The following is a 138,204-nucleotide window of genomic DNA, read 5'->3' as shown; positions in this document are numbered from 1 at the left end:
TCTTTATGTTGTTGGGAACATATGTGCTATGACATCCAATGTCTTATTCGACGTTAGGATCTGTGATGTGGAATTTATGCAGACTATTTTTTGTCTGATATGCTTCCGTGCTTTTTCTGATCGTCCAATGAGGTTTCACCAATCGCATTGGGAAACTATAGCAAAGGACACACAACTGAGAATGTGTCACATAAAAAGAATGTGTTCCCTCTTTGGTAGAGTTACACACTTAGGTTTTTGAGAGAGTTGCCATCGCCGAAAAACCTTATCTTTTGTGTGATGTTACTCTGTTATTCTTGACTGCCATTCTATGAGCATGTTTACAGGGTTGGGTTTTGTATTTCTGGTATTGTAAAATATGCATTATTATAAGCGTTATTCAAACACTAGGTGAGTGTATTGAGTGGAATGTGAGGGGAGCTCAAACACAGGTGGAGCCTAGGTTAGAATTCACTTGGATAGTTTTGAAGTTTAGGAAACTAGGAAGGTGATCATCTTTGGTTGTCCATTGTTCTACTTACTCTATCGGTTCCTGAAGTTCTATTTTCACCAAGAATATCATCCCTCTAGAAGTAGACATGATTGAGAATTTGGTTATCAAATGCTTGTCTCTTGATTTACAATATATTTAATCTCACTCATCTGATAAAATGATAGGTGTTCATTAACTTGTTATAACATCGTAAAAGACATCACGAAAATAGTACATCTACTTTTTCACTTTTTTTTATTGTATCAAGGTCTAAAGTTGTATTTTCGAGAAATATGCCCATTTTCTACTAGACGGTCTCCTTCTCCTAAAAAATCGCCAATGTTAGTTTTTTGGTCCTTTTTCCATATAGCCAAGTGATTTTGACAAAGCTAATCATTTGTATTTTTTATATAGATTTGGACGTTTTTTTTTTTTTTGTTATATGATACATCCACATTTATAGATTATCCAATTTACAACACACCCATAAGTATTTAAGCAAAAATAATCAACAAATTCACTTTGATCAAAAGAAAGCAAAGTTTCTATCTTGTACCATAATAAAGTCAATTAAAAAATATAATAAAAAAATCAAGCAAAAACATCACTCTAGAAAATAAGCATTCTTTAAACGTGCATTTAGTCGTAGGGGTTTCTGAATTTCTTCAGGAGCTCCGGAATTTCATAACCAAGCATGTCATCAACGCCTTGAATCAGTTTAGGCTTTAATTTCTCAAACTTATCAATGCTGTAACCATTCAAGACCTCTCTGAAATGCTCAGCATTTGGAAAATCGCCGGCCGGTAAATGAAACTCTCTCTGCACCTATTAAATCAAAAGACAAGCTTAGCCCGAGAACCCCACATGTTTTCAGAGATAGTGATAAAACAATTAACATTTTGCCATTGATGAAGGAAAAACATTTCATTAAAAGCTTATACCTTTGCGAACTCATCTTCGAGATTGTCAATGAGTCGTTGTTGAGCCTTGGCTTTGCCCATCATAGCCGGCATTTCTTTCTTAAGATGGCTGATAATGTAAGCGTGTATTTTTGCAGCCCTTGCTCGTTTGACGAATTCATTGATCTGCAACATGCAATTAAGACCATCTGATTAGTAGCATAAATACATACAAATGAATATATATATATATATATATATATATATATATATATATATATCCTACAACATGTTCAAGAGAGATAATATTCATACTCGACGATCGCAAGCCTTCTTTGGAATATCAACTAAGTCAGCAAGGAGATCGTCTTGTTCTTTCTCAAATAGCTCGCGACCCATTGGGCCAACAGAGGATTCGTTGACCGGTTTGTCATTGAATGAACTTCAAAAGAGTTAAAAAAAAAACAAAAAAAGGAATTAAATTACATTTCGTAAGGTATTAACTAACACAACGATCTACTGGGTTAAATTAGACATCATCTTTTCTCAATATGTAGCAAAGTCAAATCCATCACAAATTTTCAGATGACAAATATAATATATGAGGTTTTTAGAGATAAAGTTTATATCTGAAAAACTAATAATCACACCAGAAAATGAAGAATTACAAATTTATACTCTTTTGTTGATTGATGCAAAACCGAGTAAGAGTAGATTTATAGGGCTTACCCAATATAGACGCGAGAGACCTCGGGAGTGTTCAAGACTTTGCCAAGTGACCACATCAGTGCCCCATATACTCTCATCAGCTGCAATTTCAAACACATGAATCAGTAATGTCCACGTTGATTAACGACTGAAAACACATAACAGAAATGGAATATGTGTATTTTACTTGTTGGGTATCAACTTGATCTGCCTTATTCAGAACGACACGGATCTTATCATCATGACCCCGTAAAGATCCAATTACACGCTTGAATTCATCGCTGATATCAAGCTTGTGGGGATCAAAGAGAAGAAGAATAAGGTCACATTTTGCTGCAAACCAGGAAATGACACCAGTGAAATCGTAGCTTCTCTGTGTGCGTTGCTTTTCACCAGACAGGACACCAGGAGTGTCCACTAGTGTGATTTCGTCAAGCAGCTGAGGTAATAATAAGGGATAAATTACCACTGTTTAAGAACAATATGATAACGAAGAAAATAATTAGTGGTGTTATAAAAGCTGTATCTTTGAACTCACAGGATGTGGCATTTGAGAACACTGGAACTTCGACAAGAATGCCCCTCCAAAATTTGTCAGACCACTGAAAGGCATGTCAGCTTGAACAGCTATAGTGTTCCCAGGAATACTTCTCTCGTCCGGTCCAGACTAGATACAAAAGTTCACCAAAAAACAATTCAGCTAAATCTTGCTAAATAGTTAAGCTTAGTAGAAGAAAGAAAAACTTTAGAACCTTCTTCAAAGCATGGATGAATGGTACGAGAGCAGACACAAACAAGGCTTTACATAAAAATTAGTCTCAGAATATTCTTTCAAAAAAGGGAGCATTATTTTTTTTATAGAAATCCTAAAATACTTGGAGAGTATATACGCTGGGCTAGAAGGATGAGAAAAGCGCTAAGAGTGACATCCAAAACATTCAGCAGAGCAACAGAATCTCATATTCACACATATTCACAAGTATTTGAGGAGAACTTAACAGAAATTTGTTATATAATTACGCAAGAACTGTAGAGACTTGTCACCTCATATTTTTCTTACAAGTATGAAAAGAAGACAAACATGGTTATGGTTTTCTGTCTTTGTTAAGTTGCATTAAGGAAAACAAAAATGTGAATCTTACCATTACAACTACAAATCTATCTGTGGTAGGCTCTGGTCCGATATGAGCTCCTGTTACGAGAAATAAATATGAAATAAAATAAGAAGAAAATCAACTATATTCATTGTTGTATAACATGTGAGCTATTAGAGATTAGAGGAAATGAAAAACAAAAACGAACCTGGGTAGTTGCATCTTAATAAATGCTTTATGAATGTTGTTTTCCCAGTTGAGTACTGACCCAAAAGCATGACCATGGGTTTAGCATCAAAGTCGCTGTCTGTCTGTAATGAAAAATAAGTAAGACTCTGAATAACTTGATCTTCTTCCACGCCCTAATACGAAGATGTAAAAAATGAATATCTAAATTATTATACAAGTCAACCTACCAGGAGAGGCGATGCGAAATCATTAAAGCGATAGGCCACTTCCAGAGGCTTTAGTTTTTCAATATACAATCTTTTCAGGCCATCGATTATGGATGTAACAGCGTTAAGAGGCAGCTGAAAAAAAAAAAAAAAAAAAAAAAAGGGATACATAATCAGTTGAGATACTTTAACAAATTTTATTCATTAAGAGTATGATAAGCATAGGAAACTATATCAGTAAATCAGCTCTCAAACTTCCATACTTTTTTCATAGATTTTGAAGAAAACCATTGAGTTGGTGGCTGTGGCAGTGGCTGAGCCACCCCTGCATTGCAAACACAACATAAATTTCAGTGATTAATCATTGAAATCAACTCAAATAGTATGAAAACTTTTACATACCATTTGTTTCTGGTTGAGTATGTACTGTCAAAGTTTTAGTTTTCTGTGAAGAAAAAAAATTGCATCAATAACAGCCTCAACAGAAATAATAGTGTAATGTAAATCAGAAAATGGAAAGGGGACATCGCTTACAGCTATTAAGCTATCGAGACCTTCCATTACTGGAAGTTTAATGTCTTCTCTGCCAGCTGCAATAGATAAAATTAATTACAGAAAATGTCTTAAATTATCCTCGAGCATGAACTACTTGACAGAAACAGCATCAATCTCATTTTAATTTCCAACAATTTATTATTATTTGCTTAAGGCATAAGTATAAACACATAATACAGTAAAAAAAAATATTCATAATTTCATTTCAAGCTGCTTCGCTAGGCATATTATTTACCACTCCGAGTAGTCGATTTTTACTTACCAGCAGTTTTGAGGGTATCTGATGTAATTTCAATCCCTGATTGTGCCAAGGAGACAAGCTGTGCCGGGAAAAACAAGCACACAGATAATGTCAATTCATGATTCAATCAACCAAGAATGGTAAACACAAAAAACAATAACTTACTTGCATAGCAGTAATGAACTCTTCCACGCCCAAAAAGCCTTTTCTCTTGGAGTCAGCCATCGCCCAGACCTTCAAAAACGAGAGGAAGAAAAAATTAACAGAGAGAAATGAATCTGCAATAATAAAAATCTTAACCTATATAAAAGATACCATAAAACCCTTAAAGTTGGATTGTATCGATATACTATAAAAGGTCTGTAATCGAGATATCTTAGTCAGTGGACGAGCAAAAGAAAACTAAAAAAAACTAAAAATTAAAATTAAAATTAAAACTACAAAAACTGGAAATAGAACACCGTAGATTGTTCATAACTCTACCTGCTTGAGTTCTGACCGAGAAAGGTTGGACATGGCGAAGAACTTCGTTGCATCGTTGCCTGTAATACGTCCATCGCCGTCTAGCGCAAGAAAAAATTAGCACAAGCCAAACGATTATTTTCCTGATTAAACTACGAACGAAATGGTGATATCATTACTTGATTAATGGCAGAGAAAACTGGATACCTGAATCGGCCAAGTTAAACCACTCCTGATAGATCTTCTGGTGGTCTTTCGAGCACGGAATCATCGCACCAGAACCAATCTCCAAGTGAGAGTCTCACACAGTCACACTACGATGACTGAATTCAAGTTTAGGAAATTTTGGTGACTTTTAATTTTTATTTTATTGTTAAAGATTGAAATTTGAAAAGGAAAAAAGTGAAATGCGTGAGAAGCGGATGAGAGAGAGAGGGTGTAATATTGGATTTTAAATCCCTTTTATAACAGTTTGGCGCTTTAGGGGTAAGCGGAGTGGGTTTCGGAAACGACGTCGTTTATGCTATTATCTTGCAATTTGGTTATGTCGTTGCGAAGTAAGTGTTAAAAAAATTGAAAAAATGGCAATAATTGTTTGTTTGTTTAGTTGGGTCCACGTGGACGTCAAGGTCGCATTAGTGTGATAATCGTGTTTGGGACTGCTCAATCAGAGAGTTTCACGTATGATTATTTGTGTAATGATGTAGCGCGGCGGAGTTATGGTGGGGATGCTGTACTGTATTATTCAATGCTAGTTCTGGCCAAGTTTGAACTTCAAAAATTAAGCGCCATGACTGCCTAGAGACATTGCAAACGTGGATCCCACTAATACCCGTACGGTGCGGCCCAGGTGTTAAATTTTGGAGGAAAATGTTCATTATTCAAGGTTTAAAAAATATGTTCTGATAAAAAAATAAAAATAAAAGGTTTAAACATATGTATAAAATTAAAATAAAAAAGAGAAAGTATGTGTTGAAAGAAGAGAAATTGTGGAATTAAAAAATGTGCACATAATTTTTAAATTTTATTCACTCACAACCAAGGTAGAAGAAAAAAATCACCCACCCTACATTCGCCACCCCACTCTCGCTCTCACTCTCTTCATCTCACGACCGCCTCTTCAAACCTTGTTTGAAGTACATTTTTTTGTTTGATTTGTAGAAAAGATGAAGAAAGAGAGAATCGGAAATGAGAGAAAGAGTGATCCGAGACTCTGAATATTTTTCTTATCTTGATATGAAATTGTATCACCTATTTATACATATGGTAAATACATGAGAGTAGTCTAGATACATGTGAAGTAATAAAGACGTGTAATAATTATGCCTAGTAAATAGATAATAATAAATATTACACAGATAACAAGACATAGAAAATAACATGAGAAATAAATGCGACAATTTCCCATGTGAAATGAATGCTGAGTGGTGTGAGTTCTCAAAGGCACACTAGTCAGGAAGAGGGGGCGAAGTGACGAGGACGAGGTGAAGCTTAGCTCGGACGAGGTGGCGAAGTGTCAAGAGAAGGTCGAACTGCCGAGCTGGTTTTCAACACTCCCCATCAAGCTTGACTGTATATACTGAGGAGATCAAGCTTGCTACATAGCTCGGAGAATGTAGTTCACGGAAGGGCTTTCGTGAGGATGTCGGCGAGCTGAAGACCTGACGGAATGTATTCCATATCGATAATTTTTTTTTCAATCTTTTCACTGATGAAGTATCGGTCGATCTCGATATGTTTCGTTCTGTCATGGTGGACTGGATTTTTAGCTATGCTGAGAGCGGCTTGATTATCACAGAAAAGTTTGATTGGACCTTCGATGATGATCTTGAGGTCGTCGAGAACTTTCTTCAGCCAGATGCCTTCACATACTCCGCTTGCTAAAGACCTGAGCTCGGTTTCAGCACTACTTCTTGAGACAACAGACTGCTTCTTGCTTCGCCAGGTAACAAGATTTCCCCAGACGTATGTGCACATGCCTGATGTTGATCGTCTGTCTGGAACATATCCGGCTCAGTCCGCATCTGTGAACACTTCGACACCGCGACTTCGTCTTTTCTTGAAGGAGAGGCTAGTCTCTGGGGCAGCTTTGAGATATTGGAGGATCCTCATAACTGCATCCATGTGAGTTTTCGAAGGGTTACTCATGAATCGACTTACCATACTCACTGCGAATCCAATATCTGGTCTCGTGTGGGTGAGGTAGATGAGTTTTCCCACGAGCTGCTGAAATTTTTCTTTGTCAGTGGCGGCCTCGGTGGTGCGAGCTAGAAGTTTCACATTGGTATCCATCGGAGTATCTACTGGTTTGCAGCCAAGTATGCCAGTTTCTTTGAGGAGATCCAAAGTGTACTTGCGCTGTGAAACAGAGATATCATTCTCAGACCGAGCTACCTCCATGCCAAGGAAGTATCGTAGGCTGTCGAGGTCCTTAACTTCGAACTCTGATGACAAAGTTTGCTTCAATCTCTTGATCTCTTCTAGGTCGTCTCCGGTGATGACTATGTCGTCCACATACACACTAAGGATGGTGTGCTTGCCTTGTGTGAAGATTTTTGAGAAGAGTGTTGGATCTGCTTGACTCTGCTCGTAGTAGCAACGCTTGAGCACATTGGTGAATTTTTCGAACCATGCTCGAGGGGACTGTTTTAGACCGTATAGAGACTTCTTGAGTTTGCAGACTTTGTTGGCTCCTTGATCATTGTCAAATCCCGGTGGGAGTTGCATGTAGACCTCCTCTTCTAGTTCGCCATTTAGAAAAGCATTCTTCACATCGAGCTGAATGAGAGACCAATCTAAGTTGGCTGCTAGTGAAAGAAGGATTCTGATGGTATTGAACTTCGCAACTGGAGCGAACGTCTCTTGATAGTCAATGCCATATGCTTGAGTGTACCCTTTCGCGACAAGGCGGGCTTTGTATCTCTCCACTGTCTCATCTGGATTGTGTTTGATGGTAAAGAGCCATCTACATCCAACAGTTCGCTTGTCTGGTGGTAGCTCGACGATATCCCACGTATCATTCTGTTCGAGGGCTTGGATCTCGGCATGACTCGCATCTCGCCACTCGGGACTTTGAAGGGCTTCCTCGATGGATTGTGGCACTTTACCTTCATCTAACTTCGCCACATAGGCTTGGTAGCCCGTAGATAGGTTCCCATAGTACACGTAATCCTCCATCCTGTATTGACCACACGACTGAGCAGGTTTTCTCAATGCAATGGGTAAGTCTGGAGATGAGATGTTACCTTGTTCAATAGTGTCGTGGTTCAGGTTCGGAGAGATATTTTGTTCGCGAGCTTGTACCGGACTCTGGGTGATGTTCAGTTCGCATGGAGAGGGTTCAGAGGCTTGCGAGCTGGGGATCAGAGTCGGACTGGGCGAGCTGGGAATCTCTTGAACAGGTGAGGTTGGACTGTGGGGCGAGGTGATCGTGTTTTGGATAGATGAGGTCGGATTTGGGAGCGAACTAGGTGGACTAAGTGGCGAGGTGAATTCTGGATTGAGCCAATTTGGGAAGTCATTTTCATTATTCACCCCCTGACGAACTGGATTGGCGAAGTAAGGGCTGAACTCATGAAAAGATACATCCATAGAGACTATGAATTTTCGTGACTGGGGTTCATAGCATTTGTAGCCTTTATGAGTTGCTGAATAGCCAAGGAAGATGCACTTGAGCGATTGTGGTTCCAGTTTACCTTGGTCATAAGAATGGGTGAAGACTGAACAGCCGAATACTTTCGCAGGTAGAGTTGAGATGAGACGAGAATGAGGGTATGTCTCTAGAAGGACTCGGGCCGGGATTTTGTAACCAAGGACCCGAGATGGCATTCTGTTTATGAGGTATGTGGCTGTGAGGACTGCTTCTCCCCAAAAATGAGATGGAACGTTTGAGGAGAACATGATGGCTCGGGCGACCTCGAGAATGTGTGATTTTTCCGCTCGGCTACCCCATTTTGTTGCGGGGTATGAACGCACGAGCAGGAGTGAATTATGCCATGTGTTTTGAAGAAATCGCCGAGCTCAGAATTAAAGTAATCTCGAGCGTTGTCGGTGTTGACAATTTGAATGGAGGTGTCGAACTGTGTTTGGACCATTTTGTGAAAGGTTTTGAATAGATTGGATGTTTCGGATTTTTTTTTCATCATGTATATCCAACTGAGTCTAGTGTGGTCGTCAACAAAGAGAAGGAACCATCGAACTCCAGTGATATTGGGAACTTTTGAGGGCCCCCATATATCACTGTGAATTGTGGCAAATGGACGAGATGGTTTGTACGAGGTGGGGTGATACGAGCTTCGAGAATGTTTGGCGAACTCACACATATCACACTGAATGGAATTGATATTTTTATTGATAAACAAAGAATGAAACAGTCTTTTGAGATACATGAAATTTGGATGCCCTAGTCTAAGGTGATTGAGCATGATTTCTTTGTACTGGGGTGAATGTTGGGCGAGCTGACACATGGCGGGCTGATCTGGCTTGATGACAAGAGTCCAATACTCAGCTCGGCATTACCAATCTGTCTCCCCGTGACCTGTTCTTGAAATACACATGAACTTTCATCAAAAATAGTTCGGCACTTAGAGTCTTGGTTGAACTTATGCACAGATAAGAGATTGCACTGTAGTTGAGGAACAAAGAACACCGAGTCTAGCCTCATGGACTTCGTCAAGACCACGGTGCCAATACCAGTGACTTGAGTCTTGGCTCCGTTGGCGATGGTGACTGATATGCTTCTATTACAAGCGGAGTAAGTTGTGAATAGACTTCGATTACCAGTCATGTGATCAGAGGCACCGGAGTCGACAATCCATGCTGTGGGATTCTCTGAGCTTACATGGAAGGCTCTAGGAGAGTTACCTAGAGGACCAACGCCCGAGCGTTCTCCACTGAGTTGGACTTGTTGGATAAGCTTTTGGAGAATAGCGAGCTGGTCGTTGCTGAAGGGAGAGGAGTCTGAGGTCGAGGTCGAGGCAGCAGACGAGGTGGATACTAAGTTTCCGGCTGAGTTTGGATCATTAGTGTCTCGGGTTGACTTCGTGCTCGGTGGTTTCCCATGCAGCTTCCAGCAGGTTTCTTGGAGGTGTCCAGGTCGTCTGCAATGATCGCAGTAGGGGCGAGGTTTGCGAGGTCTCTCTATTGAGACACGAGCTGCAAGTGCTTCGTCTCCATGCGTGGTGAGGGCGGACGAGTCTGAGGAAGAGCCCGGAATTGAGCTAGATTGGTTAACTCCAAGCATGATTTTCCTCCTGCTTTCCTCGTGTCTGACCGCGGAGAAGGATTCACGGAGAGATGGTAGTGGTTTAGTACTGAGTATCCGACCTCTGACCTCATCGAGGTCTTGGTTGAGCCCGGATAATAGTTTAAACACACGTTTGGTCTCCACTATCCTGCGGTAGAGTTTTGAGTCTTCGGAGCAAGTCCACTGGTGATGTTCGTAGAGGTCGATCTTCTGCCATAGATGCGTGAGCGAGATGAAGAACTGAGTAACAGACATCTCTCCTTGACGTAGGTTGTGGAGAGTGTTCTCAGTCTTAAACAGCTCGGACACATCTTCGGAGTTGGAGAAGATTTCTCTAGCTCCTTGCCAGATTTCCGCTGCCGTTGGGTAAAGGAGGAAGGTTTCCCCGATTTCGGGATGCATGGAGTTTATGAGCCAGGACATCACCATGTTGTTGTCTGCCTTCCAACTCTTAAATGCCGGATCTTCGATCTTTGGAGATGTAGCCACGCCTGTGAGGTAGTCATCTTTACCTCGTCCCGATATGAACATGAGCACAGATTGAGACCACTGTAAGAAGTTGTGGCCATTGAGTTTGTGGCTCGTGATATGTTGGGAGAAGGATTCAGATTGAGACTGAGTGGGCGAGGTCTGCGAGATGGTCGAAGTGGTGTTGAAGGCGGATGAGTTTTCGAAGGAGTTCATGATGATTGAATTTCTGAGCTCTTATACCATGTAGAAAAGATGAAGAAATAGAGAATCGGAAATGAGAGAAAGAGTGATCCGAGACTCTGAATATTTTTCTTATCTTGATATGAAATTGTATCACCTATTTATACATATGGTATATACATGAGAGTAGTCTAGATACATGTGAAGTAATAAAGACGTGTAATAATTATGCCTCGTAAATAGATAATAATAAATATTACACAGATAACAAGACATAGAAAATAACATGAGAAATAAATGCGATAATTTCCCATGTGAAATGAATGCTGAGTGGTGTGAGTTCCCAAAGGCACACTAGTCAGGAAGAGGGGGCGAAGTGACGAGGACGAGGTGAAGCTTAGCTCGGACGAGGTGGCGAAGTGTCAAGAGAAGGTCGAACTGCCGAGCTGGTTTTCAACATGATTTGTTCACGTTTTTTAGCTAGAAAAATTACTTAATGAAGTTTGGTTGAAATTTGATTCGATTTTGAGGATAATGTATTTAGGGTTCTGAAATCGGGATTGAAAAAGTTTCGCGTTGAGCAAAACCGTATTGCGACATGCGGTCACCCTACGGTGGTGGCACGCCTGCGGTGGTCTGCGGCTCCGTGCGGTGGCTTGCGGTGCACTACGCCACACTGGATGGTGACCTGCGAGCCGCAGTGGTGATTTGCGGGTCGCTGCAGTCGTTTGCAGTTGCGAATCGTTGTGGTGCCGTGCGGTCCATTGCAATCCATGTGGTCGCCTGCGGGCGAATGCGGGCATCTGCGGTCCTGTGCGGTCCGCTGTTGTGGATACTTGAAGATATTATGATTTAAGTTGTTTGCAGTGAGTTATGCTTGTTCATGCTCTCATAGTCTTTTTTTATGTGTTTGGCTGTAAAACAATATGGGATGAATGTTGAAGTCAGAAAACTGAAATAAAAACAATAACGAAACTTAAGAATAAAGGATTGATTTATTATAATTGATGGCCCTCGAATTCACATTGATGAATGCTTGAATTCAAGAACGGAAGACAAAACTAAAATAAAATGCAAGAACGATAAATTAAGAAGAAATAATTTGCAATTAGAATTAAGAATATGAAGATTGTAATGTGTACTATATTTGAACAAAAAAAAGTAACGTACATTTTCTGATCGATACACGTTTATTTATTTGAATTTATATATTCTAAAATGATGGGGAAGATGACGTGGATATAGTTGTTCTTTTCCATTCTTCTACTTGCTCCACCTAGCCCTTCAAGCTCGCAACCATGATCTCGATTTTGATGACTTCTTCTTGCGGATGACCACGGCTTCCTTGATTCCTTCTGCCAAGTCAAGTGGGCCTTCGCCCACAAGTTTGAAAGAGCCTTCAATTACTTTCTTCATTGTGGGCCTAAATAAAAGCCCAATTTAGATGAAAATCGGATTTAACCCATACAGTCAACCCCGCAGGTCACTAAGTATTCGATACATAGTTGAACTAAAGATTTAACCGGTCCAATTTGATTCTAATGCTATTTCAGCAGGTCATTTCAATAAGATCATATTGTTATGCAATTCTTGAGGGAGTCCCTCCAGATTTAGGTGGCATGGAACTACAGGAGTCGCACTTATGTTTTTTCAAAAATCATTCTTATAGTAGCGAAGCCGTTTCGACTTCTCGCGGATTTGCCACTTGACGTGACCCTTATAAAGTGGCGAACGGTCATTAAAAAATCACTTTTTACTTCCCGGTGTCTCATGCATCAGGTATGAACTCTCTATTTCCTTCTTTTTTTTTTACTTCGCCTCTCTCTTTCACGGTTTTCTTAGAGTTTTCAGCGTTCCACACTCGTTAGAATTCTATTTTTGCGTTCATATTTATGGGTCGGTTAGGTGTCTAGTTTGGATAATGGCGTCCTCTTCTGGTTCTACGACGCAATCTCAATCATGTAATCATATAGATCCCTTTATTGTTAGGGAGATTGATCGTTTGTACGTGGTTTTTGAGATACCTAGGTCGATCGAGATTAGGCTTAAAGAACCTGGAGATACCATTCACACTTAGAAACGAGGGTATTGCGGGGTGTACAAAACTTTTTCACTGCGTGTAGTCTCCGATTTCAACTTCCCATTTGTCTCCTCGGATACATCAATGCCCTGAGTATTTCTCTGTCGCATATGTGTCCGAATTTTGTTAGGGTTGCGATGGGTCTGATTGTTTTAGGTCGCGAACACGAATATACTAATAGGATCTTTGATCTGGCTAGGCTCCTTGAACCTATGAAGAATTATAGGAACGACGGGACCTATTATGTCGTTGCTAGGGCTGGCCATAGTGTGATTACTCCTCTCCACGGTCATGACAACAAGTGGGGACAAGATTTCGTTTACTTTCATGTCAACGAGTTTTCTATGGGGTCTTACAATGAGGAGTTTTGTCTTTCGAGGGCGAATTACCTAGGTAGATTTTTTTTTGTTCGTTTGTCAAAGATTCAGTGGCTATCTCGCCATGAACTTTGAATTGTAGCTAAAATTGGTCTCCCCGAGATCTTAGGCTCGTTCAACAAGCGGCTTAAAGATTTTCGCTCATGGAGGAGGTCGTGGGCGAGCAGTTCTTGACGCGCGCTTTTGTCTTTCCAGTGCATGGGACGAGGATCAAATTTTTCGGGAAGAAGGTAAATGTCATTTTCATGCTTGTGATAGTGCTTAGAAGAGGTTTATCAATTTCTTATTTGTTCCCCGTTCTTGTTTTGAGTAACTCTTTTTTTTCCTTTTTATCTTTTGTCTCCGGGAGGGGGGGGGGGGTGACCAATTCCAGACATGAGTTTGCGCGCAATCTCTCTGCATGAACTGGCAGCTGAGAGTGCAACTGATGCTGAACAAGCGAACCCCTATGGATCTGTTAGTGCATCTTCTCCCATTGCTCTTATTATTGTGGCACTTCAAGCTTAGCAAGTGATCAGCTCATCTTATTCACTTTGTCAACTGGGTTCGGCTTTTTGGTAAGACAGCTTCGGCTCCCTAGGTGCTGAGCTGTGGCGAGTGCAGTACTTGCATTTTTTTTAACCGGGAGGCGGAGGCATGGTGGTTGTTTCTCCGTGCCTCGCGATCGAGGAGATTGGTATTCCGGTGAAGTCGAGTCGAATGCCCTGAGGTGGGGTTCCTTCATGTTGCAGACTTTCATTTTCAACAGTATCTCTTGTGGCAGTTGTCCTGGCGCTAGCACCGGTCCTTTCTGTGGTTAAAGCCAATAGGTGATCGTCGTGTTCGTTGACCTTCTGGAGAAGGAGATCCAGGATGGATTTTAGTCGGCGATGGTGATTTCGTTCGAGTTTCTTGTCTGAGAAGGATCGGTAGTCATCGCGTCGCTGAATCGAGACCTATCCGGTGCGACATGTCGCACCCAATGCGCATTTAGGTGCGACATGTCGCACCGGATACCCTTGTGCACCAGAAAATGAAATTTGTAGTAGTGTGCACTAAATTTAGAGAAAGTAATAGATGTTGATTTGAAGTAGTACATATATATATATATATATATATGTGTGTGTGTGTGTGTGTGTGTGTGTGTGTGTGTGTGTGTGTGTGTGTGTGTGTGTGTGTGTGTGTAAAGCGTAGTCATTTGAAGCATTTTCAAAAGCCAATCTTTTTTTTAAATAGTTAAAGCCCGCTACTATACATGTGATTATAATTAGGATTCAGTGACTATCTAACCATATGAAACGTTAGAAACTTTTGAATAACCAACGTTTCGCTAATTTTCGGTAAATAGTCACATAAGTCTATTTACGCAGAGTAAATTTCTAATAAATATGTGTAAATAACGTTAATTACGTCATATTTTTGGTTATGTACGAAACATTTATGACTATTTACGAAAAATTTATAAAATGTTGGCTAAAATGCAAATGCTTATATTTTTGTGGTTTATATCGCTAAATATTTATTATAATTATATCTAATTTGTTGACCCTAAAAGAAAAAAGTTAAACTTTTATGTGTATCTAATATTCTTTTGAAAGGATTAATATAAATATCTTTAACTATATTATTCGGTAGGATATCGGTCAATATATCCGTGATAAGCTATATATAATAAAAAAATGCCATCGTACCGTAACGATTATTGGAACATTTATAAGATACCAATAACAAGAAAAATTATATTTGATATATCATTAAAATTAAAACCGAGTATTAGTATTTTTAATTCTTTATCTTGAGCACTCTGGCCACTGAATCTGAAGTATGGTTAGACTCAAACTGGTGTTTTCCTTAATAATGAAAAAAAAAAATCTTGCGAGTCCATTACAGGGACCGACATTTTAGAGGCATTTTTAAACGTACTATTATATATATATATATATATATATATATATATATATATTTTCTTAAATTAAAGTGTGAATAACTACCAAAATCACTTACTATTTGGACTTGGTCAAAGTTTCATTAATTTTTAAAAAACACCCCATTGTATTCTTGCGTAGCCAAGAAAGGAAAGGAATAGAAGAAATGGGCAACCTTTTTATAGAGGGAAATTGACACTGATAATACTAAATGAATGTCCCTTATCAAATATAGCTCAAAATGAAAAATTTGACACATGTAGTACCTAGATCAATGGGTAAAGACTATTATACCCTCAAAATTCATTTAAACGAAAAAAAACCATCCCAAAACCAATTCCCTCTTTTTTCTCAAAACATCCCACGCACACCTCTTCACTTCATCTTCTTCTTCTCACTCGGTCGCTCAACCTCCATGCTCAACCCAACCCACGATTTTACTCAACCAAACCCACGATTTCGCTCAACCCAACCCACGATTTCGCTCTCTCTTCATCTTCTTCTCAGTCGGTCACATATCTCTTTCTTTCTCTCCCTCTCTTTCTCTTTCTTTCTCGGTGAAAAAACGCGGAACCCATCCTCTTCACTCTCTCTCTCTTCGGTTGGCGACCCAGCTCTCGACGAAGGTGCAACTCAACCCACACGCAACACAGATCTCGGGCGCAGGCACAACCCACGCGAACTCAACAAAACATGCAACACAGATCTCGGGCGAAGGCACAACCCACGCGAACTTAACCCAGGCACAACCCAACATTTAGGTATGACTTTGTTTGTGTGTGTGTTTGATCTTGGCTCAACATTTAGGTTTGATTTTGATTTGGGTTTGATGTGGGCGGGCGACCAACATTTTGGTTTGGGTTTGATTTGGGTCGGAGATTAGGTATGGGTTTGATTTGGGCGGGCGACCAACATTTTGGTTTGGGTTTGATATGGGTCGAAGATTAGGTATGGGTTTGATTTGGGCGGGCGACCAACATTTTGGTTTGGGTTTGATTTGGGTCTCAGATTAGGTATGACCTTGATTGTGATTTTGGCGACCAACATTTTGGTATGTGTTTGATTTGGGTCGCCGGATTGTTGAGATTAGGTATGATTGTTGATCCGAAATGGGTCGCCGGATTGTTGAGTTGCATGTTTGTTTCGGCGACCCATTTCGGTATTGTTGGGATTATTGAATTTGTTGCCGGCTTAATTTGTTTCCGGATTAATTTTTGTATGTGTTTGTTTGTGTGTGAGATTAATTAACTTGTTGTGTCAAGAGTCTTTTTCTAGTTTACCTTGTTGTGTTGATTAGCTTGTATGTGTTTGGGCGAGTGTGTGTTTGTGTGTATTTCTGTGTTATTGCATGAATTATTCCTTGAATTATTGAAGTCTTTTGGTCTTGAATTATTTATGTATTTTGTGTTCTCGGATTGTATTTGGTCTTGAAGTTGTTGAAAATTGGTGATTTGATTTGTTTTAGGATTTATCTTCAATGACAAAGTCTAAAGGAACCAAGGTCGAGGAGGCCTCAAAAAGTGTACGAAGAAGTACTAGGACGGCTTCGAAAAGGAAAATAATTTCTTCGTCCAAGCGTTCCGACGAAGACGACACGTTCATCGTCGCACCACTAAAGATAAAGAAGGTATAATAAAAATTAAGTGACTTAATTAGAGCAATGTATGGTTATTTGATTTTGTTTTGTGTTTGATATAGGCAAAAAATAAAACTGAGTCCTCGGGCGTTGCGGCCGCCTCAGAGAGTCCTACCACTGTTATTTCCCGAAAGGTAAGTTTCACAAACTCATTTTGATCCTGGTTCGTGACAGATGTGTCACGAACTCGCTGACTTCGTGACAGATGTGTCACGGACTGATGAACTATATCAGTACTACCATTTTGCCATATGTTCTGCATGTCGCCGGCGTTCTACTCTCCAATGAAGAAATATTCAAGGTCGTCCACTACGATCAAATTGTTGTCAATGGTGCCCACAAGAAGAGTTGTAATCCTTATATTGTACATTTGATGTAATAAAGTCTCATGAAGACTCTTGCTTGTAATTGCTTATTCATTAATAAAAAGTTGAAACGTTCATTCATTCTTCCTTGTTTGTTTGAAGCTTTATGATAAAACATTAGTCTTTAGTCCATAAACAAACTTAACAACTTGCGAAGAGACAAATGTAGATTTGCATGAACAAACTCTTCGTAGTTTGCTTAAAACGATATATTCGCAATCTAAGGGTCAAATGACTATTAACCTCAGTATGATTGTTAGAAGAATCTATGATGTCTGGTTATGAGGCATTGAGAGTTGGAGACTCTATAGTTCTTCTAGGTATCTTCCGAAGGTACTGAATTGACCAGTGCACTTCTAGAGACAAGATAAGAACAAACCATTTAACCTCTTATGTCTCGAAGTCACTACGTATGAATTGCATCGTGCTTACCTTAATCCTGAAATGAGACATGCCATTTCACACCTTACGTATTCTCATTTGAGAAAGTCAGAGTTCGGACTCACTATGTGATTCCGAACAAGGCCTACTGGTGAAGTACTAAGTTGTGAGAATGTCATGAGTAATTTTGTGAAGTTCTCATAGATATGGAATTCATGTACAAGATTGCTGAAATGCAATGTATATCACCTCATGCTTTGTTCCTTGGAGTGTGAATAAATGAACTGGCCAGTGTCCAAATTGAGTCTTGACTCTTTTGGATGAAACAATGTGACTTGTTAACTCCTCGTCAATACATTGTTTCTAACTTATTCACAAGCGACAAAGGAGTTGAGGAAATAACAGCTAGAAGGGTAAAATGGTAATTTTGTAAATCCCGACTAGCTGATGATATTCATGAAGGGTAAACACTGATAATATTCTGTGGATCCACTCATTACAATTAGGTTGAATTCTTGAGTAGAAAATAAATTCATTTGAACCGAGAGATTTTCAGTGTCAACTCTTTAGTGGAGTCAGTTGACATTAAGCTAAACTTGGAAAAGGTTTGTGAACTTTTGAGTCCAAGTATTTAGCTCAAGCTTTGTTCATTTGGATCCATGAGGTCACTGTCATGAATCACATCAAGTAGGAATAGTTAAACTGGAAGCTAAGTCAAAACAAGAACGAAAATTGTCAAAATGGTATTTTTGTCTTTTGAGACATAGGATGAAATGAATGTCAATAAATTTTTTGACAAGGTCATTTGATGACTTAATGTCACTCGACCAAATTACATCAATTGGGCCTTGTGAATTGATTTCATTTCATAAGAATTTTATTGAAAATTCTTAATGGGCCTTTCTCATGTTGTCATGAACAAATGAAGAAGTTTCTAGAAACTCCTTCTAGAGAGCATGATAGGCGCCCAAATACCCAAGAGAAAGAATATTTTGTGCATAAATGTATCAAGATACTTGCCAAAAGAAAAAGAGGAAACAAATTTCCCATGCATGCATGAGGATATTCGGCCAAGAGAGAGTCAAAGGCAAGGCATGGAACAAAATAGGAAACAAATCAAGGCTTCTAGAATGCCTTGTTGGCCGTGTGACTCTATGAAGGAAAAAGAGAAATTGGCTCATGAATATGTGATATTCTATAGAAGAGGAAACTACCTTATTGAAGGTGAGACCTCTCCTATAAATAGGAGCCTCATTCCTCTCATTTCATTCATTCCACATAAGTTAGAGATTGAGAGCCTCTCTCTCTAGACCTTGTGGCCGACTCCTCTCTCTCTCTCTAGTCAATTTCGTTTTATTGTCTTGGCACCTAGGTCCTCATTTGACCTAGTGTTTAGCTATGCGACTTCAAGACTCGTTCTTAAGTCGTAGTGTTTAAAAGTGCCCACACACTAATTCCTTTTTTCTCGAGTGATTTAGTGATAAAAACTTTCGTGGTTGCTCGAGTTGCCGAGGAAGGAAGAAAGACGTGCTGCGAGGAGAGACGAACGTTGCAACCTTTTTCCAAAAGCTTCTCAACGTTCAAGCGTCTAAAAAGGTTAGTAAACTTCTATGCTCATAATAGTTTTATTTATATGTACTTGCTATTTGTCTAGGTTAGTAAAATCGTTTTACTTGTCAAAAGAAAATTTTTAAAATTCCGCCGCTTACCGAAGCGTTAAACTTTTTCTTAAACCCTAGATCAATTCCAACACAAATGCCACAACAAGACAATGGGTAAATCTTTTAATTCTTAATTTTACATTCTTAATAACACATTTTAATTAAAGCATGTGTTTTTTGTTCCTTCAGAAATGATTGTGGCATGTTTATGATGAAGACTGCCGAGTTTTTGGCGCACGACCTTCCATTATCTGATTTGAAACGGGAGGACATGATCATGTATCGACAGAAGATGACCACCGAATTATACCGACACGGAGCGCTAAAACTACACACACGTGGAAATGTCAATGTTGAGGTAACTTAAAATTATGTGTTTATGATTGTACGCATGTGTTTATAATGTATATATGTATTCTTAGAACTTTATGTATTGTCTTGACATCTTAGAATTATATGTATTGTTTCGAAATCAATTTATGTATCACAAACTGACCTCATTTCGTGACAGACGTGTCACGGACTGAGATCACTTCGAGTTAACATGAGATTGTTTTATAAACCATTCTTAACAATAAACTCAATACCAATAAAGTTCAAAACATTCAAAATGTAATACATAGCAAAACACCAAGGAAGTTCTAGATATTCAAGGATAAAACGAGTCGAATTACAAACCAAACCAATGACCTATCCCCGGAGCCCTCATTTCTGGTGGAATTAGGTTGCGACACGTAGCTCTATTGTGACCTACACCTCCACAACGAGAACATTTACGAAGCGGGGCATCAGATTCTCCAAGAGAGGGAATCCTTCTCTTCTTAGGTCTACCCGCCGGACGAGCCCGTCAGCTTCATGTTTGACGTTGATTGAATGCGTTGCAAGGGTCACGTTCAACCGAGCATACAATGTTTGCATCAAACTTTGGTAATTCAAATTGGTATGAAGTAAAAGCGTAAGAAAACCACCCTCTTGATATACGCCCGGTTTTACCCACTTCCCGCTATGCTTACATATAAACATATTTCCGCCATAGCTGTACACGTTCACTCGTATTAGATATGAGTATTAAAAAACGGTTATTAACATGGAAAAACATCCAGTTCGTGACACTAGTGTCACGAAGTGTATCCAGTTCGTGACACTAGCGTCACGAAGTGAATCCAGTTCGTGGCACTAGTGTCACGAACTGATTCACTTCGTGACACCCTGGAAAAATCGGGAATTCAACAAAAAACACCATTTTGACAAACAAATCACACTCAAACACAATGGAACCTATTTCAACATGAATCAAAATAATTAAACATGTTCTTGTATGTTAAAGATAGGAAGAATTAAACATGAATCAAAACAATTACCAAAATTTGTTTGAAGAATTTTGGATCTTTGATTTGAACGACGATGAGCTTGGATCTTTAATATTGAACAACCACTTTTGATTTTCAGAAAACAAACTTCAAGCTTGGGTTTTAGATAAGTTTATCATTATTACATTGAGAGTTGGGTTTCAAATGGGTTTCAGAGGAAGAAGAAGAGATTCCGGCGACAACGTGTGCAGATTTCGGCGAGGAAGAAGAAGAAAAACGTTGGGTTTCAAATGGGTTTCAGAGGAAGAAGAAGGAAAACAAAAAATATCATCTCAGTTTTGTTGGGCGTGAGGAAGAAGAAGGAAAACAGATGGGTCTCGGTTTTGTTGGGCGTGAGGAAGAAGAAGGAAAACAAATGGGTCTCAGTTTTTAGCGTGAGAAGTTCTAGGGGTTGAGAATAGGGTTGGGGATAATTGGGTCAACATTTATTTCTCTCACTAAACTTTGGTATTACTTTTGTCAATTTTTTGGTTTTGAGCTAAATATGGTAAGTGACATTGATATGGTATTATTTGTGTCAATTCCACTTTTAGAGGCACGGTCTCTAAGAACCAACTGAAAATTGTAACCCCCCGGATCAGACTTGAAAGGTTAATTCATGCTTAGCCATCTAATTATAATACATTAAAATCCAAAAGAAGGGTCAAATTTCAGTAAAAGTATAGCGAGGAAATCATGAGCTTTTATAAAAATTAGCGACGAAATGCATGTCAGCTACGAGTATAATATTTAAGCTTGTAACAAACTCAGTCACGGTCAATAAAACAAATAAAATTCTAGATGTTAATCTATTGACTCCATAAGACTGCAACGTAAATTCAAATTCTGGGTCAATGTATCCAGGTTTATTAATTACGAATTCTGCCATCAGCGCCGTGGTGAAACGGATATAAATAGGACACTCGAGCACAGTGCCACTACAAACACACACACACACACACATTTCTCTACAAATACAATCCACATAGACTCTCTCTCTCTCTCTCTCTCTCTCTCTCTCTCTAGAAGAAGAAGAAGAAAGAGTATGGGAAAGCAAGTGATGGTAATGTTGTGGGTGATGATGATGAGCGTAGTGGTTTTGGTGGCCACGTCATCAAGACAGGAGTTAGAGAACGACATCACGTGCGCTGAGGGGATTACGAAGCTGATTCCGTGCATGCAGTTCTTCAAGGGCTCTGGTCCGCCGGCACCGAGCGCCGACTGCTGTCTCGGCGCCGGAGATGTTTTCCGTCAGGCGAACACCCCCGCGATCCGCCGGAATCTCTGCGAGTGCTTCAAGAACGCCGCCGTTCGGTTCGGCGTTCTTCCCGAGAGAGCCAATCTCATCCCACAGCTCTGCCATATCCCTCTTTCCTTCCCCATTGACCCCAAAGTCGATTGCACCACGTAAGCAATTTATTTAGATCCATGTATGTGTTACTCGGGTGATTTTTTAATTTTTTAAAATCAAAGTGATGTTATTTTTACGTACGTACGAACGTATTATTGAGGTTTTTTATTTTATTTTTAAAAGCAAATATATTGTGCTAATTAGTCATGTTTGTTTGTGTGTTTTTTTTTAACTGTGATGAGCAGAATCTCTGTCTAAAGGGTGGGAGAAGAAACATGGGAACGCTTGAACGTTGAAGAAGAATACTATTTAGGAGCGAAAATGTACTCTTTTTCTTATATTTAAAGATATGTACTTTTTCGTATTCTTATTTTTCTTTGATGCGTAGAGTGAACTTTTTTTTTCTTTTACCATTTTCGACTTGTGGTCGTGGGAGAAGGAATTATATCAATAAGATTATTGTTTTTTCTTTATCTTTCAGACTTTTTTCTAATATTTTGATAAGATATGTTGTCTTTAATTAATATTATTAATAGTAACAAATCAAATCTAAAAACATTCATGCATCACCAGTATAGTAGTAATCACATTAGAGCTATATGTTCTATGTTCAAATTTGTAACAGTTTAATATGTTAATTCTATAATTACAGATAAATATAATTAAATTAACTTCATGAACTTTTGATTTTGGCATAATCGACCTCCATTCATTCTTGTCATCTTTTGAATGAAAATGCATGCTAAAATGATACAGCTACATTATCACGCATATATCAGCAGTATTAACAATAATGTCCTGATAACAATAATAATAAAGATGGGCTAACTTAATTGGTAAAGCACCTCAATCTCTTAAACTCAAGACGAAAAAACAATAATTTTCTAAAAAAGAAAAAGAAAAATATACTACGTTTCAACTATGTTTAAAATATGGCCAAAATAGATAGCGTGACCAACGTTAATTAGATTTCAATTTACATTATTATCCTTACTTTTAAAATTAGTAAAAAGTAGCATGTAGTAGGATTTTTTTTTTAAATAGTAACAAAAATAGTTATAATATGCAATTACCGTTTATTTTTGAATTTTGAATATGTCAATCCTTTGATAATTACCAAAATTAACCACAATAAACTGTTATAAACATGTAAACTAGGCTACAAAATTTAAGTTTTTTTTAATATGATGATTTAATTTTTTTACGGAGAGAGAGAGAGAGAGAGAGAGAGAGAGAGAGATTGAAAATAATTAATTCATAAAACAAAGGAATTAGAAGTAAAATAAAATAAAATTTAATTATAAGATAAAGAAAATAAACGTTCATTGATGGGATAAAACTTGGGATATGGATATTATTGATTAATTGATTTCATGTTTCCTTTTTTATTTCGTATTAGTTATGCAACATAAAAGGGCATTGTGAACTTTATTGAGTTAGAAGTTATGCAATGAATCATGAGTTATTATTTATTTTAAGAAAAATTAAATAACTAGTTTATTTATTTTTTTAATTCATTTTTTTAGTAAATGATTTTGAGAACATGGGCTACTATCTATAAGGGCATTGTGAACTTTATTGACTAGTTTGTTTTTGTTAATGACTAGATTACAAAATTAACTAAATGTTGACTTGTTTACAAAATCAATATTTACTAATGGCTACTATACTATCCAAAAACAATTATATCCTAATATATAATTTTAAAGAAAAGATGAACATTTAAAATACATCATTTAGTTTACCTTAGTAAAATATACATGAAGTAATAATAATTATTGCATATGAAATAATAACTATACATAGTAAAATATAACATTCATATGAGAATAACTACGAATGAGAATAATTACGAGTCTAAATAAAAAAGAGCACAAAACATTACATGATAAAATATTAAAAAAAATGAAGACTTCGGTTATTATCTCAAGAATAACTTCGAATGCCCATGCAACCAGGGGGTAGAAACCCTTCGATGTTGAACCCTTTCGTTTCGACACGGCTAGTTTTGGATTTCTTCAGTGCGTTTTAGCTGACCTGTCTCCATGGATAAGCTGCAAAGAGCTCTGAATCGGTGGTCATTCGAAGGTGCTTCTCGTTGATTTCAACCTTGATTTCCTTTGATAATAGCATCAACTCTATGATGTACACATTCATCAATGCGATTGGGTCTTCGTCACTACTGCCTAACAATATTCTCAGTAGATATCTTGCCTTTTGAGTACCGCTAACCATGAAATACTCATCCTTAAGTGGGTTGTCTGCATGAAGTTTGTCGTCAATATCTGGTATCGGGCCGCATTTTAATCTTCAAAAGTTAACATTCAATTTGTTTTGTTAGCATATGTAAATAAACAAAAATGTTCATGAATTTACCTGAAAAAAGTTCAAAATCGTAAATGTTGAATGCCAAAACCTTCCCCCTGATATTGAACATGAGTTCATTATGGTCCTCTAAATATGTTTGAGATAGTACAAGGAGATGTATCAACTTTTTCGAGTAAGTTGAGCCTTGCAAGTGTTGAAACTTCCCAAACAGACCCTTGTTGAACAATTTCTTTTGCGTGTCGGTTGTAAGACCCCTCTTAAACAAGAACATCACGTCAAATTGTGAATGCACAATGAATCTTTTTTTAGTATCCCACAGTCTCTTTGGTATTATGAGCTCACCAAACTGCATCAACAATGTAACAATAGTAAATATTAGTTGAACACTATTTTCATAGGAATTTTATTGAACATTTACCTTTGTTGCAATTGATGTAATTTTAGAACTTTTTTCGCGATCGAAATTTTTTTCATGCTGCTAAAGTTGTGTCCTATGATAGCTAAATTGTTGTCAATAATTGTAAACATATTTGAATCAACCAACACTTCAAGTACACAACTTATAATTCAGTGAGTTACCTCGTTATTATAATTGTTGTTTTTTGTTAGTACCTTATTTTTTACCACATCGCAATCTTGGTTCTTGCCATCTTAATGAAACCTATTAACACAAACAACAACTAAATTATAGGTAAATAAACGTAAATAAAGTTTAGATATACAAAACACCCAAACTATAGATTTTTGAAATGAAAACACAATATCGGTTTATTTCAAAAATTCTTTTACAATTTTCACTTGTTTTCAACAATTGGTTTACCCATATTAACAATTACATATTAACGTCATCAGATAAACATGCATTCAAATTTTTGAACAAGTTCTAAACAATTTCATATGCAAGCTGTCATTCAAATAAAAAAAAATTGATTTTAAAATTATTTACACTTCGATTTCAAGTTTAATCGGTTATAAACACTTATCCATTTATTGCTAAACTAGATTTACATGAAATCCCCAAGGTTATTGTTCACATGTGATGTTCTTCTCAGCGACTGAAGATGTTTGTCGTTCCTAAAACTCTGCTCTCCCGCGAAAAAAACTTGTCTCCAATTGCCTTCGTGTTTCCTTTTTTTTTTTTGTTCTTTGAAATGTAATGAAGTCGAAAGAGGTTTTGCGTGTGGTAATTGATTTGTTTAGTTAATGTCTTAAATTTGCGTAATCTTTACCGATTGATTTGGTTATTTTTTTTTTTTAAATTTAACATTAAAACAAATCAGTTTGAGCGGGAATGATATGTATGGATTTTCTTGTAAAATTACCTTTGTAAATAAATGCAATGACTATTTACTCAAGATTTACGAAAATTAGTTATTTAACAATATCAAACGTTTAAGGTGGTTGTATACCTAATGGACCCAAATTTTAATGATAATGTAAGAAAAAATATTGATAGTGTAATTTTGATTTAAAAGTTTATCAACAAATTAGTTTTAATTTTTAAATGACTACATTGGTTAGTTTATTTAACAGAAAATTAGAAAAATAGTCAATTTAAACGTTTGACATTGTTAAATAACCAACGTTTGATAAATTTTAGGTAAATAGTCGAAAATAATGATGTGGGCTAATATATGGAAGTGGCTATTTATCTAAGATTTATGTCCGTAAATATAAGAAAATGACTATTTATCTAAAATTTATCAAACATTCAGTATTTATCAATATTAAACGTTTAAATTAACTATTTTTCTGACAGACCCTTTATTTAAAACTAAAACCTCATCATTTCAGTGCATATTAGCATGCTAGCTATAAATCGATACACACTATATCTTTTCTAGAAAGTGGCACGGTCACCAAGAGTCAACTGAAATTGTAACCACCAGTTCAAAGCCACGCTTAATTCATGCATTAGCATCTAATTAAATCTACAAAATCCAAAATGATGAGGGTTGAATTACAGGCGTTGCAAATCAGGAAGGCGAGTAATTCATGATACCGCTCATTAACACTTTAACGTATAATGAAAATCTGCGCCACTAATATCAAATCCGGGCTAGCTTCTTATAATATCTTATCAACGATGTGTAAAAAGAAAGAAAGAAAAAAACTCTTATTGTGGCGGTGAGAGCGTCTATAATTAGGATCACATTTACACACACAAATACATCAACACACAAGAAGAGTCCACTATTCAATATAATATAGCTCTCTCTCTAGAAAAAAAGGAAAAGAAAACATGTCAAAGCAAACAATGGTAGTGTTTTCGGTGATGAGCCTTCTGGTGATCGTTCTGGCGGCGAACTCGGTGACGTCGTTGAGACCGGCGAAGAACGACATAACGTGCGAGGAGGGAATGATGAAGATGCTGCCATGTCAGCCGTTCCTGAAGGGATCGGAGCCTGCGAGGCCGAGCGCGGAGTGCTGCGTTGGCGTCAAAGAGGTGTTCCGCGAGGCCAACACCACAGCCGTCCGCCGCGACCTCTGCGAGTGCTTCAAGAAAGCCGCCGATCAGCTCCGCCTCGTTCCCGAAAGGGCTAAGCTCATCCCCGACCTCTGCCACGTGTCCATCTCCTTCCCCATCGACCCCAAAATGGATTGCTCCTCGTAAGAGACCCCTCTACAATATTACTAATGTGTTTGTGTTATTATTATCGTCTCTCTTTTTTTTTTTTTTGGTTCTTGTGCATGCATGGTTAGCAACGGAGGTCACGACAACGCCTACTGATTTTTTATTTTATTTTTTATATTCTTTATTATTTTAGTCCTTTAAATTAACTTTTGTTTAGATGATAGAATTAATATTCCTCTTTTTTATTTTTTTATTAGTCTTTTATTCTTTACTACTTATCTAATAAAACTAGAAATTGATCCCTTTAATACCTTTATGATCAAGAAACATGCTAAACTTTTATGTGTAAAATTAATTAACTTCAAAATCCTTTTAAGCTCGATTTTTTTTTTGTCTCTTCTAAATATTTTATCCCCACCGAGCGTCCACGATGCTGGTATAGTTAATATTTGTTGGTGAAATACATGCTAATAATAATGTTAATGAGATGTGTTTTGTGCTTTCTCGGTGCAAAATCTCTGTCTAAAAGGGTTGGAGAGGAAACATGGTAAAAGCTTAAATGCAAGCTGAAGAATGATAATCAACCAATGTTTGGAGTGGTTTATGTAATTCGTTTTTCATTTGATGAGAGCTTTTTTTTTTCTTTTGCCATTATTCCGACTTGTAGCTTTGACTTTGAGATAACAGTTGTACAAATAAAATGACAGTTTTTAAAAGTCTTTACGGATGATTATGTATTTATTTATATATAAATAATGCTGCCATCAATGATTGATGAATTGTTGAATTAATTTCTCAACAAATCAACTCATTGGCGAAATGCACTAATTTAATCCAAAAGTATCACAAAGACAGTTGTCCGGAATCTAGAAATTTACAGCGTTCCAGAAAATCACTATAAAATCTCGTAAGAGTGAACAGTTCTTACGAAATGATTCCACATTTTAAATTTATAAGATATATAAGGATATGCGTTAAAAATATGCCAAATAATTGATTAGAATACAAATAGTCATAATCGCATCGACGATGACAAAGGCAGTGAATTCCGCTTTTTATTAGAACTGAAATGATTTTTATCAGCGGCAGCTGATGTGAAATAAGTGGCGAGGCCCCCAAGCAAGTGTGTCTCACTCGTATTTGTATATCAGCGGTCAGCTGATTCACGGCTCTTTTTGTAGATGACGACACCGCTGATATATATCACTGCTCTTTTTAGAAAAATTTGTACAAAATAATCATTTGAAACTTATTGATTAACAAAATAATCAAAGTTTCAAACTTTTTAGCAAAGTAGCCAAATTTACGTTGTCAAAATTTTTTTGACAACCAGGATTAAAATGTTTGACGATTATTATAAGCAATTTATCACTTTCAAAAAAATTAATCTTGAGATCAAAATTTATTTTGAAATCAGATTGTTGCACATTTTGACTATTTCACGAAATTAAGACAAATTTTGATTATTTTGTAAATTCATAATTTTAAATTGGCTATATAGCTACATCACCCCTCTTTTTTATAGGTGGCGGCCGCTAATATATATCATTGCTCTTTTTAAAATCGATAAAAAAAAAAAATTGACACACATTGTTGCTTCCGCTGGCGATTACCATTATTCAATTGATTATGGAACTTTCTTATTGCCGAATTGAAAAACTACATATTTCTTTCACTTTTCAATAAAATACCTTCTAAGGAAAAAATAAATAAATTATTGGATCAAGATGAGCACGCATTAGTATATATGTCAAAATGACCGGGCAAGCGCTTTTATACATTGGTAATCAGTAAATTATTTGTTTTTATTGATCATTTGTTTAGATACTGCATTGCAAAAACCAAAGTTTAAAATTTCCAGGAAATTAAGTGAAATTTGCGCATTTTTTTATAGATGATTATATTTGTTTGAGAGTATGAGTATTACTCCTTGACTTTTACGACATTTTAAAGTTTTAAAAGTAAGGTATCCAGTATAACATGCATTAATTGTTTATTGATATTCATCGTCAAGTTCTATTATTTCGTTGCACATTTTCATTCCCTGCAATCTGTATTAATCAATATATATAAACTGTTAATGTTAATCACTTGAATAATTTTTTTTATCGATTGATTTGATTTATTTCTGCAACGCCTGGCCAGACTCCGAACGAAGTCAACACGACCGCGCTCTGCAAAGGAGATGTCAAGGCATCTAAATTCACGAGACGAGTCGAATGGTGCTTCAGATGTGCCCAAAGAAAAAGGAGGCGATCTTGTGGGGCGAGCTTTGCATGATCCGATACTCAAGTTGGCCTATTTTCTCCATTAAAGTAGACGAGCCGCTAAAGGTCTTGCCTAATCTGACAAATGTTGCTGATAGCTAAACTTTTGTGGTGGTCGGGCTTTGACGCATCTGCTTGATGATCTTGTCGAGGAAGCCGCGACGAGTGTCACCAAGCTCACCTTCAATGGCACGCGCTGCTCCAGTCTACAAGATCATCGAAGTCGAGACCGGAGATCCTTTCTATAGCAATGCAGAATCGAAGTCGCCTCAGTTGGCGTCATGTTCCCAAAACTCTGATCCTTAAAATAGCCCAACGACCCGGCCCGACACGGGCCCTAATTCGAACTCAACCCATTTTAATTAAAATAAATATATATACCATTTTAAAAAAAAAAAATATATGTTTTTATGCATATTAAATTTTATTATTCATGATATAATTTTTTTATTACTAAAAATTTTGTTCTCTTGATTAAAAGTGTATTTTTTGAATAACAAATTATATATTTATTAATTTTTTATTATTTTAGTTTGGGTTGTTTGAGGCCCAATTTAAGCCTTTTAAGCCTGGGCCCGGCTCTTGACCACAAGGGTCGAGTGATTTGTCTTGAGATGAGCTCTAAGGCCTTTTCTTTAGGCCTAATCTGGCCATTTGATTAAAAAATTTAGGTCGGACCCAAACCTCTTTTGAGCTTGATATAAAAAAAGGATCGGGCCATTTGATAGTTTCTTTTAAGCGAGAAAAAAGAAGATGAAGACTGGGAAAAGAAAAAGTGGTTCTATTAATTCAAATAAACTTTAAGTTATACAATATTTAACTAATACCAGTCCACACTAAAAGATCAAAATACCCTCACTTATACAACAAACTTGAGGACTAAACCGTAAAACAATAGACAAAATAAAACGTCTAAACTAAACAATACCAGAGATTACTTGTAACATGAGTAATGGTAACTACACTCAATACTTTGCTAGTCACGTTCGCAAACTTATCACTAAATCTCTCTAGCGTCTAATAACCTAAACTTATGCCAAAATTTTATCTCTCGATCTCAACACCAGAACGCATAAACGACTCCGTAACAATCTAGTTATCTCTAGCCTAAGAATGAATCACAGTAATTCAATTCATGCATATAACAAACTAATCTTCCGCAAGTATCAAGTTAAATTTAAAATCATGACTAAGGTAGCTATATAGAATGAATAATAAATTCTTCAATAAAGTGAATTTAAATCCCCAACCATATTCAAGTACAACTAAGTCATCACCCTTAAGCGGTTCAGTTCACGGCGACGAGAGTAACAAAAAATCAAAATAAATAAAAATAAAACATGAAAACTAAGTTAAAAAAAACTCATAATAAACGAGAGTTCCAAAATTAAAGAGGCGAAGATGAAAAAAAAATGCTTATTTCAGTAGTGGGGGTGATGGTGGTGATGAACGTCTCCTTCTTCGGCTTTCTTTCTCTCCGAATGAGCCAAACAAGTAATGAAAACCTAATAAAACCTCATTTCTGATTATGAGAGTTCTAATATATATATATATATATATATATATATATATATATATATATATATATATATATATATATATATGTCGTAGTTTATTTTCGAAGAATTATGGGCCTATCTCCAATGACTAAAAAACGCTTGAAATCGGGTAATTAACGAAAACAACATTTTTGACCCGCGGCGAAACTCGATAGCTGCGCTGTGATTTCGAATCGGTCTATGCCCGATTTTTGCAAATAAAATGCGTTGGAAAGCTAAGAGAAAGATCTATCAAATTATTAAACTGAATCATCTAAAATATTCAATTCAAAATTTTAAAATTGTGCAGAAGTGGATGTCGTATTTTCTGTTTTTCTGTTTCGCTCTAAGTTGCCCTAAAATATATGAATCGTCTTGACTTGCTCAGATTACATCCTTAACACCAAAATTCTCTTGTAAAACTGTAAATCACTCACAAACACATTAAATACCATAAAATCACTCGACAACGCGTGAAATTCAAGCCGAAAAATAGGAGTTTAACGTGTACGAAACGAGCATATCAAAGGGCCATATCAGACGATCCAATTATATTACCCCACGTGGCTGAGCATCATTCGTTATTGAGCATTGGAATAGATGAAAAGCGACGCCATAGGCCGGACGTCGCTTGTTTATTGAGCTACACAATGGGTTAGGGGCGTCACTTGTTTATTGAGCGACGCAATAGATAAAAAACGATGCAATTGGTCAAGAATCATTCTTTAAATGAGCGACGCAATAGGTAAAAAAAAAGTGACGTCCCACCACATTCCACCGCATAATTGGACTTCATGAATTTTTTAGCATCACTTATTAAATAAGCGATGCTCAATCGACTCTCCGTCAATGGGACATCATTGTTATACCAAGCCACGTCACGTTGTACACATGGCACATCTTTGTGCTGTCACGTCATATTTAGACGCAACATCGCTCAATTATACAAGCGACGATATAAGGGCAGCGTCGTGGATAGCCAATTTTGTAGTAGTGCACTTTGTCCTACCCCTACTGTCCAATATAGCAAAGTTATTCAACGTAAATATATAGAAAAGAATGCATAGAAAAGTGCATAGACCCAAGACCAAGCATTAATAAATAAAAATAAAAGGAAACGGAATATAATCAATGAATTGCATGCAAGTAGTTTCTCCAAACAGCCTATAAATAGCACAACTCCAAAACCCATCCACACACCAACAGTAACAATAAACAATGGCGTCGTTGAGAATCGTGACGGTGAGCCTTACAGTGGTGTTGTGCGTTCTGTGCGGTACGATCTCGGCGGCGCTGCCAAAAGGGTTGGCGTGCAATGACGCGCTGAGGAAGCTGAGTGAGTGCAAGGTCTTCTTGGAGGGCTCGGAGACCGAGACGACGCCGAGCAGGCTGTGCTGTTGGGGTGTCCATGACGTCATTTTGTCGGCAATCTCGCCCGAGAATCGCCAAAACTTGTGCGTTTGCTTCAAGGTCTACGCGCTCACGCACAAGGTACTTCTCCATCGTGCCAAGAATCTCGCTGCTCTCTGCCACCAGACCGTTCCTCGCCCCTTTGACCCCAGCGTTGACTGTGGCAAGTAAGTTTGTATTTATTACTCCTTATATGTGTATTGGCTCATTCATGGATACCTTATACGATAATAATAATAAGAAAAAAAATATTGTCTACCTTGAATAATACACCGACCCCAGTCCATTGCAGATTTATAAATCATAATCTTAATGAGTTTTTTGTTTTTTGTTTTGGTAAAGAAATTGTCATTTTTTTAATGATTTTTTTGTAAGTTTGAGTTAAGAATTAAAACAAATAAAATTATAAAATGAATTATTATTAATATTAATTTAAGGGGCAAAGTGAATACCATTAATAAAACTGTATGGTTCTCATATATATGTACCTTTGACATGACATGCATATATTTGTTTAGAGCATATACCTAATTTAGCCGTTGTTTCTTATCACCATACTACAGCGCTGTTGTTCCTATACACGGGGCTTTATAAAGTGCCTATAAAATCACTTTTCTCATCTGTGCTGATGTGGCAAAAATCGACGGAGGTTTTATAATATAAACGCCTTAAGAAAAATTAATGGCATCCGCTTTTGTGGCATTTTTTAGAGTCACAGAAGACTTTTGTAGGCGTGTTTTAAGAGCGCCGTTAAAAGTCTCTGATATTTTGATGTGTGATTTTTGTATCGTTACATGCAGAGTCCAGTTCTAGAAGGCATGAAGTCCAGTTCGATAAGTGAGTAGCGCGATATGAGTTTGTTTGTGTTACACCAATGTATGTGAATTATATGTTAGCAATATTACAAATAATATTGATATAAATAAAAGACAAATTGCTTGCTTAAAAAATACATGTAAATATACAAGGAAATCCGGCTAAACCTTGAACCGGAAAACACAAAACAGATCGGAAAAAGTCGAGGCCCGTTGGACGGTTTCCTTGAAGCTTTTTATCGCCCTCCCACGGATGCTATGACACGTGAGCGAAAGCCTCCCAGGATACAACGACTTGTAGAGGCAAGTTGAGCACCAACCACTTGACTCTCTCGGCGAACTTGAACCTGAGCGAACACTACCACCACGACAAAAGAAAAGAAATATTTTCTGGGAGAGAGGGAGCTCGGGAACAGTGGGGAATACTAATTGGAATTTTATTTCTCTCTGTATTTTTCGGTCTTTTCGAATGAGAGCTTAAACCTCTTTATATAGGCCAAGGCAGTGAGGTTTGAATTCCAAAACGTCCAGCCATAAAGGCATTAACGCAGGTCATTACACTCAGGTAATACAACGTCATGAATTCAAATGTGCGAACAGACCAACGGTTTTCCAAGCCTTAATAGCATTATTACACACCCATAATGCGTATTTAAAGCTCAAAAACCATTGAGTTAAAGCTCCACAAACCGTTGGCTTTAATTCTCAAACGTACAGTTTATCCCTCGTCAGTTCGAGCTCGTCCAGTCGAGCTCGCTCGAGCTAAAATGACTGTCACCAGTTCGCTTGGTCGAGCTCGTCCAGTTCGCCTGGTCGAGCTCGTCCAGGTCGAGCTCGTCCAGTTCGCCTGGTCGAGCTCGCACCCAGTCGAGCTCGTCCAGTTCGCCTGGTCGAGCTCGCCCCCAAGTCGAGCTCGCCCCAGTCGAACTGGAATAACGTTGTCACTTCAAGTACGTTGGCCTCGCATTGTCGAGCTGGAATGACTTTGTCACTTCGTCCAGCTCGACCTCGCTAGTCGAGCTTATCCAGTTCGACCTCGCTAGTCGAGCTGATCCAGATCCAGTTCGACCTCGCTAGTCGAGCTGATCCAGTTCGACCTCGCTAGTCGAGCTCGCCCGGTTGAGCTGAAATGACTGTCATTTCGTCCAGCTCGTCCTATCTAGTCGAGCTGAATGACTTCGTCAGTTCGTCCAGCTCGTCCCAGCTCGTCAATTTCTCATTCAATTTAGGTCCGATTTTGGCAAACAAAATCAACCATCCACATGTTAATAAATACAATTTATTAACTTTATTCCAACAATCCCCCACATGAATGAAATTGAGACGACAATTATAAAAGACACGACTCGATGTGGTGATAGATTCTACGGTCAATACCAGTATAGGATAGGTAGGCAAAGCCTTTGAACCTTCCCTCGGAAAGATATGCCATCTTTACTGACTACTCAGTAGACACGTTGTCCTTGAACTGTTAGCTGTTTTGTATAAACGATAAACATATCCCCTACTGATATCTCCCTGACACAGGTTATGTTCATTTTGGCCCTGAACATCAGCCTGGTTCTGCAAGAGTTTCTAAAGAATTAAGCCCAATTAATTCTCCTTCGAAGCGGCCCCACTTCTCTCTCACATAGGTGATTCTTTTGTCAAGAGTAATCCCGTATTACTAGAATCATTAAAAGTTCTAAGCTTAACCTCGTACGGGAGTCACTTTTTAATATATAGGAATAGGACTAGGGGTTTTCCCCCACAGTGACCTCACAAAGCCATTGACAATTAGGTTGTCCCTTTGAACCAAGATCTTGGGATCTCCAGTCATCATGGTTGGGTTTCCTTTGCCTTGGCTTTATTTGCCATGGGCTTTAGCCCCATTCCTTTGGTTGTCTTCTCTACTTGGTCCCTATTTAACCATTTGGTTAGCGGATCCGCAATGTTCTCTTTGGACCTAATATAGTCAATGCTAATGACTCCAAATGAGAGAAGTTGTCTAATGGTATTATGTCGTCGACGGATATGTCTAGACTTACCATTATACATCACATTATGTGCCCTACCAATAGCAGATTGGTTATCACAATATACACATATTGCAGGCATCTGTTTTGTCCAATTAGGAATATCCTCCACAAAGTTCCTTAGCCATTCGGCTTCTTCTCCACATTTATCCAATGCAACAAACTCAGATTCCATCGTGGATCTCGTTATCACAGTTTGTTTGGAGGATTTCCAAGATATGGCTGTACCTCCCAGAGTGAATACATAACCACTCGTGGCTTTTGAATCTTGATTATCAGATATCCAACTTGCATCAGTGTAACCTTCAATTACTTCAGGATATCTCGTATAGTGTAGACCATAATCACGAGTGAATCGTAGATACCTCAAAACTCTAACGATTGCTTTCTAGTGTTCAGCACTTGGATTACTTGTATATCGAGCTAGTCTACTCACGGTGTAAGCTAAATCCGGTCTCGTGCAACTCATCAAGTACATGAGACTGCCTATCACTCTAACATATTCAATTTGAGAGATGCTTTCACCTTTATTCTTAGACAAGTGTTGACTAATGTCTATGGGAGTTCTCGAGACTCCAGAATCGTTATTTCCAAACTTGTCTAAAATTTTATCAACGTAGTGTGTTTGATCCAGTACAATCCCATTGGGTGTTCGGGTAATCTTGATCCCCAGAATTACATCAGCAATTCCCAGATCTTTCATATCGAACCTTGAGTTCAATATATCTTTTGTGGATTGGACCATACGATCATTACTCCCCACTATGAGCATGTCATCTACATATAAACACAGAATCACATATCCATGTTCAGTAGTTTTAATGTACACACATTTGTCACACTCGTTGATCTTAAATGCATTTGACATCATGACGTTGTCAAATTTCTCATGCCATTGCTTTGGGGCTTGTTTAAGGCCATAAGCGACTTGACAAGTTTACAGACTTTCTTTTCTTGTCAAGGTGCAATACAACCCTCAGGTTGATTCATATAGATCTATTCGTCGAGATCTCCATTAAGAAGGGCTGTTTTTACATCCATTTGATGAATTTCAAGATTGCGTAATGCAACAACGGCAATTATCAATCTAATAGAAGTTATTCTCGGCACGGGAGAATAAGTATCAAAGTAATCAACACCCTCTTGTTGTTTATACCCTTTGATTACCAGTCGTGCTTTGTATTTATCAATTGAGCCATCGACTTTCATCTTCCTCGTAAAGATCCACCTAGATCCAAGTGTTTTACTTCCAGGAGGAAGATCAACCAACTCCCAAGTGTGGTTTTGCATGATAGAGTCTATTGCACTTCTTATGGCTTCTTTCCATAAGTGACCCTCAACAGAGTTCACAGCCTCTTTATAATTTAGAGGTGGACCCTCCAACATATAGGTGAAATAATCAGAACCAAATGATTTTTCTACCCTCGCTCGCTTACTTCGTCTAAGTCCCTCAGACTCTATCTCTTCTTCGGACTCTTCATCATTATCTTGAGTTATTTCCTCAATATCCTCAAGAGAATGGTTTGATGAACTTGGTTCATCTTCCTTAGACTTATAAGGAAATACATGTTCAAATGTTCAAAGAACGAAGCATTTTTTAGATTCCATAATCGAATCATTGTGTATATCGAGGTTTTTCGAGTCATACACAAGGAATCTATATGCATTACTATGGTGTGCATACCCAATGAAGATACAATCTACAGTTTTTGGTCCTATCTTCATTTTCTTAGGAGCGGGAGCCATTACTTTGGCCAAGCACCCCCACATTCGCAAGTATTTATAGGAAGGTTTCTTTCCTATAAATAACTCAGACGGAGACTTATCCTCCTTCTTTCGGGGTATCTTGTTCAGAAGATAATTTGCAGACAAGATTGCTTCCCCCCACATTTCTTGGGGTAACCCAGAACTTAACAACATCGCATTCATCATCTCCTTGAGAGTGCGATTCTTACGTTCGGCCACGCCGTTTGATTGAGGAGAATAAGGTGGAGTGACTTCGTGAATAATACCATGTTGTGCACAAAAGGCACCAAAATGTTCAACATATTCACCTCCTCGATCACTTCGCACTTTCTTAATCTTCTTATTAAGTTGATTCTCAACTTCCAATTTGTATATAACAAATTTCTCAATTGCTTCATCTTTGCTTTTAAGCAAATATACGTAACAAAATTTTGTACAATCATCAATAAAAGTCACAAAATATTTATTACCACCTCTCGTGGGCATGAACTTTAAATCACATATATCGGTATGGATTAAGTCAAGAGATTCATTACTTCTTTCAACACTACGAAAGGATGTTCTTGTGAGTTTTGCTTCAACACAAATTTCACATTTATGATTTGAGTCAATATTAAACTTTGGAATACATTCCAAATTAATCAACTTTCTCAGTGTGTCATAATTTACATGACCTAGTCTACCATGCCATAAATTAGATGACTCAATCATATACGAGGAAGAAGAAGCTTTATTAATATATTTTGCCTTGAAGGCCATTACATTCATTTTGATCATGTCATTCTTGACATAGCCCTTGCCCACATACATGCCATTCTTAGACAATACAAGCTTTTAAGACTCTAAAACCATCCTAAACCCATGGTTATCTAGCACAGTCCCAGAAATCAGATTCTTCCTCATATCAGACACGTAGAGCACCTTGGTGAGCTTCAATTCCTTCCCAGAGGTCATCTTCAAGAAGACTTCACCTTCCCCCTTGACTTCAGAGGTGGCAGAGTTGCCCATAAACAACCTCTCTCCATCTCCAGGTAGCTCAAGGGTGGAGAAGGAGTTCTTATCAGTGCAGATGTGGCGAGTTGCTCCAGTGTCCAGCCACCACTCCTTCGGGTTTGAGTCAACCATGTTGACCTCGGAGACCACAGCGACAAGGAGGTCATTATCATCCTCCACAACATTGGCCTCCTTGTTCTTCTTCGACTTTCTACAATCGACAGCTCGGTGACCGACCTTGTTGCAATTGTAGCATTTACCAACAATCTTTTGTTGGCCCTTCTTCTTGAACGTCCCACTCTTGACTCCAAGCTTGTGGGCGTGCTTCTTCCCCTTCGAGTTCTCGCCATGTTCGACGACGTTAGCTCGCTCGGAGACGGTTCTTAGTCTCCTATCGGATCCTCGGTTGTCTTCTTCGATTCGGAGGCGAACAACCAAGTCCTCAAGACTCATCTCCTTTCGCTTGTGCTTGAGGTAGTTCTTGAACTCCTTCCACCCCGGTGGTTGTTGTCAATGGTGCCCACAAGAAGAGTAGTAGTATCTATTTATGTACATTTGATGTCATATAGTCTTACGAAGACTCTTGCTTGTAATTGCTTATTCATTATTAATAAAGTTGAAACGTTCATTCATTCTTTCTTTGTTTGAAGCTTTATGATAAAACCTTAGTCTTTTAGTCCATAAACAAACTTAACAACTTACGAAGAGACAAATGTAGATTTGCATGAACAAACTCTTCGTAGTTTGCTTAAAACGATATATTCGCAATCTTAGGGTCAAAGGACTATTGACCTCAGTATGATTGTTAGAAGAATCTATGATGTCTGGTTATGAGGCATTGAGAGTTGGGGACTCTATAGTTCTTCTAGGTATCTTCCGAAGGTACTGAATTGACCAGTGCACTTCTAGAGACAATATAAGAACAAACCATTTAACCTCTTATGTCTCGAAGTCACTATGTATGAATTGCATCATGCTTACCTTAATCCTGAAATGAGACATGCCATTTCACACCTTAGTATTCTCATTTGAGAAAGTCAAAGTTCGGACTCACTGTGTGATTCCGAACAAGGCCTATTGGTGAAGTACTAAGTTGTGAGTCTGTCATGAGTAACTTTGTGAAGTTCTCATAGATATGGAATTCATGTACAAGATTGCTGAAATGCAATGTATGTCACCTCATGCTTTGTTCCTTGGAGTGTGAATAAATGAACTGGCCAGTGTCCAAATTGAGTCATGACTCTTTTGGATGAAACAATGTGACTTGTTAGCTCCTCGTCAATACATTGTTTCTAACTTATTCACAAGCGACAAAGGAGTTGAGGAAATAACAGCTAGAAGGGTAAAATGGTAATTTAGTAAATCCCGACTAGCTGATGACATTCATGAAGGGTAAACATAGATAATATTCAGTGGATCCGCTCATCATAATTAGGTCGAATTCTTGAGTAGAAAACAAATTCATTTGAACCGAGAGATTTTCAGTGTCAGCTCTTTAGTGGAGTCAGTTGGCATTAAGCTAAACTTGGAAAAGGTTTGTGAACTTTTGAGTCCAAGTGTTTAGCTCAAGCTTTGTTCATTTGGGTCCATGAGGTCACTGTCACGAATCACATCGATAGGAATAGTTAAACTGGAAGCTAAGTCAAAACAAGAACGAGACAGTTTTACGAAAATTGTCAAAAGGGTATTTTTGTCTTTTTGGACATAGGACGAAATGAATGTCAATAAATTTTTTTGACATTGTCATATGATGACAAATGAAATAAATATTACTCAGCCATATTAGTGTAATTGGGCCTTGAGGATTAATTTCATTTCATAGAATTTTACTTGAAAATTCTTAATGGGCTTTTCTTATGTTGTCATGAACAAATGAAGAAACATCTAGAAGCTCCTTCTAGAAGCTCAAATTTCGTCCAACCCAAGGAAAATAAGGCTGAATTTCGTTCATGCCATAGTGGGAAAGAGAGTTTATTTCGTGCATTGATGTATGAAGATACTTGCCAAAAGAAAAAGGGGAAACAAATTTCCTTAAGAAGGAAAGTGCATTTTCGGCCAACTAAGAGGAAATCAAATGAGGAAACAAATCCTAAGCCTTCATGAGGCATGTTGGACGTGCAAGGCAATAGGAAAAGAGGAAACTACCTTTTGAAGGTAATCCTCCTCCTATAAATAGGAGCCTCATTCCTCACATTTCATTCATCCAAGTTTAAGAGATTTGAGAGACTCTCTCTCTAGAACTTGTGGCCGAAATCCTCTCTCTCTCTCTCTAGTTTATTTTCGATTTTTTCTTGTCTTGGCACCTAGGTCCTCACTCGACCTAGTGTTTAGCTCTGCGACTTCGAGACTCGTTCTTAAGTCGTAGTGTTTAAAAGTGCCCACTCATTGATTCCTTCTTTTCGAGTGATTTAGTGATAGAAACTTTCGTGGTTGCTCGAGGTGCCGAGGAAAGAAAGAGAGACGTGCTGCGAGGGGAGACGAGCGTTGCAAACTTTCCACAAGCTTCTTCAAAGTTCAAGCTTCAAGAAAGGTTAGTAAACTTCTAGCTCATATTGGTTTTTAATTACATGTACTTGCACTTGTCTAGGTTAGTAAAAACTGTTTTACTTGTAAAAGAAAATTTTTAAAATTCCGCCGCTTACCGAAGCGTTAATTATTTTCTTAAACCCTAGATCGATTCCAACAGTGGTAACTTCTCTATCACGGAGGCAACTTGGAAAGACTCACTAATGGTCATTCCCTCGGCTTGAACCTCATGGAAAATGAGTTGAAGCTCTTGGACTTGACTCACAACGGTCTTTGTGTCCACCATCTTGTACTCAAGGAAGCGACCCACAATATACTTCTTTGAGCCCGCATCCTCGGTTTTGTACTTGCGATCCAACGAATCCCATAGCTCTTTAGAAGATACTTTAGAGCTATACACGTTGTATAAAGAGTCGGCGAGACAATTTAACACGTGGTTTCGACAAAGATAGTCGGATTCGTTCCACCCCACATAGGCCCGAAGCACTTGTGGGTCGGCTTCACCCTCTCGAGGAGTGGCCGGAGGATCTTCGGTTAAAAACCGTGCAAGTCCGATGGTTGTCAAAAAGAAAACCATCTTTTGTTGCCACCTTTTGAAGTTGAGTCCGTCAAACTTCCCAAGCCTCTCGGCCGACATCACCGTGGGAGGCCCTCGAGCCACGCCCACGTTTGAACCATCTAGGCCCAAACCCGCCATAGGTTGAACAAGACCCGCGGGTTCGTTCCCGGCCGTAGCCGCCATCGAGCCTTGTCCCAAAGTCACAGGGATTTGGCCGATGTTGATAAGGTTTGGCGGGGTGTTCACCAAAGAGGGGTTCTCGGTGAGGCTCCCATCACCAGTCACAATCGTCGTGTCGTTAACGTTAGTCATATTTTCTACAAAAGAAAATTCCCAAGTCAGTTATTTTCAAACAAATCCGAACAATCAAGGAAAATAATTATTTTTCCCTTTCTCCACGCAACCTGTCTTTAAATCTAAAAAGCTTCAAGATTGTTAGCAATATTACAAATAATATTGATATAAATAAAAGACAAATTGCTTGCTTAAAAAATACATGTAAATAAATACAAGGAAACCCGGCTAAACCTTGAACCGGAAAACACAAAACAGATCGGAAAAAGTCGAGGTCCGTTGGACGGTTTCCTTGAAGCTTTTTATCGCCCTACCACGGATGCTAGGACACGTGAGCGAAAGCCTCCCAGGATACAACGACTTGTAGAGGCAAGTTAAGCACCAACCACTTGACTCTCTCGGCGAACTTGAACCTGAGCGAACACTACCACCACGACAAAAGAAAAGAAATATTTTCTGGGAGAGAGGGAGCTCGGGAACAGTGGGGAATACTAATTGGAATTTTATTTCTCTCTGTATTTTTCGGTCTTTTCGAATGAGAGCTTAAACCTCTTTATATAGGCCAAGGCAGTGAGGTTTGAATTCCAAAACGTCCAGCCATAAAGGCATTAACGCAGGTCATTACACTCAGGTAATACAACGTCATGAATTCAAATGTGCGAACAGACCAACGGTTTTCCAAGCCTTAATAGCATTATTACACACCCATAATGCGTATTTAAAGCTCAAAAGCCATTGAGTTAAAGCTCCACAAACCGTTGGCTTTAATTCTCAAACGTACAGTTTATCCTTCGTCAGTTCGAGCTCGTCCAGTCGAGCTCGCCCGAGCTAAAATGACTGTCACCAGTTCGCCTGGTCGAGCTCGCCCCAGTCGAACTGGAATAACGTTGTCACTTCAAGTACGTTGGCCTCGCATTGTCGAGCTGGAATGACGTTGTCACTTCGTCCAGCTCGACCTCGCCTAGTCGAGCTATCCAGCTCGACCTCGCTAGTCGAGCTGATCCAGTTCGACCTCGCTAGTCGAGCTGATCCAGATCCAGTTCGACCTCGCTAGTCGAGCTGATCCAGTTCGACCTCGCTAGTCGAGCTCGTCCGGTTGAGCTGAAATGACTGTCACTTCGTCCAGCTCGTCCTATCTAGTCGAGCTGAATGACTTCGTCAGTTCGTCCAGCTCGTCCCAGCTCGTCAATTTCTCATTCAACTTAGGTCCGATTTTGGCAAACAAAATCAACCATCCACATGTTAATAAATACAATTTATTAACTTTATTCCAACATTATAAGTGGTTACATACATCAATAAATATGTAGTAGCAGATGAGCTTGTATGCTCTCAGTGCTCATGTAAAGTATGGACTTTTACATCGGTCTCTTTGTAGATTCGGATGAAATAAAAGAGCTTCCTTTGTTACAATTAGAATTGTGAACGAAATTGTGTTTCGGTCAACATGTTGAATTAATTTAAAATATTTTAAGGTGATGGAAAATCTCGGAATAAATAAAGGAATTATCGAGTTTATCTCGACTAATAAATTATTTCCGAGGAAATATTCCGGAAATTAATTTAAGAAATAAATTCTCAAGGACGAGAATTAATTCCGAGAAACCTTAAATATATTTTAATTAATTTAGAACGAACGAGAAAATTCTCGGTTCGAATCATATAATTATAATCCCTTCGGTTATGGGTTTAATTAAATAATTATATGAAGAGGACTTGGTTGTAATGATTTTCAAGGGACCCATTTGAAAGAAAACAAGGAAAAGAGGTTGGTTTGTGATTAATAGGATAAGGTTTGAGCTGCCACGTGGAAATCTTATCCTTCCTTTCCCTTATCTCTTTCGGCCACTCTCTCTCTCTTCTTCACGTGCACTATATATTCTCTTCTTCTCCTTCTTCACTCGCGCGAGCCACCTGCAAGAAGAAACAGAGAAAAAAAAATTGACAACAACAACCACCGAGTCTCTCTCTCTCTCCGGCCGACCAACCACATCACCACCCCCTCATCCTCGTCCTTCTTCTTCCCCGCTCACCATCTTCGTGTGCCATCAACCCGAGCCTCGAGCTCCGTGCGCGCGCGCCTCGCCGGGGAAAGAAGAAGCGCCGTGAGTTCCGGGAGCTCCGGTGAGCGTCTGCGACGAGGAAAAGCGAAAGTTGACGGGTTGGGTAGCTCATTTCTTCCAGCGAGAATTAGACGGACGAACGGGAACCGACAGAGTCAAAGGCAACGAAGCAGGAATTTGAAGTTTCGAGGAAAGTGTTATCGATGTTAAAATTCGATTAACTCTTCCTTTGACGTTTCGACAAGTGTCAAGTATTTCGGAGAACGCGAAAAGCAAGACATCGCTGAAAGTTGTCGAACTTTCTATCGAGTTGTTCCAGGTAAGCGTGGAGACATAAGTCAACTACTTACCAAGGGAATAATCCTGTTTACGTGCATTTACGTGTTAATAATAATAAAGAGTAGGAAAAGCCTTAAAAGACACAAACACTGAAGATTAAGGCTTCGGCCACTCTTTATGGAAAATTTTAGTCGGGTTTTTACCCATAGGTTCAAACGCTAACTTGAACCAACCACGTTGCTACTTTGTTGTAGTTAGATCCCTCTGCTAACCATAGGCTTTGGCTAGATCTGAGGTGACAGGAGAGCAAGTTGGACTCTCGGATTCAAGCTGAGGGTAGAAGTACCAGGAGTCACGTCCTGAGTCTTCAACCTAAAACACTTAACGAGCATGAAAGGGAAACAATAATTCTTTCGGGATTTAACCCGAGACGCTCTCCTGTATATACTTAGTTGTGTACTCTATACGCTAGAGTACCCAAAGATTAAAAACGTTGTCGGTGGTACCTACAAGTCACTGACTTGTATGAAGCGGATTTAGAAATCCGTGCGCTGAGTACTCTTTACGCAATGGGTGAAGGTCGCGATTCGCGAGCTCATTGTGGGACTGGAGACTCGACGGTAGCTGATGCAGGCACCGTACGGCGGAATGGGTGAAGGTCGCGATTCGCGAGCTCATTGCCGTCAAGAGCCCAGTAGGCGCGGACGTCCTAATGAGAAGGAAATGGTACCACTAGTGGATCCCAGACAAAACGAAAACTCTAGGCCAGCGGAAGACGGCTGCTCGAAGTCTGAAGTTGGTCTCTTGCCATTCCGGAGGTTAGAACATAGAAATGTATGACCTTGCGGAGTGACAAGTGTTAGCTAGGATGTGATCACACATTATGCATGCTAGAGAATTAGCGGAAATGGCATCCTGCATTCTTATGTGATTGTTTGCACGTCACATGGCTCTGCATTAGATGTTTTACTTTCATAGGTTAGACTCCCGCTTACTGAGTCAATCGACTCATAGCTTTATGACCCTTGGTAATGTAGATAAGGGTAAGGCGGCGATGTGAGCAATGGAAACGAAGATCGAAGACCGAGACCGAGCACGTATTGCCTTGACCTATGGGCTATGGGGTTTCTTAACCGGGGGTTAGTATCTTTTGTTAAAACATTCCGGAATGTATTTGTATAGGAGTCGCTATAAGACTCTAAGTTATAAAAGCGAAAATTTTCCCCGGATTTTCGCAAACTATTTTAATATATATAAAAGTATTATGATCTATTGTTTAAAATGTAAGATATTGGAGTTGATCGGTCGCGGCTCGTGGGCGAGCTGAAGCTCGCGGGTCGTGACAGCTCACAATGGGAATTGCATGATATGTATGTATTGCTTTTAATAATAATTCTTCTTCTTCTTCTTCTTCTTCTTCTTCTTCTTCTTCTTCTTCTTCTTCTTCTTCTTCTTCTTAGTATTATTATTATATAAAATGTGACAGTGCTTATACATGTCAAAGTCTAAGCATATGGGGAGAGAGATACAAATATTATAAATACCATTACCAAACAATTATATAATATTGACTATTGTGGTACGTACGTTGAGGTTTTTTTATACACCTATATTTTGAACACTGAATTTTAGTCCAATAAACTTTTGGCTTACTATTGAAATATGTATATATATATATATATATATATATATATATATATATATATATATATATATATATATGTCTTAATGTCTATACACACTATTAAGTAGTGCAGAAGTAACTTTAGGAAGTAAAAGTATTTGGACTATTAATTTACTTGACAGGACAAACAAAAATGACTCCATAAGGTAAGTTAACTGTTAAAAAATAAAAGTTTACTATTATAAATCCCTCGTAGCAAACTCTCACAGATAGCGATGCGTAAAACCATGGTTATAGAATGTATTTGACACAATGAACGAAATTAATTACTTTTAGCCAAGGATTTAAATACTGTTATCGGTTGTTATCGGTTCAGAATTTATTGATAACCGCTGGTATCGTAAATGAATACCGGGAAAAGAAGGAAAAAAAAAAAGAAACCGGTACCGTTTAACTTACCGGTACCGTTGAACTTATCGTTACCGTATCATTAAATACCGTATTTACCGAGAGAAATCCAGAAAAAATATATAAAAAACATACATAGTACATAGGATAAAATTCATAAAATTAAAAATAGTGTACAATGTTTCAATACATTACCAAATTACAAACACAAAGTTCAATAGTACAAACCAAAATGATAAAGTTCAACACAATCCACTAAATACCATAGTTCAAAATCAACATAAAAGAAATAATTTGAACTTAATCATAAAAAACTAACGATAAATTTCGTGAAGAACACTAAATATCATCAGATTTTAAGAATTGTCGGTATTTGACCATTTACCGGTAAGTTTCCGTCGGAATGCGTAAAAATTGCCTAAAGACTGTCGCAAAGTGGATGGTTTCCTCGGAAACCGGAACCGGAACGGTTTTCCTGGAATCCAAGAAAAAAAATGGAAAGTGAACGATTTTGTACATACCAGTACCGAAACTTTGAAAAAAACGATTTCCGGACTGGTTTCCGTCCGGTTTCCCCGGAATTTCAAACCATGCTTTTAGCATCAGCATTTAATGGATATATAATAAGAAACCCAAAACGCCAGTCAAGTCAAGTATTAAATTACAGCAACGATAAATTTATAGAAAAATAAAACATTGTTTAAAGACCTTTCGTTGCGGTGTTTTTTTTTCTCTATATCATTGTATTATTCACTTTAGTATTCTTTTTCATAATTCATTTCCTCCCACATCATGTAGCATACAAACATAATGAGATACGTAGGATTGATTTTTTAAAAATCTCAAGATTGAAGCACAAACTAACAAATAAACCTTTACATTTCAAAATATATATAGAAGAATTTTAAATTAGGGAGACTCGAATTCACACTCTTATAGAGAGTAGATGAAGAGGACACAAAGAGGGAATGCCAAACTTCCCCAAAAAAGTGGTGGTTGACGTAGTCCTTGATAATATTATTTTCATAAGCGGTTATTTTTGGAAGTGACATTTATTGTTTAGTCCAAATATTGCTTCTAGAATTCTGCTTCTAAATTCTCTGGAAGCAACAAATAACTTTTAATTTTCAGATTTATTTTGTTTACGAGCTTTTATATACCATGTAGAATTTGAGATAGAGTGAGAAGATAAAATTTTTACTTTTTTATACTATTTTTCATTCATACGTGTCACAAATATAATTACATGAAATTTAAGCTCATATTACAAATAAATATTGTAAAGATTAAATAATAGAGACGAATCGTTGTCTCGGGAGATTGGTCCATATCTTTACGCATGAAAAAACCTCACAAACAAAAGGTAATGTCACCTAAACACCCTGACTAGATGAATTGGGAACGATAAATATGTTCTTTGTGTATTATGAATGAAGAGTAGAACACCTTTATATGCTTGATAAGTACATGAGTAATTAGTATGTAGATACATGGGGAATATGAAAAGACATGCGCCCGTGGAATGACATGGACACTAGAATAATGGAAAATTAGTATGAAATGGCCAATTCAAACTAATTCTTTAGTAAAATAATCATAGTTTCATTTGTTTGGTGAAATAGCCATCTCTCGAAAACTTTATCCAGAGAAAGAGGATTGAATCGGCTTCACTCTCGCCGTCGGTGGAATCGGCTTCGTCCTCCTCGACCACCACTCCCTCCGCGATCTCGTCGCCCTCGCCGTCTCCTTCTTAGCCGCCTCCGGCGACGACGCTGCTCGGAGAATCGTCTTCGAAGAAGGCGCCCTAAGACTGTCGAGTCTTCTCCCGCAGCGATCTGGTTCCGCCGTCGCCGTCGGAGCGATCGGGAACGTCGCGAGCGTCGAGGACGCAAGAATCGCTCACCGAAGGAGCTGTTCCGGTTCTGCTTCAGATCCTCGTCTCCGGTGCCAGATTTGATGCACATGAAAAGACGGTTGGATCCGTTGGATTTCCAGATTGTCATTAAATTTAATCATGTCTTCATTAATTTTAATCTGGCCTTCATTAAATTTAATCATGCCTTCATTAATTAGAAAAATAGCCAACTTAAACGTTTGATATTGCTAAATAGCCAATGTTTGGTAAATATTAGGTAAATAACCATAAATGATGACGTGACTTAATATGACAGTGGTTATTTACTTAATATTTACGTTTGTAAATATATTAAATTGGTTATTTACCTAATATTTACCAAACTTTGGCTATTTAGCAATTCTCAACGTTTAAGTTAGCTATTTTGTTAAATTACCCTTATAAAAATATGCAATGTTTAGGGGATGTACTAAGACATAATACAATTGCACTCACAAAAAAATAGTTTTCACTCAATACTCTTACGAAAACACATAATGCATAACCAGACTCCAGTGGACAAACCTTTTTTTTTTTAATTATATAGTAATCAAACCCTAGCCACAGGCATTAGGATTTCCTTGTAGATGGCCTTAATCTGACTCGGTGGATAGATATTGAAAGTGAATTACACAATAAATCATATTTGCGCAGAATACTCACAGATATTGGATCAATCGCGTCAGCCAAACAATCACATATTTTTTCAAGATATTAAGAACATGATTTAAAGGCATTTTAGAGCAATTTTTCCAAATAACAAACATAGCCGATCAACATAACTAACACATTAAAAAATGATACTTTATCGAGGGCCACTGTAGGTCAAGTCTATCTGAGATTCTATATTAGTTAGTTGTTGCATACCATATCTAATTAAATTAATTTTTTTTAAGTGTACGAATGCCAAAAAGAGGTTTACTGACAAATTTCGAGATCAGCAGTGTAAAAAGGCCCAAACGCCATTTAGGATGTTTTTTTTTTTTTTTTTTTTTTTTTTGAGGAAAGTAGTCGCTGGGACTAATTGATTAACGGCATATCTGCCTGGATAAGGCGCATAATGTCTGGTGGGAAACAATCCTTCCACACCACAGATTCATCAAAAAGAAGGGCCATTTTAGCAAGCCTGTGAGCAATACCGTTACATCCGCGAGGGAGAAAAGAAATATCAAAGGAAGTGAACTCGGCCGACAGTAAAAGAATCTCGTCAATGAAAATACCGGTGTCGGTGAGAGGGGGTCGTTTCGCCTGGATAGAGGAGACCAGGGAGGCGCAGTCAGATTGGACGAGGATGTTGGCGTGCCCGAGATTCCTCGCCATCTTCAGGCCCGAGAGCACAGCGAAAGCTTCAGCAGCTGCTGGGCTCAAAGGTCTATTGCAGGGAACAAAGAATGTGCTCGTTACCCAGCCGGTTGAGGATCTGAAGATGCCTCCAAGACCACATTTGTGGGATTCCGTCGTAAGGGCCGCGTCTACGCACAGGCTGATCGTTGGCGTCGGTGGGGGAGACCAGCGCAGACTCGCCGGGGTAAGAGGCTTGTTGCTCGGAGGTCCGGGGCGGTGGCAGCTTCGGTATTCTTCAAGGGCGTGCCGGGCGCCGTTCACCGTGTCCGCCGCGGAGCAGGTCCAGCCCCCATGGAGGGTGTCATTTCGCTGATTCCAAAGTTGCCACATTGTCATGGCGAAGGCTTCGAACTCTGGGTCGGGGAGGGAGCTCTGTACTTTGATGAGGAAGTCAATGAGGTCTCCACTGTAAGCATTCTTTACCAGCTTCCACCAGCCAGCAGTCTTCCACACCTCGGCGCTGGGGCGGCATCTCCAAATGGCGTGGAAGATGGACTCGCGCTCGGTCCCGCACCTGAAGCAAGTTGGATTAAGGGGCATACCTCTTGCAGCGAGGGAATCAGAGGTAGGGATCCATTCTTTGCACACTTTCCACACAAAAACTCGAACCTTAGGTGGGATTCGAAGTTTCCAAATCGCGCTCCACCATTTCTCCATCGGCAGAGGGTTCGAGGAGCTGTCCTCAAGGTGGGACTCGCAGGCCACCCGGTAGGCGCTGCGGACAGAGAATTCGCCATCTTTGGTGAAGTGCCAGCAAATTTCATCTTTTGCATCTCTGGAGCTCCATGGTAGCTTCAAAACTTCCCGGACATCTTCCTCTATAAGTGTGGCTCGAAGTCGCTGTTCATCCCAATCCCCGTTAGGGAGCTTGAGCCATGAGACGCGAGCGTTGGCGGGGAGGCGGGATCCATCTCGGACCACGAACTCATGGGGACGCGGAATCCACCTATCGAAGCGGGCGTCGATCTCATTCCCCGAGCCAATGCGCCAACGGGATCCTCTGACCACCACCTCTCGGCTCCATAAGATGCCATTCCATAAACTCGACGCGCGACGGTAAGAGGAGGCTTTAAGGACACATGTGTCGGGAAAGTAGCTTGCTTTGAGGACTCGGGAGGCTAAGGAAGTTGGGAATCGGATGATTCTCCAAACATTCTTGGCCAAGAGGGCTTTGTTGAAGAGCTCGAGGTTCCGGAATCCCAACCCTCCTTTTTCCTTCCTCACACATAGCTTGTCCCAGCTGCCCCAATGAATTTTGCGTTTCTCGGTTTCACTTCCCCACCAAAAATTGGCCGCCATCTTGTGGATATCCGAAATCAAGCTCTTGGGGAGTTTAAAGCAGCTCATCACGTAGCTGGGGATGGCTTGTATAACCGCCTTGATAATGACTTCTTTCCCTGCCAGCGAGAAAAAGGAACCTTTCCAACTTCGGATCTTGGCCCAAACCCGTTCTCTAATGTACTCAAAGACCTCTGCCTTTCGTCGGCCCACTGCCATGGGTAGGCCCAGGTAGCGTTCATGAGAGTCGGAGGTGCGGACTCGGAGGATGTCCGTCACTGAGTTGTGAGCCTCGTCCTTCACACTTTTCCCGAACGTGATGACGGACTTGTCGAAATTGATGACTTGACCCGAAGCTTTTGCATAGGCCTCGATGCAGCGTTTAACTTCACGGCTCTCCGTAGGCTTGGCGTTGAAGAAGATCAAACTATCGTCCGCAAAGAAGAGATGAGAAACAACAACCCCGGGATTCCCGAATCTCAACCCATTTAAAGCTCCTCTGGACTCCGCTCTCCGAAAGAGAGCCGAGAGCCCTTCGGAACAAAAAAGGAAAAGAAACGGGGAGAGGGGATCCCCTTGTCTAATACCTCGCTGCGGGGAGATGTTACCAACTAGGCGGCCGTTGAGGTTGAAGGAGAAGGAGACCGAGCGGACACATCGCATAATAAGCTCCACCCATCGTTCATCATAACCCATGCGGCCCATGATGGCCTCGAGGAAGCTCCATTCAACTCTATCGAACGCTTTGGACATGTCCAACTTGAGGGCGCCACATTTCCCATTGCCAAACCTTCCGTTCTTCATCGTGTGGGCGGCTTCAATCCCTATGATGACGTTGTCGAAGATTTGTCTACCGCCTACGAAGGCACTTTGGTTGCCCGAGATCGCCTTGGCCATAGTGAGTCTCAGTCGATTTGTTATGCATTTGGAGATTCCCTTGTAGATGACGTTGCAGAGGCTAATTGGCCGGAAGTCTTGAACTCGCGTTGGCCTCTTGGTCTTGGGAATAAGAGCTATCACCGTTTCATTAAGAGTCCCGAGACTTTGCTTCCTGTTCAGAACTCCCAAACACGTTTCCGTAACGCTCTTCCCCACCGTACTCCAATATTTTTGAAAGAATAAACCGGGAAATCCGTCTTTCCCGGGGGCTTTGGATGGGTCGATGCTGAAAAAGGCTGCTTTGACTTCGTCCTCCGAGAAGGGCCGAAGAAGGGCGAAATTTGTATCGTCATCGATAGACGGATCTACACAGTTCACCACATCAAGGATATCCACAGAGGAAGGATATGACGAGGAAAAAATGTCTTCAAAATAAGAAGAGATGATACCTTCGACACCGTTTTTGTCTTCCGTCCACACTTGGTTGTGGTCAAAGAGCCCAGTGATGCGATTTTTCTTCCGCCGGATCGAGGCCTTACGGTGAAAAAACCTCGTGTTGCGGTCTCCGCTAGTGAGCCAGTTAACGCGACTCCGCTGCCTCCAATACTTCCCTTCTTTTTCGAGAAGAGCGTTGAGCTTCTTGTTCTCGCGCCATATTGCTTCCTGGTCGAACGCCTTGAAGGAGGAGTTAAGCGTTGCTAGCACTCGTCGTTGCTTTGCTATGCCATTGGACAGAGCCCTGAATTTCTGGGAGCCCCACCGTGATAAGGCCGTCGCGCAGTTCCTCAAGGCCAAGGGCAGATTGGACGACCAGGAGTTGGCGACGATGGTATCGCATTCCGCTTCTTCACTCCATGCTTCCTCAAACATGAAACGTCTTTTATCACCCCGTGTGGGAGCCGGAGTGGGGACGTCTAACTGGCTGGTGTAGAGGAGGAGGGGCCTGTGGTCCGAGTCTTGAAGGTCGAGGTGATGGACTGCAGCGGTCGGGAAGAGATCTCGCCAGCTCGGATTAGCCACACAACGGTCTAGGCGCTCAAGAGTCACTCCGGAGTCGGTGATGCGACGCCAAGTGTACGGGTCTCCGGAATAACCGAGGTCTTCTAGCTCGCAGGCGTCCAGTGCATTACGAAAAGCTGCCATCTGACCTGGGGTTTTGGGACATCCCCCGCGTTTCTCCGTCGAGGCGAGGATTTCGTTGAAGTCACCGCCACATAGCCAAGGCCCGTCTTCCAGTTCTCCAACTCTTTTCATAAGTTCCCAAGTACAATGCCGCTGAGTTGCATTGGGGTTGCCATAGATTCCCAGAAATCTCCAATGTATGCCACCATGGTCCACAAACCCAGCCTCAATGTGAAATCTCGAGTAAGTACGTATTCGAGTATCAACCGAATCTTTCCAAAGAAGAACTAGACCTCCACTGAGACCCACCCGGTCCACCACGAAGCAGCCACTGAAGCCAAGAGTCAGTCGAAGTCTTTCCGCGCGGCGCTTGGAAAGTTTTGTCTCCGAGAGAAAAATGAAGTCCGGGTCGTGCTTAGCGATATAGGAACGGAGGGTCTCCATCGTCCCAGGGCTGCCGAGCCCTTGGACGTTCCACAATACGCCTATCATTGTGACCGGTCACCCTTCTCCATTGAGGGTGCCGATAAGAGTTGAGTGCCTTCGGACACATCCTTGGGTAAGGAAAAATCCGAAGGGGAAGGGAGCAGAGCAGTAGGGTCAGCCTGGGAGTTGTCGGAGATGGGGTCAGCCACGAGGGAGTGTCGGAGACGAGCAAGCTGCTTCTTTCTTTTGACGGAACCGGTGGAGGGCGATCTGCGATCAGTGCTTGGCGTCTCGATATCAGATAGGCGTCGCTATAGAGAAGAGCCCCCGTTGTCAGGAAGGCATGGGCGCTGGTGCTTGGGCGAGGCTTTGGAGCCTTTGGGAGAGACTTCAGGAGTGGGAGCAAATTATAAATTTATCCATACAGCAAATTATTTAAATATACAACCCTCTGCTGTAATGAAAAAAAAAAAAAAAAAAAAAAGAGAAATTTGGGAGAGTATCTGAAAAGCGGGATGACTTACCATTAGTTAAAAAAAATTAAAATAGCTCAATATAGTTAGATATACTCAACTTTATGAAATTTTAACGTAAGAAAAGGAAAGGTTTACAAGGCAAGAGAAAGTAACTCGTGGTTAATCAAAGCCACTAATTAACTAATTTAATTCGCATAGAAAGCTGAATAGTCGCGCATAATCACCCATGCAAATTCAGCTTTCTCCAACACGCCTATAAATAACAAACACAACCCCAAAACCCACGCACAGTACTCCAACGATCATAATATGGAAACTAAGAAAGCCGCGGCGTTGATGTCTCTGATGGTAATAAGCTTCGGGGTTCTGTGTGTGCTTTCGAGCGCGGAAGTGATGCCACGTGTGCTCGGGTGCCGTGAGGCGCTGAGGATGGTGTGGCCGTGCAAGGCGTACTTGAATGGCACGGACGACGAGGCTTCTTCGCGGTGCTGTTGGGAGGTCCACAACGTGGTCCTCCGCGCCGACACGCGGCAGATTCGGAGCAACTTGTGCAACTGCTTCAAGCTGTACATGCTTCAGGACACGGCGATTATTCTCGGCCGCGCCAAGAGCCTTCGCGCCAAATGTCGCCAGCCCGATTTTCATCCCTTCGACCCCAGTGTTCCCAATTGTGGCAGGTGTCTCTTTTTTCTTTTTTCTTTCAACTTTTGTCTTACCCTAAGGCTCCAGTGACGGAGTTAGAAAAAGCTAATCGACAGGGGCAAATTAAAAAAATAAAAAAAATCAGGCGGGGCAAACTTTAAAAACGAATCTCAATCGAGACAAATTTGTAAACTTTTAGGGTAAATATTTTAAAAACAAATTCAAAAAATAGGTAAAAAATGTATTAAAAAAAAAATGTGAAGGGACGTCACGTGCCTCTTGTAAATCCGTGCCCTGTCTTTAACCAGTGGCTATAGGGCTCTTGATATGTGAGAGATTCATTTACTATATTTGACTTTTACTTTAATCTTATTATTTTTATATGAAAGATAATTTAATTACTTAATAATCACCAGCAATTTTATATATAATTCATCCATCTTTATTAAACGTTAAGCTGAGCCTGGTCCTTTTATTTATGGGTTTTTTTTTAATAAAAATTCCGTTTTGAATTTAATTAATCTCTAATTAGCTCCTATGGTCTATTATATTGTATTTAAATATAATTAATAAAGATTTGATGTTATTGACGTGTTAATTCGTTGTGTGTGTGTGTGGTGGTTTTTTTTTTTTTTTTTTTTTTTTTTGTGTTTTAACGTGCAGGGTTAGTTGATTAGATGAGCGCAGAAGAGAGGGTTTGATATTTTCATGGCATGCCTGATTGAAGAATATTAGTAGCGTCAGTGTTTTTATTTTTAGATATATGCTTTCCTTATTGCTATGTCTGTTTATTATAATTGTCATTGATAATGTAATGAGAGGGCCATATTCTGATATTCAATATACAAATACCGAGTGTTAATTCTCTATCTGCGCTTGATTCATTGTGTCAATATATTCCTTTTTGTATTATTGACCGCGAGCGTTGGTCAACAGTTTCCTTTTATGTTAAATATGATCAACTCATACCTATAATTTTGTGGAATTTCGACAATAACCAGACTTCAAAGATATAGTATGGTTTCTTTTGTAATTGATCTTAATTTAAATTTAAATAAAATTTGTTTTAGCTAGTTATTCTATTAATTCTACTAGCTAATTTTTACAATTCTAATCAAAATTAGTTAATTGAAGTTATTGGTGAGCTATTTAAAATTAAACTTGAGTAAAGAAATAAACTAGGCTTAATTGTCCATAAATTAAATGACATTACACCAAGAGTATTTTATGTATATTTAGCTCTCGCGCAGTTGCTTGCTTCCTACAAAAATACTATTTTTGTTTGTTTGTTTTAATACCAAATATTAAAACGAATATTCTGGAATGACGTGTGGTTATTAATTAGAATAAATCTCATTTTTACCCACTGGATTCGTACCTTCGTTACATTTCGCCCCCATCTAATCGAAAATGTTGCAAAATTTGGCTCTCAACTCAGACACGTGTTACACGTCCCACCTTCCGTCAGTTTTCAGACGTTAAGTTATCACGTTTCGATGATGTGGCAAAATTTTAAAGAGTTTTTTTTTCGTGAAATTATGATTTTACCCTTGACTATTTGAAGAGAAAACAAATTGAAAACTAAATTAAAACAAATAAAAGTTCTTTATCATCAGATACACTTGGCTTAAGGAAATTAACTCTTCGCATCTTTCTTCTACCTCTTCATCAACAGCCAAGGACAAGGTACTTACAAAAAAAAAAAAATCCCAGAAATCCTAAATCCTTAAATTGACAGTCTCAGTATCTGAATCTCTAGACTGCTATGCAACGCCTCCAAGGTCACACCGACCCCACGCTCTACATCGACCGAAAGCTCGAGTTCCTCACCTCCTCTCTGGCCGCCACCTTGCTTGATCCCCCGCCGGAATTCTTCTTCTCCGTCCGCCGGAGAAGAACGTTGTTGTTCCTCGGCGCCCGACCTTCCGAGGCGCTCCAGAACAGGAGCAGGTCCTTGAGCCGCCATTTCCACCCGCCGGAGAACGCCGACGAAGACTGCTTCGCAACGACCGAGGCCTTCGACGAATCCTCCAGCGCGAAGACAACGTCGTAGACTCTCATCAGAGAGAGAGAGACCTTGCTCGGCTTCTTGTCCTGTTCACCGCCGACTGATCTCTCCGGCGATTCTCCTCGATGGCGGCGGAGAAGGGATCGACCTCGAAATCCTCCTTCTTTTTCTTGGGAGAGGAAATCGAGAGGGCATGGGAGAGAATCTTCTACCTCGGCGAGCACGGCGACTTGGGAGAAGATCCGGTGAGTGGGCTTCCTGGGGGAGGCTTCAGAGGGCGGACTCCAGCGTGGAAGATCTCTCTCTCTCTCTCTCTCTCTCTCTCTCTCTCTCGCCACGTCACCAGCTATCCCAATATTATCCCGAAGCTGTAGATGTCGGCTCTTCTCACTGTACCTGAAATCAAACTCACAATCCATCCAAATAAAACGAAATGGATAAAAGCGAAGCACCTTGATTGGGTGTCGTGCGGGGATTGGAGGATGGGAAAGGCGTAGTCGGACTCCCCGCCGCCGACCATGCGCCGACCCACGCCGCGTTGAGGCCCAGGAACATCGGACTCCTCGTCGTGTGGAGCTCGTACTTGGTCTCCGGAAACCCCGCTGTGACTCCCTCCTGTCGCTCCAGCTCCGACGTTTCCTCTACGCTCAGGTGAGCCGCGACGCCGTGGAACGCCGTCTCGTAGTACACGATTCTGTCTGGTCCGAACGACTCTTTCTCCGCAACGGAGCTCACCTTTGAGGAGTACCAGTCCAGGTGGTTAGAGAACGAGCTCGGCTTCGCTGCTTTGTCCATTTGGACGATGAAGATCTTCTTCTTTGATGCTTCGGTGGGTTTGTGTGCGATGGTTAGCACGGCTATGGCGATCAGGACCAGCCATTTGGTTGGAGTTTCGGCCATGAGAGACTGAGTGTGTGTGTGTGTGTGTGTGTGTGTGTGTGTGTGTGTGTGTGTGTGTGTGTGTGTGTGTGTGTGTGTGTGTGTGTGTGTGTGTGTGTGTGTGTGTGTGTGTGTGTGTGTGTGTGTGTGTGTGTGTGTGTGTGTGTGTGTGTGTTGGAGTGAAGTGTTTTTGAAGTTTGGAGAGTGGGGTGAGATGTGGAAGAAAAAATAAGGAGAGGGTTTTTTTTTTTGAAGGATCGATAATAATGTTGGTGGGTTCTCTTCTCTTGGTCTCGATTAAAAAATATGTCTTGAAAACAAAGAGTTTTGTCAATGGACTGGTGTGTTGTGAAGAGCAATTAAGACGGTTGGTCGCTTCATCAATGCGCAGAGAGAGAGAGTAATAGAAATATTTAATTATTTAATAACAATTAATTAATATATCTGATAATTATATTTAAATATTAAAAGTATTCATTAGGGAAATGGCCACAACTAGTAGTGATTTGGAAAGTTTGGACCAAAATGTTGTGGTACATGTTTTTGGACAATTATACTACCAATCTGAGGAGAGATAAATCTTGGTTACCCTCTTTGCCCTTTAATTTTTAATTTTGTTCATTTTAATCCAAAACTTGCTCATAAAGCCAAAAAAGCTCTCACCTCTCACAGCTCTCTCTCCCTCTCCTCTGTTTTTCTCTCTCGTTCATTTTGACATACAAAAAAAGCTTACCTTTTTATGTTGGTCGTCCTCGCTCACCACCGACGAGCTCGAGCGCGTGAGCACATGAGGATGAACCTTGTTGAGATTCAGCACATGGCTTTGTTTCTAAATCACGACACTGTTCATGGCGGCGATCCGGCGGTGATCCGGCGACCAATCTCGAACCAAGAGCTTCAGCGATTTCAACCAATCGGAGAATCCTTCTCGAGTCTGTGTCGTTCTGGGTTTGTTGGTGTCATTACCCGCCGTCTCTGTGTTGTTTGTTGCTGGGTTTGTTTGTGTGTTGTTCTTCATGTTTTTGGACATTTGAGTTTTTTTCGCGTTCTTGAATTGTAGATATACATGTCTACAATCTCTGAAATTGTAGACTGTCCCCGTCATACGTCGTTATTGTAATTGTAGATATACATGTCTACAATTCTTGTATTTGTAGACATATAGGTCTACACCTTCAGCTGTTGTAGACTTATTAGTCTACAACTGTTGAAAGTGTAGACCTATATGTCTACAATTACAAGAATTGTAGACATGTATATCTACAATTGGTGTAATTGTAGATATACATATATACAAATAGTCTCATTGTAGATATTATAAGTCTACAGTTACTACAACTCTAGACGTCGATATCTACAATTGTTGTTAACTGTAGACTTATAAGTCTACAATTTATGACAGTTTTTATTACAATTATACATATCAATCTAAAGTTATTCTGATTTTTGAATTTTCTTATTCAAGTATGAGAGTGAACATATTTTTTGTATAAATGAGAGACAAGCCTCCGACATACAGATCACGTGTCGTCGGTAGACCGAAGAAGAGACGGATACATTCTCAAGGGGAAGAGCTTATTCTTAGGAAGTGTTCGCGATGTGGATAAGTTGGTCACAATCGGACTACATGCAACAGTCCAGTTCCTTTGTCTGAGAGGAATGGATGAATTATTATAGTTGTATGTGTTTTTGGAACTAATTTCAATTATTATAGTTTAATGACTAATTATATGTCTTTTTGAAACTTGGAGTGTATTTCAATAATGGATGAATGACTAATTATATGTTACAATTTCAGTAATTTATGTCTTTTTTACGTCTTTAATTCCTAAACATAAATGACAATAGTTGAAATCTCATATGTCCCATACAAAAATATAACTAACAGAAACCCGAGCCCGAACGAAATATCAAATCTCGATTAAAATATCAACTCCCAAATCCATTTTCCAAATCAATCATCAAATCAAACTGAGCGATTCATCAACTAAAACACAAAGAACTCCCGAGGCTCAGATTTTCTATCACAAGACACTAAACAACAACATCAACAACAACACATTTCAGAATTCCCAGCCAAAAGAACCACACGGCCAAAACGTAAAACAGGGCCAAAAACAAGCAAACCAAGCTCACGGCCAACCTTAGCTCACGGCCAAAAACACACAAGCAAACCAAGCTCACGGACAAGACCCAATCCAAAACAACACTCGTCCAAAACCAAGAACAGACCCATAACCAGAAGAATCATCACCGAAGGCAATTCAAATCTTCAACTAAAATCATCAAAACACGTTCACAACCAAAACTCCCAAATCAAAACCTAACCCTAATCAACATGTATTCCAATCTGAAGAAATCTCATCACCTCTCTATGTTCCTGAAATCCAACCTCCTCCACAAGCTCTCTCTCCCTCCCGGCGTTTCTCCTAGCTCGCGGCGGCGCACACTTCACGGCGGTCAAACGCTCGAGGAGACTCGGTGGTCGCGCGCCTGGGCTCGTTCCTTGGCAGTGATCCACGCGAGAGCTAAGCAAGGAGAAGATGATCGGAGTGGTCGAGGTGCGCGTCCAAGCTGGGCCTCGGCGGCAGCAGCGTTCTCCCTTGATCGGTGGCTGTGAGTCGCGCGATGGAGGAGACTCGGTGGTGGCGCGCGGGAATAGGAAAAGAAGAAGGAAGGCGAGGAAAGGTGGCGGTGATGATTTTGGGTGGCCGGCCGGGAAGAGAGCTTGGATGATGTGGTCTGGAATTTTTTTTTTCCTTGCTCTGTTTGCTCTCCAATGTCGCGCGGGTGAGGAGAGAAGAAGAAGAAGATAACGTGAAGAATGAAGAAGAAGGGCAAATATGTACTTGCTCACTTAAGCAACTACTAAAAGTGTCTAAAACAAGAAACTCTATATTTTGGTCAAAACTACTGAAATGAGTAGTAGATCCGGCCATTTCCCTATTCATTATAAACAAAAATACTCTTATACCCTTTAAACTCCACACACGTGACACGTGATAACTTAAGTTCCAAATACTGACGGAAGTGGGACCTTGTAACACGTTTCTGAGTTTTGAGTTGAGTTTTGCAACATTTTCGAATCTATGGGGTGAAATGTAACGAATGTATGAGTCCAGGGGGTAAAAATTGGATTTATTCTATTAATTAATAATATAAGTGACAACTTCATGTGAGAAATTACGAAAGTCAGGGTTAATTATTAAGACAAATATATATAAACTAGCACTTATAAGTAACCCCCTTTTTATAACTATAGTATTAATATAGCCAATCTTGATCCGCTGTGGTAAATAAAATCACGTTAAACTTGTTACTCCCGCTTTAAAAAAAAAATTAATTTGTCAAACCAAACAAACATGAAAAGCAAACATTTAGCATAACCTAAACTAATCAAAACAATAGACCAACAACCAATTTCAAACAAGACGAATTTTGACTATTATGTTAATCAAATTAATGACTAACTAATTATAATTAATTAAACGTTGACTGTTATGCAAATTTAAAGTTTTTATATAGTTATATAACTATAGAATCCAATTTTTAATTCCTTTCAAAAAATATCCTTGGTCAAACCACACAGACATGAAAAATCAAACAATTAGAATCACTAGACCTAATCAAAGTAAGTTACGGATCAACATGCCGCGATTATTTCAATTTTTCATAAATAAAAAGCAGTTTTCTATACCGCTCATTAATTCATTGTAGAAACATGTAGTCTTGAGGTGGGACTTGTCACGACTGTCTGCTCTAACAGACTATAACTGTAGCAAGTTGTGGCTATTTTCTCGGTCATATGACTGATACATTTCTTTTCCCATCATTTAACTATGTTAGCTCTCTCTCTCTCAAATTCCTCCATCGCCATCAAACAACCTATGGCCGATGTCGTCGCTCCTCCATCGTAACTCTCTCTCTCTCTCTCTCTCTCTCTCTCTCTCTCTCTCTCTCTCTCACCATAGTGCCTCATAGTGCCTCCGTTATTTTAGTTCATTTGTTTAGTTTATATTTTTAATTTGTTAAATTTTAGTTAATTTGTTAATTAGCTAATCTTTAAATTAATTAATTTATAAGTTTATTTCTATTCGCTAGATTTAAAATTGTTCGTTTTATTAAAAACTTGAAATAAATAGTGTTTTTTTTAAGAGTTGCACTATTGACCAAGATTACATGATATTAGCAGTGCAAATGCAAGTGACATTCACTACTACAAATTTGATTTTCTGATGCGCATGACTATCAGGTGCGACTAGTCGCACCGAAAAGTCGCATCTAAATGACTTTCGGGTGCGACTAGTCGCACCTGATAGTTTAAAATTTTAAGCGGGCCAATTCTCCCCCTCATTTTTTCATTCAGGATTGACGCGGTATTCTGGGTTAATTTTTTTTTAGATATTATCCGATGCGACTAGTCGCACCTGATAATTTATCAGGTGCGACTAGTCGCATCTAATAGGAGTTTCAGGTGCGAAAAAGTCGCACCTGAAATTTAGGTTTTCTATAAAATCAAATCATCTGCACTTCGTCCTCCTCATTTCACTCCGCCGATTTCACCAAAAAAAACACTCTCTCGCGTTCTGCAACTCTGCTCCGCCCTATCCACAACCACAACGCCCTATCCACAACCACAAACCATTACAATAACCTCCACAGCCTCCGCCGTGCTTCGCCGCGCTATCTCTCTCTCTCTCTCTCTCTCTCTCTCTCTCTCTCTCTCTCTCTCTCTCTCTCTCTCTCTCTCTCTTTGCCACCACATCCGCCGCACTTCGCCGTCTTCTCCGCCTCTCCACCGGTATTTCTCTCTCTCACTAACTGAATTCGCTCTCTCTTAATTAAATTCAGTGTTTCTCTCCCCCTCTCTACCTCGCTCACAGCCTCGTCGCCCCGTGCCTCCGAACCTCGCCGTGCGCTCAGCCCCGGCCCCGCTGCCGAGTTCCTGTCCTCCGAGTCCCAGCCACCGAGCCGTTGTCCTCGAGTCCCAGCTTCCGAGCCGCTGTCCCCGAGTCCCCGGCCGGCCGTCCTAGGTTAGTGTATATATTAGTTTTTTTTTATAAATATATATTAGTTAGTTAGCTGGGTTAGTTAGGTTGATAAATATATATTAGTGTATAAATATATATTAGTGTATATATTAGTTAGTTAGGTTAGTGTATATATAATATGTTAGTTAATATGTTAGGTTAGTTAATATGTAGGTTAGTTAATGTGAAATATGTAAGTTAATATATGTTAATAATTGTAAATGTTAATTAGATAGTTAGTAATTTAATTTTGATTAGTTTGTTTAATTTAATTTTGAATAGTTTATGTTAATTGTAATTGTAATTAATTTGATAACATGTTAATGCTTAGTAATATGTTTAGGTTTGTGTTTGTTTTTAATCTAAATCTCAACCAAAATATAACTCTTTGAAACTTCGACGTAAATTATAATAAAAACCTTTAAAAGTTATTTCTTAAAAACTCGTAGCGAAAGACTTATTTCTTAATAACGAAAACAAAACTTTAAACTTTATCTCTTAATAACTTGTAGCGGAAGACTTAATTCATGAATGGAAACCATGACCCAACCCTCTCACTATCGACGCCGCTAGTCCGCCCTGCTCAGTTCCTTGTAAGATGTTACCTACAACACAGACGTATATTTTTTCGAAGAGATGAGCTTACGCTCAGCGAGAATAATATAAAGCTCACAAAATAAAAAGAGTAATGCAATGCATGAACCGGTTATTAGTATTTCAAAACTAATTGATGACTTGATCTTTCTTTTCTTAATTCTATCAACTTTTAATTCGGGGTGCCCCTAGGGTAGTCGTACCTATTTCAGTGTACACTTTAGAGACGAAGATATGGGGTTGCAAGGTCCCACACTTTGCTCTATCTTATAAACTTATTAGGGCCTCGGCCCGAGAAATTTCCCCATTTGGGCCCGTAAGTCGGCTCGAGAAATTCTCCTTAACACCTCCGTAGCTCGGGGCGGTACGACTCTCTTGCTTATCTTTATCTTTATCTTGTAGTAGTGAGAAAAAGAACATGATATAAGTATTATAATTTATAACATAACATCACATAGCATATCATATAATCACATAGCATACCATACCATATCATATCATAAACTCAACATATCATAACATATCGTTCATAATTTATCATACCATACCATATCATATCATATCACTACATAACATACTTTACCATATCATATCATAAACTCCGCATACATAACATATCATTCAAAATTTACCATATCATACCATACCACACATATGTCAACAATCACATAATAACAATAAAAAAATATTATTAACTCATTCAGATCATATACTTATCGTATTTTATTTGAACTAATCTGTGTTGCAGTGAGATTATTCTCACCTTGACAAAACCGGAATAAAGCTCTCTGGGTCGAAGACGGATTTGAAGATCTACTTGACTCGAAACCTAATCGGGGTTAAAAAAAACTATCGGGGATCAGCTAAGATAAGGATTCAAGACATACTTTAGATTCTGGAAGTTTTCAGAAACGACATTCAATGTGAAATTACTAAAATACCCTTGGATATTAGGGTTTCGATGAAAAACTAAAACTCTGAGAAAACTTTTGTAAAAATTCCAGTACGTATGAAACATAAAATTGATCATTTTTTGTAAAGGCACCACGGCCAAAATATTTTTTAACTATTTATTAAAAATAAAAGAAGTGCTAAAATCTAATTTTAAAATTTTTGCCAAAAACTGTCTGCGCACCGTTTTTAAAATAATCAGAAAATATTATGTATTTCATAAAAATACTTTTCGATTAAAGGTTTAGATAGAAGACATTTAAACCTAAATTTTTCAAAAAGAATCAACGCAAAACCAAATTTTTTTGAATCCAGAGTAAGCGTTTAAAGTCTGAAAATCGGAATTAGGTCTCAGGTCTGTGCACTGATATGAAAATAATCGGAAAATATTCTGTATTTCATAAACAAAAAAAATTTTCGATTAAAGATTTAGATAAAAGACACTTAAAACTAACGTTTCCAAAAAGAATCAACGCAAAAACATACTTTTTGAAATTAGGGCAAACATTTTAAGAAACCGTTTTCAAAGAATCCGAACCAGATAGAAAAGAAAGCATACCTAATTAGAGCTACGAATTTCCAAACAAAGAGAGGAATAGGGGAGGGAGAGCAGAGAAGAAGCGTTAAAAGATAAGGATGAGATGCTTATATATGATTTAATTAAACCCTAAAAACTCAAACCCTAAAAGCCCAAACCCTAATCCTACTTCTAAACTTAATATATTAAATATTACTTTATATATATATATATATATATATATATATATAAACACACATACACTTATATAAACCATATATAATATATAATCTATAACTTTTATATAATTTATACATAAATAACCTATATTATAAACATATTCCCAATATACCAACTCTTCACTAATTATATATTATATGTAACTATGTAACAATTATATATACATATGATTACACAATATATCATATATACATGTATATATACTTATCACAAACACACTATCCTTATATATATAAATAAAAGAGATATATATTAAATCTACTAAAATACTAAAAAGAAGATTTCAACAATATTTAAAAAAAATTCTGGGGTTTCACAGCCAAGGCGCACGAGGAAGATCTGGCGGAAGAGGAGGTGGTGCATTGAAGAATTGGAACCCTCCAAGTGAAAAAGGGAAACAAAAGGAATATGTTGTAATTTTTTTAATTTATTGAACTTAACAAATTTTATGTTGTTAATATTAGAATTTCTATTAAATGATTTATATAATTATTATATGAATCAACATATATATAATTATTATTCTAACTAATATTATATAATTATTATTATTAAAATTATTATTTAACAAAAAAATATTGATTCTAATAGAATCGATTCTATTAGAATCAGCATTTAAAAAAAAGCTAAAGATAATCAGATGCGACTAGTCGCATCTGATTCATTCGCGCCAAAGGTTTCAAATGCGACTAGTCGCATCTGATTGTATTATATCCCGCCAAAATATTAGACGGGAATGAGTAACAGATGCGAGTAGTCGCATCTGATACTTTTCGCGCAAAGGTTTCAGATGCGACTAGTCGCATCTGATACTATATATCCCGCCTTAATATATTATTTTGGAGTAAATTTAGGTGCGACTTTTGATGTGAGAAGTCTCACCTAAAATGTCGCACCTGATAGTGATGACTTTCAGGTGCGAAAAGCCGCACCTAAAATTATCAGGTGCGGACTTTCAGATGCGACTTTGTCGCATCTAAAGTCGCACCGGACAGTGTCATCAGGTGCGACTTTTGCACTTTCAGGTGCGAAAAAAGTCGCACCTGATGCTATATTTTGTACTAGTGATTATTGGACAAGATTAGAGATATTAAGTAGGTGGCACTATCTTCCACCTGTAAACGGAGATGCATTTCTGTAACTCATAACGTTTGAACTCATGACTTCTTGACCGAGGTAAGTATAGGATTACCACTAGACCAAAATAGCTACACTTGAAATTATTGGTGTTGTTATCAATAATAACTTGAAAGATCTTGATTTTGTGAAATCATAAAATTGTTAATTACAAATTTGAAATGGTTTAATTCTAAAGTATGGTAAGATATTGGAATTTAGCTTGTTTTAGGTTAAGTTTTAAATTTAAACCCAAATACAAGAATCCAGTGATTTTTTTTTTCCAATCAAAGATAAAACTATTTCTTTGAACTATAAGCTCTACTAAAAGATCCCAATAAAAGCGCCACATAATACAATCCGATCTTTTCAGATATCTTCTAGAAACGGCTCAATAGTTTATGTTTGCCATAATGTCTCATTATTACAATCCCATCTTTGTATCAGCTAATCTTGGCTAATTTTCAAAATATTAAGTTGTCTATTTGAGTTTATAAATCCAAAAAAAAAAATGTATTTTAACCTTACTAAATTATCTCTAAATGTACTTATTTAAATCGTAAATATTATCTACACAATTTTGATCTAAAAAATAATTTTGTATATAATATATTTAAACTAAATTTATATTTTATTTAAATTATTCAGAATCAAACGTTTTATAAAAATATTCGAGTTTCAGTATACAATTGGGACAACGAAGCGAACCGGATCAAATATTGAGTGTTTTTTTTTTCTTCTTAAAAAATCAACACATTTGTTAAAGATCAGTTAATGCAATAGATTGGTATTTATTTATTGTGATTATCCTATCGCGGTCAATGAGAAGCAAGAGTAGCAACTTATTTACGGCCAAATCTTTTATGATGATGATACAAATCCTAGCAATACTCATAAGATAAACACAAAAGATTCACATAAATCCTTAGAGATAATCAACATCCAAAATGAATATAAAGGCCAAGAAGCAACGCTTCCTGATTCCATAACAACAAGTCAAAAACAACAAAACAAATAGTCTCTATTGATCATTCAAAAAGAACTTTATTGCTTTCAAAACATGGAGATGAAAATGATCTTGGCCTTGTGTTTGGTGTGCTTTGGAGCGCTGTTTGTGGGGAACTCGGCGGGTTTGTCTTGCCAGGAGAGCATCACGAAGATGTTGGCGTGCCAAGTGTACTTGCGGGGCGAGGGGCCCGCCACCCCCGGATACCCGTGTTGCAAGGCGACCGGGGATATCATGATAGGCATGGACACGCCGCAAAAGCGCCGTGACTTGTGCCAGTGCCTCAAAGGGACTAGAATGTTCCGGAACGTCAATGCCGGTAGAGTTAGCGCGCTTCCCGATGCGTGTAGATTCGGTGACTCCTTCCCCCTCGCCCCCAATTGCAACTCGTAAGATTTTTTCTTCTTCTTAATAATTTCCTTTTTTTTTTAATCTATGTTTATATACGGTTGATCTTTAAACTTGTTGGTTAGCTGTACTATTATTTGGTCTTTATGAATTTGTTTTTGTCTATACCTCCGTATTTATCCTAGTTTGGGTACTTTAGCCCCTCTTCAAACTTTTCATTAATATTTTCAACAAAAAATTGCATGTTTTCAAGCTTATAACATATTTTTAATGTGATAAAAATATACTCCCAACTAATATAAGAAACACCAAAAAGTTAAGATATTCGTACTTTTATATTTTTTTGGTAAAATAATAAGTGATGTCACTAAAATTCAAATTAAAATTTAGCTCTCTTCTAAATGTTCAACTTTTTAATCGAAAATACTAATTAAAATAATTATAGATAAGAAAAACCATCTATTATAAAAATAATAAATAAATATAACAAAACCATCCATTATTACCTTGTGTATCCTTCTATTAACCGTAAATTATGTTATACAATGATTGCTTATTTTTGTGGTCTGTAGAGTCTGATTGTAGCTATCGAGGATGGATAAGGGGATTGTGCAAAGCCAATATGGTGATGGATGAGCTAGCTTATGTGAAGACCAACATCTTGTTTTTCTTTTGGCTTTGAAATAAATAAAATATGCTCTTTTTCTCTCTCTTTCTCTCCACCGGGTTGCTCTAACATTTTCTATTGTTTTTCTTCTGAACGGGCAGCTCAAGCTACACAAGAAAATTAAGATGTTTCCCTGAAAACACATATTTTAACTCGAGACCATAACTTAAGAAACTGATCGATATTGAAACCAACATTTTAGTAAAGAAGGATGAACACTGAAATTAAATAATGAAATATTAATAGTCATTTGATGATATTAAGTTATAAAACGTCACGTAAAAACACGATTGAACAAAAATTCAGCTCAGAGTGTCCAAATCTAGTTAGATATATGATAATATTAGTAGAAAAAGGAAGAGAAAAAAAAAAACAACCAAACAAGAGAATCTATTTAGAAAAACAAAAAGTAGTCATCACCTTAATATGCTACACAACTAATCTCTGAATATAGCCAACACTTACCACATCTTACCCGGGCCTGGAAGACAAATCTTGGGCTGGGCCGGGTCGTGGACCGTGACCGCATTCTTCCGGGCCTTTACCTTTATACCCTTGGAACTAAATACTCAAGCCTATCTTGGGCTGCCTCCAATAATTACTGCTGAGAGGATATCGCAAGTTCGGGTGGACGGAGCCGGAAGTTCTCAGACACAATTAGTCGCATTGTCACATCCTCCTCTCGAGACGACTCCGCCAGCATTGACACACACCAAATGGATCTTACAAGCAGCAACCGTTGAAGAAGACGTTTATTATACTTATGGCACTAAAGTAATTTGTTGGTTTTATTATTAACTTGATCATGTGACCTTATTATGTGTATCGGTTTATTTTGGTGTCTTATTCAATTTTGAATAACTAAATAATATAAAATTTTAATTATAAATAAATAATATTAATTATTACTAAAAGAATAAAAAAAAACTTATGTTATAAACAAAATGTCACTTTTTCTTCTAAATATATTCTCGCAATATAGAGGGAAATGATTTAAAAAAAAAAAAAAAAACGAATTTTCGTTTTAAATGGGTCTCTCGCTATATCGTGGGAATATGATACTAGATTGCGACAAGTTGCTTCAAAGTCCTTTTTAGACGACATATTAGAAACAGCTTTAGAAACAACTTTTGTCTCTCCTATAATCGCTTCTAAATAACTTTTATAAGTGATATTTGGATCTTTAAAAGTGACATAAGCGACTTTTATCACTTGTAAATTCTCTTTTCTCTAGCGCTACGCTGGAACAAAACATATATCAAGCTAAAGCACGCAGATTCCGCCGTTATTAATTCTCAATAATATTAACTATAACTAAAAAAAATAAAAATTGAGATTTAAAACAACATGTCGCTTTAACTTTTAAATATCTTCTCGCAATATAAACTTGAATCGGCATTTAGAGTATATCTATATCTATATCTATATATATATATATATATATATATAGAGAGAGAGAGAGAGAGAGAGAGAGAGAGGCCATGACCAACAAATACAAGCCTAAATTCCAAAAAATATCTTTGAGCAAAATACATTTTGAAAATTCTTCTAGAAATGGGTCGGCAGTTCGAATAAGTTTATGTCTCTATAATAATTGCGAGAAAATCTGCACTTTAAAATCTCATCTTTATATGCCTTAAAAAAAAAAAAACTCATCTTTATATCAGTGAGTTTTCAAATTATTAAACTGTCTATTTGAATTATAAATCACAGATAATATCTATAAATTTATTATATTAAATCTTAGATTTTATGTACAAAAGTTCGATATAATAATATTCTACTTTTCGTATTTAAGAGATCTAGCTACATAATGAATTGAAATTAAAAAATTACTCAATTAGCCAAAATTTGTCAAAAATGAAATAGTCACATGTGATTATCCCAAATGAAGAAGAATTAGGGAAACTAACGGAATTATATGTTTGTAAGCCCTTTTTTTTAGATCTAAGTACTATTTGATCAATCAATGCAATGAATTGGTACGCTGTGTATATTAGTGCGACTATCCTATCGTGGTCAATGAAAAGCAAAAGTAGAAATCTATTTTTAAGGCCAAATCTTGTTATGATAATTAATGGTACAAATCTTAACCAATACTCATCAGATAAACACGAAGAGTCACATAGATATAATCAATATCCCCAAATATAGTCCCGTCATTTAACAACAAAATCTGGTTGGATTGCTTTAATGTTCTTACCATTGACGCTTTCTTTTGATTTTGAACCATTCCTATATAAATGCTAAGAAGCAAAGCTTCATGAATCATAACGTCACAAAAATCTAAAGAGTCTTCTTCTTTTTCTAAGAACTTCATTACTTAAAAAACATGGGGATGAAAGTGATGATGGTGTTGTCTTTGGTGTGCCTTGGAGCGCTGTTTGTGACAAACTCGGCAGCTGTGTCTTGGAATTTTACATGCCAACAGAGCATCACGAAAATGTTGGCGTGCCAAGTGTACTTGCGGGGCGAGGGGCCCGCCACCCCTGGATACCCGTGTTGCAAGGCAACCGGGGATATCATGTTAGGCATGGACACGCCGCAAAAGCGCCGTGCCTTGTGCCAGTGCCTCAAAGGGACTAGAATGTTCCGGAACGTCAACGCCGGTAGAGTTAACGCGCTTCCCGATTCGTGTAGATTCGGTGACTCCTTCCCTCTCGCCCCTAATTGCAACTCGTAAGTTTTCTCTTCTTTTATATATATATATCTTCTTTAATCTATTCAAATGTTTATTATACCGGTGATCTTTAAACTTAAAAAAAATTATGTAGGCCTCCAAAAATATTTAGTTTTGTGTATTTTATTCCTTTTAAAGTTTTCAAAATTTCATGTTTTCAAGCTTATAATTATTATTTAATGTGTATTTTAACAATATCACTAAACACTGCATAAAATAGCAAAAATAAAAATAAAGGTTAACATTTTTTGCTTTTATTTTTTTTAATACAATAATCAATTATATTAATCAATATAAAAGTTGAATATTATTAGTTCTGTTGGAAATGCTATATTTGCAATTGAAAATACTAACTACAATAACCTTGTATTCTTCCATTCACCGTATTTTTATGTGACGATGATTGCTTATTTTTTTGATGTGTAGTGTCTGATTGTAACTAGCGAGGATGGATAAGAGATTGCAAAGACAATAAGTTGATGTAGGAGCTAGCTTATGTGAATTCCAACATCTTGTTTTCTGTTAGCTTTGAAATTTGAATGAATGATGTTCCATGAATAAAAATATGTTTTTTTTTCTTTCTATATTATGTTTTCAATCTAAACGAGAATGTTCAGGCTATGCAAGAAAATTACAATGTTGCCCTGAAAACCCACATTTTAACTCTGGCACATGATTTGGCGTGACACTAAGACAAACACTTCGTACTTACAATAAAAAAATTTAAACAAAAAGACAAAATCAAATTCAAACGCCTGAAGAGAAATTAAATCCTAAAATGATCCGATCTATTGCAAACTGAGTCTGATCATTTTATAATTTCAACTCAATGTACATCATACAATTTCTAACTCATACAGAAAAACTACACTTTCTTCTGAGTAGATATGCTACATAGGTTTAACGCAAAACATCAAAGGAACAAACAAGCTTGTTCCACATAGACGCAACTTATTCGAACCAAAAACTAGCTCTTAAATGCACGCTTATATACATGTAATTAATTAGTTGAACAGAGCTTAACACGATCTCATGTTGGTGATATATATGTATAGTCTAAGAAATACCAATTGTCTTGTTGAGCAGCCAAAGCAACAGAGCAAGCTGAATCCCAAACGTGGAGTGAATCAATGTTCTGTCTAGCATGAATCCATACACTGTAATTCCTGCTCGGTTGTTCTCAAAATACGTCACTGCAAAAATAAATAAATAAAGGGTGTTATATGAAAATAACTAATTGAAACTAATAAATTTGAACAATAAGATTTGTCCAAAATCATAAAACTGACAAAAAAAAATGTGGATATTAATTTTTTTTTCCTGATAAATTATTTAAAGTGGTAAAATGCTTATATACAACATCAATATATTTTTATTGGCAGTGTTAAAAAAAATGACAACATAATTTGGCTGTTTTACTTAAAAATTTGGCTTTTTTTTTAATTAAATCATTTTAAATTAATATTTTTTGTTTTATTTTTTATAACATAATAAATAAAGAAATTTTTTACAAAACTTCCATTTAAAATAAATTCATTATTAAAATTATTCAAAATTTCAAAAAATTTATTAAATTAGCTTAGATTTTGTTCTAAAGAGAATTGACACTCTCGTTAAAACTTTTGACAAGTTATACAAGTAATTTATCACTTTCAGAAAATTTAATTACAACATAAAAAAATATATATTCAATGAAATATGATATTTGTATATTTCCGAAATTCCACTAATCTTACACAAATTTTAATTATTTAACAAATCCATTCATTTCATTGGCTTAATACTTACTTGGTCTAGTAAATTTAGATCAACTAATTAACTTTATTCTGCCAGATATAAGAGTCACTATAAACGAACAAAGGAAAAAAGAATTAGAAGCATTGCTCTTACCTAAGGCTAGTCTCTTCTGGAACGAGATTGTGTGTGCGAAATTCGGCGTAAACCTTGTGTCGCTCAAGTCGTCATCATCCTCGGAGTCGTGTTCGAGGTTGGGCGGGAAAACTTGATCTGAAGAAACTTGCGGAGTTGGGTTTTCGACGTCAATTTTATCAAAAGTGTTAGTTGTGGCACAAATGTGCCATTTAGCCGCGAGCCCAGATATTGACTGTGCTCGGTGAGTCACTTTTGTTGCACTGCGTAGACATATGAATAGCCCCGTCACAATGCTGATTGAGCACAACTACACATCGTTTAAAAAAAACAAACAAAAACTAGAATTGTTAGATAAAATAATAGAGAATATACCTGGGTAAGTCTCGCACAAAACTAGTTCATTCTATCCTAAATTATTATATCACACCAATTATTAATAGTAATTTATTACCCCTAAAAAATTGTTTAGATGAATAAAACAATAGAGAATAGACCTGGCTAAGCCTCACCCAAAATTTATTCATTCCATCCTAGATTATTATGTCATACATATATTTATTTATAGACGATTCATTTAAAGGCAATTAAATCAGTAGCTCAATAGTCCACACTTTTTTATTTTTTAAAAAATAGTTTAAATTTCATTTTATTAAAAAAAAAGCCCAATAGGCCGACAATAAATTAATTAATTAAAGATTAAAATTTACTATTGTTTAATTAATTGATTTATTGCGGATATAATGGACTATTTTTTTTCAATAAAATGAAATTTTGACAAAAAAAAAAAAAAAAAAAACTAGAAAAATAACTTGTTGCAACAAATATTTTATTAATTTAACTATTTTTTTATAAAAAAAAATTTAGTTAACAATTTAGCTATTTTATTGACTGAAGTCATGAGAAAGAGTACCACAAGTTCCCCGGCCTTTAAAATATTGACATGAGCTCTAGATCGGGTTGTCATGAGAAGCCCTGTGAGTTGACTCGCGGTCACCAGAATCAGAGCGAGCAAGATAAAGAGACGAAATGTGTGGCTTATGGCCCGCAAATTCCTTCGCACAGTGAGGTGCTCAAGGAGGATCGAACCCACGTCGGTTTCTTTCTGAAAAACCTGAGCAAACTCTTCGAGTCTCAGTATTTGGAGTTGGCAGAGGATCTGGAAGAGAAAGCAGACGAGGAAGATTATCCCGATCCTGTAGAGCCACGAGACGAGCTCCAACATGCACAGAACAACGTTGCTCACGTAGATATTGCCGTAATGTGGTATGTCACTCCCTCCTGAGACGTACCACCAGATTTTGTACGTAATCTCCGCAGTGAAATACGTGAATGTTACTATCAACAAGACCTTCATGGATTTCTGCAAAACAGAGCACAAGTTAAAATACAAAACAAGCGATACTGATTCAAACTGAGCTGGCGGCTTTATTACCCTGCGTTGTTGATCGTAACGGAACCGGACCATATCGCTTGGGTGACAGAGCTTGTCGACGAAGAGGAACTTGCTGAGGCCGTGCCTGCGAGTCCAGCGAGAGAGGCAGAGGAAGGAGAGAGTGGCGAAGAGTGAGAGAGAGGTCTGAGATGACACGTGGTAGGGCCGGCTGTGGTTGGCGTCGCAGGCTGAGCATTGGAGAAGAAAGTGCGCCGCCACCGGAACTCCATAACCGAGCACGGCCAAGGCGATCCACGATATCGCCGATCTCCAGAAGCTTGATTGGTCCACACAAAACCACCGCATGATCGATCGGAGCAGCCAAAGCTCCATCCCTGCCGTCATAGCACCCTTGTCTCTGTCTCCTTTAAGCGCAGCCTTGTCTCTGTCTCCTTTCAGCTTACTAAAGACACGGATCAGAGAGAGTTTCTGAATGTATTGTGTTACTACTGATATCAAATAGATTAATAAAATTACGTCATTGCTTATATAATAAGTAGACGTTAGGTAACGACAAGCCTAATACTTTAAAACGTCTGCACGCCAGCTCAGCACTCCCACGATGGCACTTCACTAAATACACCTCCCATCTAAAGATGGGCTGATTGACCAAGTATGATCAATAAATGCGTAGCCGGTTAAATTGAACCTTGTTATTGTAACCAAGTATTTTATATAATATCAATTGCGTGACCTTTGTGGTAAACATTTGAGTACGGTCTATTCATCACATTTGAAATAATAGATAGGTATAGGTTCATTTGGGTTTGAAACCATTTTCAGCCCAGCTACGAAATCTTTTAACTATACCACGTCCTCTTTAATTGCCTATACTGCACTATTCGGGGCGGAAATTTTATGTACGTACTTTCGCACCGGCAAAAATTTATTTATTATAGATAGGATCTTATTACTTGAATAAATGGATAATGAGTAAAATACGAGTATTATCCATTAAAATTATATATGAGTATGGGTATGGCATGATTTTCAAGTACCATACACATATTCTATACGTTTAAAATTATTAATATATTTTTGAATTTTAAGCAAATTTTAGTGTACACATTTATCAATTTAAGTATATTTTAGATTTATTTATTTTTTTATTAATAAATTTAATATTAAATGAGTAAAAAAGAAATACTCATGGATTATCCAGTACCCTTTCGAGTTTTACCCAAGCCTAGATTCATTAAAAATAAATGAGTATGGATAAGATATGTTAAAAAAAAAAAAAAAAAAAAATTCGTGGGTACGGTCTGATTTTGCAAGACCCTACCCAAACCTATCCATTGCCATCTTTATACACTATATGTTTACTTTTTTTGGCGTCTATAGCTGAATTAGCGATACAACATTGTTTAATACTTTTCAGATAATCACGCATAATCATTAAGAATGAATGTACTAATTTATTCGTTGATTTTAAAAGGTTGTAGTCAGCTTGAAAATCTAATTCGTTCTATTTTGTGTAACCAAAGTCACTATATGTGTAACTAGCATAAAATTCTTAGTCGTAATTGTATATGTTTATGTTAGAGTGTGATCTAATCATCATTAGCCACATGGACAAGTAAGCAGCGTTTGAAATAGGGCAGAAGACTGTTGGATCATCTCAGCGTGTGCAACAAGGCAATTTGTTTAAGCTCTTTAAATAGCTAAGATGAGTTGTAACTAGTTTCATTCCATAATTCTCATATCTTGTGAGTTTAGAGAGAGAAACAAAATCTTGAGAGAGAACAAACACGAAATGTGGAAAGGCTTTGTAATTATGTAAACAAGAAAAGTTATTCATCTTAGTGATAGTGAAGTACCCCGAAGACTGGAGTAGTTCGTTTGGTGTCCAAACCAGGATAAATTTTTGTGTCCCCTATTCTATTTTCATTTGTGTTCTTGATTGTTGTGTTTGTAATTGTTGCTTGTTGTGCCAGTCACGTATGATGTGTTTGTTTTTTAACACAATTTTGTGACCCAAAGAAGCAATTTTCATAACAATTGGTATCAAAGCCTCATACATATAACAAGAACCAAGAATGGGACTCATGAAGGTCAAAATCGAACGATTCAATGGAAAAAGTGATTTCAGTCTATGGCGCGTGCAGATGAGGGCAATCCTCGTTCAGATGAAGATCCGAGGCACTAGAGGGAGAGAAAGGGTTCCCTGAAACATTGTCGGCGACTGAAAAGAGCGAGGTCCTTTAAATGGCACACATCACTCTTATTCTTCACCTCGGAGACAAAGTAATGAGAGAAGTGTCGAAGGAAAAGTCAGCATAAAGATTTGGTCAAAATTGAAATCTCTCTACACGACGAAATCATTTTTCAATCGCATTCATCTGAAAGGAAGGTTGTTTGGCTTCAAGATCAATGAAGACAAGCAAATCAGCGAAAATCTCGACAAATTCAGCAGGATCATGATCGACCTGGAAAATATTGATGTAAAAATCGACGACGAAGAAGAGGCAGTTATGATCTTGAAAACGCTTCCAAAGTCGTACTCCAATTTTGTTGAAACGATGAAATATGCGATATAATCTCTAACTAGATGAGGTTCAAGTTGCGCTGAAATTGAAGGAACTTGACTTCAAATCTAAGAAGAAGCAAGTTGCAGAAGGTCTTAACATCAGAGGAAAGCCGAAGAAGAATTTTAAGTCGAATTCGAAGAATCGATGGAAGAACATAAAGATTCCACAAAATCTTGGGTTCTTAATAATGGATGTACATACCACATGTCACCAAACAAAAGCTAGTTTGAAGACCCGAAGATTGGAAATGGAGGATTAGTTCTTCTTGGTAACAAGAAGGCTTGCAAGGTCATTGGATCAGATAACATCCGGATCAGAATGTTTGATGGAATTGAGAGAATTTTAGAAAATGTTAGGTTTATACCTGAGCTAGAGAGAAACCTAATATCTCTTGGCACTTTAGATGAAGAAGGTTGATCTTTTCATTATGAAAGTGGAAATCTTTTTGTTTCCAAAGACTCACTTGATGTCATGTAGGGTGTTAAAAACAATGGCCTCTATTTTCTTGTTGGGTCTACTTTGATGGTTTTGCAAATGTGATTGACAGGGATAACACTTCAAGACGGTGGCACTTGAGGCTTGGCCTTGTAAGTGAAAGAGACATGAGTGTTCTTGAGAAGTAAGGATGTTTTGGCTCAAGAAAACTGGAAAAATTGGAATTTTGTGAAAACTGCATTTATGGGAAAGCTTCAACAAAGTTGTACACAAAACTAAAGCCATCCTCGATTACATCAACTCAGATCTTTGGGGACCATCTAAGGTCTCATCACATGATGGTAACATGTATTACATGTCTTTGATAGATGATTATTCTAGACGTGTATGGGTATATCTGATGGAGCACAAGAGTCATGTCTTTTAAACCTTAAAAGATTAGAAGACCATGGTTAAAAACCAAACCGGTAAACAGGTTAAAAGGTTGAGAACAGTAATGGTCTTGAATTTTGTGCTGATGTTTTCAGTGAGTTTTGTATAAAAACATGTATTCACATACACCACACAGTTGTGCACACACCACAAAAAAATGGCTTGGCTGAGAGATTCAATAGGACCATCATGGAAAGTGTTAGATGCATGATGTTACACGCCAAATTGCCAAACTCTTTCTGAGGAGAAGCATGCTAACTGATAAACAGATGTTCTTGTTAGGAATTCTTGCCCACGGGAGATTATAAATAAATGACTACTAAATAGAATAATGGTTTACTTTATTAGCATCATATGATTAGTGGGTTGAGATCTGAATATCAGAATCAATAGCAACTATCATCCACAGCCTACGTATTAAACTGAGTCACATGATGGGCACCTGAGTTCGGGCGGTGTTACTAAAACATGGTCGATGACTGATACATGCCTGGACAGCTGTATCTAAAGTCATATATTCGGAACACTAGTGAAGGTTGATCACGACGTGCAAGCATTCTACACTTGTGGTAAGTGTACGACCCGGACAGACTTTGGTTGTAGATGTGTCATTGAAGTACCGTTGCGACACACTAACCGGGATCGCTATGATGATCACATTGAGACTTGATCTAAATTTTGAAGTGATCGTGGACACTGGATCATGTTACCGCCCTCTTTGACTCATTCGCTAAAAGGCTACTATCATGCTAATCATAGCTTATGTCTTAGGAGTTTCGGGGTATGATTCAATTGGGAAGTGGTTGACAGATATAGAATCCAGCTTTCCTTATAGAAGATCGATGTTCATTCACCTAATGGTTGATTCCAAAACCGATAGATTGCTGGCACTTCCGAAGTTTGTACGTTCGGAAGAATCTTTCGCTGGGGAAGCAACAATGTTTAGGGTATATATGTATCAAGAAAGGTATAACAGATTAATTGACATTTCTTGATACGGGTTGAACCTGGAGGATCTTGATCACATACTGACTAGATCGATGGACACTCGTCACGATGAGTAAATATAATTCTAGTATAAAGGAGAATTCAGTCTTGGTGTACCTAAGTGGAGTCTGACCAATATTAGACAAATCGATGTGGAAAAGAGAAATGACTTTTTCGTCTTTCCATCGGATTTGTTAAGTTTCTATTACTAGGTCCATAGTCCCCGATTCGGTTTCGATAAGACGAATAAAGAACCTCTAATAATAATGTGTTTCATTATTATAATCTCACTAGCTGTAATTGTGATTGAGATCATCAATTCTGAAATATGGGTATTTGCATAATTAAATAATTATCTATGGTATTATTAGTTATTTATTGTTTGATCAAGTAAACAATTAATCAATTACTTATTTGTTTATTGTTGGATCAAATAAATAATTAATTGGGCTTTGAGCAATGAGCTTTGCACAATATGAGATGGACAAATTTTAAGGAGATTTGGGCACAAGATTTGCACCAAATCCCCTTGGCCGTATGCCTCTAATTGCGTCCATAACATAAAAAATAGTTACCAATATTTTCTCCTTAGTGTTTAAATAAAGGAGAGAAAAATATTTAAAATGAAATAATATATTGTCATTTATTCTCTCTCATGAATATTTTGAGAGAATAATATTTAAAAGGAAATAAGATATTGTCTTTTATTCTCTCTCATGAATATTATGAGAGAATAATATTTAAAATGAAATAAGATATTGTCTTTTATTCTCTCTCATGAATATTAGGAGAGAATGATATTTCAAAGGAAATAAGATATTTCCTTTATTCTCTCATTAATAAATATTCTCTATTTAAACAGGAAATAAAATCTCATAGATATTGATCTGATGGCTAAGAGAAAAAGTAGGATTCATAAGATGTGATCCAAGGGCCAAACTTTAATTCACTAGTGTGAACACAATAAAAAAAATAATATATTTTGGAAACTATCAAGAATATATCATTTCCACTACTATAAATAGGGGTTCATGAGAAGAGAAAAATAAGCTTTTGGAAGTCCAAAAATTCGTCCAACACATGTGTGTGGCCGATTCTCTCTCTCTCTCTCTCTCTCTCTCTCTCTATATATATATATATATATATCTATCTATCTCTACCCCTTGGAATTGCTCTATTCCGTTCTTAGAAAATAAGAGTGAGATCTTGAAACAATATTTGTTTCTTAATCATGTGAGATTAAAGAGTGTGGTCCCACGTCGTATTTCTTTATTCGTCCGAAGATTACGTTTCGGAAGACTAACGTGTCATCAAGAGGAGTACGAGGATCTGAAAGCTTGAAGAAGGAGATCAAAGCGTTCAAAGACGAGGATCTGAAAGCTTAAAGAATGAGATCAATGCGATCAAAGGTGGGGATCTGAAAGCTTTAAGAAGGAGATCAGGGCGTTTGAAGACGGATTGTGAAAACTAGAAGTTTCTATTCATGAGCCCAAGCTGTAAGTTCTCTATGAGTCTTGTTCTTTGCTCTTATTGGTTGCTTGACATGTTTGAATGCTTTCATTAAATTAATTAATAAGTAAATCTAGATCTTGTTAGATAACCATACATTTAACAAAAAATTAGCAAAATAGCCAACTCAAACCTTAGAAATTGCTAAATAGCTAAGGTTTTGTAAATATTAAGTAAATAGTCGCTCGGATGACGTGGCCCAATTACATGTTTTTCTATTCCGAACCATGCCCTTTTAAAATTTTAAATTCTGAAATTTTTTAATTTTGCATTGTTTTGTATTTTCGGAAGTTTTATATGAGTGAATTTCAAAAAGTTCCTTATTTGTAGCAACTATTTAAACGTGGCTGACTATTTGTTGAATGGTTTCCTTATATATTTTTTCTTTATTCTTTTTTTTACTGTTCTATTTATTTGTTTACTTTTTAATTTAATGGTCGAAAATCATTCACATGTCTGAACATATCACTGATCCTCAAGATGGCTGGGTTTTCTTTGAATGAATCAAGTGGTGTATTTTTCTCATTTTTTTTAATTTTAGTCTATTCTCGCAACGGTTTACATAAAATTACTTTTGTATTTACGTATATTTACTGTCGTTGTTATGTTGCAGTGAAGCTTTTTGAACGTCAATAGCTGGAAAACCATAACCCATTGTCAGGTGGTGTAAATACAGAATGTAATCAAAATGATTTACAAACTGTTTTCAGTAGACGGCGTTATTATGAGCTTCTATATCTGACGGCAGCTTTTTTCGTTCTCGTCATCGTGGTTGAGCCCTATTAACCCTGTTTTACAGTAAATACGTGTTAATATTCCAATTTAGTTATAACAAATTCATAACTAGACATATTATGCAGTAAATATATGTAAATATACAAACACACATCAAGCCATTCACAATAGTCGGATCATCAAATTTCATTGCAATGATTAGGGTTTTGGGATAAATTTAGGAAACACGAACATTAACAACCGACACATTACCCAGAGGAAGAAGAATACTTTACACCATTTTATTTCATAACCGCTCCAAAAAAAATCACTTTTTCATTGTTTTATTGTGTAAATCGATGATTAAAAATTGTAAATACGAGTTAATAGGAATAACTCTACACATGCATACCAGTTTGAGATCTTGTGGTCGAAATAGTTCGTCGGAGAAGATGAATACAGTTCGTCGGGGAAGAGTGAAGCGATTTGGAATATTTTTGGGAGAATTTTTTTTTTCTTAATGGCCGAGAGATATGCGGTTGTGAAGTTGGACGGTTTTCAAATAAATGTAATTAATGTCCTCGATTCTCGGAATCACGTTTCATTTTTTTTTAAAGTCAACATGTGTGACGATTGGGAGGGAAAATTTATGGGTGTTTCTGTAAATTTGGACATGCAGTTAATGACAACTGGCTATTTACTTAATATTTACAAAACCTTAGCTATTTAGCAATTTTTAAGGTTTGAGTTGGCTATTTTGCTAAATTACCCTACATTTAATTAGCTCTTGTTAGTGTAATTAATTTATTCCGCAACTTATATGGTTATCAAGGTGAGCACATAATTACAACAAGTGGTATTGGAGCGATTGTTCGTGTCCGATAACGCTCGTGTTTCTCCAACAAGCGCCCCCCCCCCCCCCCCCCCCCCCCCCCCCCCCCCTTACTGTCATTGGTCTCAAAACCCCAATGAAAATGTGATCATCTCATCACTCGAGTTGCTGTGCTATAGTGGCTTTTCTTTATTGGGTTTTATTCTAAAACAGTTTATTGGGGTTATTCATAAGTTGTAAATTAAAGGTTTCCGGGTTCGAAAAAGCATTTAATACTCCATAATTTTGTGAAGGGATTTTAGTAATACATTATAAACACTCGAGCTCTCGTTGTCATTACTTACTCTGTATAAACATGGCTGCATAAGTTAACATTGTTAACATAAAACTAATACATTATAAAGTCCAAACTTTTATATTTATAATACAGAAATAATTTTTCAACGGAAACCGGCTTGCAAAAAAATAGTAATGAACTGTTTATTTATTTTTTGTGCATAATATTATAAAATTCATGGTTTTTAAATATGTATATTTTATCAATGTTTAAGCTAGTAACATATATAAATAAGCTTTTCAATAATAGAAAATTTGATTCAGATAGTAAATTATACGAGGTTATGTTAAAACTAATTATAACATGTAAAACTATGAGAATTTATATTAAACATGTCGTCATCAAACTATTATGGTATTCTAAACTAGCCAATGTTTCCTATCTTGTTATAAAAATTATTCAAATATCAATTATATACAATATTGAACTTAACATTTTTTTTTTTTGTGTGTGTAGTAAGTTATCGAATCTTTTGAATCCCTTGATTATAGCAATTGCTTAGGTATATATAATTTTGTATCCATTTTTCTTTTAATCAACTCTCATTGACTTTGTTTTGCTTTTTATCTCTCCATCATTATTTTAAATAAATCTCGTTCCCATTCTGTTGTCGAAGCTGCTAGTTGTCAATTGACGAGGCACTTCAAATTTGCGGTCATTAGAAACGAAATTTGTGGGGGCTTGATAAGAGATTCAACAGGCTCTCGATGATTGGATGATATAGAACCAATCGTTTTAAAGAAGTAACATGGTGGGAGGTGATGGTTCTCTCCTTAGTTTTTAAAATATTTTTTGGGGTATATGTCACACCAATTTATTTTTATACGGTCAGGTATTAGAAGGCTGTATATATATGTCTTCCCGTACACGTCATGGAGCACTATCTTTTTCGTGCATAATTAACTTCCGTTTTGTTCTTTGTTGTTGTGGCTGAAAATTGGACAACGTTGAAGACTTTGAGCCATTCGACCTAATATCGGATCAAGTGGCCGTACCCGAGTTAGATTTATAAGAACTCGAAAGTCACAAGTTCTCTTTCCTAGCTCAAGAACGTTATTAATTCGTTGCGGAGACTTGAGAATAAGAAGAAGAAAAAAAAATAAACTAAAGGGGCGCAAAGGCGGTTCCTCCAACGCGCGTTCCGACACTCAACGTTAGTCTGGTTGCTATGAGTGGAGTGGGGGCGCCGTTATTCGTAGAGAATATTTGAGAGAATCGAGCTTGATCAGAGTGAAAGAAAGTGCGGAGGGTCCTCGACAGCGTTTCACAACTCTGAAATCGAGTGATAGTGAGAGAAAGAATTGTATACCTTTTTTCCCTCTGAGGAGAGGGGTGTTTATAGCGGTTGAAGGGCTGAAAAAAGCCCCAAAAATCGGATTGGGTCAAGGAAAAACGCGCACAGAATAAAAATCAAGCGCGCTCACCTGATTTTTAACATGGCACGGCGCACTATACATTGGGCGCGGTGCGCCGTATGCCATGTGCGACGCACAATGGAGCTTTTTGTTCATTTCTTCGTTTTTTCTGGCCTTTTTTTGTGAGCTCGTCTTGTATGGACTTTTTAGCCTTTTTGGATCTCATTTGGGCATTTGACATGAAATTTCTTATCCGTCCAAAGAAATTTAATAATTTCCAAAAACGTTGAGTTCCGACTCCCTTTTTTATTTATAATTTATCGAGGCCAACCATACGTAGTTTTGGTTATCGTATTTACGTTAACCTTTTATAAGACACTTAGCCTTAAGTTTTATGTTAGGGCGTCCTTAATACGAAAGAATTTCCAAACATTATGTAATTTTCAAACACTTAGCCAATATGCATTGCTTTTGTTCAAAAAACAAAGAACAGTTGTTTAATCTATCTCAATCCCTGCTTCCTTTGACAAATTTATTTCTTAATATGGAAGGGGTCTCCAAACATCAATGACAATTGTCATTGAATGAATGAAGGCTTACGTTGTCCTTTATGTTTTTGTATTTATCTATTTCTTTGACTTTTTTGTTTCCTTGTGATTATATTAGACATTTTTTTATGATATTAGTTTGATTTTTTTTTTTAATCGATTATTTGGGCCCCTTTTTCTCTTGGTTATATGGTGGTAATTATGATGATTTGTTCAATTGTGATTGTGATGATTTGTTGTGTTTGTTTACTCTTAAGACGTAGTATTGTTTATATGAAAATAAACACCAAGCAAATGCCCATTAACATTAACAAATAAACAAAGACAACTTTCCATTTATTAATTAACAAACCAAAAACAAATGCTGACTTCCCGACAGACTAGTAAACCAGCGAGCCAACTAGAGCTTATATATACATATATATATATATATATATATATATATATAATATTTGTTGACAAACCAAATATAATCTTTAAAAAAATAAAGGGTTACGAATATAGGTTTGATTAGAAGTCAACAAACCAAATGTGAAGTGTGAATGGGTGGAGAAGAAAACGAGAATGGTTGGGAAGATGAGTGAAGTGAGTTTTTCAATTTTGTAATATAATGGTCATATGCTATACATTTACCTATTTTTGTGGCCTAATTAAGTCGAATCACACTAATTTCTCATATTATCTAGTAACTGGCAATTTTCTATCTTATTTACTTATTATTTATGATTAGCTTATAATCGACATCTCAAAATTAATTTCAAATGTCGATGACCATTTTTTGAAAACTTTTCAAACATCGAGTATAATGCTACGTAAGATGGCTAATATACTAGAATGTCCTAAAACTATAATCTAGTTTTTTAATCATAGGATCTTACCAGAAGAAACAAACTTGTAATATTGTTTTGAACTCACAAATATTTATAATGTGTTGAATCAAAATAAAAACAGATGAAAGTTTCGTCATGATTGTTTGTTTCCTCTTCCTTATATCACTCTCAACTTTCAAGGTGCAATAGTATATGACAAGTTGTGTAATTCTTTTTAGCGCGATCGTTTTTTTATTCAATTGTTAATATTCATCGTGCAACATTGAAAAATAAAAATAAAAAAAATGTACTAATTTGGTTTATGTTCTAAAAATCAGACTTGCTATCATGTTTTGTTTTTTCTTTATCGTCATACAGGACATTACAAAGTCCTTTATATTTATAATACATAAACTGTTTTTCTAATTAGTTTATTCAGCACCGTACATATGACTTGTTTTCTTTATCGTCATTATTTTTTTATTTGTTCTTTATTCGTAATAATTTGTTACTATGTGAAGTTTATTTTGGTTTCATCTACCAAACACATGTAGGTAATATTGTAACTTATTGATGGAGTGTTGTCTTGATTGTCCTTAAAAAACTAGGAAAATAAATATATGAAATTAGGAAAATTAATATTTAAATGAGATAACTAACTACTCTAATATATTAAAATGAATTCCCCCACTAAAGAAATAACTCTGAGACTTTCGCACCGATTTAAACTTAAATTAAAAAGTTCTCCTAATTAATTTCATTACTTTATTTCATTTTGACATTTAGTGAAGCTTTATTCATCAACTATCCTCCTAAAGCTTGTTTGATGGCAAACAAGTTGTTCGAAAATTTGGTTAAATTAATCTAACGATTTCTAAGTCGGAAAATCACCAACAAAAAATATATACCATCGTTTTTTAATTATAGAAAAAATGTAAATCCAATTTAATAAACGACAATAAAGGCCCAATAATAATTGGTCGGGCCGACAAAACACAAATTCAATCCCTCGGATCTGAAGGAGAAAGTAAACATGTACAAGCTCATCATTGAGTTGGATTTTTGTTCAAGTCCAAGGAAATAAAAAAAAAAAAAAAAGACAACAATATTGATTGTGCATCTCGGCCACCGACGCGAATCCTTTCCGCGCATGAGGCCTCGGCCACCCCCACAGCCAGACATCTCTGGCCCTTCGCAATACCCTTGGCCATACTCCTCAGAAAGCTTTTTGAGTCATCGGCCACCTTCTCAACGAGGCCCCTCAGCAAGGTCTCTCCAACGAGATCTTGGATTAGGCCTTTTACTCGAGTTTCTTGGTTAGACTCCTCAGCCAGGCACCTTAGTCTCACCAGGTCCCTCAATATGACATCTCAGTGGCATCGACTCTAGCCTTTCAATCAGGCCCCCCAATCAGCCTCCTTAGTTGAGATATTTACGCCTCATTCACATTGAGGTGACTATGTCTACAACATGCCTATTGAATTTACACCAACCATATTGCTTAGAAGGCTCATCTTGGCATAAGAGTTTTCTTGGTTCACTCTGAATATTAAGCTCATTTGTTGGAGTGCATGTTAGCTTCTTTGAACTCTCTCTCTCTCTCTCTCTCTCTCTCTCTCTCTCAAAAAAAGATACGGGCCAAATACACATCCACCTCATATTCCTATTCAACTAATATTGAACATCGAAGTGCATGTTGAGAGAAATCCATTTGCACTCCACTATCTCATTTTAATTGTTTATCTCCATTTGCGCCCCACTAACCCTGGAGAATCTCTTCACCTATAGTGCATGTTTGATTATAGATGCAATATATCCTTGTTGTGTGTGTTACTAGAACGTATTTGATGACTAGAAAGCAATAGTCAACAAATCCCCTCATGTGGTCTTGAGAATCTTTCCTATGACACTAAGTAGAGTCAATATATCCTCATATTGTTTTGAAATTCTGTTTAGTCAGAGACACGATGTCATACACAATGTAGAGTCAATGTATGCGACAATCTATTCTGATACAATAGATGAAAAATATAATGCAGTGCGTAAAAATAAATGACACAAAGAAATGAAATCCAGTTCGCTGCATTGTCACCTACTCTGGAGAGGCAGTTTGCCCAATGGAAAAAAAAATTCACTATACAAAAATAGTTAATAGTACACAGTGATCGTATATGAACGATCCCCGTCTCAAGACCATTTTCTTATTACTACCAGTTAATTTTAACTCAGACTCCCTCTTAATATGAGATCCCCTCACTTCCACTCTTAAACGTTCTCCCAAGTGTTTGGTAAACTTCGATATCAACGTTTGTGAATACTCAATCACGAAATCACAAAACCCACACAACACTCTAACGTTTAATGAATCTGGAATAGAATCTAGAGAGTTACACCATACATACACCACACAGATAGTTTCTCAAAGTTCATCGATCGTACACGTTTAAGAACCCTAATTGTTTGAATGAATGCGTCAAGACTACTAGGGGCAAAACCATTTCTTTTTATATAGTAGTCAACACCTCTGGAAGTTGAATTAGGGTTTCTTTACCCATTCATGCGTAGAAAATACATGTAGAAGGTCTTCCGCGAATCATTTTGGCGAAACAAGAAACTTGCGAAAAATATAATTATGCGCACAGCGACCAAGATGACTCAACATATCATGGAGCATGTAGCAAGACATCTTGCCGAACAAACTTGCAGTAAAAAGTAAGTCAACAATACACGTAACAACAAGTTCCAATCCATCTCTGACACGTGTATCTAAGTGTTGATCCCAAATAAAAGGAACATTTTAGCGCTGGAATGAGGAGACTCATAACAACCGACAAGTCAAAAACCTCATACAAAGGCCAATGGTCAAGGAGCACTCATTACAATGGCCCTCGCCTTAGTTACTTGGATCATTCTTAACCTCTACGATCCTCACCTCGGTGACTAAACAACCCCAAAATGGAAGCTACTGAGATGCTTCGATCAGGTATTGATACAAGGTCTCATAATGGATGGTAGACCTATATACCCCAAAAAGATCCCGACCCCCTTCTTTCGAAGCTCATCGAACAATTGCTTGAACAACATTTTTGGACATATTCCAAATATAATTAACAACACTTATCCTCCATCACATACGAAGACCACCCGGATTTCCCAAGGCTCCAACCGCCACACCACCTCAAAATCTCAACCTCAATTCGTTATGTCCTCACTTTTCGCAGCACTTCACAGTCCCCGTCCAATAATTTCCATGTCTCATCATTTTTCCACTTCTATTGCTGAACTTTTCGCCAAGATTTTCAGGTTTCAAATCTAACCTCGCAATCATTGTTTTGTATTCATAGCGATGTTTGGAAAAGAAAGCACAATTCTTATTGTTGCTAGTTTGGAGATACCGAGAGAAATTTTGATAAGACTCTTTTCCATACATTATCTGATAGCTTCTCTATTTTTGCTGTGATTTTTACTCTGTCAGGAGATTGAGAAAATATTGGAAGTTTTTATGAAAGTGCATTTAGCTGAGAGCTGGAATGAGATGCTTACTTATCATGGAAGTAAATATATTTCTTTAATTATCGCCGCCTTTATGCTCTTTCGCATCACTCGGTACTTGGGAGTTTGGACATGTTGCCCAAACTGTTGCAAGGTGAGACTGAATATTTCCATATTCCAACTCTGTGTACGATATATGATATTATACTGTTTCTGCTTCTCACAAAACGCACACTTATCTCCCGAGTAGATAAGCTAAGCTACACAGGTTCAACACAACCCTAAAGGAACAAACAAACTTGTTTGGCAGAAGTAAGTTATTCACACCAAAACTGCATTTTATATGCACGCTTATATACACGTCCGTATTAATTAGACAAAGCTTTACACTCTCACCATGGAGAAACTCTCTCCTATGGGACATGTACATATACATAGTCTTTAAGAAATACCAACTGTCTTGTTGAGCAGCCAAAGCAAAAGGGCAAGCTGAATCCCAAACGTGGAGTGAATCCATGTCCTGTCGAGCATGAACCCGTACACTGTAATTCCTGCTCTGTTGCTCTCAAAATACGTCACTACAAAAAATATATATATAAAAATAAATCACCCATGTTCGTATTCTATATAGAAAATCACAATCAGGAAACAAAGAAAAGAAAAATTAGAAGCATTTTCATTACCTAAGGCTTGCCTCTTCTGGAACGAGATTGTGTGGGTGAAAATCGGCATCAACTTGGTGTTGCTCAAGTCATCATCTCCATCTCCCGATTCATCATCGTCCTCGGAGTCCTCTTCAAGGTTGGGCGGGTATATTTGATCTGCAGAAACTTGCACACTCGGGGCTTCGCCGTCAATGTTATCAAAAGTGTTAATGGTGGCACAAATGTGCCATTTAGCCGCGAGCCCCGTTAGTGACTGTGCTCGGTGAGTCACTTTTGTTGCACTTCGTAGGCATATAAAGAGCCCCGTGACAATGCTGATTGAGCACAACTAAACCCAAAAAAAATGTTAGAACAATCAAGTAAGAGCTTTCGAAAGTACAAGATCAACGGGTATACTAACACGAGGGATTAGAGCTCAAAGGCAACGCCTCACACAAAACTAATACATTTCCATCCCATATGATTATTCCGTACCTCTATTTATAGACATACAACTCCTATTAACAGCGTTCTTACCCTTAAATAATTACTATCGAATAGAGTCCTAACACAGTCATGAGAAATAGTACCGCAAGTTCTCCGGCCTTGAAAATGTCGGCGTTGGCGCTGGAACGGGTTGTCATGAGAAGCGCTACGAGCTGACTCGCAGTCACTAAAATCAGGGTGAACAAGATAAAGAGCCGAAATCTGTGGCTTATCGTCCGAAGATTCCTTCGGACGGTGAGGTGTTCGCCGAGGATCGAACCCACGTCCGTTTCTTTCTGGAAAACCTGAGCGAACTCTTCGAGTCTCAGTATTTGGAGGTAGCAGAGGATCTGGAAGAGAAAGCAGACGAGGAAGATTATTGCAGTCCGGTAGAGCCACGAGACAAGCTCCAAAGTGCACAGAACAATGTCGCTCACGTAGAGGTTGCCGTAATGTGGAATGTCACTGCCTCCTGAGACGTACCACCAGATTTTATAGGCACTCTCGGCAGTGAAATAGGTAAATGTTATTATCAACAAGACCTTCATCGATTTCTGCAAAACAGAAAACAAAGTTCACTTAATTTCTACTATTCATTTAATTTATTTAAAATAGACATTTAGTTTAGCTATTTTCTTTTCAGTTGTAAATTAGAGTGGAAGTAAATCTTAATGATTTTCTTCTCTGTGATATTGACAAAAGGTTAGCGCTTTTGCTTAAGTCCACAAAAGAAGAAAAAGAAAACCCAAAAGAAAAAGAGAGAGGGAAAGCTTATTCTTGTGGCAACCAGAAAGTAAGGACCGTATTCAAGCTTTACCAGATAATAAATCCGACAATCATGTTAAAAGTTCATATGTTTCTCTCTATTCTAATAGATAAATGTTATTAATCACTAGAACTTCATGGATTTCTGCCAAAAAAACAAAAGGAAAAATAAAAGGTTAACTTAATTTCTACTAGTTGTTTGCCGGGATAAGCAAGAAACAGAAACTAAGGCTAAATTTCCGTTATGTGGTTGACAAATAGGTTAGTGCTATGAGTCCAAAAATAATATTAATAATAATAATTGATTCTTGTGGCAAACAGAGAAATAAGGCCAGAATCAAGCCTAGACTGATAAAATTCGTGCATTTCTCTCTAGTCCAATCTAGTCTCTTCAATACAATAAAATATTTAAATAAATAAAAGAAGCCGAACATCAAGGGATGGTTAAATTAAAAGTCACGTACCCTGAGCTGTTGATCGTAACGGAATCGGACCTTTTCGCTGGCATGAGAGAGCTTATCGACGAAGAGAAATTTCCTGAGGCCATGCCTGCGAGTCCAGCGAGAGAGGCAGAGGAAAGACAGGGTGGCGAAGAGGGAAAGAGAGGTCTGAGCTGGCACGTGGTAGGGCCGGGTGTGATCGGCGTCGCAGGCTGAGCATTGGAGAAGAAAGTGCGTAGAAACCGGAACTCCGTAGCCGAGCACGGCCAAGGCCGTCCACGACATCGCCGATCTCCAGACGCTCGATTGGTCCACGCAGAACCACCGCATGATCGATCGGAGCGGCCGAAGCTCCATCCCCACCGCCGTGGCCTTGTGTTTCGGAAGGATCTTCTGCCACTCATCTGCCTCCATTTTTCTGATTCCTTGAAATGAGAGAGAGAGAGAGATTCTCCGTATAAATATGAAAGAAAGAAGAGAGAGAGGGGAAAGAGGTGTCACAGGCTCACACAGCTAACCAATGTTTAAAATATAAGAGATATTTGGTAAAGCCGCTTAAATTCATTTTTCAATAATAGAAACCAATTCAGCAATAAATCGTAGTTTAAGTCAAATGATCCATCTGTATTTTTAGGTTTCAAAAATCTCATATTTATACTTCTAACTTACGTCTTCTTGAAATTTCAAAATGAAATTTTAGTCGACATTTAATTAATAACTAAAAATTAGTCTCTTTTTATGTTTGATCATCAACTAAATTATTACATCATCAAAACAATTAATTTTCACTTTTATCATCACTTATCACGCAATTACATTGACTAATTTTTAATTATTAATCAAATATTGTAATTATTAAATTTCATGTTATTTTATCAACTATAGTGTTATTAATTTAGTATTTACTAGTTATATATACTTTAAAAATTACTTATGTAGCTGACTCTATATTTTATTTTGAATTTGTTTTAAAATCTTATTATACTTTGAGTCTTGCTTATAATTATTTTTGGTAATATATTCATTTTTGTAAATTGTTATTTTGTAGAGTATAGCTGTAGAAATAATAAAATTCTCAAATAATCATAATTATCTGTCCGTCAGATGTGTGTGCGTAGATTATTTGCCTAGTTTATCAATTCGTTTATTTATTTTAATATATTTCGCGGTTTTTAGGTAGTTCACTTTGTCTAGTTGGAATATTTAACATTACATCCAAATTGCGATGGTGGCTTTTGTTAATTGGTTATACGTTATAAATTTATGTTTCCGGGTTTGAATTTGCATTTACTTCTCGATGATCATTGTTTAAAGAAGGCAAATATAGGCAAGAGTTGACTGGTGGTGGTGCTTGCTTGTTTTGTGTTTGTTTTGCCCGCTACGTGGGAGAGAGAGAGAGAGAGAGAGAGAGAGAGAGAGAGAGAGAGAGAGAGCTACACGTAGAAAGTCACTTGAGGTTTGGAAACTTTAATTAGGTAATATATTATAAATCCCAGCTATCGTTGTCACTACTTACTTTTGTTTATGTAGGCATTGCTGCATAAGTTAACGTAGATCCACCTCTGCTAATACATAGAACTGATAGATCCATTATTTCTTCTAATCAGTTTATATTAGCGACGTACTTGGGACATGTTTTCTTTATCGTCGTCCTGTATTACTGAATTGATTGACTTGGTGTCTATTTAATAAAGACTTGTAGTTAACATTTTAAACATTTGTTTTCTTACCCTTAATTTATGTCACTTCCTTAAATTTTATGATATTTTCGTATTAACGCCCTATACTAAATAATATATTTTTCTTGCATGACTCTGAACATTTAAAATGTTTTTTTAAATGTCCTTGTCCAAGAATGTGAATAGTACTCAAAATGAGAACTAACTTCTCCTCAGAAAGGCCTATAAGATTATGGGCCAGGCTCATCAGCTCAAGGTTAGTGGGCCCAGCAATCGAGCCGCGCCAAATTTTCATTGCCAGGTTCGAAAAATGACAATAATCTCTCTTACAAAGAAGTTCCTTTCCTTACTGATACCCATTTCTCTCTCCCGTGACTCGTCAAACCAAAAATTAGTTACGGAACAATTTCCAATCTCCGGTTGTGAAAAGCAAATTTCTCATTCCAAAGCTCGATCATTTTTCCCAACTCACAATCGCAGAAATGGCTACAGCTTTGTCCTCTCCGGTGTTTGCGATCGCTTCTTCTTCTTCGTCTTCGTCATTTCTGAGAGCAACGAACCGTTGTTTCTCGAACTCACCTTCTTCTTGCTACTCCGTCCGCTCTTTTCGCCACTCGCGTCCACCGATTTCCAGGTTCGGCTCATCCTCTTTTTCTCCACTTTCATAGTTTTTCTAGTCGCTGAGATTGTTTTGGATTCAAACCTAACCTGGTGATCGTCGTTTTAATAATAAGAAATCACGATTCTTATTCTTAAGTAGTTTGGGGATTAAGAGAGATATTAATAAGCCTCTTTCCAGTAAAATAGCCGATAATGTTGTCAATACATTAGCTGATAATTTTTTGCTGTGATTCCTTTGGCTTATAGATTTTGCCTTGTAATCACTTAGAAAGTATAACTCGTAAGCTATAGCATATAAAGGCAGTGGCTAGAGGAATGGGGGTTTGCTTAATAAAAGCCTTATATGGAAATTGTTATGTTTGCATGCGAGCTTTAGGCCTTGGGTACCCAATTTTGCAATGTTAACATGATCAATTTAGTAGTGTTAGTTTCTGGATTTGTATGTTGACAAAGAAATCTATTCACTGAAGGAAGTTGACCAAAGTCCAAGCAACACTTCTTCAAGATAACGAGGAGAAAGTGTCGGTGGAGGAGTCATTCCCGTCTGAGACTTTGCCCCAGAACGAAGCAAGAGGAAGCACCACGGAGTCATCGGAAAGCTCGCCTTCGAGCACGCTCGAGAGATTGGCTATAAAGTGCGAACAATCCATCAACATATTCCTTACGGTTAGTTCGATTTCAAAATGTCTCTCTTTAGTGTATGCGGACTAGAAAATTCTTCTTTGGATTTAAAAAAATGCATAATATATTGATGTTGATCATTCCAGGATTCAGTGATAACGGTACTTGATAGTTTGTATAATGAAAGAGATTATGCTCGGTTCTATGTGCTGGAAACTATTGCAAGAGTTCCTTACTTTGGTGAGTGCTAAATTTTTCCGTTTTTTTTTTCATCAATGGATTTACTTTTTCCTTTCCTTTCCTTTTTTAATATAGAAAACTATGTCAACGAATCTCCTAGAGTTTTGGGTAAAGAATTTCACGTCCTAAAATGAGGTTATCCTCATCTGCGATCGAAATATGCACATTTCTATAAGGGTCCATTAAAAAAATAGCCAACTTAAACGTTTGATATTGTTAAATAGTCAACGTTTAGTAAATCTTAGGTAAATAGCTATTTTCATGTATTTACAGACGTAAATCTTAGATAAATAGCCACCTCCGTATATTAACCCACATCATTATTTATGGCTATTTACCTAAGATTTACCAAACGTTGACTATTTAGCAATGGCAAATGTTTAAGTTGTCTATTTTCCTAATTTTCTTTTCTATAATGGCATTGTAATTTTACTTACAAATTGCCTAATACGTGTGGTAACTAGATGAGCCTTCACGTCAAAGTCACAGTTCCCCAATCGGCTCATGATAATGAATTCTGGTTACCAAGTCTAAACTTTTACTGCTTTTGTCTAAATTTTGAGTTACTGTATATTTTATTCCTCTTTCTGACTTCATGATTTGGTGGCAGCATTTATGTCTGTTCTACACATGTATGAAAGTTTTGGTTGGTGGAGAAAAGCAGATTACCTGAAAGTGCATTTTGCTGAAAGCTGGAATGAGATGCATCACTTGCTTATCATGGAAGTAAATATCATTCTTTAACTCTCGGTATTTTCGAAGACAATAAATATTCCATCTCTCTGTGATAAGTAAAGAAGAGTCGTTTGAATTGAACACATGGTATCCAGTTTAATATCTCCCTTTAGTATCTCTAAGGCTTAACTTGGTAAAAGTGTCACAATTTGTAGGATCATCTAATTTCTTCTGGCATTTTTTTAGTGCAATTTCTTCTGGTATTTAAGTTCTGCAGATTTATGCCCAGAATGTTTTTGGTTGAGAGATTATTTCATTCTTTACTTGATACAACGATTTCTTTTGCGCCAAATTGCAGGAATTAGGTGGAAACTCTATGTGGTTTGACCGCTTTCTAGCTCAACACATTGCGTTCTTTTATTATATAATGACGGCCTTAATGTATATATTAAGCCCTAGAATGGCATGTGAGTAAGAGCATTTGTTTATTTTTCATCTGAAATTTTCTCTACAAAGTTGTATCATCAATTTTTGGAAATTATTCTCTTATCCATAATGGTACAACTTCTGGTATTCTGAAATAAATTTAGTCTTTTTTTCTTCCAAAACTGAGACAATTTGTAGCGGCGATTATGATTGAGAAGGGGGAAAGATACGATTTGAGCTAGAATTTTAGTTGTCATTAAACAAGCGGAGACTATTATAGTTGGCTTTTTGCTGGCATATGCTTTCTTTCTGTGATCATTTATCTGACGGATTCGGTTTCTATCACTATTACAGATCACTTCTCTGAATGTGTAGAGAATCACGCATATTCAACGTATGACAAATTTATCAAGGCTCGAGGAGGTACGCCCATAGTTCTATTTTTTAACTGCTGAGTTACTGTCTCGCTTTTCAGTAAAATTTAGTAAATTAGCTTGCTTGAATTACAACACCTACTATGTAAATTAGCTAGAATTTTCTCCATCAAGTACCCGTTAGACTAGTGTGGTTCCTCTAACTTCAGTATAAGTGTTTAAATTGACATGGTCTAATTTCTTCTGTAGACGAGTTGAAAACGTTGCCAGCGCCTGAAATTGCAGTGAAATACTACACCGGGGATGATATGTACTTATTTGGTGAGTTTTCTTATCTTACTTGTGGTTCGCTTCTTTCAGTACACTCGTCTTAAAACATATTTTCTCGCAACTCATGCAGATGAGTTTCAAACTTCCCGACTTCCCAACACGAGGAGGCCAACAATAGGTAAGGCTACCAGAATCTAATCCTGGACTAGTGAAAATTCATATGGTTTTCGTTAGCGCTTGATTCTAAGCCTTACAAATTGAAAATTTTCTTCTATTTAGAGAATCTATACGATGTATTTCTGAACATCCGAGATGACGAAGCTGAGCATTGTAAGACCATGAAGGCCTGTCAAACTCCCGGAAATCTCCGGTCCCCTCATTCTTACCAAGAAGACGAGCTCGACGACGTGCCTGAGTGCGTACCTTCTCAGACAGATTGCCAAGGTATTGTAGATTGCATATCGAAATCCGTCACAGCTCCGGCGAAGCAAAAGTAGAGACGAAGAAGCCAAAGAGCCACACAGCAGTAACTGATAATGACTGTTATGAATAGGTGAAATAAATGTGTACGTGGAAAAAAACAATGTATATCCATTCCTGGTGATAAAAATAAAAAATAAAAAAAAAGTATTGTTAACACCACTTTTGAAAGTGGCTTATTAGGTGGATGTTCCACCTCCACAAGCCAACACCGATTCCTCCATTTTACCAAAAAGATGTTCTCAGACTTTATGATATGACGAGACGAGTATTGAGTTTGTGTGAAGTGTGTGTGTGTTGACCAGCAAATGCGAGACACGTGGAAAGCATGTGGGTCCCTCAAGTTATTATTTATAACCACATATCATGCGAGAAATTCTGGCGGCGTGTTGGACTTGGAACCGAGCAAGTTTTGTACGGACTGTTCGTTGTCAATGCATTGCAGTGAATGATGGGTAGGTCGTTGGTGGGGTTGAGCTCACCCAAATTAGTTAGTACTGAACAATCTCTAAATTATTGAAGAAAACGCGTGGGCTATCAAATTCTAATTACTTTTGAATGAACTTATCACAACAGTTATGTTCATTGATGAGGATTTAATTATTTAACCTGCACGGTTTACCTACTCGCACACAGTCACATACTCAACTCAATTCCTATTTTGCTAGGTGGTTGAGAATTTTACATCTTTCCATTTTCGTGGTGTATTTCAGCTTAAGCGGATACATGCACTTCTTTATTACCCAGTATTGTACCAATGTTAATATAGATGTGTGCGTTTGACTCAAAGAAAATTATTTATTCGTGACAAATAGTTGTATAATGATTATATCGGCAATCGAAGTTCTGATTTAACTGATATATAGCTATCGATTGGTTAACTATAATGATTTTAATATTGTGATTTATTTTTATCAATTTAAATTTACAAATACACCAGTACCCGAAGATATTTACAATAAAATAATATATTTAACTAAATATGTATATGTATATATATGTACATTTACGTAATATTTTTTTTATCATGCTTCATAGTGCATATATATAATATAATATAAGGTTCAAAATGTCGTTTTCAACGCCTTTTCGAGGCTTCTGATTTACGAAAAACCGACTCGCCGACGAAAAATCGAATGGAAAAAATATGGAAAAAGGCAACTGATACGCCGTTTTTAAATGTCGTTTTCGATGAAAAATTGACAAATTAGTGGAAAACCGAACGAAAATGTTGTTGTAAGTTATATTAAAACTATATACATATATATACCTTCTAAGTTTTTACCTTATAAAATATATAGAGTATAATATGTAGTATACATTATTTTATTTTATGATATTTTTCACTTTTATTATATTTTTTTTATATATTTTAAGCCTTTGAGCACAATATTAATTTCCCATAAACTCTCCCATTTTTACTAAAAAAAAAAATTAGCCCAAGGCCAATAACACATCAGGAATAGAATGACTTGTCTTTGCCATGTGTTTTACATTATTGTAATTGTGACCATCAGACTATAATATATTAGATTTTGATTGTGGATAGTTTACACTTTGAGCAACTCCATTACTAAGAGTTGTTCACGTATAACACATCATCAAAATTAATATATTTTATTAAAAAAATTCATGTGCTTAAAGCTTTTCTTGTTCCACGATTTGCAATCCACTCTTGTCCGCGCGAACTATTCGGCAGATTCCCACGCGTTATGCACCCTGTGAGCTATTTTGTTTTAAAAAAAAATATAGAGCCGAAATACAATAACCATATATGATGTAGAGAATATTTTTACAAATTATTCTAATGTGGGCAACTTTAATTGTTGTCCACTGTAATATTATCATGGTGTCATAACCACCATTGCCAAATGATTAGCAACTCAAGTTGCAATTTAATTAAGCTCTACCTAAGTAAGTAAGGGTGACCCCTTTGAAGTTACTCTTACCAATCTAGCAGGAAAACACGGACATGCCAAAGGCTCAAATTCATAGGTAAAGAAGGAAAACACTCTCTGATGGGGAGGATGAGAATGCCATGAATCCAAATTGAGGAGACGTTTGATCGATACATGATGGTTATAAAAGAGACAGATACTATAACTAGAATTATTCAAAAACTAGTAGATGTGAAAGAAAATACATGTAATCGCAATTGTATAACAACATTCAACAAGTAAACATTATATCATTGAAAAAAACTTCAATTTTTTAATTCCTTTTTTTCTTTCAAAGAGAAATTTCATATTGTAGAGCTCAAAAATAACAAAATAAGGTTGGATTCGCTATTTCACTAATATTTTAAACTGGAGTATGTCTATTTTTTGGACAAAAATGTCCCTCAAAGAAATTAAACCCGTGATATTCATCGCAAATAATCGAAAACCATCGCACCATCGCAAACAATCGCAAAGAATCAGAAGTCACTGAAATTAATAGCAACATCAACTGTTTTTGTAGTCGATGTTAACAAAAACCATTTTAAACCATTTAAACCTTGAAATCCTTGATTTCATCGCAAAGCATTGAAATCCATTGCAAACCATAGCAAACCACCGAAAATAATCGCAAAAAATTTGAAGTCATTGGAATTAGAGCAACAACGACTCCTTTTATAGTCGCAGTTTCCAAGAAAGTCAATATTCTTTAATTTTTGCATTGGGTTTGGATTATTTGCGACGATCTACGATGGTTTGCTATAAAATTCAAGATTTCATTTAATGATAGAGTCCAAAGTGAATAAATTGTTTAATAAATTTTTCGTGTGTTCATCGGAGATCGTCCAAAGACACTAGAACAAATAGAGGCATCCAGTGCGACGATTGTCGCATCAAATACCTTAAAAGTCGCACCTGATAGTTTATAAGAAGAGACTTTAGGTGCGACATTGTCGCACCTAATAGTCTGTCACTAAAGGTATTAGGTGCGACATGTCGCACCTAAAAGTGTCCATATTATGTGCGACACTTTTAGTTGCGACATGCCGCACCTAATTTCGCACCTATTTTGCTGCAAAAATTCTTGAAATCGACGGGTGATTTCATATTGGGTGCGACATGTAACACCTAATATATTGGCGGGAAGCCAATTTGGTTCGATATGTCGCACCGAATAAGCTTCCCGCCAATATATTGGGTGCGACATGTCGTACCGAATAAGCTTCTCGCCATTATATTAGGTGCAACATGTCGCACCCAATATGTTATTTTAATTTTAAAAAAAATTCAAATTTATATATTAGAAATTCAAATCAAAATTAATCTATAGTTAAATAAAAATTAATTAACAAAATTATAAATTAAAAATAATATTCTGAAAATAGAATTCTTATATAAATTAAACATACAAATCCAGTCTAATAAAAATGAAAAAATCAATTCCTAATTTTTTTTTTCCTATACAACTTATCGATAGTAGAATTTCCTCTACCTAATAAGTTTCCAGAACTTCGGGAACCGCTTCCGTAAGGACGGTCTGACAAGAAATCCATAGAACCCGGCGTAGAACCTGGCGTCTGCTGATCTGTGCCACCTGGTTGCGGTGCAGGCTGAGGTTGGGGAGTCGTGGGAGGATAGTGGTGCATCTGGGACTGGGTGAGGAAGGCGATCTGTTACCGCATCTCCTGTAGCTCGGATTGTTGGGCGTCCATCTGAGCTCGCATCTCGTTAAGCAATGGATCGGTCTGAGATGACGAACTTGACGAGCCTCTATCTAGCGCTTGAGCCACACCCAACGATGACATTGGGATCGAAGGCCCTATCCCGACTTTCTAGTCTCTGCGTACCCTGAAAACTTCGCGCATCGCGTACTCTTCAGCATCTTCAAGGGTGATCATGGTGTTTTGCTCATGCGCTTGTCGCAAAATATCTATCGTCATTTCAACACACTGAAGTTCATACTTCTCATATTTCATCTAATCTAACATGTTACATATTTATAATCAAACTAAACATATAAGTTGCTTTTAATTTAATTTAACTAATCTTACATGTTACTATTTAATTTTATAACATATTACATATTAAATAATCTAAAAATGTTACTAATTACAAATAACAACTAACCTTCACCGAGGCGACGACGAGACGAAGAGGAGCTGTGAGGCAGTGAGCTACGACGCGGAGTGAACGCAGAGCTACGATGCGGGGCTGCGAGTGACCGGGCTGCGGGGAAAGAGTGAGACAGTGAGTAAGAGTGAGTGAGAGAGTGAGAAAGAGAGTGAGAGAGAATGAGACTTACAATGGGCTGGACGGGGAAGGGCTGCGGCGAGGTCGGGGACAAGTTGGATGTTGGAATAGATCTAGGGTTAAGAAGAGATTTATCGCTTCTAGCAAGCGGCGGAATATAAAAAATTTCTTTAAAACTCGTAAAACGTTTTTACAACCTAGACAAAGAGCATGAACATATAATTTAAAATTTTAAAACTACATTTAGTTTTTACTCGGTACCAACCTCGAATGGAGCTTGAACATTGAGAGAGAGAGAGAGATGGGAGGCCAAATTGTGTATTGTGAATTGTGAATGAGGTGGGGTATTTATAGGAGGAGGATTACCTTCAAAAGGTAGTTTCATCTTCTCTATAGAATATCACATATTCATGAGCAAATCTTATTTCCTATTTTCCCTTTGCCTTGCACGTCCAACATGCTAGCTTCTAGAAGCAAGTTTGTTTCCTCTTTTGCTTGCTCTCTCTTGGCCGCCCACTTGCTTTCCATGTAGAGGAAATTTGTTTCCTCTTTTTTCTTTTGGCAAGTATCTTCATACATCAATGCACAAAATAAACTATATTCCCTTGCTTAGGTTGGATGGTTTGGACTTCTAGAAGGACCTTCTAGATGTTTCTTCATTTGTTCATGACAACATAAGAAAAACTCATTAAGAATTTTCAAGTAAAATTCCATGAAATGGAATTCAATCCTCAAGGCCTAATATTCTCAACATGGTCGTGTGACATCTTTCATTTGTCCTCATATGACAATGTCAAAAAACTTATTTATTGACATTCATACCATCCCATGTCCAAAAAGACAAAATTACCCTTTAGACAATTTTCGTAAAACTTCTCTAGTTCTTGTTTTGACTTAGCTTCTAGTTTAACTAATCCTATTATAATGACCTCATGGATCCAAATGAACAAAACTTGAGCTAGCATAATTTGACTCAAAAGCTCACAAACATTTTCCAAGTTCTAGCTTAATGTCAACTGACTCAACTAAAGAGTTGACACTAAAATCTCTCGTTTCAAATGAATATGTTTTCTACTCAAGAATTCTACTTAAGTGTAATGAAGTGGATCCACTGAATATTATCTATGTTTACCCTTCATGAATATCATCAACTAGATGAGATTTACAAAATTACCATTTTATCCTTCTAGTTGTTATTTCCTCAACTCCTTTGTCGCTTGTGAATAAGTTAGAAACAACGTATTGACGAGGAGCTAACAAGTCACATTGATTCAACCAAAAGAGTCACGACTCAATTTGGACACAAGCCAGTTCATTTATTCACATTCAAATGAACAAAGCATGATGTGATATACATTGCATTTCAACAATCTTGTAAATGAATTCCATATCTATGAGATCTTCACAAAGTTACTCATGATATCTTCATAACTTAGTACTTCACCAATACGCCTTGTCTATATCACATAGTGAATCTAGAACTCTGACTTTCTCAAATGAGAATACATAAGCTATGAAATGACATGTCTCATTTCAGGATTGAGGTAAGCCCGATGCAATTCATACGTAGTGACTTCGAGACATAAGAGGTTAAATGGTTTGTTCTTATTCTGTCTCTAAAAGTGCACTGGTCAATTCAGTACCTTCAGAAGATACCTAGGAAGAACTATAGAGTCTCTAACTCTCAATATCTCATAACCAGACATCATAGATTCTCCTAACAATCATACTGAGATCAATAGTCCTTTGATCTTTAGATTGCGAATATACTGTTTTAAGCAAACCATGAAGAGTTTGTTCATGCAAATCTATATTTGACTCTTCATTTGTTATTAGGTTTGTTTAAGGACTAAAGACTATAGTTTATCATAAAGCTTCAAACAGACAAGGAAGAATGAATGAACGTTTCAACTTTTATTAATTATTCAACAGTTACAAGCAAGAGTCTTCGTAAGACTTTATTACATGAAATGTACATAAATAAAGCCTACTATTCTTCTTGTAGCCACCATTGACAACACTGGACTCGCTGATTCGGGCGGCTACGAGCGGGCCTGGGCCGAGTAGGGCTGGGCCGGGGGTTGGGACGTTCGTCGGGGGCAAGGCCGAGCGGCGGGCCGAGGGGAGGGTTGGGCGGTGGCGCTGGTCGGAGAGATAGAGTGAGATTGAGAGAGAGGGTGAGATAGACTGAGAGAGTGAGAGAGAGAGAGAGAGAGAGAGAGAGATAGAGGGGCTTACCGAAATCGGCCGAGGAGGGCTCGCCGGAGGAGGACGGCGAGCGTGGCTGGAGGGGGCTGGGACTTCCATCGGGGGCTGGGCCGAGGGGGCTAAGCCGAGGGGCGGGCCGATGGGGCTAGGCCGAGGAGGTTGAGCCGACGGGGTTGGGCGAGGGGGTTGGGCCGAGGTCGCCGGAGAGGGAGTTGCAGAGAGAGAGAAGGAGTTGCAGAGAGATAGAGAAATCGACTGAGGAGGAAGATGGGTTGGGTATATAGAAATCGGCTGAGGAAGAAGAGGGGTCAGGTATATATAACCCTAAACTTATTCGGTGCGACGCCGTCGCACCCGACGTCGCACCGAATATGAAATCACACAGCGAAATTTTTTTTGGGGGATTTTTCAGACCGTTTTAAATTTTGAAACCTTTAGGTGCGACGAAAGCATATCCGGTGCGACACTGTCGCACCGAATACCACTTAACTTCAGCGAAATATTTAGTCATCTGGATGGGTATCCGGTGCGGTATGTCGCACCTAATATGAGCTTAGGTGCGACATGTCGCACCTAATACCCTTCGGATAAGAAAATTGAATTTGTAGTGGTGAAAGTTAGAACCGAAGAATTAAAGAGATAGAAAGGTGATAAATTTTATTTTTATTTTTTTGAAAAATTTGTGTGAATGAGTATTTTTGTCCAAAAATAAGATAAAAGCTGTTTTTGTAAAACATTTTAGTACAAAATTGATTTTTCCTTGTTCTTTACTGAACAGAACATTATTATTAATTTTGTTATTTACATATCAATATAAAAGAACTTACATGTTTTTTTTCTTTTTTTTTTATATATATTTTGAACTCACATTATATAAGATCATCAGTTATATTATATATATTTTTTTAACATAAATTACTTGGAAAAAAACTTAATATTTCACACAAACTATGCCACCGCGGTTAAAAATAAATTTAAAAAAAAAACACTCAGCTTATAATATTAAATTTTAGAAGAATTTTTTTCCAAAAGAAAAAAAGTGAATTCTGATCAGACTTTCTCTACATTTTATTCCCTTCCCTCCACATTTTATTTTGTAAATGTGTGAATTCTATGTTGCCAAGTCAAGAACCTAAAAAAGACGACGTCAAAAAGAATGGAAGATATTAAAAATAATATAAAGAAACTCAGCTTATAATATTAAATTTTAGAAGAAATTTTTTTCAAAAGAAAAAAAGTGAATTCTAATCAAACTCTCTCTACATATTATTTTGTAAATGTGTAAGATTCTATGTTCAAGTCAAGAACCCAAAAAATTATGTCCTCTCTCCTGCTCGAAAAAAAAAAAAAAAAAAAAAAAAAAAAAAAAAAAAAAAAAAAAAACCCTCTCCAGAAGCAAAAAAGCCTCAGTGTTTGAGACGCCGCCGTCCCCTCCGGGGCCCGGACGCCGCTGCTGCGGCAAGCTCCGACCTGGGGGGAGCCCCTCGAGCTCTCCTTTCCTCCAAGCTTTTGTTTATTTTTCTCCTTCTCTTTGAACTTTTTCAGATCTGTTTCAATCCTCCAGATCCAGCCACCGGGTTGTTCCGGCAGCCTCTCCGAGGTGCGCAGCTCCGCTGTTCGTCATCGTCTGGGTTTGCTCCTCGCAGCTTCGCAGCCCCTCTCCGCCGCTCTTCTCGGGATGTGGGTTTTGGGTGGCCGTTCGTCGTTCTCCGGCGACGAAAGCTTCGTTCCGCCGCTTGTCTCGGGTTTCCGGCTGGGGGTGTCTCGTCGCGGTATTGGGGCTTGTCTTTCGGAGATGCGCTCCGCCGATCTGAGTGTTGGTTTTGGTTTGATGTTTGTTTCAGATCTGGTTTTATTTAGTTTTTGTTGGAACTTTGTTTTAGTAGGTAATATTATGTTTTGGTTTGGAGTTGGGTTAGCCATCGTCCAACTTTCCGCTCGGGAAACTCTGTTAGATGCAGGCAGAAGATTTGTCTTCTTCATGGTCGATGGACCACGGTTGGTCGGATCTTTCCACCATCCATTCAGGGATATTTGAAAGAGCTTGATATTTGCTCTATTCGCATTGTGCTTTCTGTGCACAAACTGGACTTTTATTTGTATTTGGCGTTGACGTTAGCGTTAGCGGTTGATCGGCTCCGATCGAGGTTCCTTTTGTACTTTGGATCAAGAAAATCTAAAGTTGTATCTCTGGGTGTTTTACCTATAATCTAATAGAAGGCCCCGAGCCCCTTTTCTCAAAAAAAAAAAAAAAAAAGTCAAGAACCCAAAAACAACGACGTCAAAAAGAAGTCAAGATATTAAAATAATATAAAAAAACTCAGCTTATAATATTAAGTTTTAGAAGAAATTTTTTTCAAAAGAAAAAAGGTGAATTCTAATCAAACTTTCTCTACATTTTATTCCCTCCACATTTTATTTTGTAAATGTGTGAATTCTATGTTGCCAAGTCAAGAACCTAAAAAACGACGACGTCCAAAAGAAGTCAAGATGTTAAAATAATATAAAGATGAGAAATCAAAAAAATTGCCCGCGTAACGTGGGCTGCTCTCGCCCTCACAAAAATTCTTCTCTTTCTCTCCCCTTTTCTCTCAAAACACACATTTACGCAGTTTTCCTTGGCCTTTTTTTTCTTTTTGAATTTCTTTATTCTTCTCCTACAATTCCTATCGTACGAAAAATCAATAAATATCCATCCAAACCAATCCTTCTCTCACCAGATCGAATCACAATCCGATTCCGATAGAGAGTGAGAGAGTGATTGTAGCAATGAGAGAGAACTCCGTCACTGTACCGGTTCCGACCGTGAAAGCCGAGCCGATGGAAACCTCCGCCGGAGATGCTCCGGTCACGGCGGCGAGTATAGAAGACGGCGATAGGGACATGCTGTGTCCGATATGCATGCAGATCATAAATGACGCTTTTTTGACGGCTTGTGGGCATAGTTTCTGCTATATGTGTCTCATCACTCACCTCCGAAACAAGAACGACTGTCCTTCTTGCTCTAACTACCTCACCACCTCTAACATCTTCCCCAATTTCTTGCTCGACAAGGTCTCTCGTTTCTCCTTCTTGTTTGGTTGTTTGAGAAAGTAGGACCTACGAAAGAGAGTTTTATTTTTTTTTTATTATTATTATATTTTGAATCTTGGAAGCTTTTGTGAAAATTAGGGCAATTGTGTAGCGTCGCCTCCAAGTTTTCATTAGCTGTCCAATTACCGAGGCTAAATGTTGATATGCTTTTGGATATCTCTCAGTGTCTGAAGAAAACTTTGGCTTCGCAAATGGCGAAGACTGCGTCGCCGTTTGAGCATCTTCGGCAAGGGCTACAACAGGTCATTCATTATCTCCTTCAGTAATGGAAGAAATGGAGTTTTCTCAATGGATGAATGGTTTGATTATTGTCCTCACGTTGTGGACTTGGATGGTCTCATTTCTTGGACTGAAATTGTGTTCTGAATCATAGTCAGGGTCTCGACGTGACAGTCAAGGAGGTTGATGGCCTGCTTTCCCTTCTCGTGGACAAGAAGCGGAGAATGGAACAAGAACAAGCGGAGTCAAACATCAAGATCATGCTCAGTTTCTTACACAGCCTGAGAAAGCAGAAGCTCGACGAGCTCACTGAGGTCCTCGAATTCATGTCTACTTTTGGATCCTTCTTAAACCGCGAGTACAGCGCGCTGATTGAAGATAGTTATAATTTCCATTGTGTAGTTACAATCAGATCTCCAGTACATAAAGGAGGACATAAACGTCGTAGAGAGGCGCAGAATAGAACTATTCCGGGACAAAGAAAGATTCTCGGAGAGAACGAGAATGGATGTGGATGACCCCAATCCAGAAACAGCATTGCCTTCTACCTCGTCTTCTTTTGTGCAGAGGCACGGAAATGGCATCAACTACAGTCCCTATTCCAGCCAATTCCAACAGGGTTCAGGAAGTTCTCAGCTCAAGATACCCGATTTAAACACTCCGGCAAACTTTCAGTGGCTCAAGCTCAAGGATTCTTTCCAGTCTATCACTCCGTCGGGACTAGCTATATCAAGGAAAAGGCAGGTTCATTCACAGGTCAGTTCTCGTTTGATATAAACTAGCTATGATTAGAACGATCTACAAAAGCTGTGGAGTATCTGTACTTTTAGACTGATTCATTGCTTCGCATAACAAGACTTGTAAATCAGTTCGTTAATATTCTAATTTTTTCTGTTCTCGTGATTTTTTTTACATTTTGCTGCAGTTCAATGACTTGCAAGAGTGTTACCTGCTAAGGCGACGAAATTTGCATACGAAATCACAAAAATGGGAAGATTCCAAATATAATATTTCGAATAGAGGCGGATATAGTGCAGGTCTTGTAGATTTTCAATCTGTTTTAACTACCTTCACAAAATATAGGTACGGACTTCCACAATGTATGAATTACCCAAGCGTTATAGAATCCTATCCGACATGCTTGCTTATAATTCTTTTTCTTATTTTCTTGCTCCGGTTAGTCGATTAAAAGTCATTGCTGAACTGAGAGAAGGCGATCTTTTCAACGCTGCTAACATTGTGTCCAGGTGAGTCAAAATGCATCTCTTGCTGTGTCATGTTTGTTCCGCGGATGATGATCCTTTCAGGTCAGAAATTTTTTGCTAGAATGTTAGTTACATTTCTTTGAAGTAAAACTCTTCGTGCCATTAAACTTTTATACATGGACTCATTTTTAGCACACCACATGAATTTAATGCCATTAATGGTCGTTTTTTACTCTGCCTGTTTCATCATTTGGAAAACCACGATTATATACGCTGCAGTATAGAATTTGATCGTGATGATGAACTATTTGCCACTGCTGGAGTTTCACGGCGCATCAAGGTCTTTGAATTTTCCACGGTTAGCATCAAAACTTAGTTTGAGAGTCATAGTCTGTCAAATTCAGTACAAAATCCTTCAACATTGAAAGCCATGTCAATTCGTGGCTCCAATGATGTGCTACGCCGTAGTGTTGGGTTTGATAAACATTATTACCTGAATTGGACATCCAGCTTATCATTACCCTTGATAGGCCATCCAGCTTATCATTTATCTGATACAAGAGTTTCGAAGAGGATTTTATACAATAACACCAAGATATGTACAGATTGTTTTTTTATGTTTCAATTGAATCAATTTGCTGACAGTTAAGATTCTGTTACTGCTTCCAGGTGGTTAATGAACCAGCTGATATCCACTGCCCTATTGTTGAGATGCCAGCGCGATGTAAACTTAGTTGTTTGAGCTGGAATAAATACACGAAAGGTCACATTGCAAGCAGTGACTATGACGGTGTAGTAACTGTTTGGGATGTGTCTACACGCCAGGTGCTAATCTACAGTTCTTCATATAATATATTATATGAATTTAGTAAGCTACTGCTAGTAAATCCTCGTTTCAGTTATCTGTGTTGACCAAAAAAAAAAAAATCCGTGTAGAGTATCATGGAATATGAGGAGCATGAAAAGCGAGCTTGGAGTGTTGATTTTTCACGCACTGATCCTTCAATGCTTGTGTCTGGCAGTGATGACTGTAAGGTACGTGGAGCCGGATTAGCTCCTCACATGCCTCTTTAATTACTGAATGACCTCTAAGCAGATTACATGTTTCAAAGAAGTTAATTAATTGAGTGGGAATGTTGCTCAGCACCTGTATTTGACGCTAAGTACAGTCTCACATCCTTTGAACTTTGAACAGGTTAAAATATGGTCTACCAATCAAGAATCAAGCGCTCTTAGCATAGATATGAAAGCAAACATCTGTTCTGTCAAGTACAATCCTGGATCCAGCATCTATGTGGCGGTACGCATACTTTCAAGCTTAACTAGTATAAGTTTTTCTTAACTTAAAAAAGATCCCCAGATAAAAATATAAATTCTTGAAAAGAAAAAAAAAATCCTTTTGATTGGTTCTGGTCACTAGTACAGTTTTTTTTTTTTCATTCAACTGCTTTGCTACATTGTTTAAAAACATGAGATGTGTAGTGCTTTGAAAATCACAGGTGGGTTCAGCGGATCACCGCGTCCATTACTACGACCTGAGAAATATCAGCCAACCACTTCATGTATTTAGCCGACACACGAAAGCCGTTTCTTATGTCAAGTTCTTGTCAGACAACGAACTCGCTTCCGCTTCGACAGACAGCACATTGCAGCTTTGGGACGTAAAAGATAATGTGCCGGCAAGTGAAAACCTTTTTTTTAATCATATAGCTAAAAAAAAGTCCATGAAATAGCCATTCGAACTCATCCCTCTGCATTACAGCTTTGCACATACAGTGGCCACACCAACGAGAAGAATTTTGTGGGACTCTCGGTCTGCAGCGAATACATTGCTTGTGGCAGCGAGACAAACCAAGTATTTGTGTATCACAAGGTATGAGAAATATAAATTAAAAAAAAACATACAATAAGTAAAAAAAAAAAAAAAAACATAAAATAAGTAAAAAAAAAAAAAAAAAAAAACATATTTACCATCACCTGTGTGTGTTTGGGTTAAAATTCAATCAATAATCTCACCAACACCAATGTTTGGTTGCAGGCTATCTCGAGACCCATGGCCTGTTACAAGTTTGTCTCGTCGGAGTCAAATGGTAACGAGGTCAATGGTGGACCCTACTTTATCAGCGCCGTGTCTTGGAAGAGCGATAGTCCCACAATGCTGAGTGCAAACAGTGGGGGAACTATCAAAGTCTTGGTACTTGCTCCGTGAACGGTTTATTTAGAGGAAATTAATAAAAGACACACTAGCATAGAAAAGAAACTCTAGACTTTGCCTATATTCCATCATATTGATGAAATCTTCAACTTAGATACGTCTATGTCCGGTCTCGATCGATTGGAAGTATATCAACTGACAGACTTGTCATCTATTCCATAACAAAAAGAAATGGTGGCGTGGATTGATTTTAAGTTTGTTTATATGCTGTCTTTGATAGAGGTCGGAAGGGACTAAATGAAGCATAAGAAGTGGTGCAAGTATTTCACTTGCTCTGAGTATTATATAACTGTCACGCTCCAAAACTTTGAAGAAAGAAATTTGATCGGTGACACGATTGTTTGTTACATATTTTTTTCATTGTTTTTTTTTTTAAGAAAAAGAAAAACTGGGTGGGGACTGAACAAACAACCCCTTTGGCCGTGAGACGAAAGGAACAAAGGCGTGCAACTACGAAGCTAGACAAAGACGATACTTCACTAGTTTCCATATATTTGTTCTTCTTACGTTTGATTCTTATGAATGTCTGTAAATAAGATGTTGCATTGGATCATATATATTGTATATCAAATAGCATGCACGCTAGCCGAAGGAGCAAGTTGTTGAGAACAATATCAAAATCAGTGGCTATCGAAAGCTCAGGATGGAATGAGAGAAGTAAAAGACAATTACGAGGCTCTCTTCGTACCACCCTAAATTTCCCAGTCCGCAGGCAGTGAGCATTTTCATAGACATGGATGAGTCTGGAGGCCGAGCCAGGGAGTGGATCTACAAGTAATTTAGCCATGGCTTTGTTGCTTACTCGTACTAAGTTTTACCACATACAAAAATTGACTGCAAACGTCGACCATTATTATAGAAATTATATTAGGATCATAGTTACATGCTACCCGATTTCAGTCAAATTTGTTTGTGTTTGGTTATATGCACGAACAAATTGGCATCAACAAATCTTTACAGTTGCATGTCACAATAGGATTTGTGGACATCTATATATTTCAATAGATTTTTGTTTATGAATCGAACCTTCAACGTTGGTCTCACCGCTCGTGACAAAATCCTATTTCGTGGGAGACGTATAACACAGATTTGCTTTTGGACAAATTCTAAGTTGCACTCGAGATGATTAATAAGTATTCAACTCGAACTGAACATACGATTTTAGCTTCCCTTGCTATCCAATCCATTTTGCGACAAGCTATAAAGTTTGTGTCAATGATCTATATCTCTGTATCAATGGCATCAGATGCCTGAGTTTGATTACACCATGAATGGTTGACTTCTTTGTCTGTGGTGTCCATTTCGATCATTCCAGAGAAATGATCCCCGAAGTCCCAGGTATTGTGCTGTATATCGTTCAGTGTTGTCATGACACGTGTTTTTCCGTCCAATGAAACCATCTCCTACTTTTAAGTGATTATGAAAAATAGACGCTCTGATTTGAGGATGAAAAATACAGACTTGATTTGACATTTTTCAGGGCCACAAGGCGGAGTTTCTGAACAGAGGTTTCATTAGACAACTGGTGGGTGGTTTTTTCAGATCTGAGATTTAGACTGATCTCCGAAAGAAACTCGGGGAAAAAAAAGAGAGCTATATGCATGTAGGACGAGCAACAATCTAATCGTCATACTGTTCTAATGACGACAGAAACGATATCTCGACCAATCAGTATACCTCCATGTTCTTTCAACGAAAAAGCCATGGTTTGACTCTCCGCTATTATTTTTGCAGAACGAAGGCTTTGAAGCAAGCGATTGACAGTTTCACTGACAGATATATCATATCAATATTCCTATATAACTACAAAAACAAATTACAAAGGAAAAAAAAATACAGAAAGAGCTTCAGATGCTGAAGCTAAAGGGTGGATTGGGATTATTCAGTTTTGGAACCGCTTTATATAAGATACGGCTTCTCCACTGTTTGTAGCCCTAGCAAAGCTGGTCGTGCCCTAAACTACGATAATACCCTTGCTTGTGTTTTTTATGGGCTGGACTACGAGATTGTTGATCTTTAAGTAATTGAGAACAAAAGGCCCGAATTCCATCGTCCATGGATATAAACTTGAAATGTGTACTCAATACCTACTATATAAACTTGAAATCTGTTTCATTTTTATATATATTATCTTCTCTATATCGTCGATATAATTTTTTTTTTTTTTTTCAGGCAAGGATGGAAGCTTGAAATAAGCGCATGATAAGAAATACACACATAGAGTGAAATCTTCTTATAATAAGAATGGAAAGCTATGTATTTAAGCAAAAAAATCTTAAAAACAAAAAGACCAATCTAATTTTTACTTTTTTGTTTTTCCTATTTGGCGATGCCACAAAATAGATATAACAATTATCTCGAAAATTATATAACAAATACCGATTGTCTTGATAATATATTAAATACAAAAATCGGATTATTCTTATATTAGATGAATCTCAACACAAGAAGCCAATGTTACAAAAAGATTCTATAAAAAAGTATAAATGACAATAAAAAAAAATTATGCAGTGCGAGTGTAATTTCCCCATCCCCCTCCCTCGCGACTCTTCGTTGCTCAAATGAGGATTCGGATTCTATCCATCGGATCATCTTCTTTTGCGCAGATCGATGTTATTGAATGATCTTGGCCATTAATTATGAAGCTTTTCTTGGAAGATCTCTCGTCGTTCCAGTTTTGTTTCCTACAAATGTGCGATTTATTCTCCTTTTTCTGAATTTCATTAATTTTTGTGAATACTCCAACTTTTTGCGGGCGACGCAATATGTCCTTTCTTCCTTGCTATGCTTTCTCTAAATTTTTTTTTTAAGGCAGCTTTGCTGCAGTGGGAAATGAACTCACGACCTCCACACAGGAGGTGGTGTGGAATTACCACTAGGCTATCCTAGGTACCACTTTTCTTTCTCTAATTGATAAGTAAAAATCATCTCCATTTTGATGCTAATTTTATGTTGATTTTTCTAGATTTGATGAGTAGATTAAACTTTTCCATTAGATTTATTTGGTATAAATGTTCTTATATCGAATGAGCTATGGCATTTGGTTTGTCGAATTCTTCGAATAAATCTTTTAATTTCATTAGTGAATTAATTCGGAATTGCTTCTATTCCTCGACTTACGTGTAGGAAAATGTCTTCTAAAAACGATTCGTTTCTAAGATCGACAACTGAGGATTATTTTCTAGAGGAAAATATGCCTCTTTAGACTAGTAAATATATTCCTATATCCGATGGAGAGACAGAGTCAAGATCGAATTGAAATGATTCCGATTTTGGAGGGAGATGAAATATGAGAAGTATGAACTTTGGTGTGTTGAAATGAGGAGCAAAGCCTTGCTTTTATATACTCACCTTCACGTCTAGAAACGGTTTCAGACAAATCATTCACACTGCATTAATGCTCACGGTTACATACGTTTAAATCAAATTTTTTAATCCTTGAAGACTTATCAATGCTTGGTTACAAAGCAAAACCGTAGCCCATTTACTACACAGTTACAAGGTTTCAATATTGCATTTTAATACCAATTATTTATTTATTTATTAATTAAATAAATAAAGTGTGAAGGAATAAAACGGCCAAAAAAGAGACCATGAGCCAAGTCAAGCTCGGCTCGACTCGACATGACCGACCGGGCGGATGGCGGCGGCGCGAGTGTGTGATGGACTTGTGCTTTCCTAAGCGCTTGCTCCGCTATTGAATTGGGTCATACTAAGCGCTTGCCCCGCTATAAAATTGTGCTTCCCTAAGCGCTTGCCCCGTCTAGAAACGGTTCCAAACAAATCATTCACACTGCATTAATGTTCACGGTTACATACGTTGAAATCAAATTTTTTAAGCCTTGAAGACTTATTAATGCTTGGTTACAAAGAAAACCGTAGCCCATTTACTACACAACCACAAGCTTTCAATATTGCATTTTAATACCAATTATTTATTTATTAAATAAATAAATTGTAAAGGAATAAAGCGGTCAAAAAAGAGACCACGAGCCAAACCAAGCTCGGCTCGACTCGACACGACCGACCGAACGGATGGCGGCAGCGCGCGTGTGCGATGGACTTGTGCTTCCCTAAGTGTTTGCCCCGCTTTAAAATTGGGTCACCCTTGGAAACCCAAACCCTATTGACCAAATTTTCTATATAAATCGTACAAAGTCCACATATATGTTCCATGTGGGACTCTTGTCTGTATAAACTCAACCACAACACTTTTTTTTTCGCAAATAATGGTATTATGTAACACACTTTGAGCATCAATCTCTCATTCAAATTAACTCCGATTACGGTAAATAAATATTCGATCTTATACTTCTCACTACGAGGATTACGAATATACTGGAATTTCTGTTAAGTGGACCCCATTTAAATCGTAACTACAAATAAATCATACACATATTATTAAATGCTCTTAAATACTAATATTCCAACATCTCACGATGAAAGACGAGACAAGTCTTTTTTTAAGGAGTCTACTTCAGTTCAAATTCACTAAATAATACCATAAAAAAATAGTAACTAAAAGCTTTATTAAAAAATTAAATTAAATTCCTTAAAAAAATATTTAATATTTTTAACAAGAAGATAAAAGTTGTAATTGTTTTTTTTTTTTTAATTTAAAAAAGCTTATAAATTTAAAGGGAAATTGATAGCAATAATATATAATTACTTGTTACTTACAAAAAATTAATTATAACTCAAATATTGACACATTTAGTATCAAAATGTCACGAACTAGTTGCAGCTCGTGATTGTTATGAGAAATTTCATTTTTTAGACCCGAAAGTAATGAAAATATCTCAATTAGACCCACTAGTTAAAAAAATCCAAAATTAGACTTTTGTACCAATTTTGGATGAAAATACCATCAATTCAAATACACACCCTCTCTCATCTCTTTCACTCTCACTCTCTCACTTTCTCTCTCTTGCTCTCCCAAATTTCCGACACCAAAGACAAAAATCCGACCGAAACCACCACAAATCCGACCTCCACCACCTCAAATTCGACGCCCGCCACACCAAATCCGACCGAAACCACCACAAATACGATGTCCACCCCACATCTTCAAGGTCTCAAGCTCTCAAAGAGTCATAACCCAAAATGACAAAAAAAGTTAATTTTTTATGTTTTTTTTTTCATGGTTTGATTAGTGTAGCATTGATAAAATACACGATTTTAGTGCTTATTAGTTATTTTAGGTTGATTTGAATGAGATTTGGAGGTAAAAATAGGTTTTTGGTTGGTTTTAAAATCTGGAAATTTCCGATGAATACCATCGGAATCCATCGGATTCGGTCGGATCCGACCGAATCCGATGGTATTCATCAGAAATTTCCGACGAGTTCCGATGGTGTCCGATGGATTCCGACTGGGTTCGATGGTTTTGAGGTTCCGACGAGTTCCGACCATTTTCGATGAGTTCCGACCAAATCTGACGAGTTCCGACCTTGTCCGATAGAATCCGACAATAATGATAAAATCCGACCAAATCCGAGGTGTTCTTGAATTTTTTTTTTTATAAATAATTTAAGATAATTTGGTGTGTGTTTATGATTAATAAATTAAAAAAAGTTGTTTTAATTATGAACAAAATATACTAATAACTAGTTGTTTTTTCTAATTAATGATTAGTTGTTTTTTTTTTTTTTTTAATTATGAACAACATACTAATAAATTTTTGTTTTTTAAATTATGAACATCGTGTTTTTTTATGTTAAATTTACTTATAAGTTGATGCTATTTTGTTTTATGTTATATATTATATTATAGTATAAAAATAAATTAAATTACATTAAACTTAAAATCAATCCGAGACCATCGAATTTTTACAAAACTCATCAGATTTGGTCGGAATTGGTCGGATTTTATCGGAAATAACATCAAATTCCGGAAAGTTTAACATACATCTACCAACTTTATTTATTCTACACAAACTATATCACTAAAGTTATAAAAGATGAATGAACAAGCATACTTACCCATTTTTACGGAATTCAACCAATTGGATACTCGAAATGATGAGAGAATGAGAGATTTTCAATAAGTAGTGAATGAACTTTTTGTTATTAATAGTGTTATATGGTCTAGCAAGAGTATTTTCGTCTAAAATTGATACAAAAGTCCAATATTTGATATTTCTTAACTAGTGAATTTGATTGAGATATTTTCATTTGAATATAGAAAATGAAATTTCTAGTATTAAATATGCCCCGTTTAAAAATATATATAGAGTATAATATGGCCAATTCAGCAAATAGCAATCCCTCTAGGGTTTCATCCCAAAACCCCATCGTCTTTCTTATACCAAAAAAAAAAAAAAAAAAAAAAAAATTACCTCCCATTTCCGATTGCCTACACAAGCAGTTCTCTTTCTCTGAATCGAGTTTCGAAGATTTTGGCGTGGAAAAAAAACCATTTGTGGGTAAAGCTTTGAGCTTGGTATTGGCAAGTAAGTTCATCTTCTTCCTGTAAATTGTCCTTGTATTCGTATCTAAAGATTGGTGTTTCTTTCAATACTCATATTTGGATAGGATTACATTTAGACTGAGTCAGTCCTGTTGTGTCGTTGTGCCAATAATTTCTCGCGAGTGCGAAGAGAAGCTTGTTACATATTTATAAATGGGGAAATCTGGGGGAAGAAAAAAGAAGGGTAGTTCGAACCAGGCTTCAGTGGACAAGACAAGCACCACCACCACCAGCAACAGCAACGTCAAAAGCTCAGTGACGCCAATCGTCAATGGCGGCGTTGATTTGGACTCAACGATATTCCTGAAGAAAGCCCACGAGCTCAAGGAAGAAGGCAACAAGCGGTTTCAGAGCAAGGACTTCGTGGGCGCTCTACAGCAGTACGAGATCGCCCTGAATCTGACCCCGAAAACCCATCCGGACCGGGCCGTGTTCCACAGCAACCGCGCCGCTTGCATGATCCAGATGAAGCCCATCAACTACGACGCCGTCATCGCCGAGTGCTCGTTGGCCCTCCAAGTCCAGCCCAACTTCGCTCGAGCCCTCCTCCGCCGCGCCCGAGCCTACGAGGCCCTTTCGAAGCCCGACTTGGCCGTGCTCGACGTCCAGTCCCTCCTCGCCCTCGAGCCCAACCACCGCGACGCCCTCGACATGGCTCAGCGCCTGAGAACCGCCCTCGGCCCTCAGAGCCGCCCCTCCCCGGCAGCCCTCGGAGCCTCGGCCGTCCGCGGAGCCCCGATCGCCGGCCTCGGCCCCTGCCTCCCCGCCCGCCCCCTCCAAAAGAAGCCCGCCCCCGGCCCCGCCAAGCCCTTAGTTTCCGAGCAGAAGACCCAATCCCCGAAGCTCGCTGCGAAGCCCGTCGCTGCCAAGGAGGTTTCGCCGCAGCCCCCGGTGGTTGCTCAGGCCCCGGCGACGGCGGCGAGGACGTTGAAGCTCGTGTACGACCACGACATCAGGCTCGCCCAGATGCCGCCGGGTTGCGCGTTCCGCGTCTTGAGGGAGATCGTCGCCAAGCGATTCCCTTCTTCGAAATCGGTGCTAATCAAGTACAAGGACTCCGACGGGGATTTGGTGACCATAACCTCCACGGTCGAGCTTCGGTCCGCCGAGGCTTGCGCCGGGGACGGCGCAACGTTGAGGCTCCACGTCGTGGAGGTGGGCCCCGAGCAAGAGCCGCCGTTGCCCGACGAAGCAGAAGAGGAGGCCGAGGCGAACGAGCCGAACATAGAAGAACAAAAAGAAGAAGAAGAAGAAGAAGAAGAAGAAGCCGTCGTGACGACGAAGGAGAAAGAATCCCCTGCGGCGGAGGAGGTGGAGATGGACGACTGGCTGTTCGAATTCGCGCAGCTTTTCAGGACCCACGTGGGGATCGACCCGGACGCGCACATGGACCTCCACGAGGTGGGTATGGAGCTGTGCTCGGAGGCGTTGGAAGAGACGGTGACGAGCGAGGACGCGCAGGGGCTGTTCGACAAGGCGGCGTCCAAGTTCCAAGAGGTGGCGGCGCTGGCCTTCTTCAACTGGGGGAACGTCCACATGTGTGCCGCCCGCAAGCGCATCCCTCTCGACGACTCCGCCGCCACCGAGGTGGTCTCGTCCCAGCTGCGTGCCGCCTACGACTGGGTCAAGGACAAGTACACCCTGGCCAAGGGAAAGTACGAGGAAGCCCTCGCCATCAAGCCCGACTTCTACGAGGGCCTCCTCGCCCTCGGCCAGCAGCAGTTCGAGATGGCCAAGCTCCACTGGTCCTACGCCCTCGCCCGCAAGGCCGACCTCTCGCACTGGGACTCCAAGCAGCACACGCTCGACCTCTTCGACAGCGCCGAGGAGAAGATGAGAGTCGCCACCGAGATGTGGGAGAGCCTCGAGGAGCAGCGGGCCCGCGACCCCAAGAGAGACGAGGCCGCCGCGCTCAAGAGGCGCAAGGGCGGCGGAGAGGAGGGATCGTCCGCGGAGGAGGCCGCCGAGCAGGCCGCGGTCATGCGGTCGCAGATTCATCTCTTTTGGGGGAACATGCTGTTCGAGCGCTCCCAGGTCGAGTGCAAGCTCGCCACCGGGGACTGGGAAAAGAATCTCGACGCCGCCGTCGAGCGCTTCAAGCTCGCCGGGGCTTCCGAGACCGATATCGCCACGGTTCTCAAGAACCACTGCTCCAACGACGGGAAGAAGGAAGAGGCGCCCCAGAACGGTGAGGTTGTTGTTGTGTAGTGAAGGGTTTGTTTGACTTCCCTTTTAATTTTAACTGGTGCTGTTGATCATATGTTGAAACAGAAATAGGGAATGGAGTTTTGCCCAGCGAATTTCTAGAAATACTTGAAATTATTTTTGTTAATGTTTTTTTTTTTTTGAACTTTTGAGAATTGGGTACTGGATTTAGAAAAAAGAGTAGTCAACGGATTTTTTAGGGGGGTTTTGTGTTCTCTTACTTTCAGTATTGAGGAGATTTTCTCTACTTCTGTTCTGCTTTAGTGTTTTGCTCCTTAGCTTGCTGCTCCAATTTGAGCAATGTTAAGCTTGCATAATAATGCTTTTATGATCTTTCAGAATTTTGTTACTAGTCCTAATGATCATCTTTCAATATTCTGAATCTGAAGCACAGCGAATTTATCTTCTACTTTCGTTACTTTATACCACACTTTTCATGATTTTATAGTTCAAAAGAATATCACATTTCTGCTCGATACTCGTTCTCTAAAGTAAGCCCTTTCATGCTATTCAGAAAGCTAAAATTTTCAAATCAAAGACCAAGTCAAGAAATAATAATATAACTTAGTCTTAGACGCGAACACAATATTTTTGTCAAGGGGGAGTGAGGCACATGGCTATATGGCTTATTTAGGCTTCGTACTTTAAAATTTTAGTTTAATTATCTGAAAAATTAAAAAAATAGTTCAAATTAAGTCACAACGTAAGTGACATTATGAGATGGTTGGCATAAATTGAACTATATTTTAATATATAAATAATTAAATTATATTTTAATTGAGGATAAACATTAAACTATTTGGTAAAGGTTTATTTGTTTTTTTTTAATATGTACAACTTGCTAGAGTAGTGTCCTTTGTCAATATTGTTGTTGAGTGATAGTTTATATCACTGTTATTGCAATTCTATTTCACTTAGGATTCCCAATCCTTGACCGATTTATGATATGAACAGAACCTGGAAGTCTTTCCTTTGGCCCCCAAAAATATAATAATGACAATTACACGGTATTTCTTGTCCTCTCGTGGCTTCCATTTTCGGTGCGAATAATATACAATGCCTGAATAAATGCAATACCGTTTAATTAGAAACAACGTGCCTTGTATAAACTCGAATTGTCAATCCTTGAAAACATGACACAAAAAAAAATGATAAAAAAAATGATTTATTACGTTTGATAAGAGATGAAATTTAGGTTATAAGGTGAATGTGGTGAAAATTAGTTTATATATATGTTAGTATCTTCTGACAAAACTAGTCCCAATTAAAAATGTATTTATATAGATCACAATATTAGAATATAGTTTCTTCGTCGCTGCCATGCTAGTGTGTGCGTCACGGCTTCTTGTGATTTTTTTTGGCAATGATATGTTTATCTAAAACATATCTAGTCAATTTCAACTACCATTTTCATTATTTTGATAAATTAGTCATTTACTAAAATTTATCAAAATTAACGTATAAAAATACTAATTTTTTTTTTTTTTATGTAAAATGCAATCCAATCAATGAGATCACATCACAAAAAGCGGCTAAATTTTAAACATGATTAAAATGTTGAGTGAGTTGTAAATCTAACATTTCAAGTATAATAGTCCGTGAGTTTTTTCTTTTATAATTTGGAACATCTTTAACTTATAATTTCAATTTCAGCTCTATGACACATATTTTACAAAATTTCGCATACAAAACTACTGCAAAATATTAACTATTATTATTTTATTTATTTTTATTTTATTTTTTGCTTCCTTTTCTGAACTTATTCCTGGCTATCAAGTATTGATCCCCAGAGGAATATAAAAATCAGATGATTATCTAGCATCTTCCATTCGTCCAATACCGTCATGGTTGGCGGAAAATTTGGGTCCCTCAGATTTTATGGGACAATATACAAGCAACAACACCAACATTATTCCATTATATAATAAACTAAAATAAAAAACACCTATCATATCCGGAGCCAGCTAAGGCCCCGGGGGGGCTTAAGCCCCCCTTCAATTTTTTTTTTTTGCACTTTTTGCCCATTTTAAAAAAAATTACATTTTTTTCTCTTGAAAATTTATACTTTTGGCCCAATTTTTATAAATTTTTTACAATCAAGCCTCCCCTGAATTTTTTTTTTCAAATTAGCCCCCCTGATGGACTTTTCTGGCTCCGTCACTGATCATATCATATCATATCATATTAGAAAATAGAGAGTAGATCCAAAATAATAAATACTCAATTCATTTGTTTAGTGTTCTACTTGCAGAAGCTGGATTCTGACGTTTTTTTTTTTTGTTTTTTTTTTGTTTTTTTTTTTTTGTTAAAAAAATACTTTAGATAAGCAATTTCCTTAAACTTTTTAACCAAAATACAAACTTAATGACTAACGATTGGTCATGAATTTAATCATTATTACAAATTATAGGCGCTTATTTTATAGTAAACCCAAAAGCAAATATTCACATCATCTTCCAACATACAAGTGACTTATCTTATTATATAATTGGGATTCCCTAACTGTGGCATAACTCTAAGCACCCAATTGGCATAGCACAAAAGCTTTATATATTTGGACGGCTTCTTTGCCATTCCATATCGAGTTTAATATCGATTACATCATATATTAAGCGGAGGAAAAAAAAACGTCACTGAATATATCCAAAAACTCGCTTTATTTTATTAATATACGTTTCCCATTACAAAAGGGTAAAAGTAACACAATACACACTGATCACGAAACACTAAAACTGATAACAAAACACCAACTTGTATTTTAGTACTAACAAAAGCAAAGCACACACACGCAGTAACTTCGTTTGACTATGTATGATCTCAAACGATCGCAATGGGGTCAACGTTGACCACGGCCTTCATGGCTTCGAACCTTGGCTCCTTCGCCTGGAATTTGAGGGCAGCGTAGAGCTTCATGTAGTCGTCGAACACGAACTTTGGGTACTCCACGTGACTCTGGTCAACGCCGGAGGTCAACGCCGGAGCCGGGAATATGACGGCGTCACTGCCGGGATTGTAGAATGACGCCAACGACATCCTGTTTCCCTCTGTCTGAGTCACCACTCGGTGGACCACGCTCTTGTATTTACCATTGCTAATCACCTACACACACGTACACGTTCTTTATTACTTTACTACCAGCAACTTTTGTCACCTAATTGATAATCTAGTACAGAATAATATATATTTACAATCATCAAAATCTGCAAAGTCACGGCCAGAGCATATAATCCCAAGGTCAAAGGGATCTAGTAAAATAAATAATTTTTTTTATTTACTTAGACTTGTAAATAGTTCATGGACCATTATACAAGTCGTCCTTAATTAAATTGCTTTTTTTTTTTTTTTTTTTTAACAGAATGATCTCGACAGTTGATTTTGTAGTATTTTAGTTATTTTCACACACACACAACACACATATATAATTTAAATAAAACCCAACTCTAAAAATAAAAAAAAATCACTCAACTCTTAAAATAGCGATATCAAAGGTAGTAGTACCTCAAGCTGGTCGCCGAGGTTGATGACAATGGAGTGACGCATGGGAGGGACGTCGACCCAGCTGCCGTCCTTGAGGAGTTGGAGGCCGGAGACCTTGTCGTCCTGAAACAGAAGTATGATCCCTCCCGCGTCCGTGTGGGCCCGCAGCCCCTTTATCAGCTCCGGCTTAGGGCACGGTGGGTAGTTACTCACCTTTTTAAGGATAATAGAGCCAAAAATCTAAATTAGATACACTAATATGCTAAAAAAAAAACATTAAGGGTGCTAATTTGTAAATTTTTAGGGTAAAAAAAAAAATGGCACCGTCCTTGCTCACCTTGGTCCCAAAGTTTGGGCCCTTGGAGCCGTGGAAGACCCTCTTCATGTAGCCCTTCTCGAGCCCCAAGTTCTCGCACAGCACCTCCAGCAGCCGCTCCGCCAGAAGCTCCACCGCCCTAGCAAACTCCTTCACGGCCGCCCTGTACTCCGCCCGGAGCTCGCCGGCGCCGGAGTCCACGTCGGAAGCCGGCAGGTGGCGGAGGAAGAAGGTGCTCTCCCAGTCCACGTCCGTGACTTCCGACTCGGAGGCTTCCAGGTCCAGGCCTCGAGTGGCCACCATTTCCTTGAACCTCTCTTCCATGCACTTCTTGTAGTGCTCCTTTGTCAGCCTCTCCACTCTGTCCATCAGCTCCGAAGATATCCCGTGCTTCACCACCTTTGTAAAACCATGGATATATATATATATATATATATATATATATATATATATATATATATATATATGTCGAGAATCTCACGTTAAAATGGAAGCTCACACATAGTCATAGATGATGATATTCTAATAATGTTCTACGTACGTACCTCAAAGAATCCCCAGTTTTCACAGGCGTCGTTGATCTCCGCCATGGCTGTGCCTCTCATGTCGCCGTTGAGTTTCGACATGTCGATCACTGGGAAGGTAACACTTTGGTGATTCTGATCCATACTTTCGCACTCTCTGTATAGATATGAAAAAGGTGAATTTCTCTTGGATATGTATGTGTATGTGATTAAGTGGTGATGATTGATGAGAAGAATGGTGTTGAGTTGGAGCTAATTTATAGGCGTTTTGAGGAGTGGCAAATACGTCATTAGCGTAACAATTATATAATAATAAAAAAATGGAATATAGAGATTTATATGGAATATTATTTTGTATAATATAAAAGTGCAACACGTCTGTATTATCATCATGTATGTGAGAGTTGAGACGGTCCCTGTGTCGTCAAGGGTTTAGTCATAAAGTATGCGTTGTTATGTGTTCTATTTTGTGGGAATCCGACCCTACTTATTTTTGGATGCTTCTGTGTTCTTGCTTCATTATCACTTTCTTTTTTGTTCTTTTTCGTTTTTTATTATTTATTTTCGGTCTACTCTACCGGCACCGCAAGATTCTTGAATTATGAAACGGCAGATTGGTTTAAATATATTTACGTAATTAAATCATGTGATTATAACCTAACAAGTCTAAAAAATTGAAGTAATTGACACCTTTTAAAATCTCACTGTGTACGATGATTATAAAATTTATGATGATAATTTTTTTTTTCACTTTAGCATACTAAAAGCAGTTCTTTTCACCAATTTATCTTTAAACTCGATAAAATAAATAATAATAATTTTTTTTTGCTGCAACTAGTTAATACTTTAGCATCTTTTAAGATTCCAATCAAAATTTCATTTTATTAAAAAAATAGTTCACCGGACTCTCAGTAAACTTTACTGAAGAATAAATTTAATTTGATTTACTCTTTATTTAATTAATTTACCATGTGATATATTTTTAATAAAATGAAACTTTTACTATTTTTTAAAAAGAGTTCATGAGTTATTGGACTACTGTTTTAATTGCCCATAATAAAAAACCAACTAATTGCAATTAATAATATATTTTATTACATATCGGCCCAGTCCGTCGTTTATAGCTTATTATTACATATCTCACTAACAAGTATAATTAAATTAGTAATTAATTTGAAATCGCACTACTAAAAATAAGACTTTTCATGTCGCTAAAAAACATCGCTTTCAAAAATAAATCGACAGCCAAACCATTTAACCAAAAACAAAAAACAAATTCATAATACGTCGCTCAATCATAGAAGGCCACGTCAAATATTTGGGCGTCATTTATATACAAAATAACGTCCTGCACATACTCTAGACATTGAAAGGTCCATATAACTTTAGGCGTTGCTCTTTGGATAAGCGACGCCCAAAAACTGTTGTCCAATGTTATAATGCCACGTGGCAGTGACAGGGTTTGGACGTCCTTTGACTAAAGAGTGACGTCTAAATTTTTGTTAAACCATAGATTTGTTCGCCTCTTGCACTTATTTTCTTCTACTCGCTCACTTCTTAACAACTTATGTTCGTCTTGGATATGTTCTTCTTCTTCATTGTCATTTTCGTTTCGACCAAATTTCAAACCGCGAATTACAATTTACATGGTAAATTATTCGGATTTTCACATATTTTATCTTTCCAACACGCCTAGTATCAAGCTTAGTACAAAATCAAATACAATACAAATAAATGTTTCATTCTTGTGTATCATGATAAAATTATACACATTATAATTGTTTTGTTGACTTTTGAACAAAAAGAAAAAATAACACTAAAAAGTGACTATATGAGTCATAATGTCATCTGGGACATGGAGAGACACAAAATGAAACAGGTGATATAGATTTAATTTTAAGAAGTTTTAATCAAACCGGTTATTCAACCGATTCAGAATTGTGTCATGAGTGTATTCAAGTTCTTAGCGAGTCTTATTCGAGAAATCGAGAAGCTTCTAGCAATGTATTAGTGGGGAAGCATAGTTGAGAAGAAAAAGATCCATTAGGGTGTGTGGTCGAAGCTATGCAAACCAAAATATGAGGGAGGTATGGGTTTCCGAGATATCGCAGTGTTCAACCGAGCTTTTTTAGCTAAAAAAGTCTGGAATATTTTACAACAACCCAACCTTTTGTCGAGTCGGGCACTTTAAGCTTCCTACTTCCCCCTTTTCAGATTTAATGAGTACTCCGACTTCTCGAACATAATCGACAATTTGGCTGGGGATTCTTTGGGGGTGGAGTATCATGAGAAAGGCTTTAGATGACGTGTTGGGAACGGTGAAAATGTGGACATCATTGAGGACCGTTAGGATTCCGCTTCCAAACTACTTTAAGCTCTTAAATTCGCCATTCATTCCAGCGGGTCTTCGAGTTTTAGATCTAAAGCTTGCTAATAGAGATTAGGAAAAAGAGTTTGTCACTACGTTATTGGGTGAGGAAGTCGCTTAAAAAGTCTTCCAGATTCAGTGCTCTAGATTGGACCCGGAAGATGACGAATTTGGCACCACACTTGGAATGGGGACTAGGGCTGTACAAAACCGAACAAAAAATCGGATAAAACCGATATCCAAACCGAACCGAAACCGAAATTTTGAGCCACGTCAGCTAACCGAAATTTCGGATTCGGATAACCGATCCGGTTTACAAAACTGAACCGGATATCGGATTTGATTTTGGGAAATCTGGATATCGGTTATTTAACCGATTTTTTTAATTAAAAATAAATAAATATATTTTAAAAAAAAGAAGACCTAATTTTGAGACAGACCTAGCGTTTTAAATTTATGTCATTATTATTAACAGATGATGGTCAAGTTGTCATAGAAGAACAAACTTCTCATATATCAACTTCTACTGCTACTACAACTTGATTATGTGATCTATAAAAGTAACATACAAATTCAATTGTTGTATGGTTTATTATGATCATTATGGTTGTAATTTTAATTTTATATTATGATATTTACATGTGTAGGTAGTTGGAGACAAGTGTCCTTTTGAATTTTATTTTTTTTTACTCAGTTTTAGATTATGTATTGTCATTTTGGAGCTTTATAAGAGTCGTTTGTACTCGTTTTTTTGAATTTTTACAAACCGGATTTGGATTTTAGAAACTGGATATCCCTTTTATAAAACTGGATATTAAACTGGATCTGAAATTATACAAACTGGATAACCGAGATTTAAAAATTGGATACGGGACTGGATACTGGATTTAAGAAACCAGATAACCGAATATTCGGATAATCGAATTTCGGTTTTAGACTAAATTGGACCGGATACTGGACCGAGTTTTTAAAAACCAAAAATTCGGATTTGGATACTAAAAATGTCAAAAACCGAACCGAATCGATCCAGTTTCACCTACTCAATGAAGTCGGGATACCACGTCACGCGAAGCGGAGGTGTACGGGAAGGTACGTCTTATTCCGGGATTATGAGTAAATGGTGGAGACTCTTGTGGGTTTAAAAATACCTCCGAAGGTTAAATCATTTGTTTAGAAGGTGTGCAATAATTGGCTTTCGGTGAAAGCCAATTTGGCGAGACGCCATATTGCGCAAGACAACACATTTGCGAGATGTAGATTTAAGGCGGAGTCAAGGTTGCATGCTTTGGTTTGATGTCATGACTTAGGTCGTTTCTGGAAGGCGGCGGGCTCTATGCCTTTCAAAGGAAAAATGGAGGAGATTGACTGAAATTTAGAGCTGGGAGAGGTCGGGGATACGAAGGGCACGCTGGACCTTGAGAAGTTGATTATGCTTCTTTGGCAAAGCTGGAATCTCATAAACACGATCGATTTTCAGGGTCTTAAGGATGATCCTCAAAGAATGGTGGAATGGGTGCTTAGCTTTGCGAGTGACTTTCGCGAAGCTTCGACAACGACTACAACCACATGCCTTGGACATGCGGAGAAGAGCAGATGGCCAGCACCTCTTGCAGATTGGGTGGCTATCTCGATGGATGCAGAGCGACTGACTACGATCGAATAAAAGTCAACGCTGGTGTGGTGTTCAAAAACTCAAGCGGACTAGTCCTCTCAGCTATGATCGCTCCTTTGGAGAGTCCGCTGAGTGTGGCGTTTAGCGGAAGCAAGGGCTATTTTGATCAGCCTCCAACATGCCGCGGAAACAGGTCATCGTATGGTGGCAGTCCAATCCGACAATGCCCAAGTGATCTCATTGCTCGTGCATAAATCTCCTTCTCTGGCTGAATTTGGTACCATTATAGATGATATTTTATTTGTAACCAAGTTCCTGGTTTGTAGTTATAGTTAAACCATTTTCTTATATTCTGCATAGTTGTAATATGTCAGCGCATTGTTTAGCGAAAAATGGCTCTTAAGTTTGATTCTCTGGTGTCGTGGGTGGGGTTGGTTCCACCGAACGTCGTTAAACTGTTTTGGCAAATTTGCCTTCTTAATAGAAGTACAGTACTATTTTTCAAAAAAGAAAAAAAGAAAAAGCACTTGTAATTTCGTCATAATCGCAACTAGTATCCCGGTAAATTATTTTCACTTTGTCTAATTATTAACTACTCGACTTTAATTTCGCACCAAATAAAAGGTAAAAACAAATGGTGATGAAATTAAAAAGACAATAGCTAACGACACATTCCAAGTGTGTGAAAAACTCGTGACCTAATTTGATTTGCTAATTAACAGGCATATAAAACGAAAAAAGGGGAAACCTGGTAAGGCATGGTGTGATTGAGAAACTCAAGAAAAGGAATCGAATTGTGAAAAAGGGCGAGAAAAGTCTCTTGAGGTGATTAAGTAAGTGATCTGATTAGTACGACTATGATTTGATAGAACAACTTTATTATAAACGAGTGGGACCTAATTAGATTCAAGTACTAGGCTATCTAGAGTCTCTACATTTAGCACCTAAATTTAAAATTCATGCGCACAGATTGTTATGAGACTGGATATGGTAATATAATTATCACTTTACGAAAACCATTCACTTTTCAAACCAAAGAATCACAAGATATGACTGCTAAAATTGAGTTAAAGATCTTCATGTTGATTACCAAAATTAATGCTCTAAATTTCCAGATGTTAAGGAATGAGTGAGATATACAAAAATTCCAGAATCCAATCTTCAACCTGTAATCATGTTTTAAAAGTATTAAAAGAAGAACGCAGAGCGCGAAAAAAAAAATGAGCACACGAGGTATCGTTGTGTATTTGTGTGTGAGGCAGGCAATTACGTGCGTGTTTAAACATTGAACAGTGACAAAAAAAAATAGAGAAATTGCCCTATTTGTCACTCTTTTGATAACTTTTTCCCACATTCCACTAAAACCTTAATTTATCCCAAAATGCCACCATGACAAGAGTAAAAAGTCAAGTTTGCCCTTCACTATCTATTTTCTTTACAAATTGGCATCTATGTTTACTCAGCCATTTTCTCGTCCAGTACATAGGTCTCAGTCTCTCTCTCTCTCTCCTCATTCGTCCATCTCTTCTCTCTCTCTCTCTTCCAGTCCATCTCTTCTCTGTCTCTCTCTCTCCCCCATCTCGTCCAAGCTCTCTCGTCCAGATCTTCTCTCTCTCTCCCTCATCTCGTCCAAGCTCTCTCGTCCAGATCTCCTCTCTCTCTCCATCACTCTCCCGCATCTCGTCCAAGCTGAGAAAACTCGTGAACACGGCTCAAAAAAATTCATCGGAGGAGCTCAGTTATTGTCGGAGGAGCATTCCGACCAAAAAAAGAGAAGTTGCAATCCACGAAATAAAAGAGAACCCTAGGTTCGTTTTTTTTTTTCATTTTCTGGGTATAAAAAAGCTTTTCGTCTTGAATTAATGAAGATGACGAAATAAAACCCTAGGTTCGTTCGTTTTTGTTGTTTAAAAGCATGAGTTTGTTATGGGTATGTTATGTGATTTTTGAAGATGACGTTCTTATTTGTTGACATATATGTCAACATTGTTGACATCTAAACTCAACATTGTTGACATTTGAATGCTTTTTTTGTGGCCTGAAGTTTATTGAATTTCTTAACCCTTTCTTGCTGACTAAGTTTATCCTTGTTATTTTTCTTTTCTTCCTGGTAGGTTTTCTAGTTATTCATTTGCTTGCATTACATGATGGTGAGTTTTTGTTCTACAACTAATGAACGTTGTTGACTCTAATATTGTCAAAAATATGCAGAAATGTCAGGAAAACACTCCATTGAATCTCCGGTGACAAACTATGACGACTTCGAGCCCCGAAAGAGAAAATGTTCTAAAAATGAGGTACATTTTGATGCCAAGCAAAGCTGATTTTTTGTTATTATTTTTTATGATTGTAGACATTCATACCTATAATTGTAGACAATTACTAAAATTGTAGTCAATTGATGTTAATAAGGCAAGCGGATCGGAACTCGGTGATGCACAACTCACGGAGTTTCAAATGAGCCAGGCTGAGTACATATGGTACTTGGATACTTTTTGTAGTGAAACTGAATCGGGTCCGATCATGTGTCTCGAAAGTGTTATGAAAGAAATCATCGGAGACGACTGGGAGACTCAGTTGAAGAAAAAAGGAGATTTTATGGAAGTCGTGCCCAAGGGGACACAACTGTTTATGCTGAAAACACAGAGAGAGGAACTTCTCTATTATAGGAGGATGATGATCAACAAGAAATGACTCTGACGATGAATTTCTCACATCATTGGTCTAAACTTCGTAATATTTATATTTTTGTATGGGTTTTTGTATGACTTGAATGCTTGAAACTGCTTAATATGTCTATTTACACTATGTTTTATATATGTGTAATGATGTGAATTGCATGCCTAAGTGAAGAACTAAATTTAAATTCATCTCGCCGGTAATTTGAAGACTGCTTTTAAGGGGATTTCGAAGGATGTGAAGTGGAAATTTTACGGTGCCGCAAAGGCATACACGATGAGTGAATGGGAAAGTTACATACCATAATCATTAAAGTACCATAATTTTTACGAAAAACTAAGATTAAGTTAAAGTTTTACATACCATAATCATTAAAGTACCATAATTTTAACAAAAACTTATATTAAATAAATAAGAGTTTATGAATCAATTTAGCTCATTCATCCTTGTCGACCAACCCTGAAAAACTGAAATTATGGTCTACAATGTTCCCTTCGGGAACAAATCCCGACCAACCCTGAAAATAAAGATTATCAGATAAGGAAATGATATGAGAATCAAGAAATAAAAACAATAAATTGTTGATATCTATGTCCACATTGTAGACATCTGATGTCAACAATGTAGACATAGATGTCAACATTGTAGACATAGATGTCTACATTGTAGACATCATTGTCCACTGTTGATATAGATTTCTACAATGTCTACAATGTTGACATATATGTTTACAATGTTGACATCGTCGATGTCAACATTGTTGATATCTATTCAGAGACAAATACAAGACCGATTCCCATGCTCAGAGACATAAATATGTCAACAATCCGAGTATCAATACCAACCACTACCACGGCTGTTGGGAGTGGATCCAATCCCTGCTGAATCGGGACCCGATTGTTTTTCATTTACTTCCAATATCAATTGAAAATTCTCCATGTCATCTTCTCGTCTTCTCCGCAAATATAAGAAACCTTTGAGCGTGTCATCGTTGGTTATCTCAACAGGCTGCATTGCACCAGCCATCGAGTATGCAACACCAACAGTATGAGTGGATGGTGATTTACGCAAGTTCGTGTAAATGATTTGCATCAAACTAGCGAAGTTGACGTTGTACGGCACCACGATTCCGAAAGATCCTTTCTCGTGATACCGACCAGGTTCAACCCAAATACCACTGTGCTTGAATAATAAATAAATATCATCCATCACTGCGTACAAAAAAGTAAACAGAGTTATTATTTGGAGATTGACTTTAGATGTCAACAATGTTGACTTTAGATGTTAACATTGTTGACATATATGTCAACAAATAATGAACGTCATCTTTCAAAAATCACAAAAAATACCCATAACAAACCCATGCTTTTAAACAACAAAAACTTCATTATTTCAAGACGAAAAGCTTTTTTATAATCGGAAAATGAAAAAAAAACGAACCTAAGGTTTTATTTCGTGGATTGCAACTTCTCTTTTTTTGGGTTGACATTCGGAATGCTCCTCCGACGATAACTGAGCTCCTCCGACGAATTTTTTGAGCTGTGTTCACGAGTTTTCTCAGTTTGGACGAGATGGGGAGAGTGGGGGGGGGGGGAGAGAGAGAGAGAGAGAGAGAGAGAGAGAGAGAGAGAGAGAGAGAGAGAGAAGATCTGGACGAGAGAGCATGGACGAGATGGGGGAGAGAGAGAGACAGAGAAGAGATGGACTGGAAGAGAGAGAGAGAAGAGATGGACGAATGAGGAGAGAGAGAGAGAGACTGAGACCTATGTACTGGACGAGAAAATGGCTGAGTAAACATAGATGCCAATTTGTAAAGAAAATAGATAGTGAAGGGCAAACTTGACTTTTTACTCTTGTCATGGTGGTATTTTGGGACAAATTAAGGTTTTAGTGGAATGTGGGAAAAAGTTATCAAAAGAGTGGCAAATAGGGCAATTTCTCAAAAAAATATTGAGGGTATATTTACAGTCTATTATTAATGAGAAATTGCACAAATCAAGCCACTTAAAATAATGACATTTAAAAAATAACTGTAGTTTACATATTTTTAAATAACTAGTCGATTTGAATTATTTAGACAATTTTTATTTGAACAAATTACTTTTATGTCCTTCTATTATTTTTTTCATTTTTTTTTAATTTTAGGCCGAAAAAATAGTTGACTTTCTATTTTTATAAAGGAAAAATTGTACAAAATAGTCATTTGAAACTTATTGGTTAGCAAATAAATAATTAATAATCGCAGATTTTATAAGGTATAGATAGATTAGTTTATATCCTTAATAACTTCTTTTTATTTTCGTATAAAAACTTGCTTATTATAAGGGATTACTTATTTGGTCAATTAATCAACAAAAATAACGTATATGTTTTGTAAAAATCTTCAGCCACGTATTTTCCTCTTATATCACATTTACAAATAAAAATATTTAAATAATTGTTTGTTTGAAAATAAACTGTTCAAAATCAAATTTTATGTTTGCTTACAAACAGATCAATCTCTGTTTGTTCACAAAAAAATAATATTAACTTTAATTTCTTAAACACGTGATCCCAATTCCCAGCTATCGGACTAAACAACAAATTTCTTATAGATTTTTATAAACATGGTTGTAGGTTTGTATATGTTGATAAACGGACGTTATTTTTATATAATAAAAAAAAATTAATTCTTAGTTTATAAACAAACAAATATATTAACTTTAGTTTTATAAACACGGGACGGCAACTCAAACTAACAATAAGTTTGATAATATAATAGATTATTAACAAACAATGCCGTTTGTAGCTAGATATTACTAATTTATTTGTTTATCGAACTTAGTATTGCTTTTAGAAAATAGTCAATTTGTTATTTTAGTTTGTTTGTTAACAAACATAACATTCTTTTTATAAAGCCTACCCAGCCGACTTTAAATCTTTATTGAAAAAGGAAGGTTTCCTCTTTCTTTCTTTTTTTTTTTTTTTTTTTTTTTTTTTTTTTTTTTCAAGTGTATTGAATTAGATATATGTTTTAAGCCACAGAAACATGTAAACAAAAAATATCTATATATATTTTTACTTTACACAGAAATTAAGAAAATAGCCAATCTAAACGTTTGGTAAACCTTAAATAAATATTCACTTTCAGACGTAAATTTTAAGTAAATAGTCATCGTTTGGTATATGAAAGTGGTTATTTACTTAAGATTTACGCTTGAAAATTTCTATTTATTTAAGATTTACCAAACGTTAACTATTTAGCAATATCAAACGTTTAAATTGATTATTTTCCTAATGAACCCTTTTTTAAACTATATGAAAGTATTGTGTTAGATATTTCTCCCTCCTTAATTGGTCAACAAACAAATCACGTTTAATGCTTAATTTATCTCAATCAATTTGTAATAAATATTTATATAAACCAAATAATATTGAGATTGCATTATTAAACCAACGTAAATTATTTCCTGTGCTTTTAATTCGAAAATAAGAGCATTTTAGCAAGTTTAATTTATTAAGTGGACCTATTGGCTACTAATTTAAAATTGTATAAACTTTAGCTACTTTTTAATAGTAAAAAATTAAAAATGTTGTCTCTCACTTGCCCATCATTAATCAGATTTTTTTAGGGCAAATTTATACTATTTTTTTTCTTCGTAAGACTAGGTGTCACGAGGCTGCAATTATTTGAATGTGCTTCTACTTCTATGGCTCATATATTTTCAAACTTATGATACATATTGAATACGTATTTGTATGCATTTTGAGATACATGACTGTATGTACATAAATAACTTTGGGGATCCAAATTCCATAGTTTTCATCTCTTGTTGACTACTAACAAGTTTATTACTTAAATATACTTTATTTAATACAAGCGATTTTAATTAGAGAGATCTAGCAACGTAGACAATTTCAAATTTGATTTTAAGGATCTAGTCAACGTTTGATAAATTTTGTAATCTAACAATTTACTAAAATAAACAGATAAAAAATATCGAAAATACTCTTATGTAACGTAAATCATATAAATAAATCACTACCAAACATTTCGAATTGATAGTCAACCAAATCAGCTAAATAAATGTATATCCCATGTTTGAAATTTTAAAAAATTTAAAATAAAAACGGAAAGTCATTATTAAATAATGGAAAAGGAATGAAATTAAATATTGCTTAGAATATGTTGAAATCCTTTGACACAACGTAAAAGTGGAAGAAATCTTTAATAAAATATTTAAAAATTCATCAAATCATTACTTTCACTCATATGAAATTTAATAAACGATTTTACATTACAATCGCCCTTATTCACGGTTTCCAGTTCTTCATAGAGTATATTGTTGTTAATATGGTAGTTGTTATTCTTTATGTGAGATAGGATGTTAAAATTTACGTTTTAGTAGCTTTCTGTAGATTTGGTTTGAATTGATTTGAAATATGATACAACACTCTGTAAATTATGGTTAATCTGAGTTTATTTTTGTTTGAAATAGAATGCAGGTTCAAGAAATTGGCGGACCCACAAAGTTGCAAACTATTGTGTAAAAGATATCAGCAAAAATGGCAAAGAATCAATTTTTTCCAACCACAAAACTAAAATTAACTAAAATTAATAAAAGAGGTTAAAATCTGAAAAATCTTAAAGTTAGAAACATACAACCTCAATAATAATCTATTTGACAAAACTTTGTCTACATAATATTTTTCAAATAGTTACGAATCATGAGAACTATATGTAGATTATTGGCTTCAACTTCTGGTGGTAAGTCTGATGAGCATTGATTAGCTCAACTTGTACGTATAAAATTAACCATAATTAACAATATTTAATTTGACAATATTGAAATAAACCAAAATATACTGAAATAAGCAATCTGGAAGACCAAAAAATTTACAATTATATCACATTCTTCTTTCATTTCTCCGAAAACCACGTCAACTTTCCGAGGATGAGATTCTTCTCTGAGCTTCTCGATTGAATGTTGAACTCAGACTGAATCTGGAAGGTCGATTTTATTGAAGTGGGATAGTCCCACATTAGTTATGTGTGTGGATTGAGATGTGTTTATATATCGGTTGCACATCTCCACTTGACACCAATTGGTTTTGAACTGAGATTTAACATGGTATCGGAGCCTTGGACATTCACACAGCTTGAATTTGGGCCGGCCCACGTGAAGCATGAGGGAGATTATTACTCGGCCTGGTCACGCTACGCGTGAGGGGGAGTATTGAAGTGGGGATAGTCTCACATTAGTTGTGAGTGTGAATGGACATGGTTTTATATATCGGTTACACCTTTCCACTTGACACAAATTGGTTTTAAGATGGAATTAAACAGATTTGTCGATCGCTAAGAAGGAGTTTTCTCGATGAAGACAGTGGAAAGCAGTGTAGATCAAGTCTGACTTTTGTGAGTCCGCGACGATGGGGACTCGCGCCTTCTAGATCCTTGGATCTGAAGCGCCTCTCCGTTGAACGGAGAAATCGTAGAAATGGAGCCTCGGCACCGAATCAGATCCGACGGCGGCGATCTCTGACGATCGACTGAGGCGACCTAGGGTTGAGATCTCGTCGTGGTGAGTCTAGATTGTGGCGGATCAGAGGAGGTGAACATATAATCCCATTGACGATCTGAATAAGATCCGATGGCGGCAATCTCCGATGATCGACTAAGGCGCCCTAGGGCTGAGATCTCGTCGAGTTGAGTCTGGGTTGTGGCGGATCAGAGGAGGTGAACTTATAATCCCATTAATGATCAGACTCTCAGAGAGAGAGAGAGAGAGAGAGAGAGAGAGAGAGAGAGAGAGAGTAATTTTCAGCAAATAAAATCGTAGCAATTAGGTTTTAAAAGAAGTAAAGTCAACAATATTGAATTAACACAAAATAAATAAATAAAAACATTGGCTGTCGAATAGCTTCATCAACGTATGAATTAAAATAGAAATTCAAAGACAATCAAATCTCAAACGTTGGCTAGTATTTTCTACCGATTTAAAAAAAAAAGATAATCATGTAATTTGCAATATGAATAATAACGCCACGTCATCAATTGTGGCTACATTTTAAATTTATATGAAACGTTGGATAGATTGCGATTCCAATGTTTCAAGTGGGTTAGTCCGTGCTATTTTTCTTTAATTTACGGTAATTAGTAAATTTTACTTCCTCTTATTATTTCTACTAATCTCAATTGTTACAAGGGTAAATAAACCGATTAGATTAATAAAAGGCCTTCTCAACTTACCTCTAATCGTGGGTATGACTATCCACAATCAAAGAAGTTGGACACTTTAAAAAAGTAAACTAGAAGATGGAGAAAGTGAGACGCTCATTAACAGTCTATATTTCGTACCTATCATTAATCTTGTTAATCTTCTCATTTTAATTAAATTTGTCTGACAAAAACAACTCAAACTATATATATATACACATACATATTTTATTGTACCCGGAGTCCTCTAGTTTGCATATTACGATTTTTCAGTATTTGCTTTTAAGTTTTTGTTATCAATAAAAATAAAAAGAATAAAATAATATGGAAAAAAGGATAGCCTAGAACTTTAGGTCTTTTCATTTCGCATGCCTCTTGTCTGCTTTGTAATCATATGGCTCCACCATAATATACCCCAAATATTTTGCTTAATTAAAATGATTATTCGTTACAAACTTACAACTTTTATTATGAAAAGAAGAATGTCAATACGGATAAACACAATAAAACAAACATAATTCCGTTGTTTTAGGTATAAAGAGAAACCTATATCCCTTGGACTATGATACTAGCTTTGCCTCTTTAGCTCAATTATTGGTCCTAAATTGAATTGTGAGTTGGACCGACTAATACGGAGACTACAATGACGATGAGGTCATTATCATCCTCCACGACATTGGCCTCCTTATTCGTCTTTGGCTTTCTACAATCTGCAGATCGGTGATCAACTTTATCGCAATTGTAGCATTTACCAACAATCTTTTGTTGGTACTTCTTCTTGAACGTCCCTCCCTTGACTCCAAGCTTGTGGTGTGCTTCTTCCCCTTTGAGTTCTCGTCATGTTCGACGACATTGGCTCGCACGGAGACGGTTCTCAGTCTCTTATCGGAGCCACGGTTGTCTTCCTCAATTCGGAGGCGAACAACCAAGTCTTCAAGACGCATCTCCTTTCGCTTGTGCTTGAGGTAGTTCTTGACTCCTTCCATCCCGGTGGCAATTTCTCTATTACGGGGGAAACTTGGAAAGACTCGCTAATGGTCATTCATTCGGCTTGAATCTCATGGAAAATGAGTTGAAGCTCTTGCACTTGACTCACAACGGTCTCGTGTCCACCATTTTGTACTCGAGGAAGCGGCCCACAATGTACTTCTTAGAGCTCGCATCCTCAGTTTTGTACTTTCGATCCAACGAATCCCAAAGCTCTTTAGACGAGGCTTTTGAGCTATACACATTGTATAAAGAGTCGGCGAGACAATTTAACACGTGGTTTCGACATAGGTAGTCGGATTCGTTCCACCTCACATAGGCCCGAAGCATTTGTGGGTCGGCTTCATCCTCTCGAGGAGTGGCCGGAGAATCTTCGGTCAAAAACCGAGCAGGTCTTAATAAAAAAAGTGCGGGTCATCATCGCCTCCATGACTGGGTGCGTGGACTTACTCAAAACATCCAGAAAACAATATATTTTTGTAATCTTGGGGCCTAAAATATATGAATGAAAAACATAACACTAATATTAAAGTACAATCATTAATGCCTAGATTTTGTTTCACACACAGAGATATATAAATTGCTCAACAAAATATCTCGATTAGAATGATAAAAAATTCCACCAGTTTTTCAACTAATTAAAGAGGACTTAAAATAGACGAGGAATTCACATTCCATTAATCAAAGATGCAATTATCTGAGTATGAAATGAAAACAAGGAGAAATTTGGCTCAAAGGAAGAAGAAAAAAAAATGTACTCATCAGCTAAATAATAATCGCTCGAAGTCTAGCGACTCAATGATCGATTCTTAAAAGCGATCAAGGACATGTATTCGGTGATTATTATTAATAATTTAAAATAACTAACAAATATGAATACCATTAACCCACGATCAACTAAAAAAATACTAATTATGAAAGACAAACACAAGGAAACAAAAACGAACGCTCTCGAGCACACGTTCAAACTCATGGACAATCTTCCCTGATATGATTCCACATTGATAAGAGAATAAGAATCAACATATATAGGTTTATAATAATTTTATAAATTATTCCTCTTATTACTAATTGATGGGGCATATTAAGAATCTCACTCTTGACAAGTAAAATTAGTACAACAATTATCTCACGAAATACAATTTGGTACCGAGAACGTTGTCCCGAGAACTCCAAGTAACTAGGCAAGACTTTCTTTAAATAGTCTAGTAAAAGAAACTAAGTAAGCGAGGGTGTTGAACGATAGGTGAAGCTTTGAGATTATATTTTGTGCGTGAAAAGTGAAGTGTCTTTCTCCAACGAGCTTCTCTTCTATTTATAGACGTTTTGAGTTGAGTACTTGGGGTGATCAATCCCACGTCCTTGACAGTTATCAAATAACCGCTCCCAGAATGTGTGTAGTGGGTGGTTGTTTCTCGTGTGCTCAGCAGAATCGTCGAGGCGAGCGTTTTGCTTAATTTTATATTATGTACACGTGTTTGTTTTGTTTTGACTAGTCTTTGACCTACCATCTTCTTTTTTCTTCGAATTTCTGCTTGATAGAGTTCGTTCTTGATTTGTGAACGGGTCGTTTCTTAACCTTTAAAAGTTTTCGAGCCTATTTCACTAAAACTCGGTGTTGGATCTCTTCTGTTCTCGGACCATCCAAGTACTTTCTCGGACTCTGCAAATCACACGAGTAACACTCACATTAAAAAAATTGAGAATTGATATAAATTTATAAGATCGATCGTGTTAACTTCACATTCTTTATCACACAACTTATCCTCAACAAAATTTGTTTTTTTTTCTTTACTATTTTTAAATATTAGTGGTAATAATTGGAGATCTTGGTCAAGAATCTTCATTTTACTCTACTTTTAATCATCCATAATAGTTGTGAAGTAATTTTGATCAAAGACAGTGCTTTACAAATAAATTAGGGGTCCATTAGAAAAATAGCCAACTTAAATGTTTGACATTGCTAAATAGCTAACGTTTGGTAAATAACTATTTTCATGTATTTACAGACGTAAATCTTAGATAAATAGTCATTTCCATATATTAGACCACGTCATTATTTACGGTTATCTATCTAAGATTTATCAAATTATTGGCTATTTAGCAATATCAAGTGTTTAAGTTGATTATTTTCTTAATTTTCTGATAAATTAAATATATAGGAAAATGTAAGGTTCAAGGACGTCATGAGTTTGCTCCCAAGAGGCCCTCTTGAAGAGGGTATTGATTAATAATTATAGAGAAAAGCCCATGCACAATAGACGAAGACTCATTTGTTTCACTTCCATTGGATCTTGGATCATGTTCCAAATTCTCTGAACTTTCTTATTCTAGTACGTGTTCCGATCCATTTTAAATTTTTTCTATAATTAAGTCTATTGGAGTTCTCATTATTAAAATAAGATCATCATGAGCTAACCCGTATAGGCTCCCGTATGGTAGCTGAATTCCACATAGTCATCATTTTTTTTCCGTGGCTTTAATCACACCATTTGAATGTTGTCTTGTCTACAGCTTGTGGATATATATTTTCATAATTTCCTCCAAGAAAATGGATGTGTATACATATATATACATAGTATATATCTTGAGATTGAGAAGACTCCATGCTTATTTATTACCATCTAGTGAGTTAAAAGACATATCATGCATGCATGTTCTATTCAACGCCTACTAATTAAGTAGGCTCTCTATATTTATTGCATTTAAAATTGTTTATATTATATGTGCAGGTACGTACTTGTCATCACGGGAGTCCTTAAATAGCACATGTATTATTTACCATATCCTTGCTCGAGGTGGATGAAAAAGAAAAGATTTTTTTTAGTGACATCTTGCTCGTCAAACCGGTGAAAATCAACGTAGAAAGCAATAGCTTGAGAATGTTTGAGCGTATCTGATCGCGAACAGATTGACAGTCAATCTTGGTGTGCTTCATGCGCTCATGGAACACCGGATGAGAAGCAATATAGATAACGACATGGTTATCACAAAAAAGAATCACCAGAGACGACACATGTAAGCCAAAATCATAGATGAGTTGCTGAAGCCAGACGAGCTCACTTGAAGCTACGGCAAGAGCATGATAGTCCAACTCGATAGATCAACAAGACATGGTAATTTTTTTTTATATATTGCCAAGAAACAACAAAATCGCCGAGAAAAACCCAGAAATCGATGATTGAAGAGTAGTCAGGCAGGTGGCCCAGTCTATGCTAGAGAATCTGTAGGAAATAGGTCAAGACGAGGCCAATTAGAAATTCCAAGTCTCGGTTGATCTTGGAGGAAGCGAAACAAATGATGAGATAATTGTAGATGAAAATCACGATGAGAGGCCAAAAACTAACTCAAACCATTAAAATAATAAGCGATGTTCGGTCTGGTGATTGTCAAATACAACTTCCTAATGAGACGAAAATAATGTGTGGCATCAGTCTACACAGTGCCATTGTAAGATGGAGTGTGTGAGCTTGATGTTCCACTCCAAAGAGGCTTGTTTCAACTCATAGGTCGACTAATGTAGTTTGCATACTAGCTTTCCAGATCGTAATAACCCTTGAGTCTTATAACCCAATGGAAAATCTATGTACACCTATTTACATATATCCCCATTAAATAAAGATATTGTCAAGATGAGCAAGCTTATTGGAATGAGTTTTGATTTAGGTCGTTTTAGCTAGTTAGTGGTCGTTTTATTCTCTTTTCGTTTATTTTGTTATCAATAACTATAAATACCTCATTTTGTTCGTTGTTATTAATTAATGAAGAATATTCCTTTTTCAAATTTCTTCTCCGATCTTTCTCTGCAAATCTTCGACGAAGCTCAGTCGTGAAATAGTATCAGAGCAATTCGCTCCGCTCATATCCACCTTCGTC

At 37.5% G+C, this 138,204-nt stretch overlaps 13 protein-coding genes and 1 non-coding gene across 15 annotated transcripts; 9 read left to right on the top strand and 5 right to left on the bottom strand.

Moving 5' to 3' along the window:
- Window positions 1-965: 965 nt before the first annotated feature.
- Window positions 966-5,264, bottom strand: LOC149385351 (EH domain-containing protein 2-like). Its single transcript, XM_089626687.1, has 16 exons — window positions 5,034-5,264; window positions 4,848-4,927; window positions 4,530-4,598; window positions 4,386-4,443; window positions 4,103-4,158; window positions 3,971-4,013; window positions 3,832-3,893; window positions 3,590-3,703; window positions 3,382-3,484; window positions 3,222-3,271; window positions 2,618-2,746; window positions 2,267-2,518; window positions 2,101-2,180; window positions 1,687-1,813; window positions 1,414-1,557; window positions 966-1,297 (listed from the first exon to the last, which is right to left on the bottom strand). The coding sequence occupies exons 1-16, from the start codon at window positions 5,095-5,097 to the stop codon at window positions 1,112-1,114; spliced, it is 1,617 nt and encodes a 538-aa protein (XP_089482813.1). The 5' UTR covers window positions 5,098-5,264; the 3' UTR covers window positions 966-1,111.
- A 16,207-nt stretch (window positions 5,265-21,471) lies between these two features.
- Window positions 21,472-22,333, top strand: LOC149385350 (non-specific lipid-transfer protein A-like). The gene is made up of 2 exons (XM_089627508.1): window positions 21,472-21,882; window positions 22,072-22,333. The coding sequence occupies exons 1-2, from the start codon at window positions 21,521-21,523 to the stop codon at window positions 22,082-22,084; spliced, it is 375 nt and encodes a 124-aa protein (XP_089483634.1). The 5' UTR covers window positions 21,472-21,520; the 3' UTR covers window positions 22,085-22,333.
- A 4,007-nt stretch (window positions 22,334-26,340) lies between these two features.
- On the top strand, window positions 26,341-26,768 carry LOC149385349 (non-specific lipid-transfer protein-like). Its single transcript, XM_089626304.1, has one exon. It carries the CDS (start codon window positions 26,397-26,399, stop codon window positions 26,766-26,768), a length of 372 nt encoding a protein of 123 aa, XP_089482430.1. The 5' UTR covers window positions 26,341-26,396.
- A 4,984-nt stretch (window positions 26,769-31,752) lies between these two features.
- On the top strand, window positions 31,753-32,115 carry LOC149385348 (non-specific lipid-transfer protein 1-like). Its single transcript, XM_089626303.1, has one exon. The coding sequence runs from the start codon at window positions 31,753-31,755 to the stop codon at window positions 32,113-32,115; it is 363 nt and encodes a 120-aa protein (XP_089482429.1).
- Window positions 32,116-52,994: 20,879 nt separating this feature from the next.
- LOC149385347 (non-specific lipid-transfer protein 3-like) lies at window positions 52,995-54,000 on the top strand. The gene is made up of 2 exons (XM_089626302.1): window positions 52,995-53,362; window positions 53,991-54,000. The coding sequence occupies exons 1-2, from the start codon at window positions 52,995-52,997 to the stop codon at window positions 53,998-54,000; spliced, it is 378 nt and encodes a 125-aa protein (XP_089482428.1).
- An 11,713-nt stretch (window positions 54,001-65,713) lies between these two features.
- On the top strand, window positions 65,714-66,654 carry LOC149385346 (non-specific lipid-transfer protein 1-like). Its single transcript, XM_089625074.1, has 2 exons — window positions 65,714-66,057; window positions 66,589-66,654. The coding sequence occupies exons 1-2, from the start codon at window positions 65,723-65,725 to the stop codon at window positions 66,593-66,595; spliced, it is 342 nt and encodes a 113-aa protein (XP_089481200.1). The 5' UTR covers window positions 65,714-65,722; the 3' UTR covers window positions 66,596-66,654.
- A 2,323-nt stretch (window positions 66,655-68,977) lies between these two features.
- On the top strand, window positions 68,978-69,811 carry LOC149385345 (non-specific lipid-transfer protein 1-like). Its single transcript, XM_089625191.1, has 2 exons — window positions 68,978-69,362; window positions 69,790-69,811. The coding sequence occupies exons 1-2, from the start codon at window positions 69,016-69,018 to the stop codon at window positions 69,794-69,796; spliced, it is 354 nt and encodes a 117-aa protein (XP_089481317.1). The 5' UTR covers window positions 68,978-69,015; the 3' UTR covers window positions 69,797-69,811.
- A 348-nt stretch (window positions 69,812-70,159) lies between these two features.
- LOC149385344 (uncharacterized) lies at window positions 70,160-73,149 on the bottom strand. The gene is made up of 5 exons (XM_089626301.1): window positions 73,145-73,149; window positions 72,668-73,070; window positions 72,146-72,595; window positions 71,254-71,542; window positions 70,160-70,556 (listed from the first exon to the last, which is right to left on the bottom strand). Exons 1-5 carry the CDS (start codon window positions 73,147-73,149, stop codon window positions 70,420-70,422), a joined length of 1,284 nt encoding a protein of 427 aa, XP_089482427.1. The 3' UTR covers window positions 70,160-70,419.
- A 13,778-nt stretch (window positions 73,150-86,927) lies between these two features.
- Window positions 86,928-89,568, bottom strand: LOC149385343 (uncharacterized). Its single transcript, XM_089625322.1, has 4 exons — window positions 89,005-89,568; window positions 87,880-88,329; window positions 87,329-87,638; window positions 86,928-87,223 (listed from the first exon to the last, which is right to left on the bottom strand). Exons 1-4 carry the CDS (start codon window positions 89,392-89,394, stop codon window positions 87,087-87,089), a joined length of 1,287 nt encoding a protein of 428 aa, XP_089481448.1. The 5' UTR covers window positions 89,395-89,568; the 3' UTR covers window positions 86,928-87,086.
- Window positions 89,569-91,012: 1,444 nt separating this feature from the next.
- Window positions 91,013-94,652, top strand: IM (Alternative oxidase family protein). The gene is made up of 9 exons (XM_089625323.1): window positions 91,013-91,293; window positions 91,751-91,946; window positions 92,048-92,141; window positions 92,752-92,867; window positions 93,175-93,283; window positions 93,597-93,665; window positions 93,866-93,937; window positions 94,017-94,064; window positions 94,166-94,652. The coding sequence occupies exons 1-9, from the start codon at window positions 91,142-91,144 to the stop codon at window positions 94,381-94,383; spliced, it is 1,074 nt and encodes a 357-aa protein (XP_089481449.1). The 5' UTR covers window positions 91,013-91,141; the 3' UTR covers window positions 94,384-94,652.
- Window positions 94,653-103,295: 8,643 nt separating this feature from the next.
- Window positions 103,296-107,687, top strand: LOC149385341 (E3 ubiquitin-protein ligase COP1-like). The gene is made up of 13 exons (XM_089625405.1): window positions 103,296-103,815; window positions 104,019-104,096; window positions 104,232-104,387; window positions 104,476-104,829; window positions 104,999-105,156; window positions 105,255-105,320; window positions 105,558-105,636; window positions 105,948-106,103; window positions 106,215-106,313; window positions 106,474-106,578; window positions 106,778-106,957; window positions 107,041-107,151; window positions 107,317-107,687. Exons 1-13 carry the CDS (start codon window positions 103,531-103,533, stop codon window positions 107,485-107,487), a joined length of 1,998 nt encoding a protein of 665 aa, XP_089481531.1. The 5' UTR covers window positions 103,296-103,530; the 3' UTR covers window positions 107,488-107,687.
- A 1,407-nt stretch (window positions 107,688-109,094) lies between these two features.
- LOC149385340 (small nucleolar RNA snoR111) lies at window positions 109,095-109,220 on the bottom strand. The gene has a single exon (XR_016301521.1). It is a non-coding gene; the product is annotated as a small nucleolar RNA snoR111 (small nucleolar RNA).
- A 4,531-nt stretch (window positions 109,221-113,751) lies between these two features.
- PHOX2 (Octicosapeptide/Phox/Bem1p (PB1) domain-containing protein / tetratricopeptide repeat (TPR)-containing protein) lies at window positions 113,752-116,507 on the top strand. Of its 2 annotated transcripts, none has more exons than XM_089625557.1 (2): window positions 113,752-113,944; window positions 114,092-116,507. In XM_089625557.1, the coding sequence occupies exon 2, from the start codon at window positions 114,115-114,117 to the stop codon at window positions 116,167-116,169; it is 2,055 nt and encodes a 684-aa protein (XP_089481683.1). In that variant the 5' UTR covers window positions 113,752-113,944; window positions 114,092-114,114; the 3' UTR covers window positions 116,170-116,507. The 2 variants fall into 2 exon arrangements, with proteins under 2 accessions (XP_089481683.1, XP_089481682.1); XM_089625556.1 differs by having other exon boundaries at window positions 114,027-116,507.
- Window positions 116,508-118,806: 2,299 nt separating this feature from the next.
- Window positions 118,807-120,730, bottom strand: LOC149385338 (1-aminocyclopropane-1-carboxylate oxidase 3-like). Its single transcript, XM_089625070.1, has 4 exons — window positions 120,505-120,730; window positions 119,981-120,358; window positions 119,665-119,856; window positions 118,807-119,265 (listed from the first exon to the last, which is right to left on the bottom strand). The coding sequence occupies exons 1-4, from the start codon at window positions 120,625-120,627 to the stop codon at window positions 118,984-118,986; spliced, it is 975 nt and encodes a 324-aa protein (XP_089481196.1). The 5' UTR covers window positions 120,628-120,730; the 3' UTR covers window positions 118,807-118,983.
- Between the last annotated feature and the right edge of the window lie 17,474 nt (window positions 120,731-138,204).

Source organism: Urtica dioica, chromosome 9, assembly GCF_054948205.1.
Source record: "Urtica dioica subsp. dioica isolate 48M chromosome 9, U.dioica_male_clone48M_v1_H2, whole genome shotgun sequence".
In the NCBI taxonomy this organism is placed as follows: Eukaryota; Viridiplantae; Streptophyta; class Magnoliopsida; order Rosales; family Urticaceae; genus Urtica; species Urtica dioica.
This window is presented reverse-complemented; position numbering and strand designations above follow the sequence as displayed.

What these genes read in the sequence shown, in the direction of transcription:
- LOC149385351 (XM_089626687.1), bottom strand. Translation starts at nt 5,097, where the DNA reads ATGATTCCGTGCTCGAAAGACCACCAGAAGATCTATCAGGAGTGGTTT. An exon ending in ATAGATTTGTAGTTGTAATG is followed by an intron (nt 2,747 to 3,221) that starts GTAAGATTCACA and finishes TTTTGTATCTAG; the next exon opens with TCTGGACCGGACGAGAGAAG. An exon ending in GTCTCTCGCGTCTATATTGG is followed by an intron (nt 1,814 to 2,100) that starts GTAAGCCCTATA and finishes ACTCTTTTGAAG; the next exon opens with TTCATTCAATGACAAACCGG.
- LOC149385350 (XM_089627508.1), top strand. Translation starts at nt 21,521, where the DNA reads ATGGGAAAGCAAGTGATGGTAATGTTGTGGGTGATGATGATGAGCGTA.
- LOC149385349 (XM_089626304.1), top strand. Translation starts at nt 26,397, where the DNA reads ATGTCAAAGCAAACAATGGTAGTGTTTTCGGTGATGAGCCTTCTGGTG.
- LOC149385348 (XM_089626303.1), top strand. Translation starts at nt 31,753, where the DNA reads ATGGCGTCGTTGAGAATCGTGACGGTGAGCCTTACAGTGGTGTTGTGC.
- LOC149385347 (XM_089626302.1), top strand. Translation starts at nt 52,995, where the DNA reads ATGGAAACTAAGAAAGCCGCGGCGTTGATGTCTCTGATGGTAATAAGC.
- LOC149385346 (XM_089625074.1), top strand. Translation starts at nt 65,723, where the DNA reads ATGGAGATGAAAATGATCTTGGCCTTGTGTTTGGTGTGCTTTGGAGCG.
- LOC149385345 (XM_089625191.1), top strand. Translation starts at nt 69,016, where the DNA reads ATGGGGATGAAAGTGATGATGGTGTTGTCTTTGGTGTGCCTTGGAGCG.
- LOC149385344 (XM_089626301.1), bottom strand. An exon ending in GTTACGATCAACAACGCAGG is followed by an intron (nt 72,596 to 72,667) that starts GTAATAAAGCCG and finishes TCTGTTTTGCAG; the next exon opens with AAATCCATGAAGGTCTTGTT. An exon ending in TAAAGGCCGGGGAACTTGTG is followed by an intron (nt 71,543 to 72,145) that starts GTACTCTTTCTC and finishes AACGATGTGTAG; the next exon opens with TTGTGCTCAATCAGCATTGT.
- LOC149385343 (XM_089625322.1), bottom strand. Translation starts at nt 89,394, where the DNA reads ATGGAGGCAGATGAGTGGCAGAAGATCCTTCCGAAACACAAGGCCACG. An exon ending in GTTACGATCAACAGCTCAGG is followed by an intron (nt 88,330 to 89,004) that starts GTACGTGACTTT and finishes TCTGTTTTGCAG; the next exon opens with AAATCGATGAAGGTCTTGTT. An exon ending in TCAAGGCCGGAGAACTTGCG is followed by an intron (nt 87,639 to 87,879) that starts GTACTATTTCTC and finishes TTTTGGGTTTAG; the next exon opens with TTGTGCTCAATCAGCATTGT.
- IM (XM_089625323.1), top strand. Translation starts at nt 91,142, where the DNA reads ATGGCTACAGCTTTGTCCTCTCCGGTGTTTGCGATCGCTTCTTCTTCT. An exon ending in TCGCGTCCACCGATTTCCAG is followed by an intron (nt 91,294 to 91,750) that starts GTTCGGCTCATC and finishes TATTCACTGAAG; the next exon opens with GAAGTTGACCAAAGTCCAAG. An exon ending in ATTTATCAAGGCTCGAGGAG is followed by an intron (nt 93,666 to 93,865) that starts GTACGCCCATAG and finishes TTTCTTCTGTAG; the next exon opens with ACGAGTTGAAAACGTTGCCA.
- LOC149385341 (XM_089625405.1), top strand. Translation starts at nt 103,531, where the DNA reads ATGAGAGAGAACTCCGTCACTGTACCGGTTCCGACCGTGAAAGCCGAG. An exon ending in CCAATTTCTTGCTCGACAAG is followed by an intron (nt 103,816 to 104,018) that starts GTCTCTCGTTTC and finishes GATATCTCTCAG; the next exon opens with TGTCTGAAGAAAACTTTGGC. An exon ending in GGGATGTGTCTACACGCCAG is followed by an intron (nt 106,104 to 106,214) that starts GTGCTAATCTAC and finishes AAATCCGTGTAG; the next exon opens with AGTATCATGGAATATGAGGA.
- PHOX2 (XM_089625557.1), top strand. Translation starts at nt 114,115, where the DNA reads ATGGGGAAATCTGGGGGAAGAAAAAAGAAGGGTAGTTCGAACCAGGCT.
- LOC149385338 (XM_089625070.1), bottom strand. Translation starts at nt 120,627, where the DNA reads ATGGATCAGAATCACCAAAGTGTTACCTTCCCAGTGATCGACATGTCG. An exon ending in GCCCAAACTTTGGGACCAAG is followed by an intron (nt 119,857 to 119,980) that starts GTGAGCAAGGAC and finishes ATCCTTAAAAAG; the next exon opens with GTGAGTAACTACCCACCGTG. An exon ending in ACCTCGGCGACCAGCTTGAG is followed by an intron (nt 119,266 to 119,664) that starts GTACTACTACCT and finishes ACGTGTGTGTAG; the next exon opens with GTGATTAGCAATGGTAAATA.